Consider the following 144,179-nt stretch of genomic DNA (forward strand, 5'->3'; position numbering starts at 1 on the left):
GGAGCCACAGGTGAGAGCTGAGTGCAGAGTAGGGAGCAAAGTTGGACAAACTACCCCAGAAGGAGCATGGCATGTCCCCCACCAGAGGCACTACCCCTCTTCTAGCACCCCATATAGCCCTGTGCCTACTATTTATATAATTAAAACATGTCTTTATAGCCCACTTCCCAATGCCTATCCAGTATTCCTGTACTATACAGGGCCTTTTTGCTGAAAACTGAAGCAACAGTGCTGATGGCCAGTCTACACTGCTCAGATCATTCTCACCAACAGACAGGACTTTAGTGGTCCAAGTAATAAAAAGGATGTCAGAGTCCGATTCTGTCCTGCTTTGCCCAATTTATTAATGGCTCTGGCTCTTGAGATACTTGCCAAAGTCAAGGAACATTTCAGTCTCCTGATGTAGCAGGTGGTTAAGGCAGCCACAACATCTGACCATTATGACAATCTGCACAAACACAACTCAGCCCATGAATGGGTAATTCTTCTGTCATATGGTAATGTCTGGATGCTAGCATTCATTGTACCAGGTGTGCAAAGATTATTTGGAGCAAGACTGCAAAATGATTTTGCAGGCCTTGTTTACCTTCTGTCAAGAAAGAGGCCTTTCTTTGGCCGTTCCTCTGGGAAAGTAGCTTTATAGAAATAATAAAATGTTGAAAAACAAGTGGGCACTAAAACATTGGGAATTCATGCACAGTTAGACACAGTCAGCGCCAGTTTCAGAATTCTTGTTCCTTGTTCTTTCTGACTAGGCTTCCCGTGGGCATTAAGCCCAAAGGTTACAACAGGTGCTGATATCTAAATGAGAACCTGTTCCAAGCTTCTAGGGCAGGAGTCAGCTGGGTTCAAGGATTTCCTAGAGTAGTCCTAAATCTCTTGAATCATGACATTCCCAGGCAGCAAGGCACTAGTACTTTCAAGGGCTCAGCTGGCCCTGTCCATACTAGTAGTGATCTAGTTGTCAGAGCACAATCTGAAATTCTGTGCCACTGCAAACCTTCTCAATGTGCAGGCCACACAAAAACTCAGCCATGCATCCATCACTGAAGGATCAAGATGCTAAGGCCACGCACATAATAAACGAACAGGACCTCAGGAGGAAGGTCAGCCAATGGTTTAATCATAACAGATGACCCATGATTTCACATATCATTGCCCATCGTGAGCCCTTGGGAAGGGCCAGGTAATAAAGAAAGACATTTTGTTCTGGCTTCAGGGGAGACTATAACTTCTGCCAAAGTAGTTAGGGTGGATGAGATGTTCACCTACCATGCCATCAATATATGCGCTAGGTTACTGTAACTACTGTAGTGTGAAACTCACATTATCCAGGAGTAACTAAAGGACAGCATCTGGTCCATGTGCCTTTCCACTGTTGCTCAGTCCTCTTCCATTCTTGCTCTGTCAAAAGCCATTTTCTGTTTAGAACATCTCTTGAATTGCCACCAGGTGTATAGCGCCTGCCATGTGCACTGTGGTTTATATGCTTTACCTTATTTGTCGTCACAATGTATTCATGTAGTCTCATTTTATAGGTGCAGTTGGCAGGGAGATAATGGCCTTCCTAAAGCCAGCTAATGGGGTCTTGACTAAGCAAGATATTTCAAGTCTCACAGTTTCCAACATGCTAACCCCTGCAAGACCAAATCCAGAATATCAAACGCAATTAGTGTCTCTCTCGATTTAATGCGTGCATCCTGGATATCGAGCTGTAGCAGCAACAGTACTGGACAAGCTGCTTATAGTACTTACACAAAGAGTTGCTCTCAGTCATTGAAGCAGTTGTGTGATCTATGCACAAGGCAGGTGTCCGCATTACATATAGGGAACCGAGAGGCAAAAACTGTTTTTACATTATTTAGTGTGTACAGACTGTACAGAGCAAAAAAAGAGTTTCCATAAACTAACAAATGTCACGTATGAAGAGGCTCTCATTCAAGCATTTGTTATGCACCTGGAAGAGCAAATTCATACAGCATGTACAGCAGAACCTTTTTTTAAAAAAATCACTGATGAATGATATGAGAACTAGGGGAAACAGTTGGGACCTGAAACAAAATGTACAGTTGTAAAATGCTATTGTTCCTGGTTCCAGCAAGTCATCCATGCCATCTTGCAGGATACTCCATTCCATTACCTGCTCCCTGATTTTCCTTTAAACAAACAAACAAACAAACAAAACAAAAGCTCAACAACCAATTGGCATCCTGTGCTCACTCTTCCCTTGGGGTTGTTTTATTTTTAAGAACATAAAACAAGTCTAGTTGGATCATCTCATCCATCACTGTTCTTCTTGCAGTGACAAACCAGATGCCTGTTGGAAACTAATAAGCAGGGCATGAATGCAACATTACTCTCCACACTTGCTTTCCTCAGCAACTGGTATTCAGCTATACTCTATTATCTCTGACACTCGAGATAGTACATAGCCATTCTGAGTAATAGCCATATCCTCCATGAATACACGCACACATGCAAAACTTGGGGATCCCTCAAACCAGCTCATAACTCCCTCTTGTGTAAATATGGTGCTCTCTTGGCTATATAGAAATCCATCCTTGGATAATAAGTTTTCAGTTAGTGTGCAGGCTGTGTAAATAACACAGCAGGAATGATGCAAGTACAATGTCTGCTCCACAGTTCAGTCTTTTGGATAGGAGGATGGAAGTAGAAGAGGGGATAAGAAGGAAGAAAACAAAGTCAGACAAAGGATGATAAAAATGCAAAGGCAAAAAGAACAGAGGAAAGGCCAAAAGCAGAGTTTTCTGCAAAGAAGAAGAAGAAGAAGAAGAAGAAGAAGAAGAAGAAGAAGAAGAAGAAGAAGAAGTTATGGCAGCTGGTTTTGCAATTAGGGTTTGAATCTAGCACTTCAGTCTTGAAACAATGGTTTTACTAGTCTGTAAATATGCATTTCTTCCATCTGGAACAGCATAAAATTTGGATCCAATTCTGCATTCCTCACTTGCATAAAAATCCTAGTGAAGTCAATTAAACTTGGGTTGCTGGCTTTGTTTCATGAAGGGGGTGGATGTGCTCAAGCCTGCACAAAAATTCGAAAACTGGTCTTTTCTTTGGAAAGGAAATGGATGCAGCGTTGTTTGTTTATTGCTAATATTGCTTTTAACTACTTGTTTGACATGTTTTCCCAACATATCATTGCAGCCAGAAGATCAGTTTCAACATACTCAAGACTTTGGATCACTTCCCTCAAAATGACTTTTCACCACTCTGGCTTTAAAAACCCACTGATTTTTATACGCTGCTGGAAGAGGAAGGCTTTTTTCTTCTTCCATGCCACTGCCTCTCAAAATGCATGAGAGTTTCGAGCCCCAGCGAGGCGTTCCATGACATCCTGCTTTGGTGAACAGCTTCCGATAACGTCCCTCTCAAACTTGCATCCTTTTACTTAGAGATCCGTTTTCTTTGGCAAGGCGAAGAGACAAAAATGCAGCACCAGACATCCCATTTCAGCGGTTTCCTGCTCTGTGCTGGCTTCATACAGCAAGGCAATGTGGCACCCTGGAAGCGTGTCAGAACGTTGAATTTAGAAAGTATAAGAAGTTATGTGCATTGAGCCTGGAGGTGTAATAAAATTTAACATGCTCTGCTGACATTCTTCTTGAAAGTTAGGAAGGCCTAGCCTGGCAGTGCACTTTGTGTCTTGCATCTTAAGCACACGGAGCCCTGTGTAAATGATCAATTGCACTGAACAAACAGAAATTCTCCAGCTCCGGTGTGATTACATATCTGAAAAGTCACATGTTGCGGCGGCAGAGTTAAATGCATCACCACTCCTCATATCCAAACAAAGATAAGATTCCTCGCCCTGAAAAATAAAACAATAGAATCATTGTCCCCACGTCTTATAGGATGTGAAATTTGCCCGCAACAGTAGGGTGTCTTGGGTAAACATGTGGACAGATTGTAGAAAGGGAAAGAAAGTGTGCATGTGTGGTGTATAGATTTTTATATAAGACCCAGATGAGTACATTCTTACAAGCTTCACCCTTATATAAAACTTACGCATCATTTCTGTGATGTTTTACTTTCCTGTAAAGCCAAATTTCAATTTGTCCCAGAACAAATCTGTGTATGGTGCCACAAGAAGGGCACCATCTGCTTTCCTGGATCAATTTTTACTTGAAAACCCCCACGGGACATTTCTTCTAGTACAACACTTTGGCTAGGACCTAAAAGCACCTCTGTGGCAAAAATCAATAGTTTGCTTTTGGATATTTTATGCCCCAGATGCTTGTTTGTTTCACCGCTTACGATTTAAATAGTAATTGACTGAAATTTGGTAGCACCGTTTATTACTCTGCAGGTGATAATTTACCACAAGAATTAGCTTGAAGGTCTGTTTGTGTGTAAATTCTGCAGAGAAAAGTGTACTTGGGGTAGGATTTTGTCCTGTAATGAAGAATGATGTAGTATCTTACATTTTGCTCTGAAAATTTTGTGAGGTCTATTCCTGTCAGAAAGTTCCAAAAGGGCAAATTATTTTGTAAAACGATCTGTATATTGTGCATAAACACACACATATTCTTATCTTATACTTAACAGAAATTATATATTTTTTGTATCATTGACAGACCTTTCAGTCAAGCAGGCTCATTTTTCTAAACCACTTGTTTAGTTTCATGCAGGTCTTAGTTTTTCTCTCTCAAGTGCTTTTCCTGTGCTGTCATGTAAAGTATGCCTGCTGCTCTAATACAAGTCCCTTTGTGATCAGCAACAGCAGGTCATGAAAACTGAAGTCCCTGGCTGTTTGACTCATAGACTAACAGAATCATAGAAATGTAGTGTTGGAAGGGACCCCAAGGGTCATCTAGTCCATCTACTCCAACTCCCTGCCGATGAGGGAATCTCAACAAAATTATACAAGACAGATGGCCATCCAAACTCTGCTTAAAAACCTCCAAGGAAGGAGAGTCCCCCACATATTGTGGGAGTCTGTTCCACTGTCGAACAGCTTCTCTGCAAGAATATCATGGGGACTTTATCAAAAGCCTTACACAGATCAATATACACTTAAGTCCACCGCATTCCCTGACCCATCAAGCTTGTAACGCTTATGAAAAAAGGAAATATGATTAATCTGACATGACTTGTTCTTTAGAAACCCATACTGGGTCTTAGTGACCACAGCATCTTTTTCTAAGTGGTCACAGACCAACTGTTTAATTATATGTTCTAGGACCTTTCCTGGTATCAACGTCAAGCTGGCCGGTCAGTAGTTACCTGGGTTTTCTCTTTCCTCCTTTTTGAAGATGGGGACAACATTTGCCCACCTCCAGTCCACAGACACCTCACCTGTTCTCCAAGAATTCTCAAAGATTATAGACAGAGGCTCTGGGATTACATCCACAAGCTCCTTTAGTACTCTTAGGTTCAGCTCATCAGGCCCAGGAGATCTGAATTCATTTAAAGTAGCTAGGTGTTCCCTTACCACCTCTTTTCCTATCTTGGGCTGCAGCTCTTCCAGACTCTATGCCAACATATCCCTTCCTGCCCTTCCTGCAGTTTGTGTCCAGAGATAACCATTGGTTTCTCCACTCTACCAGGTTTCTGTTATTATCACTATACTTATGTTTCCATTTAAATCCAAGCAGTGCAACTCCTCTCACAACTACGTTTCCCAACATCATTAGTGCCAAAGTGCACCATGACTACTGACTCCTCTTTAGTAAAACCTAGAAGTGATTTATGTTACCTCTGCACCAAGCAGGCAGATCACTATGCTGTCCATCACAAACCCATTCCTGTATTTTAAATAACAGAAGTTTTATCCATACTAAAACCCCATCCATTGCATATCCTTGCCTTATGGGTACAAATAGCACCAATGTAGTTATAATTTCAGCACCAAGTTAAGACTTATTTGTTCAGGCATTTCCCCCAGTAATGATGTATGGAAGTGAGAGCTGGACCATAAAGAAGGCTGATCACCGAAGAAGTGATGCTTTTGAATTATGGTGCTGGAGGAGACTCTTGAGAGTCCCATGGACTTCAAGAAGATCAAATCTATCCATTCTTAAGGAAATCAGCCCTGAGTGCTCACTGGAAGGACAGATCCTGAAGCTGAGGCTCCAATACTCACCTCATGAGAAGAGAAGACTCCCTGATTTTGAGAAAGATGGAGGGCACAAGGAGAAGGGGACGACAGAGGACTAGATGATTGGACAGTGTTCTCGAAGCTACCAACATGAGTTTGACCAAACTGCGGGAGGCAGTGGAAGACAGGAGTGCCTGGCGTGCTCTGGTCCATGGGGTGACGAAGAGTCGGACACGACTAAATGACTAAACAAGAACAAGCTGATTATTGTTTGAACTGCTCTATTGTTTTTAGCTTATTTGTTTCCTGGATGGTTTGTTTTTAGTATTGTTGTTTATGATTATGATTGGAATGGTTTTTATTATTTTATTTTGTGTTTTGTACCCTGTCTTGGTATCTATAGTGATGAAAAGCAATATTATAAATATTTTAAATAAATAAGGCAGATCCCTCCCTTCTTCTCACAAGTCAACTTTAGCAGGTGGATGAGAGTGCTCACCTATCAATTACCTGACATTGGGTGATTGACAGGGCTCTCAACCACCTGTCAAAGTTGGCCTGTGTTGTGTGTGGGAGAGGAAGCAAAAAAGATTCCCAACCCCATATCTAACCAGTTCATTTCCCCCTTAGTTCAAAAATTGAAAACAGTGGTAGAAACAGGTATTTAACATAGCTCTGTCCAAAACTTATCTTTCTTTAAGAACCTGCTAACCCTGTCTAACTGGCAATTCCTTCTTCTTGGCATGTAAAAAAATTAAAAAGGTTTAAAAGCTATTCCAGTTCATGACTAGCTGCTTGAGATCTGAGCTGCTGCATTTCCAGAAAGATATCTCTTCCATTAGCTAACTTTCTTCCTCTAGAGGGAACATCTTTTATAGAAACTGTAATTGGTTCCATATGAGGTTTTATTTGTCTTCCTTCCAATGTCTTATTAACTCCTTCTCTTCTGATTTAGTTACGAGCTAGTTTTAGTTTTGTTAGTAGTATGGTGGCAAAATGATTCCCCCCACAACTGCTGTTTCAAGTTGGATATCCTAACATTATGTAGTAAATATTCTTTAACAAGAAACCACATATTAAAAGTAATACATGTTCCTTAACTATTTTGTCAAGAGACCAATGCTATTATAATTCTTTGTAACTGTGATGTCCTATGAATCAAGCGGGGTAGATGTGGCCAATCTATTTTCCTACACAGTCAGGAGGGCTCAAGTCTGCTCTCATCACCAAGACTTACTCATCCCATAATTATGGCAACAAACAACAAACCCTACAAGGGGCTTCCCTTGGGCTTAATCCAGAAGCTGCAGCTGGTGCAGAATGCTAGATTGTTGGCTTGGGTGCCCCACTGACACCATGTAACACCTTTCCTCAAGAAAATGCAGTGGCTTCCAATGTGCTGCTGGGTGCATTTCCAAAGCCCTGCATTTACAGCCCTAATGAACTTGGGACCACCTTGCCCATTAGATGCCTGCTCAGCAACCGCAGTCCTCGGATGTAGAACTGCTGAGAATACCATAGGCCCAGGGGGAGCACTTAGCCTATATTAGAAAATAGACGTTTAGGGACTTCCGGGGTGGCGCCATCGGCAATGGCGGACTCCCTCTGAACCGGAGGGACCAGCTCCGCGCGAAACGGGTCTTTTCCGCTACGGCGAAGCAGGGACCCTTTAAAAAAATCACAGGCGGATGAAGCCTGTGACCATGGGACTCGGCGGGCACCTTTAGCGCCCCCCCCAACCCGCAAAGGAACCCATAAACGGGCTCCGAAGCGAAGAGGGGGAAGTGGCGTGGTGCTGTGAGTCTACTGCTTTTTCCGTGGAGCGAAGCCGCATAGCCGTTGCCGGAGAGCGCTGCCTTTTTCCTGGGACAATTTGGCATCTAAAGAATCACCCGTGAGTACTTAAAACTCGAACAATTGGAATTTAAATTAGGATTGGCCAGTAGAGAGGAATTGGACTTAAAATTTATTTCAATTTGGTACTGAAACGGGAAGGTCTAAACAGGAAGTCAGCCTTCCGTTTCTTTGTAGTCAGAATAAAGCAAAGACAACGTAACTAGAGCATAGAAATTCACTTTTAAAGGATTGGCTTTCATCATTTAAAATCTTGGAACCCCCCTTCGGTAGCAGGAGAAGAAGGGGGACCTCTTTTTGGATTGTTTAAACCTGCAGAAGTGAGTTTAAAGTAAAGTAACTTTCCACCGTCCTGATCCTGGAGCGGAGTGTCAGGACTGACGTTTGAAGCTCATTGACCAGAGACAAATGTTTTTGTCAGATAGCTAAAAGAAAAGTAACATAGTGACTCCATTGGTTCCTTTCGCATTTCAAAGGAACAAATATTGACTGAATATTTTAAAAAAGAAACTTTGTTGCTATTGTTCTTAAAAGAAAGAATAAACAAGTTGTCCCCCTAGAGGGAGACTGTGAAATTGTAACCAACTTCAGGAGCTCACAGCTGTTACTGATTACAATCGTGGGAAAGGACTTGTGACCTTGCAGGACAATGTTTTCAGAAGCTCTGTTGGGTGCTTTCTGTAAAATAAATGCCCTATTGGATCAGCTAAGCCAGAAGATGGACTTGATGACTAATGCGACCAGAAATTTTGAACAGGCAGTAGGAAACTACATGGAGCCTACCCAGGAACTAAAACAGGAGTGTGCTATGATAGCACAGATGAGAGAAGAGGATATTGCTGAATTCTGGGTGTCAGAAATGGAGGGAGCTGCGGCCCTGCAGGATAATGAGCCTTTGGATTTGATAAATGAATTTGGAAAAAACCAGATTTGGAAAGATAAAGTTTGGTTTGGTTTGGAAATGGGGGGTTGGAATGACCCTCCCATGCCGGGATGTTTGGACTTTCTGAGTCTGGGAATGGGCTGTCTGATGTTTGGAACTGTGGGGGCTTTTAATTTTGGAGGGAATTTGGAACAGGTGTTTAAATATCACATGGAGTTTAGTATGGACTATGGAAATGGGGCTGATCTGTTGAAAAGGGTCAAAAATATTACCAAGCTGGAGTTCCTACGAGTGAAAGGGAAATATGAAGAAGAGCCGCGAAAGGGACATGGAAGAGACTTGATGGCCTCGGATATAAGGACACCAGGTTAATGCGCTAGATAAATGGGACAAAAAGGACTGACAAAATGAGGAACCAGGAGGAAGGGACGCTGGATAAAGATTGGATTGTCTTACTTTTCTTTTTTTATCATTAGGACTGTTTTAAAATAATTGATGAATGTTAGGAAAATGTTGAAATGGAACTACTTGGTTCTAGTAAAAAGGTTTAAAGAACTAGGCTAATGATATGGTCATGAGAAGCTGGTAAAAATAAGATTTAAGTTATAAGTTTTAAGGTTTGCTATAAGACAAGATGAAAATAGATTAAGATAATGTAAGGACAAAATATTATGAACTATGGAAAGGATTTGCTGTGACAATTATTAATCAGGATACAAGAAAGGGGAGGAGGAGGTCAAAGAAAGAAGGTAATGAAAGTTAGAAATTTGAGAATGATGGATGTATTTTTTCTTTTTCTTTTTTTCTATTTTTCTGGTTTGTCTGTTTTCTTGTTTTTCCTTTTTTATAATTTTTTTAAAAAATCCTTAATAAATATTTTTTTTTAAAAAAAGAAAATAGACTTTTAGTGTTGTAGCTCCAGTTCTCTGGAGTCAGTTACTAGCCTAAATCAGACATTTGTCTAGCATGATGAAGCAGACCCTCCAAGTGTCCCTATTTTCCAGGGACGTCCTTGATTTAGAGAAGCCGTCCCAGTTTCTGATTTGATCCCGGAATGTCCCCCTTTTCCTTAGGATGTCCCTATTTTCATTGGAGAAATGTTGGAGGGTATGGAGTTATCTGACCCCTTAGCCATCTGAAGGCAATCCAGTATAGGGCACTTTTTAAAATGTTTATTGTTTAATTATGTTTTATATACATTGGAAGCCTACTGGGACAACCCAGTAAGATGTGTGGGTATAATTAGTAAAATTATCACTAAGGGATGGGACGTCCCTATTTTTATCAGAGAAATGCTGGAGGGTATGGATGAAGTTTACAAACCTACTGAAGACACTTTTTCTTAGGAAGGCTTTTCCTGACCCAGTCATTTATGGAAGTTTCATCTTATATTTGATGAAACATTTTGTGGCTTTTTTTTTTTAGTTTATAGGGATGTTTTATTTTAGTTTGTTGAATTGATTTATTATACTTAGAGGGTTTCCTCCCCTATGTTTCATTCTGTTTTTACCCTGCACACTGCTTCAATAGCTCTATGCCGTGAAATGGCCTATAATTCTGAATGATGATGATAGAAATTACAAAGCTGAGTGTGCCTTTGCGGTGCCAAGTTCTTCCACTGGGAAATCCCTTCCAGATCATCTGGCCTGGCTTCAGTGAGAGCAAAATTCAGTGCATTTCTCTGATAAATGCCAGAGTATAGCTTTGTCCTGCCTTCCCCAAAACATATGAGTAACATTACTCATATGTCTTGCCTGAAATGTTTTGTTCCCAGACATCAGAATACTCTTACAAAGATTGGGATGGTGAAGGAAAGGGGGACACAAAACTGGTGGCCCTTGGCGACAACGGAGGCAACTCTGACTAAACGCGACGAAAGCATTCGGATACAACTCCGCGCCCGGCCTAATCACAATCTCTGCGGGCGCATTGCATGCTGGGATTCGTAGTTTCCTGCTACGGCAGAGGGGCGTCTCTCCCTCCCTCCCTGCGTTCCGAGCGTTCCGCAGAACTTCGCTCTTGACCCCTCCGCCTTCCCGTAGTTGCCCGCTCCCCGCTAAGGCAGAGGTGCCAACCGGGCTATGGTACCGCGGACCCTCTGGCTGCGGACTCTCCGTTCCGCCCGCCTTGTCGCAGGCGCAGCCGCGCCGCTTAGTCCTCGGAGCCCCCTCGGCCCGCGGGCGCCTCCTGCGGAGAGGCGGGGGCCGCGTGGTGCCTGGGTCGCCATGGCAGCTCGAGAGCGTTCGCCTCCCCGCAGGGCGGGATCCCATGGGCTGGAGGCGGAGGCCCCGGGCGAAGCCGGAGAGAACGGGCAGCCTCTCTCGACAAGCAGCCAGCTCTTGCAGCAGACCGGTGAGCAGCAGCAGGAGGAGGAGGAGGAGGAGAAAGAGGCACGGGGGCCTGCCTTATACCGAGCCGAGACCATTGCTCAGTGTTGCCTACCCTGGCTGGCAGCAGCACTCCAGGATTTCAGGCAGGAGGCTTTCCCAACCCCACCTGGGGATGCCAGGGGTTGAATTTGGGACTGCCCATTATTATTATTATTATTATTTGAATTTATATACCACCCTATACTTGGAGGTTTAAGGGCGGTTCACAGAACAAACTCAAAATGTAAAACCACAATATAATCAAAATGAAAACAACAACCCAATAACAACTCTCGCCCCCCCTCAAAAAATAACCACTTTTAAAAAGGGCATAGGATATCAATCAAGCAACAAAAGGCCTGGCTAAAATGGAACGTTTTTGCCTGACGTGTATAATGAAGGCTCCCCTAATAATGGGAAAGGCTCTGTTTTTTTGGTGTTGCTGTCCCCCTTCCGACACAAAGCTGCTTTGAAATATTTCCTGCGCTTGGGGTAGCTTCCGACACGCATTCTAGCCCTCAGCACAGACACGTGTACAAAGGTACGCCTGAAGTTTTTCCCTTAAGCACAAACCATTTGGCGTACACATCTTGTTTTCTCAGCCACAATAGCCTCAGATCTTTAGAGTCACCATCAGAACTGTAGATTAGAATTATTGCTGGGGATAAACAAGGTATTCTCATTCAGGAGGAGAAGGGCCCATTGTGCAACCTTGCTATAGATAAAATGTAAAGGGACCCCTGACCGTTAGGTCCAGTCTTAGACGACTCAGGTTGCGGCGCTCATCTCGCTTTACTGGCCAAGGGAGCCGGCATTTGTCCACAGACAGCTTTCCGGGTCATGTGGCCAGCATGACTAAGCTGCTTCTAGTGAACCAGAGCAGCACACGGAAACGCCGTTTACCTTCCCGCCAGAGCGGTACCTATTCATCTACTTGCACTTTGACGTGCTTTCGAACTGCTAGGTTGGCAGGAGCAGGGACCGAGCAATGGGAGCTCACCCCGCCGCGGGGATTTGAACCACCAACCTTCTCATCGGCAAGCCCTAGGCTCTGTGGTTTAGACCACAGCGCCACCCGCGTCCCTATAGATAGCTAGCTAGATAGTTTTACTGATGATGTTTAACCTTGCAGTGATTAAGCTGTGTGTATTCTGGGAATAAAAATGAGTGCTACTAGTAGCAAATGCTTGTTTGGTGTCCGTGATCTGCTAGGTGCAGTACAGAATTTGGATGTGACACAGCTACATTAGATGGGCTAGTAGGGATTTATTACTTATTATTCTGCCACACCTCACCCTCCAGAACTCAAAGTGGCTTGTATAGGACTTCCAGACCCAGACTTGTTTAGCTTTGGCAATGTGGCTGACTATGCTCTGAAAACTATAAGTTTCTCCCAGGAGTGGGAATTGAGATAGGAGTATCAAATGGCAGTGAAGGGACAGATAGGGTAAGTGGAAATGCCACAAGGAGCATTAACACCCTGCCCTTGTAGTATACTGTGTATGGTTCAGTGTTCTTTGACATAGCAGCTGGGGGAAAGAGGAGTATAAAAACCAATTTGTTATGCACAATTAGCATAGAAGAAAGAACAAATGACACTGCAGGCTACTGGGTTTTGTTTACCATTCCAAATGCTCTTTTAAATGCTCACCTAATTAATGATGATTTATGTTTACACATACTTTTGCTACACTTGTGTAGCTCATTCTCCTTTCTATAAGCTTATGGTTGGCATGAAATTATTTTTGCTCTCTCCTCATATCCTTACAACAACCCTGTGAGAAATTTGGCTGGAAATGACTTGCCCAGCGCTAACCAGGGAGTGTCATAGTTTTAACTGCAACACTTTATCTGCTGTACCACATTACCACAAACTATGAAATCACTGCCTTTTCTTCCTAGTTTTTTTCTGCTTGTGGAATCTACTTTCTCAGAGAAACTCTAGGCCATGAATTATTGGGGTGATGGAGGGATTTTTCTGTCCTTTGTGTTGCAGTTAGAGCCATGAAGGCAACATGATTTGCATTTGGCCTGCTTTTATAGCTGCCAGCAATTCACAACTTGCAGGATGCCTTGGTACCTTTTAATATAATTCGATTGAGAAATGCAAGCTCCCAAAATGGAGTGCATTTACATCTATCATCTCAAACAGCAGTTGTTTATTCAAGCAGGGAAGCACTTCATGTTGGTAGGTGTAGAAGTGCTTTACTGGAGTAGCTTTAAATGAGCAGGAGTAGTTTACACCCCACGGCACTGGCAGTGCAAACAGCACCAAAAAGAAATATTGCTGAAGAAATGGCTGAAGCAAACTACTATTGCTTGAAAGGGAACCCTCAGATACAGCCTTCCTAGTTTTGCAGAGCCTAAATTACGCAAGATAGCCAAGCCTCCTGGGAAAGAGCAACACATCACTCTGTTCTATACCGGCAATAAATATAATTAAGGATGAATCTTGCTTCAGTGTGGACTCTGTAAGGAGAATAGTTTATGACTGGGATCCTATAAAACCACATACCTACTGTCCATCCCACATGGGCTCATAATTCAGCACTTATCCGGCTTGTTATAATTCAGTGGTATTATCAATACAGCCTATGGTCTCCACAGAGCCCCAGTTCAAAACATATATTTAATTTAAGAAAGATGAACAAAATGTATATGTTTGGGAAGCAGTTAGAGATGCAGCCCAATTCAAGGCATATTTACCCAGAAAGAAGTCCACTGTGTTCAGCATAACTTCTAATTAGGCATGCTTTGTATTGCAGCGTTGATCTTAATGTCCCAGAGCCACCATGGATCTTTTAGTATCTGTTCTACAAGTTCAGTTCAAATTACACATCAGCAAATGATAATAACAGACAACCATAAATTATGTACTGAAGTTACTGTTTCTGAACTGCAGAGAATTACACATCCAATTTGTCAACCTGCAGCAAGCCCAACACTATGACTCACTTGTTTATCTCACCCTCTGGATAATTTCCCTTGAGGTAATCCCTGCTTCACTTGTTACTACTACAAACAGTGATGTTCGACACTTGCCTGGTTCTTTGGATGCTGATAGTTTAAAGTCGAAATATATAATTTTTGGTGGGCAAAAATGGCACTTTAGCTTTTCTCTTCCTTCCCATCAGGGTAAAGGGTGTATTTTATTTTTTGATACAGTTGACGATGAAATCAGCCATACAACAGTCAATTGCCAGAATTGCCTTTTGCTCCTGATTATAGGATGGCAAACTTGGGTTTGTCAGGGAAGATGCACACAACAGGAAGCTATGGCCAGGCATAGCTTCTCCATTGATATGTCATTATGTTGCATTTGCAAACCTGTTTGTCACTCTTACAGTTTACAATTTTGGTGTACACTTAAAACCTCCAAGGCATGTACCTAAAAGATGTAATGTGTGAAGCTTATATGCAAACAATGACAACACGTTTATTTTTCATGAACGTCTGAGGGTGATAAGCTGTGCCTGAGACTTTTCTATAGGTGGAAATTCAGATAGATACCCTTCATGCCTAACGCTGGAGGTAGATAGGAATTCTGAGATGACAGAATGACCATTCACACTAAACCACTGTGTGTGCAGAGATTTGCATGATATCCCTTTTTTCCTATATGAGTAGGATACTGTGCAGATTTTGCATTCAGGAGACAGAACAGAAGATCAGTTCTCCCCCCCTCCCTTAAATCCTATGAGGCTTTTATATAGAAAATGGCTGCGAGGGTTCATTCCCCCTAAGGCACAGAGGAGAGGATCTCGGGAAGGTAGGTTTTAACCTCTCACATTTACATGATGGCAAACCTGTGTTTGTCACTGTGTGTGCGCACAACAGGAAGCTGTAGATGCAATTCACCTAAATGCCACATTTCTTTTTTAATCAGCCAGCCGCTACTTCCTGTACAGCCTTCAGGATCAGCTAACAACTGCCTTGTTAGCCTTCCCTCGCTGCTTTAAGCTGAAGCCAATTAGTATCTAATCAGGTGATTTATCTCCCCTAGCACTACGGATGAGGGATGAGGTATCTAAGAGACGCTATACAGGGCACTAATAATCTGGATCATGTGCTTTTGTTTTTTACACTTCACTTCATCTATCAAGCCAGTGATTTCTTTGCCACAAGAACAGAACAGGTGTGTCTGTTGCCAAATTCCCCCATTGGGTTAGATTTGGACTACCTGATAGTGAAGATCTGAAAAAGGAGGGCTCTGTAGTAATGAGCTATTTCCTGATATGTTGAATTTCTGATGTATCACTTCTTCCACTACACGACGATAACTGTGTTATGTCATACTACAATTATACCTGCATAATGGAAGAAGCATTACATCACTAATTCAGTTATGATGATCTCTCCTTAGATTGCTACTATCAGTTTAGAGTCACAGTTAATTGTTTTTATTTTAAAAAGACACAGTAAGTTGTACCTTTTCATTAACAAAAGGTGTATAATTATTTTTATGTGACAACAGTTGTCACCTAAGTTGGCAGGGCTCATTTGACATCAACACAAAATAGAACCTTTAGTGTCATCAGCCCAGCCCTGTAGAATATGTAAAAGATGTCCCTTCTGCTAAAAACTTTTCTATTCTTCCAGGCTTGTGCAGGCAATTAAGAATACATATTTTCATGCTAGTTAGTTGGTGGTCTCTTGATTTTATTTTTTATGTGTTTTTATAATATATAGGTATATAATTTTAAACAGCTTTGATATTTTTAATGAGGTATATGAATATTTTTAATAAATAAATAAATAAGAAATCTGATTATGTATATAGCTGAAGAATCCACACACTGTTTATAAGAACCCATAAGCTGTTTAGAAGATAGGCATACACAGATGCAGTAGTAGGGAAAACTTACTCTGGTGTAGAGGATTGGAAGTTTAATCATTCTCAACTGCATAGATCCTTGTAAAGCAAGTCAGCATTACTTGTGGCTTTCAAAAAGGGAGTCAAGACACACAGATGTATTTTGGGATTGTTCATAAAACATCGAAAGCTAAGAATGAAACCTAAACTTGCAGTTTGGAGGAACAAGCAATTGCTTTGTGAGAGCCTCTGGTATTCTACTTGAAAAGCTGCCTTGCAGTGAGCTGTGAGCCTGGAACTGAGTTTTATTGGCGATGATTTCATCAGCCTTGAAATCTAAAACCCAACTCATTGTTTCAAATGTATTCCAGATGGAAGGCAAATTGTGGAGCGGAAGAAAAAGCAAAGAAAAAAACGAAAAGAGGAGTCCCGCCGTCTTGATGATTCTGTATGTTGCTTGATGATGGAAATGCCATTTGCCAAAGCAGATATTGAAGATGAATTTAGCAGTAAGTATAAATACTAATCCAGAGCTGTGAAGTAGCTTTAGCTCAAATTTCCATCTTGGAAGTAAACAAGCATGTTCCACTTGGGCCAAATTTCTTCGTATTTTGTACTCTGACCTTAGCAATTACAAATGCATCTATTGTAGTCCTTGAATGTTGGCGCCACCTCTCCCCAAAGTCCCAAATGTTTGCATCCTCTAACCACAAAAATGCACTCAGATCCCGAGTGAATCACAAAATATTCTATGAACTACAAATTCTCCGCTTCCTAGTGCTTGCCCTTTAAGAAAATGCAGAAAAATGTGCAATTGTGATAATGAAAAATACAATAAAAAGGTAATGAGCAAATGCTGAGATTGTTTGAACTGCAGATTTGAAACAGCTAATTAAAGGGCTGATTGTGGCAGGAGGTACCAGAACAGGGCCAATTAAATCTTCCAGTAGCAGGAAAATAACCTCAGTTGTGTTTTGCAAATCTGGCCTGGACAGGGTGGCGCCGTTATTTCATCGTCAGTTAAGAAACAATAACCATCACCACAAATATATGCGTGGGGAGTAATGTTTTTGTTTATTCCTGTGTTGCGTATTTTTATATTGTAAATCACCCTGTGATCCTTGGATAAAAGGCAGTTTAGAAATTTCATAAATAAATCAGAGTTATAAAAAGACAGTGAGTGCAGCATAGAAAATACTGGAATGTACTGGTTCAGAAGCAACATTAAATTATGTCGGTTTTGGAGAAAACATAGAAGCCTTTGAGAGCATATCTGTTTATGCCTATGGGACCGCCTCTCCTGGTATGCCCCGCGGAGGACCTTAAGGTCCATAAATAACAACACTTTGGAGGTCCCATGCCTCAAGGAGGTTAGATTGGTCTCAACTAGAGCCAGGGCCTTTTCAGCCCTGGTCCCGACTTGGTGGAACGCTCTGTCACAGGAGACCAGGGCCCTGCGGGATTTGACATCTTTCTGCAGGGCCTGCAAGATGGAGCTATTCCGCCTGGCCTTCCGCTTGGACTCACTCTGACCCCTTATATGGGATATGGTATATAAATTTTCCCTTGGCTTTTTTGCTGGGCCATGTAGGACCAGCATGGATAGCTGGCAGGGTGAATATCTGATGTTTCCTCCCTTTATGGTCTTGATTTATGGGCTACTACTGAAATGAGGCTGTATTTTAAGCTATATTTTAAGCCGTATTTTAATAAACTGGTTTTTTCTTTTTTCTATTACCTTTTATTGTAATTCATATTCAGTGTTAGCTGCCCTGAACCAAGCCCTGGCCAGGGAGGGCAGGGTATAAATAAAAATTTATTAGTTTTATTATTACTATTTATTTGCAACATTTATAGACAAGTAGATGTGCATAGGATTGAGTCTTTTATCCTGAGGTAGACATAGTGGAAATGGAAGCAGCGCAGTTTTTGTTACAGGTTAGGTAATCCAGGACACATTTTTCTGTGATGTCATGCATGCCAGCCTCTGACAGATTACCACAAGGGTATATGTAGCCATTGACAGGAAAGCAGATGCCCAGTAAAGGGGGTAATCGATAAATTAATTAATTTTAGGAAAAAATGTATATGAACTAAAATCCTCTTAAAATGTCAGGCCCTTATTTCTGTCACCCTGTGTTAGAATTCCAGTTCAGTTCTTGAGGTGTTAGACAGGGGTTCCAATCCTCAACTCAGCCGTGAAGCTGTGACCTTGGGCCAATGGTTGTCTATCAGCCTAACCTACCTCATCGGGGTATGGAAGATAAAAGGGGAAGCGGAAGAACCCACAAGCTTCTTTAAGGAAAAGTGGGATATAAGTGCAGTATTATTATTTTCTTTAAAGTACCCAAAGGGCAACAACTATGCATAAGAGGGAGGTGTCAGTAGAATGAGAGGAAACCTGAGGCTTGCTGAAGTTCAAGAAATACTTAAAAAGAAAGAACCCCGCAGCCCAGTGAGGACTGAGCAGGCGCAGTGGGCTTAGATTGACTGTTGAAGAGTAAATGGAAAACTGATGTGGGATGTGTGGAATGGAACAGTATGGCTGGAATCCTAGGCAAGGAACCCTTTATACAATAACATTTTGTGGGATGTCTCTGTCGTACATGTTATATTTCAAAAAGTATGATACCTGAATTTATTTATTACTATTTATTTTATTTACTAGACTTATATACTGCCTTTTATAAGATCTCGGGGTGGTTCACATGATAAAATACAAGGCAAAAGCCACCAACAAACAGTTAAAACAAAAACAACCAAACAATAACAGCCCCCCCCCAACATATTCAAAAGGCTAGAATATTAATCAGCCAAAGGCCTGGTTGAAGAGGAACATTTTCACCTGGCACCTAAAGATATATGATGAAGGCACCAGGCGAACCTTCCTGGGGAAAGACTGCACAAACAGGGAGCCACTGCAGAAAAGGTCCATTCTCGTGTTGCCACCTTCCGGACCTCATGTGGGGAAGGTACACAAAGATTGCCTCAGAACATGAACACAGAGTCCGGGTCAGTTTGTACGGGGAGAGGTGGTTCTTGAGGTATTGACTCTTTGCGTACTAATTTCGAGAATTTATGTATTGTTCTACTCACGTGTGCACATTATCGTAACACCTCTCCACCCTCCTTTCCTACCCAGATAAAAACGCAGCTAAACCATATGTTAAAAAGACGAGAAAGAGAACTACTGGGAGGGAGAGTGAGGAAGACAATCTAATAAAGAAGAAAAAGAAAAACCAAGATAAACCAAATTACTTCATCTCAGTTCCAATCACAAATCCAAAGGTAGCAATACTTTTTATTATTCTGATCTCATAGGGGACAAAATCACTTGTGAATAATGAAACCAGAGCTTAGACTTAAACCCAAACATTGATTCTGTGCCTTGAAGCAGAAGGGTTTTCTGCTTTGAACTGGTGGTTCCAGAAATCTTCCCTTGTTTTCCCAACAAGAAAGGTGAGGAACGAAGGAGTTGCTCCTCAAGGTGCTTGATTCCCAAAGGAGCTGCCTCCTTTTCACTACTGAACAGTCGTTTAGTGGGAGAAATCGGGGGGAATGGAAGTTTGAACCTGCAGATGTAGCACCAGGAGCATTGGATTGGTTCTGCCACTGTGCTTGTACTACGCTAAGCTCCTCGCCCCCTTTTACCTCTCAGTTACCATCAGTGACTTCCACATTGGGAAGCCCAAGTAAGCAATGTTGCCCTACTCTGCCCAGCAGCTGCCACTGCCCAGTTGAATGTGAAGTTGCTGAGCAGCAGGAAAAGCAGCAGGTCTCTGAAGCCGCCTCTTCCTTGCTGTTCAGCTAATCAGCTCAGAAGCAGGGGTGGATAACATGGTGAGGAAGGTTATATGTATGTTGCATGGGTGCTAATAAATGCATGCATGTATATTCCATGTATGGTTGCCTTCTCTGCAGTCTCTGGTGTGTGGTGTGTGCTCTGCCCCACTGCCAGCTCTGCCCCTATACATAATTTGGTTTTGGCCCAACCCACCAGTGGCACGCAGTCCCTTATAGAGATGGTCCAGTATGTGGCCTCCTAAGAAGTGTGTATACATAGAGCTCTGGGTATGGACATTCCTTTGCGTGCTAGAAGCTCATGTATACACGAGAATATGAATTTGGAGACAGAATGGCGTTCCCTTGCTTTTTCAAAAGAAGAGCTCTCCCACGCCATGTTGGAAGCTGTTTCTGCCAGCCTGCTGACAGTGTCAGGAATGTGCTTCCTCAAGTTCAGTTCAGACATGATAAACTGCAGCAATGGCTACCTAGCCCTTTGACTGTGCTCTGCTCCCACGGTTTCTGGGTACCAGTTTCTGGGAACCACAAGTGAGTGGTGTACTGCTGCACTGAGGTCCTTTTCCCTGGCTCCCCCATACACACAGCTGTCTGCCGGAGAACAAGATGTTGGACTACATGGGTCTTTGGCCTGATCCAGCAGGGTTTTTCTTATGTAAGTTTCGGGCTCATATGCTGCTCCCTTCGCCTTCCACAATGATGAGGAGGATGCTTTTGGTTCCATTTTAATTTGATTAGCTAAGAATAGCTATCTCTTGTTTTTAATAACTGCCATGCACTGGTTTCAGATATAAATTTATTTTTAGGTCCATTTGATTACTTATTTTAATTGGACCGTAATGTCTGCTGGATGAAAACAAATATTTGATTTGCTTAGTTTACTTCAGGAAATTTCTCATCTAAACAACATTTAATATTTACTTGATTTAATTTCCGGTAATACTGCGGTTGAATGTATGCTGTAGCAAATGTTTTTTTCTTTGCTTCTGTGCATAGCAAAAATGACTTGGTGTAATTTGAAGGCAAGCATTTTCTCATATGGCTGTTACTGGATGGAAAAATAAAGCTAAGTAACTTAATAGCCTTTACAAGGCAAACCTCATTATCCAACTTCATCTTACAAAGCAACTAGATTCATTTTCTTCAGCAAGATTGTGTCAGCCAAGTACTTTGCTGCAAACAAGAATATGTAACTAACTAAATAAAACAAAACATTAAAATGTGCAAGGTTATCGTCCTTGTCAGTTGCCAATATTAGGAATTGTAATTTGTAATGTCAAATGATCTTTCCCATTTCCTGAGGTGTTTTAGAATATAGTTTTGCATGCGCAGGGTCCTTTCCAACTCTACAATTCTATGATTCTTGATTGGAGTACAAAATTTCAATGTGGGTGATTTTTAGTTGTTTTTATCTTATATGAATCCCCTGAATTATGTTTTTATAGTAAAGTGATGTATCATATATTAATTCATATATATATTAAGTGGACATGTTGGTACTGACCTTTAAATCCCTAAACGGCCTTGGTCCTGTGTACCTGAAGGAGCATCTCCACCCACATAGTCCAGCTTGGACACTGAGATCCAGCTCTGAAGGCCTTCTGGCAGTTCCCTCACTACAAGAAGTGAAGTTACAGGGAACCAGGCAGAGGGCCTTCTTGGTAGTTCTGCCCAGATGTCAAAGAGCTAAACAATCATAGGACTTTTCGCAGGCATGTGAAGGCAGCCCTGTTTCAGGAAGCTTTTGATGTTTGATGTTTTGGTGTGTTCCTTTATACTTTGCTGGAAGCCACCCAGAGTGCCTGGGGCAACCCAGTCAGATGGGCAGGGTACAAAAAATTAATAGCAACAACAACAACAACAACAACAACAACAACAACAACAACAACCTAATAAATCACATCAGACTGGTTCCCTAATTGAAATCCATCTGTTGTCTTAAGCAAACACTAACAGAACAATTGGTAGTTCTTTGGGACTCATTTTAACCCCACTTATGTGCTATTAAACACAGTGAGTAGGCATGTATTGTGCTGCAACAAGTATTTACAGAGTTCCCAAATGGCTATTTAGCACTTGAAATTTGTCGCTTGTAAAATATGTGATTCTGTGTCATTCTGAAAAGCCATTTATGGTCTCTCAGATACATCTGGTTTGTGGCTTCATGTCCCCCGAGCCTTTGAAGTTGCTCCACTCTCATTGGGGTGCTCCATGGATGAGAGCTAGAATTCCAGGAACAGCCTCGCATGAAGGGGGAAGCTTGTGGATTAACTGAGCAGAGAAGCTTTTGCCCCCTGTTTCTAATGATGGGTGACAGCCAGGGGCATCGGTCACTTCTGAGGTTGGATCTCTAGCCTAGTAAGGGGAAGGAAGGCAAGAGAAGCAGCCTGGGACTTGCTGGAGAGGTTGACCAGGTTCCCCCTTGCTCAGTGCACTGTTGTGGCATTATTCTGTGCTTTTCACATGTACTTTAATTCTCACTCTGCATAGTAAGAAAACCTGGGGGAATCAGTCATAAAGCTATTATTGAGAGAAATAAGATCTGTATTTAGTTCTGTAGCCAGAGAACCAATCTGATACTGGGGGGTGGGATGAGGTGGGACATAACAATGTGTAGACAAATCCTTTGAGGGCAATCATAACCCTACGGTAATGAACACAGTAAAAATCCCCTGTATGCATAACATATCAACCAGAAGTCAGCCATCAATATTTCAAGGCAGCTTTCCCAGGGAACACTGTCCCTTTGACATTTTAAGCGATCAACTGATTAAAGAAGTGAAATGCTGAAGATGCTGGTAATTTGGTTTGACAGAACTGATGCCCTGAAGTGTGAAAACTAACAACTCTCTGTAGAAAATAATATAAAACTTTGCTGGCTTGCAGCATTGGGCACAATCATGCCCCAACCAACATCTGTATTAGATCAGTTGAGTCATTTTGTATGAAAAGTGCTAATGTGTTAAGAGGCATCCCTAAGGCTGCATTGTAACATGTATCCAGTCTGCTTTGAGCGAAGCGGAGCCCATCTCTTCACTCTGAAAGGGAGTATGGGCTATAACTTGCTCTTTCGTCCTGCATCAAGATCAGACCAAGGTTTTCTATAACCTTGATGTTTTTCCTATGTATTTGTGCTTTCCTCAGAATACATAGAACAGAGGGTGGATTTGGCTTTATAAATCATGTCCTAATAAATGTATATTGTTTTGTGTTTCCTGTCTGATTTCTTTCCTATCGTGATGGGTTGCCTTAAGGCAAGAAGCACCACAAACTGGGAAAGTCTTTTGCAGGAGTCCAGTTCAAGTAAAACAGACATTGTGCTCGAGCTTTGTTTGTGTTCTTGCCCTATCCCTTATGCAGAGCAAAGCGTTTTCTTTGTGTTTGCTGCTGATTGCACTAATTAAAAAAAAAAGTAATACTGTTTTTGTATGTGTTTCTGTTCTCCCTCAGATCACAGACACTATTCAGCTGCTCCAGGATAAAATAATACAAAAGGATAACAGGCTTTCTAAAGCAATGGTTCATTGTGGTTCTACATTTGGCCAGTGAAGAAGCAGTTGACAAGTAAGCATTTTACTCTGAAATAGCATGCTATCTTAAAATCTACTTAAAAGTGTGGTAACCCAAAAAAGGGTAACAGAAACATTCTGGTTTCATTTTAACTATAATTATGACATTAATGACATATGGCTGGGGTTAATTATTTATATTGGTAGTTTTATGCCTTCTGTGGTATAGAGGAAACTTTATTCGTATAAAAGTGCTCACATCACATAGGTAATAAGGGGACAAAATTATATGCAAACCACAGATAATTAGCTATGCAAACTGGAGACTGCTAATCTCCCCCCAAAGATTCCTGCTAGCCCATACCTTTGTTAGTAATTTGGAGCCCTCCAATTTGCAGTTCTTGTAGCCTCATCTCAAAAAAGTTATTATATAGCTGGAAAATGTAGAATGATTAGAGATTGGAGCACCTTCTTTAGAAGGAAAGGCTAAAGCATTTAGAGAATTTTATGTTTGATCAAAGATAATTGAAGGCCAAACTATAGATTACTTTAATCACATAACCTAAAGGTCATAGCCCTGATGAAGTGAAGAATGATGGAATTTTTGTCCAGTTTACATCTTCTTCTCAACATGCTGCAGTCTCAGTGATGCTTGGACCCCTCTGACCACGCCTCTTAATAAATACAGTGGTACCTCAGGTTACAGACGCTTCAGGTTACAGACACTTCAGGTTACAGGCTCTGCTAATCCAGAAATAGTACCTCGGGTTAAGAACTTTGCTTTAGGATGAGAACATAAATTGCGCAGCAGCATTAGCTAAAGTGGTGCTTCAGGTTAAGAACAGTTTCAGGTTAAGAACAGACCTTCAGAACGAATTAAGTTCTTAACCCGAGGTACCACTGTAGTTAAAAACATGGATGTAGCTTAGATGCTACACACTACACCAGCTCTCTAATAAATATATCATAGCAAAAGGTTTTGTAGACCAGAGCCCACATATCAGATGCATACAGGATTATCTTCTGCTGTCAGGAATACACGTATATGAAGGAAGAGAAAATAGAAAGCTATTGGATCAAAACACCATGAAATTCCAACACCTGTCACTGGCTAATTTCTCTCTCTCTCTCTCTCTCTCTCTCTCTCTCTCTCTCTCTCTCTCTCTCTCTCGTGTGCACACGCACACAGAGTTCTTATATTAGTACATTAATATCCTGACTTTCTTCTACTAGGGGCTTCAGTTTAGTATCCAGGAGGTCTCCTATCCAAGTACTCACCAGACTCAAACCTGCTTAATGTCAGGAGGTGGTTGCATTATGTGCTGTGAGGCCGTATTCTAGTCTATAATGGCCTCTTTAATAGTGATCCTTGTAATAATGAGGTGTATAGCAACTAGTGTAGTTGAGTCAGCTAATATGGTCTCCAGTAATGGAGTAAGATTGCAATCTTATGCACACTTACTTGGGCGTAATCCCCCTTGCACTCAGTGGAGCATGCACATGTCATGCGCGAACTAACAAATTTGCTTTGTGAACCTTTTGTACACCTCTGCCTTTGGCTCTTTGTTTTTGACAAATTTGCTTTCAGCAAAGTATGCATGGGCTTAAGTTGCTCAGACTTCTCAGTGCTGTAGCTAATAGCTGGGTAATTTAATGAAAGTGAATCACAAAAGAGAAATGGACAAAGAGGTATAATGAGTCCTTTCAACAGCACTATGCTAAAAGCTAAAACTCTTCCATTTGCTTTGCTTCCAATAAATTTGGGTGTGATCCTCAAAGTCTCGAGTGAGTGGCTATAGAGCTCTGTCAGTGTGTGCCCAAGTAAGGGCTTTGAGGACTGCAGCAGAATTAGCTCCCTGCACAGCTTTAAATTAAAAATTGAAGAAGGGAATGAGTTTCCTCCTTTCTGACAAGTGCAGTCTCTAGTCATTAAATGTCATGTTTTGTTTCATAACGTCTCTCGAAATGTGCACTGCTTCTGAAGAACTGCTTTGCCACATTCTCAGTCCTCTCTCTCTCTCTCTCTGTAGTGCAACATCTTTGTCCAGTTCCAAAACCTATACAGTAATGCAGTTTACATTTCCGTACTCATTATTTCTGATTGGTAGAAGTTGTGTCAGCTTGATGGCCTGTATATTTGACAACACAAGTGATATATGCAAATACCACTTGAGAAACCTTCAGTTGACAGGGAAAAGTTTCATCTTTCATTAATTAAAAATAGTAAACATTTAGGCTTGTGGAGAAACCCTTTAAAACACAGCAGGCTTGAGCAGCTTAGAAGTTAGAAAACAGCTTATTTATTTCTTGATTATTTCAGTTATTTAGGCTTTTATTCTGCTTTTCTGTTAATCCGCTGGGCCAATTACACACACATGTCAGTTCCCCCTCAATTTACAAGGATGAGTCCTGATTCTTGTTACTTCTGCTTCACATTAGCCACCAGGAAAGCAATCAAAGGCCACACAGCAAAGACTTTGCATTGCAGTTTTAAAGTGTGCAAGCACCAATCACATTGCTCACTCATTGCCTGGATACTTACTATGACCCCAGCAGTGGCCTTATTAGACTGGGAGGTACCCACACAAAGCGGGCAATCTGTGTGATTGATACTTGCATATGTTGCTGCTGCTGTGTGCAGCTTGTGGAAACGTACCCCATCTCCAGTCCATGTGTTAGCTTAGCATCTGCAACTGCTTCCAGTGTAAATAAAACCCAGGGTTGTGTGGCTGTCACTGGAATGTCTCCTTTGGGTGTCTTTGTCGCCACAGTCAGCAGACAAATTCCTTTGCATCTACTCTTATTATTCCTGAAGCATGTTCTGGTCTGAACTGTGTGTTTCTCTTCACTGTTCAGTTTATTTTTATTTGATTTTAAGGGTTTTCTCTGCGGTTGTGCTTTGGTTTATGTAGGCTACATTCTTCTGGTATTTCTTTCTACGCTCAAGCAAAAAGAGCCCTCCATTCTTCATCTGTCAAAGCCTCTTCTCTGCAGTTCCCATAGTCACATATCCAGAATTTCAGAGGAGGCTGGCAGGAAGGTCCTGGACTCCTTAGCAGCTTACCTTAACATCCACAATCTCTCCCCTACATTCCTCTATGTAGCTGTTACTCTCATGGCTCTCATATCTTTCCAGCACTCTCTGATAGTAGATTGCTCAAGATATTTAAATAACCTATCTTTGCACCCAGCAGACAAGTTACCGTGCATTCCTCCAGTCCCTCACCTCACTAGTTATATTCTTCATAATTGATTCACCCAGAACAAACACTTTGCATACCCAGCCTATTGATGTTTCATCTTCTGCAGGGATGTCCTTATCTGAGGGGATACTCATTGTAGCAAACAGGGTGTCCTTGTGGCCTGGGGTTGTTGAGTAATCCTCAGCAGTTACTGCTCTAATAATTGTATTTATGCATTGCTGCTTTAATCATAATAGGAATTTTAGGTCACAGCCTTTTTTATTTGCGAAGCTTAGCATTGAACTCACTGGTAATACTTGCTTGAGTACATTGACCTGGTTTTGACTCTGCCTTTAACAAAGCAATTCATAGGGAAGAAAGGCCAGAATGAAAGGAGACTGAAAATGTTGAGCTCGCATACTACATTTAAAATTATTAAGCTCCCAGCTAGCTTCACGCAGAATAGAAAGCTGACAAATAAGCAGGTTTTTTCAGTGGCACAATGCCAGAATGAAAGTGAATGCAACAGCAACACATCATTACCCGTCCTCATCTTCCAGCAGTTTTGTGCCTTTCTTCTTCCTGTGGGCTTTTGAAGTGAATTGGCCCTCATACCTTCCCTTCCAGTGATTTCTGTTATTTTGCACAGAACATTACTTTGTGGAAACACCCTAGGCCATGACCCCAAATAGAGAAGTGATAGGTATTACAAAACAAATTTGAATCCAGCACAGTCTGTGTCACCAGTTTGAGAGGATTCTGCTGTAATGTGAGATCCAGCTGATCCCTGAGGCGCAGAGCTCTCATCAAGGGCGAGGTTGTATGTTTTAGCAGAAGTGAGAGTCTCTCGTGCTTCTGCTTTCTTTGCTGCACTGTAATTTATGAACTGGCTATTGACCAGATACGGAGACCATCACACAGAGAGTCTACTGAGGATAGTAGCTTAGTAAGCCTTCATTTTCAGAACAGCTATCAAAGGGTATTTCTGATGCAAAAGGCAAGCTGAGCGACAGTAGCAGGAGTGAAAAGGAGGGGGGAGGGAAGGGGGTGTCCATATTGTAAGGTGAAAAGAAAGGGATGTCTTAATTGACAGCATATTCTAGTCAGTCACCTGCAAGTAACTTGTTCATAGTGTGCTTTTGACACATCAAAAGCAGTATAAGTCAGTGTCACAAATGCATTATGTGGCTTTCATTTTCATTTTTTTGGGGGTGTGTAAATCAGGTGTGCAATTCAGGAATGAGTTATAGAATTTCCTATGCTCTGACTTGCACAGAGCTGTGCACAAGTTTCCTCTTGCTCTTTTTCTCTCCGTGTATCATATTGAGTTCACCTGTGCAAAGTGGCCAGCTGCTCCTCACAACTGCCCCTTACATGATTGTGTGAGAGACACCAGTGCAGATTCTGCCATGCAGAGATGTAGCCAGCTCCTGTTTGTGTGGCGACTGGAAAAATGTGCTGCCATAACAAGCAGAAACTGTTGCCAAACACTGCTAGTTGTCATAAGCATGCAGACCAGTTGCTCTTGATGTTTCTCCACATGATGCCACAGCCAAGAAGGGATTATGTGGACCCATAATGAACTGAAGCCATCCTTTAAAGCAGTGTTTATCAAGGAACCCTGGAGTTCCTCAGAAGCATATCTGGGGCTCCTCAGAAAGAACAGCAGTGACAAATGAACTTCCTTGAAAGGCAGCTCGCTTACGATTTCCATTGCAAAAGGAATCTTCCCTTGTAGCTTGCTCCCACAGGAAATGACTAAATATGTTTATGAGGTGCAGCTGCATGCTTATTTCGTATGGGATGATGTTGAGGCCCAGAAGGGCCTGCTCAGTGCCCCATGTGGTCCAAGTGTGTGCCGAGAATGTGCCCCAGAAGTTTCTTCAGTGCACTGTGGTTTCATGGCTAAGAGCTCTTTGGCATACAAGATAATGTGAAAAAATACCCATTGAAAGCTGGAAACATTTCAAGGAGGTAGCTGTTAGGATGTCTGCCTGCCTTAATTTTGTTGGAGCTGTGATTGCAGCCTTGGCGCTAGCCATAAAAGAAAGAATTGCTCAGCCTGCCATATCTTTCACTTCAGGCAAAAGGGTCAAAACAGGTAAGTATTTCCTTTCAGGACTGTAGGATAGAGCAGGTAAGCTGGGGGCTGATGGAAGTCAAAATGAGGGTTGTATAATACATCTTCCAACTCACAATATTTATTGAGTAGGCTTTCTCTGATCTTGAGGATGTCTGCTCACCAGGTAGTTACTGCCACCTAGTGACTATTAAGTCATTGTCACAATAATAACAACAGAGAAATAACTGTCCAGTCAAATTAATAAGGAGAGCCCTGCTGACCATAGCCTTTCAAATATTTTATTGATTTTTGTTAAGAAATACAAACATTGCAAAAAGAAGAAAACAAGAATCAAAAATCTAAACCACAAAGCGTCATGGCCTGGAAGGACAAAAGTACAGTGCAGTTCCAAAGGAATAAAAAAAATTTGACTCATACAAAGATTCCCTTTACAGATAACAAAGATTCATTGAAATGAAAGTATTTTCTACCTGTGAGTTCTATCTTTATTGGGAATAAAGGTTCAATGAAGTCTTAGATGAGCCATACATTTGCGTATGCTTGTGACACTGAGCGACCATGTGCCTCAATATTCGTGTAAGAAAAAAAAAAGTGTAAATTCAAGCTCTTCCCTTTAGATGCTTTTTGATACCATTTAGACACATTTTCTGAGTCCGCATCAGATTGAGAGCTGGTATTTTATATAGCTGTATATGCAAAATATTTTAATTCACTCTTGTTGTGCTTTAAAAATGGAGGGTGTAAAATGCAACCATTAAGAATACTAAGCAGAAGAGTTGGTATTACTGAAGGAGATGAATAACATCAGTTCTGATATTTATTTTTCCTCTTGATAGTGCGGTTGGTGCTTTCATGGCGAGTAAAGATTTAATTGAAGAACTACTGCAAGGAAAGCCATTGGATCTGTCTTTTCAAGGAACCGATCACTTTAGACATCAAGTTGGATTTGTGAAGTTGACTGACAGTGATCATGCAACCACTCTTTTAAAGATAGCAGGTAATTCTTTTTAGCAGTGTTACATAGTGCTCAAAAAGCATCTCTTGACACCCTGCTAATGTAGATTGGTCCTCATACTCACTTCTATGTAGGAGCAGCTAACTTTGAAAACTATCTGAAGAAGCTCATACCAATAACAAACTTAGTTGGTGTCTAAGGTGCTACTGGAAGGAATTTTTTTATTTTGTTTCGACTACGGCAGACCAATACGGCTACCTACCTGTAACTTTGAAAACTTTGCATAGCTGCGAGAGCCTGATCCTAACATGTTTATTTCAAAGTAAATTTCACAGCATTCCATGAAATGCTTAAGACTGCATTTGGGCAGGCGAATCCTCTTGTCACACCACACCAACATCTCCTGCACCAGCGCTTGCGCAAACTGATTCTATTTGTGATTCTATGCACTGCTCTTCACCTCAAAAGAAAGCAAAACAATAGTACCAGAAATAAGAGTGATAACGTAGGTGTGCCACCAGCCCCGCAGCACTCTTAACCACTTTGTCTCCATCCACCTATCACAAGACTGATGACACACTCAGACCCAGCTCAGATGCAATGGGAAATGGTGGGTTCCTCCTATGAGTTGCAGTGAGCCTGTGCTTTGGTCCAAGCTTGCTCTCACAAATCATAGTTTAAGCAACCCTAACTTAAGTTTGAAAATTTTTGGAACAGTAAATAGTTTAAATTTGAAATTGGACATTTTCAGTCTCTTACTTAAAGGTGTGAAGGAGGAGAGGGAATGTGTGAACCTGAGAGTTCTTGTAGCAGGAAACCATAGTTTTGCTTAAAGTATGAATTGAAGGTACCAGTGCAGGAGTAATGATGGCAGGGGTGCTATGATGTCAAAAACCCATCTCACATTCCCTCCCACACAATGCATAAGAATACTTCCAGGAAGAACCCACGGTGTTTCCTTTGTCAGAGACAATCTCCCAGAAACTGACCAATCACACAACTCCTTCCTTCTCTCTCCGCCCTCCATGAAGGTCCTAGCTGTACGTAGTACTCAAGTGACCCTATGGTGAGCTGTAGCTCAGTGGGGTAATACACACTTACCATAGAAGGGGGGCTCAGGTTTGATTTCTTGCTACATGCTCCCAGGAGAAAAGATTGGAAGGAGCCTGACATGCACCTGAGAGAGTGTGGTATGACTGGCGCATGAAACAGTGACCACACTTGGGTCATTGTCTGACTTCCACAAGGAAAAATGGGGTCAGGGTATAGATTGGTATGCTTGGTGTTCACCAATAAACGTGTTTGTTTTTCCAATAAGCCACAGGGTAAATATGTTCTTATGCTGTGTTTTGTTTGAAGGAGACCGTTCTCCTACTTGTATCTGATGGAATTGAATTTAGTCCATAAAAAGCTTATGCCATAATGAAATTTGTGTGGGCAGAGTTCCGTGTAGCACTAAGGAGATTGTTTCATCAGTGCAAGCATTTTTGCTCATCCAGCAGAACCATCTCCCCTTTGATCTCCCTCCTCTCCACACTGTTCTAGAGATTCTCCCAACCTTCCAGAACAGATTTGGAGGAGGAGTCCTTGCTGTGGTTTCCACTAATGCAGTGATGGCCAAACTTGGCCCTCCAGCTGTTTGGGGACTACAACTCCCATCATCCCTAGCATCCCTTTGTCTTTGTCTTGAGGGTGCCTCAAGGCCCTCCTTTGATTTTTCTACTACTTGATAGTTGAGAGTTGTTTACCTGCTGCATTTTTCACATTCAGGGCAATGGAAGGCATTCTGTGGTCACTGGAGTGCTTAGGCAGGAAAGGATTAAGAACGTGGGAAGGTACCATTGGTCTATATATTTCAGTATTGTCTATACTGGCTGCCAGCAGTTCTCCAGGGTTTCACGGCAGGAATCTTTCCCGATCCTAAATGGAGCCAGGGATTTTATGAATGCAAGCTATGAATGATCCTTCCTCTAGGGATTGAGGGTATTTGGGAGTCACACTTTGAGGTGTAGTTTTTCCCACCAGTTAGATCCTCCCATTGCCAGCATGAGGTGTCTTGTCCCTACAGCCCCTGTTTCAGCAGTGGAATTGAGATGATAGGTAGGAGTTTATATCTGGAAATCTGATTAAGTTCAAATCTTCAGATAATTCATACTTGGAAACATTTTGACAGATTTTACTTAGCAGTCTTCTATTACAGAACACATAAATGCCAGATTTCCATTAAACATTAACATCTAGTAGCATGAGATTAATTGGACATTTATTCATTACAATGATATATAATTGCTCGCTGTTCTACTAGCTTCTAAGTGCAAATTCTAGCGAGCTTTAACATCAAACTTTACATTGTAATTCCACTTAGAATGAAAGTGTTAGACTAATTAACAGATGTGCTAGTAATTGCTATGGATTGCCTTAGAATCCAGGGGGGGAAAGTTCATTATAACTTGCTGATAAATATCACCGAAGTGGCTTTGAAGGGGCATATCACAGATATATAATATGCTAATAAAAAAAAAGATTCTTAAGATCTATTTCCCCCTCTTGAACATTTATATTGAGCATGACCATTGGACAGACTAATTCTAGCTACATAGCAGCACAGGATTGATAAGATATACTGCCACAACTTAATTAAGATTAGAAACTCTGATGCGAATAAATCTATAGACATTTGAACCTTTTCTTTCACTCATATACAGTATAACATTGGTTGAAAATTTATTTTCTGTAATCAAAGCAACTTCGACCAAAACATACTGTATTTTGGTCGGATGATTGACTTAAATTTATCCTAAATTAAGAAAACCCTTCCCAGCTATATTATCAGCAATGATTTTGGCACATGGCATTCAAGTTAGAATTCTTTTAAACATGTGCAGTTACTCCAGAGATCAGTCAGTGAAAGTATGAATGCATTTTCAAAATAAGTTTAAATCCCTGTGAAATATTGGTGTAAGGCAAGTTTTATGTGAAAGAAATATACTATGTTTATCCAAACCTTGACTTCATTTGGTTATTTGCATTCAGTAATTGGTCAGGAATTACATTGTTGAGGTTTGGCTTCCATTTTAGATTAACCATAGTTTTAACATCTATCTCCAAAAACTGAATTATGCTTAATTTTAATTATGGAATGAAAACAAGTCAGCTTTATAAACTCTAGTTTGTGGTTTGTTTGTTTCCTCTAACCAAGAATTAGCACTACTATAGGTCTATCATAATATTTAAGATACCACCCGACTGCTGTGGGTTTGGACATCACAACAAGCTGTGATTAGCTTAAAACAGAAGGAAAAGTTTTTGAACTTCTTGTCACACTGGAGGAGATGGGTAATGTTGAGCTTGAAGTTTTCCACAACTCGTTGTTAAGTCTTATCTGAGAATGCAGATTTGGAGGGTTCTCCCATGCTTGTCCTGAGCCTTGTACTTAACTGCAGGAACCAGAGTTCTGAGTCTGATCCTATTTTCTTCCACTGTAATGGAAGCAATGGAGTCACTTTATTTATTTATTCATAAATGTAGCTAATATTTCAGATTCCAGAGCTACTCTAAAGGGAGGGGAAAGGGAACAAAAGTGAATGTTGCATAGGAAAACAGAGACCAGACAATCTGTTAATGCGTTTTTATTGATAGAAATTTAACAAAAAGATCTCAGTGCTGAAGAAATGCCTGGAGTTTGTCATTGTCCTTTTAGACTGTATCCCAAATTCCAACCGTTTCTTGGAAAAGGTTTCTTTTAAGACATTATTAGAGGCGATGAATGATCTTTTGTGTTCTGAGGAATGTGAAGTCATACCATGCCTGAACATTGCATGACTCATATTAAGGCATTCATCAAAGTTGCAAAGGCCACTGCCATCTTGGTTATCTTCTACATAGCATGCACAAGCTTTCTCTTTAACTCTGCTCTTTACGAATAATTAGTCTAAAACCTGTATTTTTTCACAGCACAGTTGGAACTTACAGCAAATATTTCTGTGCTGTCTCAGCTCCATTCTTTTTGTTTGGGGAGCCTATGCCTTTGGCCCTGTATTTCTGTTTAAATTACAGTAGTTATTTGTAAATTTGTAACTATGCATATGCCAATTTTTTGGTGATGCATGTCAACTATTTTGGCCACGAGTAAGTACCCACTCTATCAAGGCTTATGCATTTTGCTTTTGCCACTGTATCCTCAATCAACATTCATATCAACTCACAATGGGATATTCTAGAAAACACAAGACTGGTGCACTTGTGAATCAAGATCTAGCTTCAATTTGTGTTTCTTTCTTGTGGAGTCAATTTCTGGCCTAGTTCTCTTGGTTAATATTAACAGTGGTTCATGGTTACATGTTTACTGACAGTGACCATGGGTAACACTAAGTATGATTGCTTCTTGAAGCATATTTTCCCCCATTATTTGAAGCAGATTTGCAATCCGTGGTGACAAGGGAACCAAGGGGGAATTAACTTCAGGAAAAAGAGAGTAGGTGGGTGGAGTAAGGACTTCCTGATTTCCAGGCTGTATTCTCATTTGCAGTCAGTGGATTAAAAAGCAGACATCACCTTGCTGACAAAGGTCTGTATAGTGAAAGCTATGGTTTTCCCAGTAGTCATGTATGGAAGTGAGAGCTGGACCATAAAGAAGGCTGACCGCCGGAGAATTGATGCTTTTGAATTATGGTGCTGGAGGAGACTTTTGAGAGTCCCATGGACTGCAAGAAGATCAAACCTATCCATTCTGAAGGAAATCAGCCCTGAGTACTCACTGGAAGGACAGATCATGAAATTGAGGCTCCAGTACATTGGCCACCTCATGAGAAGAGAAGACTCCCTGGAAAAGACCCTGATGTTGGGAAAGATGGAGGGCACAAGGAGAAGGGGACGACAGAGGACGAGATGGTTTGACAGCGTTCTCGAAGCTACCAGCATGAGTTTGACCAAACTGCGGGAGGCAGTGGAAGACAGGAGTGCCTGGCGTGCTCTGGTCCATGGGGTCACGAAGAGTTGGACACGACTAAACGACTAAACAACAACAACAACAAGAATTACTTTGGCATGCTACTACTTTTTTGTGTGGGGTGGGGTACTTTTCTGAAATGGAAACAATGTGATTGCCGTGCTAATTTTTTCTCCTGTAGGCAATTCATTTTACAAGGCCCATTTAATCATTAAAAAAAAATAACCAGAAAAAGAGTTGACCAATGAGGCAGAATAAAACAAAGGTAAAAACAAAATACGTCTGTAGGTTTAGGATAGGTTCATATTTCACATTGTATGCTGAGCAGAAATATTATTTACTTAAGGAAGAGCATTTATGTTCAAAACGTCTGCATCCATTGATCTTCCTTTGCAATTTAATAATGTGCACCATGGGTCTTTGTTTTTGACAGATATTTATTTATTGTAAAAATTTATTGTAAAAATTCATTGAACCTCTGTCATCTTCCCACCTCCTTTTGCATACACTATACTAAATCAGTATGAAGGTGCATAATATGACACTTTTTGGATTAGACTAATGGTCAGCGTAGTTCAATATCCTCCTCCTACAGTGGTCAGTCTTCTCACATTGTTGCTTCCCAGCAACAAATACTTGGAGACATAGTGAACCTAGATGTTGCATAGCTAGTAGATATTGTTGGATTTATGTCCATGAATTTGTCTAATTCCCTTTTAAAGCTTTGGTATAGCATCTTGTGACCACATCCACTTCTTGCGGTAATGGTAAATACATAACATACCCAAACTCTCACATGGGACAAGTTGGTTCATTATGCAGACAGAGGCGTGCAGGCAGCATTGGAATTTGTGACTAAGTAAAGCAAATGTTTGACCTTAAAATTGGACAATATGATTTAGCTTTACAACAAAGACTAAATTATTTTAGAAGGACAGTCAATATAATCCCTCACATTTCTTTCTATATTTGTTTTGATTTATTAAGCACTGTTAAAGAATGACAATTTTTTCAATGAACTTATTTTTCATTTTTTTAGATGAAAACTATCATTGCACAAAACTAGCATCACACATGCCCTAAAAACTACTGTTTGGCAGCTTTTTGTGTGTTTTAGCCATTGTCTAATGTGTAAGGTCACCTCTTGTTTACCACATTACTCTTCTTTTCAAATAAAGGTTTGCGGGTGAGCATGATACCATGAAAAGGATCTGCATTCTCCAAAGTTCTTAGGAGATCACAACTTCAGCAGTGCACTGAATATGGATAGATGCTTCCATTAGACCACCATTCCTCAACCTAGCACCCTCCAGATGTTTGGAATTGCATGGTGACTTGGGCTGACCAGAGATATAGTTGAAAATATATGAAGGGTGCTAACTTGGAGTAGGCTATCTTAGTCAGTGCAGGTATTAGATTGTTTTGCTAATTTGCAGGATTATATAATTTTTTATTTATTCAGTGGCACAATGAAATCAATGTCTTCACTTCCTTGGGCAGTTAATCCAATTTTCTCCTCCTTTTATTTCCTCTTCAATCTCTAAATCTCCCCCCACTGGCGACATCCATCTTCCTTGTTCTTGGTTCATCTCTCTCCATCACTATCTTTTTCTGCTTCATTTGTTGAGGAATGGTTGTGCTGTTGATGGTGTGATCTACCTCAAGACAGGTTGAAAACCACCAGATGAAGATGAATTACATGTTGCGTGCAGTAGGTTCTGCAATGCCAGAATCGTTATTCATGATTCACTGTTGAGCTATGGCTGGAAGTATATATCTTATAGGGAACATGTGTCTGCCAACAAAAGTATCATCTCAGCATTCCCTCCTCCTGTAAATCTAGTAAAAGAAAATTTGTGGCATGGTTTCCACTTGAGTTCATTGGCTGCTGCGAGGCATGTCCGAGAATTCCACTCTAAGTGGACACAGATATAGAAATGCCCTTTGTCTGTGTGTTCGTGTAGTGCTCAGGACTGGAATTCCTTGGAAGTGAATGTGGTCTGCATTTGTTCACAGCAGGGTGGGGTTTTTTTTAAGTTCATAGATTATGTATAATTAATGTCATATTTTTTGACATGCTGCTTTGTTTGGCATTTCCTAACACTTATAATGTAGCTCAGTAGATGTTTGGAACCCTGTGATGAGACAGCTAATTGATGGGCCATTACCTGCTTCATTTACTTTGAAAGAGAGCATATGTGGAATAAATGACACAAAGTATTTGCTTTGGCTGAGAAAGGTGCTGTCAAGGTGTGAGAAAGTCATTTATGTATTCAGGTTGTTGCCAAAGGAGACTAGGACTGCAGGCCTAGCCATGTTGCCTCAGAAGTAAATACAATTGAATTTCATGAGACTTACTCCCAGGTAAGTAGGGTTAGGGTTTTAGCTTTCATTTGCTTCCTATTGTAAATTATAAAAACCAGTGGGGTGCATCATTCATTCTCCTTCTTCTAACATGAAAAAGTGATCTCATTGCCTGTGGATCTTACTTGCACTCCTCCGTTAAGGTGCTAACCTGTTTGTCAAGTGGGAAGAACCATCTTGATTTGACTTCCCAGTTTGACCACCCCAAATCTATGTTTTAAAGTAAATTTAAATTTTAAAATTCATTTCCTCTCTCCTTCCCCCAGGGTTTTCTTGACTAAACTGACCCTCACCAATGCTGCAGTAAGCGAAATGAGATTGGATGACAAGTTTATTCTGAACTATGAAGTAAACCCCAATGAATTCAATTGACTTACTTCTGAGTAGACTTGATTAGGCTTGCAACCATTGATAGCTTTGTGATGGGCCATTAGCCATTTAATTAACTTAGTCTTCAAGGTACCACAAGGCTCTTTGTTGTTTTTGCTGCCAGAGGCTACCCTCTGGAAATTCATTAGCTTTGGAAAACAACAACAACAACAACAACACACACACACACACACAGAGAAGGAAGGTAACAGATTTGTAAATATCTGTGTTAGCCGAGATATACAAGTTAAATCAGAATGTAGTATTGGAGTGGATTGAGGTATGCTTGTACATCCCTAGCTGTTATTTGTAAGGGGTGTGGAAGTTCTCAACACAATGACATCATATCACATGTTTTCTGTTATGAGATATTATCAGGGAACGGGAGGAATAGATGTACTGTACAGCTGTTTTTTTTAGAGGCAGCCGCACAGGATCCATGTTGTCTAGCTCCATTGTAGGGATATACGAATGAAACTTTTAAAAGTTTATTCTTTATACCATGTAAGATGAGAACTGGGTTTGCATTTTTTACTAGTGCCACACCATTCTCTGGTAGAATAACAATATAGCTTATGACAGAAGCAAGAACAGGAAATTAGAGATTTTTAAGACTAGCCAGCAACCAGACCTTCTGAATCTAATTAGATATGAATCTCATACAGGGATTGTACATGGCATCAACAACATCTGGGTTTTCCAGAGAGCCTGTACATAATTCTTGGCAGCAAGTCTCTAAACCATTTCACACAGAGTTAAAAGCTCAGTCGCAGACCAGGCAGGGCCTCGGTATTTATGCAAACTGATTAATTATTGCACAGTGCAGATCAGTTGAGCAGTTTTAGTAACGTTGTTATCTGCTAGAAGCAACAAGTTGCAATGGTATCAAAATTGTAATTTGGAAGTGGTCAGATGAAGTAAGCCTCTTTTTTTGCTGTTGTTAGTCATCTGTCCTGATGGTTTTCCACAGATCAGTTGTATGCTGGCAAGACCAAGTGTTAGATTAGATCATCTGGCATTCCTTTTATTTTGTTTGTATTGTTTCCTAAATGAGCTCATCTGAAAGATATAACATTCTTTGTACCATTATGACCACTTTATTTCTCAGCGCTAGGAGAAGTGCTGATTTCCTGAAAGCAGATAGCTCCATAGGTCATTAACTGGAACAGAACAGTGAATTGTACTTAAAAAAAAAAAAGTCAGTGGCAAGCAACTTCAGTACTGAGAAACAACAGCAGAACACAGAATGGTTATCCTGTAAAATTCAGACTTTGCTTGAGAGTCCAACTGTTCAAATACAGAGAACTGGTGTTCTGGCCACAGGAGGGAGCCTATATTTCATGAACAGAGCAGCGCACTTTAAAAAGCAGCTCCAGAGGGTGAAGAAAGATAATAGAAAACAGATCAGTTTTACTGTTTTCTCTCCTTAGTCATAGGAAAAATAATTTCCCTTTCATGAGGACAATATGCAACAAGCCACTGAACATGAGAATTACCTTTATGAATGTTTCATATGGAGAGTAGATTAATTTATATTGCTTTACTTTGTCACATAAGTTTGATCTTGGAACAATCCACTATGGAAAGAACTGCCTACACTAGACCAGATCAAGAACCCATCTGGTTGAGCACTTTGGCCCACCTGAGATGTAACAACAAACCATGGCTTGTTCCAAGCATGAGTATACCGTATTTTTCGCACCATAGGGCGCACCGGACCATAGGGCGCACCCAGTTTTTGGGGGGGAAATAAAGGGGGGAAATTATTTCCCCCCCAGGCGCGGGGTTGGGGCGGGGGAAGCTCGAGCTTCCCCCGACCCCAGCCCCCAAACAGGCAGCTCTCTGCAAGCCGTGGGAGCGCTCCCACTGCTTGCGGAGAGGTCCGCGAAGCCTGGGCGCACTGATCTCAGCGCGCGCAGGCTTCGGCATGCTGGCAACTCTCCGCAAGCAGCGGGACCGCTCCCGCTGTTTGCGGAGAGGTCCGCGAAGCCTGGGCGCGCTGATCTCAGCGCACGCAGGCTTCGGCATGCTGGCAACTCTCCGCAAGCAGCGGGACCGCTCCCGCTGTTTGCGGAGAGGTCCGCGAAGCCTGGGCGCGCTGATCTCAGCGCGCGCAGGCTTCTGCATGCTGGCAACTCTCCGCAAGCAGCGGGAGCGCTCCCGCTGTTTGCGGAGAGGTCCGCGAAGCCTGGGCGCGCTGATCTCAGCGCGCGCAGGCTTCGGCATGCTGGCAACTCTCCGCAAGCAGCGGGACCGCTCCCGCTGTTTGCGGAGAGGTCCGCGAAGCCTGGGCGCGCTGATCTCAGCGCGCGCAGGCTTCCGCATGCTGGCAACTCTCCGCAAGCAGCGGGACCGCTCCCGCTGTTTGCGGAGAGGTCCGCGAAGCCTGGGCGCGCTGATCTCAGCGCGCGCAGGCTTCGGCATGCTGGCAACTCTCCGCAAGCAGCGGGACCGCTCCCGCTGTTTGCGGAGAGATCCGCGAAGCCTGGGCGCGCTGATCTCAGCGCGCGCAGGCTTCGGCATGCTGGCAACTCTCCGCAAGCAGCGGGACCGCTCCCGCTGCTTGCGGAGAGATCCGTGAAGCCTGGGCGCGCTGATCTCAGCGCGCGCAGGCTTCGGCATGCTGGTAACTCTCCGCAAGCAGCGGGAGCCCTCCCGCTGCTTGCGGAGAGGTCCGCGAAGCCTGGACGCGCTGAGTTCAGCGCGCGCAGGCTTCGGCATGCAGGCAAGTCTCCGCAAGCAAGCGGGAGCTTGCAGAGAGGTGTGCGAAGCCTGGAGAGCGTGAGGGGTCGGTGCGCACCGACCCCTCTCACTTTCCAGGCTTCAGCGAAAGCCTGCATTCGCACCATAGGACGCACACACATTTCCCCTTCATTTTTGGAGGGGAAAAAGTGCGTCCTATGGTCCGAAAAATACGGTACATTCCCTCTTCCTTCTGCTTCATGTGTGAGGGATGACTGAAAGCTTCCAATTCCTCTTAAGAATAAACTATAGCTAGCACACCAGGATATCACACTATGGTTTGATCCTGGTTTGTTTCAATTTACAAAGGGAGAAGTGGGGAGACCTATGTCAGGAACCCACACAGTTTTCCTGATCCAAATTATTCCCCCTCCTCTGCATGGGTCAAAAGTGCCATTGAAGCAAGAATTTGGCATCTTATTTCTATGAATATTGGTTTCACTATTTTGATGTGCATGTTTCACTAATGGCACTGTATTTACCGTAAACATACAAGAAATGGGTATAATATCAGCGCTCAGAAATTATATTTGTTTTCTTAATCAGTTGCAATTCCTCAAATTGAAGCTACCGGTATTTTATTTCTTTAAAAGCAAGTGGAACTTAATTTCTTCAGGTTGGTATCCCATATTAATAAAACAGGACAGAAACAGAGCGACCTGAGAGTCTTCTACATTAAATATGCATCATTGTATGCCATTTTGGTCATTTATACTTCAGTGAGTATAACACAACAGATGGAATATTTAAATGTATTCATGACTGTAGTGGAACATATAAAAAAGTAAAATGCTTATGCAGGTTTGGTAGAACAGAAACCAGAAGAAGTGTATATCTAGCACATTAATAATTAAACCTAAATTAAAAGAAGCTTCGTGGTAAAATTATACTGCTAATATATTTTTGGCAAGAAAATAAGGTTATAGGGAGATTTAAGTGAATAAGAATCAATTATCCCAATCAGAAGATATATATAATTTGATTCTGTTAAATGACTTCATCGTTTTGGTTTATATTTTAACTTGGGATGCTGGATAGTAAAATTTTAATATTTTTTTTTTAAGTCTCATTACATAAAACTGTGTAAATGGATCCTATTGAATTCATTGTGTCTTCTCTACTATAAATTGTTATCGAACAATTTATTTACAGTGTAATCCCCCAGCAGCTGCAGGGCCCCTACACTTCCCCCTTTCCAAAGCTTGCTCAGGCTGAGTCCTGGCAGGTCTCAGACATTCCTGCGATAGCACAGTGGGGTGACTGTGCAACATCTGTTGTTGCTGTTTGCAGCTGTTCAAAGCAGTTACAACCATTTCCACTCATGTATTGGAAGCTCATAATTCCTGATTCTCCATTAGTTACAGTGGCTTTGTGGACAGTATATGGACACTTCAGTTGTATGCTGTCTCAGAGCCCAGAGAGGTCTGGGACTTGCCGGTTTTTGAGTGCCTGGTATACAAATATAGTATCTGATACCCATATAGTAAACCACTCTGGACCCTATTTCATACCAGGAAAATGAAAACACAGAATAAAATGTTAGCAAATATATCTGTGTTGAGGGCTGGTTTTTAGAAGAATGGTGACAAGAGAAAAGGGCAGAGTTTTAGGAGAGTAGAGAAGCTTGGTTTTGCCACTGAATCAACCATAGGGGGTGATTTATTGTTCTTGGAAGAACAAGTTGGGGAAAGAGCCATGCTGAACTGGAGTAGCTGAGAGCTGATTTGCTTTGCTGTTCAGCTCATGGACATTGGTTTTCAATCTAGTTGGTGGAGTCTGAGCTGGTTGTATGGTATATACATGACCAGCTCAGCCTGTGGCAGTGCATCTGGGAATCAGCATGGGCCAACTCAAAACTAGAGCCACCCTGGGGTGAAATAGGCCCAAGATAGCTTATCAAGGGAGAGCACATTGACTTTGAAAGTTGATAAGCAGAGAGGCACTGGAAGGAAAAAACAGAGGGTTGCCTAGAAAAGCTATTTAACTGGCAAATCCACAGGTCAAGGCATATCTGGAGTGGAGAGGGTGAGAAAGTATCTCATGAATTATCTGTAAGTGCAGGACTAGGGATGCTATTGTCGGACTACATTGTGGTAAGACAGTTATTTCTTATACCTTATTCCTTATCTTAGACTCCATTACAGACTTGAATTTGTTTTATTTTGTTTCACCCATTAGTAAAGCAATAGGGCACGTATTCCGTTTCTAATATGTACACTTGTTAATGCTCTGACCTTCAATGATGCATCACAATTCTAATTTCTGAAATTCTGACTGTGTTCTGTTTTGAGAAACATGCCTAATTTCTTCGTTTTGAAATTATTGGAGAGTAATTACTGACGCATTTCCTGAGTAAACTTTCCACAAGGAGATGGACATCCCTAGTAATTTCTAACATTGATTATATGTTTTTCAAGCCATTTGAAATGGCTGTTTGCCTCTCAGCATGTGGCCTCAGTACAAAATCAATACCAAATGAAGCTCTGACTCATTCGTTATTGATCTGTCTATGCCATTATTCGACTCTTGGAACTGCATTTTTGCTTGAAATGCAAACAAAAGTATTTTCTGATGTATATACAAATCTCTGGTTCTTAAGAGCTACTGGGGAGGTTATACTTTGGGTACCATCTACCAATGAAATAAATAAAAAAGGATCTGTCAAAGCAAGGAGTAGGGCCTTCTCAGCAGTAGTGTCCCAGTTCAATATTTCCTTTCAGGGGAAGGCCCACCAAAGATTGCACTTAAATTTCTTTTTAGAGACCGCTTAAAACACTTACTAAGATGTTTATAAATTAAACTTCAGAGTTATTGTTTCTGTTGATGGGTTATTGAAGCAGAGAGGTGTTTGCTAGATCTTTTGCATATTTTGTGCAAATTATTCGTTGATTTCTTTAAATGTTTTTTTAAAAATCACTTTGAGTTTTTAGTTGGGAAGGGAAGTGAACAAGAAATTTAGTAAGTAAGAGATTCAAGTTACTGTAATTCAAAACAAGGATGGCGGTAGGTGGATTGGATGTGGGTTCCTGAAATGCTGTATCTTTATCTTTCACCACCACTGTCCCTGTTTATTTAGTTTCACATGGATGAAAAATAAGCAATGACTCTTCATGGATGCTCCATATAAACAACATTTTATTGCTAAGTGCTTATTCTGGAGTTGCAGTTTCCATCTTGTCTACTGAGTATATCTTTCATAAAGCACATACATTCCCCAGCCTGCTTCCCTCCATTGTTGACCCCCTCCTGCTTGAGCACCTATATTCCATACCTGAGATGCCCTTAGTGCTGCTAGGTAGCACTAGCTTTACAACAGACCATCTGAGGGGACTAGATTATTTCAACCTCTTGGGTGAGAGTTTAGAAAACATAGATGCTCCCTAACATACAGAATTTGGCCATCCCTGATTTTGCTAGGATTTCAGTATTCCAAAGACCAAAACCCGGACACCACCACCATTGGTGCACCCCCCCACACCTCACCCCCTCCTTTAGGGTTACTGGCACCTGGGGAGGGGTTACAGGAGCTGATGCACTGAGAAGGAAAGAGGAGATGGAGGGAAGAGAGCAACAACGGAGGGCACCGGGGAGGGACGTGGTTGACATGAGGCAGCCCTGCGCTGAGAAAGAGAGAGGAAATGGAAGGCAGAGAAAGAGATAAACATCAAAGGGCACTAAAGAGGGACACGGCTGGTGTGAGCTGACCCCTGCTGCTGGCAGGAAAGGAAAGCGACCCCCCAGACATTTTTGCATATTCTAAAAAACCAAAACCCTGTTAGAGATTTTTACCCCTGAAAACCGGACATGTCCGGGAAAATCCAGACAAAAGGCAACCCTACAATTATATAAGGAGTTTCTATACAACTTTCTAAAACTTTAAATCTGTTTCTTTCCCTGAAAACAGTTCCTGCTGTCAGTAATTCATTGCAACTGGAAAAGTTACTTGTTAATTTTAGAGGCTCTTTGGAAAAAAAACATTAAAGTATCATTCTGATGAGGGAGAAATGGAAAATAGGAAGCTGCCTCTAAGGTTGGAGGTCCCTATGTTATGAGTGGGAGGACTGGGATTGAAAGTGGCTTGCCTAAGGTCACCTAGTGAGCTCAAAGTAGTGGCAGGATCTGAACCAGACTTATGGCTCTGTCTTACTGCCCCTAGGCTACACAGGTTGTCTAGAGAGCTACCATCCTGGTCAACATCTTATTTCGGGTTCACTGCTCTCATACCCATACCAGTCACATATACCCTCTATGTCTTTGAGTTGAATCCAACAAAGTCATACTCAAAGTATGGACTTGTGGCAGGGGAGGAAAGGGATAAAAACCCTCTCCACATGCAGTAAAGGTAAAGGTACCCCTGCCCGTACGGGCCAGTCGTGTCCAACTCTAGGGTTGTGTGCCCATCTCACTTAAGAGGCTGGGGGCCAGCGCTGTCCGGAGACACTTCCGGGTCACGTGGCTAGCGTGACGAAGCTGCTCTGGCGAGCCAGTACCAGCGCAGCACACAGAAACGCCGTTTACCTTCCCGCTATAAAGCGGTACCTATTTATCTACTTGCACTTAGGGGTGCTTTCGAACTGCTAGGTGGGCAGGAGCTGGGACCGAAAGACAGGAGCTCACCCCGCCGCGGGGATTCGAACCGCCGACCATACGATCGGCAAGTCCTAGGCACTGAGGTTTTACCCACAGCGCCACCCGCGTCCCTTCCACATGCAGTAGCCCCTGCAAAACTCTATAGAAAAGATTTGAATATTGAAGTTATGGACATGTAATGTCAACATTTGCTGTGGCAGTTGGAAAAAAATACATATTTTAATCTTTTTTTTCTTGAGTGTGGGGGTGGCAGCTAACCCGTGGTCCTGCAGTTATTGTTGGCCTCCAGTTCCATCACCCCCTGCCAGCATGCTCAGTAGTCAGGAATGATGGGAGTTTTAGTCATCTGCAGAGTCACAGGTTAGCTAACCTGGTTTTGCTCAGGATGCAATACTCACAGTGTCCACTTGGAAAGTAAGTCCTGTTCAATTCAGTGGTGCTTACTAACAGGTAAGTGGGGACTAGGAAAGCAGCACTGGTTGTATAGATTTCTTAAGTGGATAATGCCAGTCAGGCGTGCCCACCTCTGCACTCCTTTCCTCTAGAGCAGTTTAGTCACTTGGTGAATCTGCCTTCTGTATATTTCTCGTCTTCAGTGCGGAAACTCACATCTCCCATGGTCTTTTTCTTCTTTTAATGCTATAAGCAATCTACACCCAGAAGCAAGGCCAAACATAGTAATAGAGATGTAATATTGTACCATTGTCGCAAAACAATATTCTTTCTAATCATCCTGAAGATTCCCAAATGACTTACTTTCGCTGTAAATACAGCTGGTAATAAACACAACTAAACGGCACATTCCATTGACATTTTTCAAGTAGCAACATTAATATAAATACTGATTTCTTTTTAACATAAGTTTGATATGCTGCAATCTTGAGATACTACAAACATTATTCTGAAATGAGTTTTTAATATCACAAACTAAATTTATCCAAATAGTGCCTCTGCAGAGGTTAATGAAGCATGCATGTAGCCCATTATCTTTAATATGAAAACTCTTTAATAGAAAACAATTATGTGAGCTTTGTCATTATTATTATTCCCCTAGGATGAAAAGACTTAAATGAAGGGAATCAAATGCATCTTTATGTATATCTTTGAAATAAGTATGATTACCTTTATTTTCTTCATATAAAGAGGCTTACAAAATAAACGTCCTTCTGAAATTGATCATTGCCTGAGTTATTTTCAGGTTCTTACACAGAGGTTCTTCAAAAGATTAAACCCATGCATATCTGCCACTGAATCCTGTATGTTGTAGATTATTTAGGAGTGGAGGTGGGGAGGACGTGTAAGGAAATATTGTCACTTTGTACAAGGTACCAGTCAGGCCTTTTGGACCTAGAAAAGACTCAACTCTTCACCCCTTCCTCAGGATAAACTCAAACGGTTGGAAATATATTTCTGCAAACCTTTAAGTTTTCTGTTCTTTTTGTCAAACAACATAAGAACACAATTTGAAAACTGTTACCCTAAGTAAACAACTCCACTCTTCCCATATTGCCTTTTTTAAAAAAATGTGATAGAATTCAGTCTCTGCAATGATTTTTTCACAGTTCTTCACTAAAATAGAATAAGCATTGACCCTGCTGATTTGGGAAAACAGAGCTTTAGTTCTTTTAACTGTCACATGTAGAGATATTTATGCTAATTCAAAGTAGGTTTATTTCCAATGACAACCAAACTGCTTTTTTAGGGTTGCTAATCAGTCATTTTAAAGACTTTTACAGACTGGTGCAGCAATCCACCTTCTGATAACAAGCCATTTTTAGCTTTCCCCTCCTCTTTGAGCAAGCTTTTGTTTAATGCCCCAGCTCCACCCTTTCCTATGTTTGTGGGACAATAATCAGCAGCTGTTCCTCTAAGGACTTTGTGTTTGACAACACACACCTCTTAATTATTTTAGGGATCTACATGGTACCAGAAGGCCATAACAGCCAGATTTATTTTTCTGACTTCTTTGCTTTTAAAAAAAATTAAAATCAGGAAGCTCAAGACAAAGCACAGTAGCACAAATATTTTGGAATCGTAAGATATCTCACAAGCCTTTTTCATTTGGTAATAATTAGCTTCACATGGTAGAAAGTGGCGTATTAACATCAGACTAGATGTTAATAAGGTGGAAAGCTCCCGTATATGGCGATAGACTCCAGAAGCTTTACCCAGATGTTGGCCCCAGTCTTCAGTAGGTGCACTTATCAACAATTCCTGTGCAGACTCCGAACTATATATATGGTGCAGAATCAGTATTATAGTGATAATACCAATCACCACGTTTCGCTTAATATTCGTATAGCAGCTCTCGTGCAAAGAGATCAATAAGAAAGAAATCAGTATGAGTTAGCACATGTTGTACTACATGTGTTGATTTTATATGTGTATACAAATTGTAGAGTTGGAAGGGACCCCTAGGGTCATCTTTCAACCCCCTGCAATGCAGTAAAAAGTATCCATAAGAATACACATACATGAATTTGTTGAAATAAAAAATAATAATTGTCCAGTAGCACCCTTAGAGACCAACTAAGTTTGTTCTGGGTATACGCTTTGGTGTGCATGCATACTTCTTCAGGTACCTTGTCCAATACAGAGCATTCCTCCTTTATTTGCTTCTGTTTAGAGTACAGAACACTGATCAGATGTTTGAGCAGCTTCTTGGCGAGAGTGTGGCATAGTTTCTTTACATATTCAGTAGGATAGGTGGATTGTAGAGGGTTCTTAATTCTAAGACCCTTAGGTATAATGTCCAGGTTCTTGCATTTAGTCAGAAAGGAGATATCAGTCTGTACCTGTGCAAGTTTCTTTGTGAGGTTGGTGGACTTCCATTTCATGCGGCTCAACGTGTGCCTTCCATGATTCTAGATTCAGGTAGGTAGCTGTGTTGGTCTGACGCAGTCGAAATAAATAAAAAAAATTACAAAATTGTCCATTAGCACCTTAGAGACCAACTAAGTTTGCTTATACCCAGAACAAACTTAGTTGGTCTCTAAGGTACTACTGGACAATTTTTTAATGAATTTGTTGAAAGCCAAAATGCATGTTACTGGCAGTGCTTAGAACTGAATCCAGCTTTCTTAACATCTTTGAATGTCACTGCTTTCTTTGCATGGAAGGTTTGTATGGATTTACAATATTTTCAAGCAATTAATTCAAACAGAGAAGTGCATGTCTGTCAACAGGTGTTGATGGGAAATACCAATAATTCATAGGTATTAAAATAAGTGTCCAGTATTGATCTGATACCCAATAGAATAGAATAGATACCTAATAGAAGCCCTTTATTGAGTTTTCCTTTTTAAACTATATTATAGTTTTAACAAACAACCAACGCCCCCCATCACGCCAAAATAATAATTCAACCAGCCTAAGACACTAGATCAGTACAAAATACAAGAAACAACAACCCTGTATGTACTCGAATTTAATGCTCACCACTTTTGGCCAAATTATGTTGCGAAAATTTAGGTGCACATTAGATTCAATACCACATTTACATTCACCAGCTAATACTTCTTTGGTTTCAAGGTTCTGAAAATTGAGGTATGCATTAGATTTGATGGCGCATTAGACTTGAGTAAATATGGTAAAAAAATACTCAACACAATACAGTGGTACCCCGCTAGACGAATGCCCCGCTAAACGAAAAACGCGCAAGACGAAAGGGCTTTCCGACATTTTTTCTGCTTCGCAAGATGTTTTTTTCTATGGGGCTTACTCGCAAAATGAATTTTTTTCCGCGGTCTCCCTTTTTTTTTGCCTTTTCTGAAAGGCGCTAAGCTCCTTATCTCTAAATTGCTGCTTATCCGCTAATCCGCTAAGCGCTAAAAGCCGCTAAGCCGCTTATCAGCTGTTTTACCGCTTATCAGCTGATCGGCTGATAGCGGAGCTCCGCAAGACGAAAATCCCTGCAAGACGAAGGCTCCCGCAGAACGGATTATTTTCGTCTTGCGGGGCACCACTGTAAAACCAATACCTCATGGCAACTGATCCTGCTAGTCTAAATGCCACAGTTTATGCTGTTTTACTGGCTATCAGTTATATAGTTCTATTATGTTTCACTGGTACAACAGTGTGAGTCAACATTGCTATGCCTAGAACAGTGTTGACCTGGCAAACTTTAGTCTTAGGTGGTACAAATTTGGGCAGAAATGAATTGTGACAGATGTAAAACAACACATGTAACCATCACCTTGAGGGCTTTTCACCTGCTACAAAGCTATGTTAGGAAGGTGGGTTTGTTGCACTAACGAGTATAGCAGATTGGCTCTTTCCATTTTTAAAAAATATGCAATTTTTAAAATGTGTATCTAGTTTCAAGTGCGTAATTCTGTGGTTTGCTTGTAAGTTTAAATTAGACTCTATCTGAACATTTGTTCTCATTTCTGTCTTGTTTTATCATTCATAATTTTATCAAACTTTATAGTCTGCACAATTTTTGGAATTTTAAAAGTTTCTTCATTTGTGCCTACCTAGATATTGTGAGGAAGCTATTTAAAGAAAAGGGCATCGTCACAGGAGATGATAAAGCTTTTAAGCCTCACTTGACCTTCATGAAGCTGTCAAAATCACCAAAACTACGAAAACAGGTGCAGTCACTTTGTACATCACAATATCTGTACAAATGGTGGGGGAATGCTATGACCTTTAAGAAATTGTACTATAAAGGAGGTTCAAATTTCCAAACACAGTAACCCAGAAGTCAAGTAGTGATGCTTAAAAATACAGTGGTACTTTGGTTTAAGAACAGTCCAGTTTAAGAACGATTTGGTTTACAAACTCCGCAAAACTGGAAATAGTGTCCCGGTTTGAGAACTTTACTTCGGTCTAAGAACGGAATCCAAACAGTGGAAGGGCACCAGTGGCAGGAGGCCTCATTAGGGAAAGCACACCTTGGTTTAAGAATGGTTTTGGTGTAAGAACAGACTTCCAGAATGGATTAAGTTTGTAAACTGAGCTACCACTGTATATATTATTTTGGGTAGTATCCAAGGCATTTGTTCCATTAGTGCAAGAATTCTCCCTCTATGCCCTCTCCAAATCTGTTCCAGAGGGTTGGCTTGTGACAAACTCCCTGAATATTGATGGGGGCGAGATAATGTGGCAGTGCTTTGGGTGATTTAAAAGTAAGACACTTGCTGTCAGTAACGCTGGAGAGAGATTCTCTGCATGTGGTAGCATTTACTAATATCCAGCAACAAGAACTCTTAATGTGAAATGAAAATCTGTGACCACTTATTCACCAACCAGAGGATCAAAGTAAGGATGAGGCATGTTGGAAACCAAACTGGAATTTTTAAACACACTCAATGAGGGTTACAGCTTAATGGTTACTCTGATAAGGCACAGCCCTTAGTTTTGGTCAAAGCCACTTTAGAGAAGTTTTTTAAAAAAATCTGTTTCTAATTAAACTGATTCCTCCTGGAATGGTTATTTCTTCTACTATGCTAGTAAAACTCTAATGCAAATGTCCACACTGAATTGCAACAATTAAATTATATCTCCTCAGTCTAGTGTATAAACATTTAAAGTATTATCATGATTTATATTAACCAATTTTCTCCTGAATGTGTTCTGAGACTATGGATAATAATCTGCCAAATTTCTCTCCTTTATAATAATTCAACATTGTTTGGTTGTGTAGCTTGTTTTAGGTTTTTTTTAGAGTATAATAAACATACTTAAGGCATACTTAAGTTCATATTTATTCTTTTTTTCATATTATTCAACAATAATTTGTTTAAACAGTAAAGAGAAAGTTTATGTAAAACTGAACAATAACAATGAATAGAACTTAGAACACAAATATAATATTTTAATAGTCTTATTTAATTTTACCTAATAAACAATTCAATTATTTAAAGTAATTTATTTTTCTTATATTTATTAGTATTATGCACCTGAAGATGTATGCTTCTCTTTCAAATAATCTTTCCAAATATCGCTTATTGTTACTATAGAATTTCTTCATTACCTAAGTAATGCAGTGAAGGCCAGAGAGTTGTCTAAAGATCCCTAGCAGTTTTCTCTCCTAGGACATGAGCACTTTCAAGCATCCTTTTCCTTCTGCCTTTCCCAAGGCATTTCTGCCACTACATTGTGGTAGTGTGTCAAGCAAGTGGTATACCTGGCTGCATTCATTTTGGTGGGTCACAAGTTGTGCAGGCTTCTTTGACATCTATAGATGAATTAACTTGAGCAAGGACTCCCGTTTCATTTGTTTGTCATAACCAACTAAGCACAAGCAATTCAGAACATGTTATGCCTTTTTAATAGGGTGCAATATGGTTGCTGAAGAGGGCAACACCTCTTCACTCATAAACTCCTTTAAATCCAGCTGAGGATTATCGAGATCCAGGGAGAGGAATTTATCTACCAGAGATTTGCAACTTTGCAACTGTTTCTCCTTTGAAGAATGGTCAGTGTGTTGGATGGGTTTCCCATTGCGGAGCAACTCTGACACTTCTACTCCTCGGGCAATCAATTTAGGTGGCATGCCAGCCAAATCTGCAATATTAGCTGCATGGCTGACAGTGGACATGCCTTCTTTGATCCGGTAGAAAAACACAAGTTCATCTCCATCTTGGTGGGTGTCCATAGTCAGATATTGCAGAAGAGGACTGTCAGGCAGGAGATTCAGCTGCATCAGGCTGTGGAAATTAGTGGCAACAAAAATGTGTGGGCATTGGGTTGCTTGTCTAATCCAGTACCTTAGCACAGCAGCCAGAAGAGAGAGGCCATCTACTGTGTTTGTGCCTTTGCCAAATTCATCAATGAGCACCAAAGACCTTTCAGTGGCGTTGTTTACTGCCTTGGCTACTTGGTTAAGATCAATCATGAAAGTGGACAGTCCTAGAGATACTGACTCTCTGCTATGGATCCTGGTGTAGATTCCATCCACTGCCCCTATCTCAGCTTCAGCAGCAGGAACGTAGCTGCCAATTAGGGCCATAAATGTAATAATGCCTACCTGCTTTAAATATACACTCTTTCCAGATGAATTGGGTCCGGTGAGGATCTTAATCCGGCCATGCGTTTCAGTGCTCTCTGCTGAGTTGGGGAAAAAGGTCTTTGCACATAACTCCATCAGTGGATGCCTTCCATCCTTAATACGGATCATGTGGGAGTGAGAGAAACATGGACGGATATATCCATTCTCACGAGCCATCACTGCTAAAGAGAGCAGCACATCTAAGTGTGCTGTGTATTCAATCACATCACTAAGTACTGCAGACTTTTCCAAAATCTTAGTCTGTAGCTGGTCCATGATCAGTATTTCTTGATCCCTTATTTCACAATGAAGATCACCAAGCAAACTATCCAGTTCCTTTGTCCTGGCACTGCGGTAGTGAAGCTTTTCTTCTGACAAGAACATGAAATCTAGTCCCTCAATCTCAAAGTCACTCATTTCCACCATTGTGGGCAGCCGTGGAATAGAGAGTAAGAATCCTATTAAGGGAATATAAATAACGGTACAGGATGGAATCCTATTATCCAGGTCCTCTAGTTCTTTTCGGGCCACCTCTGTAAGGAAGGCTGAAAGCCCCATCAACTTTCGTTTCTTTTCATCAATGGTGGGATCTACATTTGGTCTGACAGTGAAGTGGTTTGCTGAGATACTGCCTTCAAAATCTACCACTTTGCTGATTAGGCTGGCAATATAGTGTAGATCTTCAGTGAAGACTTGTGAAATAGTCTGGAAGAGCTCAATGGTATTGGGCAGGGAGCGACATGTATCTCTGAGGCACACAGCACTGTAAACGGTTTTGTACAGTGCTTGCCAGTCACTTACCTTAGTGTTAGAAACAGCCATGCGCCTAAGAATCAGGGGTACATTTTTAATATTTTTGAGGCATTCCTGTAGGGTCAGAACTATTTCATGATTCCGAGCTAACAGGAAAAATTGGATAACATCAAGGCGTTTGTTCAGTTCTGTCAAATTGCGCGTGGGTCTCATGAGCCACAGTCTCATCAACTTCTCTCCCCACTTGCATCTACAGTGGTTCAGAATCCCATATAAGCTGAGTCCTTCTTTTTTCCCACTGGCTTGTTTATACACAGAAGGATGCACTTCACTTTTAAATATCTGCAGCACAGAGTAAGCATCTTGATCCACGTGTATGATATCTGTCAGTACAAACTTTTTAAAGGCAAGGATAGGAACATTGACACTACTATCTTCCAGTTCAACTCCAACCCTCCTCCTGTCAAGAAACTTCAACAATCCTCCTAGCACTCTTACCACGAGTGGGCTCTCAAAAGGAATAATAGACGACAAATAGAGGATTTTCTCAGTTGCTGTCATGTCAGAGGGGACAAAAGGGAATTGCCTCGATAGGATCCTTTGCTTGCTTACTTCTAAACCAAAATCCATATTTGGATACAGGACAACCTCTGGCTTTCCTCCTTCCTGATGTTCTCCCATAGTATTACCTAAATTGGACAGGAATTTGGCTATGCTATAATCTTGCTTAGCACTACTTAATATGTATTTGGGAAGTACTTCATCAACCACTTTCTGGAGCAGCTTAAGGTCTTCATTGTCTGGTGTGTCAGCCATAAAGTAGATAGAGCAGTCTCCAGTGTCATAGTAGGCAATACCCAGCTCTCCTCCATACCACAATACACACATGCAGATCTCATGCTGTTCTTGTTCATCTTCTTGATCAATGGTAGGCAATGGTTGGGGCTGGCAGTTGGTGGCAAAAGAAGCAGTAGCACTCATTTTTAACAGAATTCTAGAAGATATGTGGCTGGGTAAACAAAACATTATTTTTAGTGTTTCATTCTTTAACTCCCCCACTTTTCCTCACAAAGCTACCCCTCCCATTTGGCTATTTCTCCAAACCTATCATATCGCTGTTCTTATTTCTTATATGGCCTTGTTATATTTTTTCTTACTCTATGCATTCCCCTCTCACTATATATGTCTCCTAATCAGTTGCAGAAAAAAAGTGGGCAGATCACCCAAGACCTCACTTCTGGTAGGCAAGGAGTATCTAGTTTGCAGTGTTAAGGCAGGTGTCTAGTTCTGAGATGCACATTTACTGCAATACCACACTCATGACCTGGTTGAGGACAAGCAAAGAGTGTCACTTTCCTTAAACAAATTCACATTTTTACTTCCACTGCAGAACCCTTCCCTAATAACAAGTTTTGTTAATAGCCAATTTCACAAAGTAGCACCTTAAAATTGCAGAAATAGGTACCTCAATCACACTATAATGTTTTTTCAACATTATTGTCTATGTGTAGTAAGGTAAAGAGGGACGCGGGTGGTGCTGTGGGTAAAAGCCTCAGCGCCTAGGATTTGCCAATCGAAAGGTCGGCGGTTCGAATCCCCGCGGCGGGGTGCGCTCCTGTCGCTTGGCCCCAGCGCCTGCCAACCTAGCAGTTCGAAAGCACCCCCGGGTGCAAGTAGATAAATAGGGACCGCTTACTAGCGGGAAGGTAAACGGCGTTCCGTGTGCTGCGCTGGCTCACCAGATGCAGCTTGTCACGCTGGCCACGTGACCCGGAAGTGTCTGCGGACAGCGCTGGCTCCCGGCCTATAGAGTGAGATGAGCGCACAACCCTAGAGTCTGTCAAGGCTGGCCCGTACGGGCAGGGGTACCTTTACCTTTACCTTTTTAGTAAGGTAAAGTATCTGCTTACATATATATGTATGATAGAAAGATCAGGTGGTACTTCTGTGTTTGAGCATTTCCTCACGTGTGCAATGTGGTATGCTTCAAAGTTGTAAATGAAAGAGAGAATGGTATGAATGAATGAATGAAGAGAGGTATTGCATATGTGTTGATGGAAGTGAATGAGTGAGTCTGCAACGAGGAAAGAGGGAAATGGAACATCGCCCTTTCCTACCTTTCTTTCTTTGCTGCATATGCTATAGAAACAAAACAAACAACAACAAAAATAACTGTTACAACAGTTGTCTAACAACAAAAATAACTGTTACAACTACATTCGGGGGAAAAAGAAAGACTTTCAAAAATTCCACAAGATTATTAGACACAAAAGGCACCAGAAGGATTCTCTGATTGATTGATTGATTGATTAAGTAAGTTAGTATTTTGTGAAGACGATACAGGTAACTCACAACTTATAGTCATTTAACTTGTGCACATTCAGCTTTATATGCTTGGGGGTGCGGAATGAAAAAAAAAAGGGGGGGTGGACACCAGGGGAAAAAAAACTTTTGCAATCCTAGTCACCACTGCACCTAGTGTGTTTTGACCATACATCATTTTGGCTTTAGGCACTATCCCAAGAATGTAAGCCTCATGTAAGTTTAGAGTCAGCATACCGTAATAGTCTTACCTGAATTCTTATTAAGTTGCTAATTGTGAACGGTCACTATTTGAAGAGTCTAGACAAAACAGATAGATTATACAGAATAGGTAGAATCAGATGCTTTTGGACCTTTATAGAAATATGAAAGGTAGCTAATAAACTGTTCAAGAAGTGGTTTTGAATGTATAGGAGAGTGAGCTGGACTTTGATATGAGACTAACCACTAGAAAGTATAATTAAGAGGAGGTTCCTCATTCTGTAGCATGAAAGTAATATTTTACAACATGGCTTTTGCAAGCAAAATAACATGAAAAATGTGAACAAGGTAGTTTGCCTTCTACACAGAACAAGTAGAGAGCTTGAAGAATATTAAATACGAAAACATAGTTAATCACATGCATGTGAGGCCTCTTGAGTTCAGTGTTTCAGCATATATGATATAGTGGTTAGATAAGAGATCAGTATCCAACCGTTGAGTGAATCAACATGATCCATTTGGGGTCTTATTCTCAAATTGGGTGTACTAGTTTCTATAAAACTCATTATGAATTTGTGCGTGTGTTTGGAAATAGTTGTCTGACTGCTTTACCAGATTATGGTTGTACGTAATGTTTGAAAAGCCACAAAACCCATCAAAGGTTTGGCAGGCCATATAACGATCATGGGAACCAGGCAGAGGGCTTCTCGGTTGTGGCGTCTGCCCTGTGGAATGCCCTCCCATCAGATGTCAAGGAAATAAACCTGACTTTTAGAAGACATCTGGAGGCAGCCCTGTTTAGGGAAGTTTTTAATGTTTGCTGCTTTATCGTGTTTTTAATATTCTGTTGGGAAATCCAGCCAGATGGGCGGGGTAGAAATAATAAATTATTATTATTACTATTATTAGGTTGAAAACATCAACCCTGGTTTGAAAACTAATTAAAAATGCTTTGTGAATTATGTTTCTGTTGCTCTCTTATTGTAACATTGGCTAGAGATTATAATTAGACAAGGCTACAGGATACTATGAAGCTGGTTTATATCCCTTTACTGCAGACAAACCTTATGTCCCCTCAAGCAGACAAAGATGCCTGAATAAGAGCTTAAAAAAAGAAGTGGAGGGAAACCAGAGCTCCCTCATAATATAACCACTGCTGGACTATACCATTCCAGCCTGCTGTGGGAGGGGACGGTTAGATACTTTAACGCTTTCCCTCATAAAATACTACTGCATATAAAACGAAATGTCTCTTGCCAGTTATGGAGTAATTCTGGTATGTTTTTCCTCAATATCCCATAGACTGTGTAACAGGATATTTGTCCTGTCAGGATATTGTATTAAGGCAGTGCCCCTTTAGTTCAGGTTCCACCAAAAGCCTCAAAATTATCTGCTTAAAAGTAATTGTAGTTAAGTGGCATATACATTGTTTAAATAGATAAAAATTCTATAGCTTCTAAAAAGGATACCTGTTGAGCTTATAGATTGAAACATGACATATGTGAGGTTTATGAATATGTCACCTTGCAAACCCAGTAAAAATTGTCTCAGAAATGCTGAAGATTAACACTTGGGAGTATATACCTCAAAGTGACAGTTTTTGCTCCAGTATTTATACAGGCATATTTATTTACAATTGTGTGGTATTCAAGCTTGTTAAGGAAGACATGTCTTCATGGCTTTGGTGAAGTTATGAATGTCAAAAGTTCAAATGTCAAAAGACTTTTCTGCCCCATTAAAACCCATGGTAGTAACTACTGGCAAAATAATACGTGGTGTGTTTGTAATTTAAATACTGATGTTCGAAATCCCCAATCAGCCATGAAGCTCGCTGGGTGACCATGGGCCAGTCACTCAAACTCAGCCTCGCCTACCTCAGAGGGTTGCTGTGAAGATAAATGGGGAGCAGCAGAACTGTGTAGGCCACCTTGAGCTCCATGCAGAGAAAGTGGAATATAAATGTAATAAATGAAATAAAATAAACGTAGAGATTATCACAGCTTTTGCGGAGGGAGTCTGCTAGTAATTTAATTTAATTTAGTTTAGTTTAGTTTAATTACAGTTTATGACAATGCGGTGCAGAAGTTGCTAGGTTTTGGGGGCCTGTGGGCACATTTGGAAAACTAAGAAGAGAAGGAGAGTTTGGATTTGATATCCTGCTTTATCACTCCCCTTCAGGAGTCTCAAAGCGGCTAACATTCTCCTTTCCCTTCCTCCCCCACAACAAACACTCTGTGAGGTGAGTGGGGCTGAGAGACTTCAAAGAAGTGTGACTGGCCCAAGGTCACCCAGCAGCTGCATGTGGAGGAGCGGGGAAGCGAACCCGGTTCACCAGATTACGAGTCCACCGCTCTTAACCACTACACCACACTGGCTCTAAGAAACTGTTGTAGGCATCACCTCACAACTGCAGACCCTCAACTGCATGCACACATCTCACAACCACACATGAACACACATTTTGAGGAAGCATAATTTGTGACATTACACAACATCAATATGGATCACAGGGCCTGTCTGATAAGGCATTAGCATTATTTTTCAGTTTTCTGGCTTTGAAGAGCTTGAGCCAGTATGACATAGCTTTAAATCAGCAAGGTTTTTAAAATCATTGTATTGTATTGATCCTGCAGATATTTAACTAACTTCTGCAAATTATACTTGAGTTATAAGAGTCAGTGTTGCATTAGGGGTTATCAAGAGATGACTCATGTGGAGTTAACATCATTTACCACTAGATGTCAGTGACATTTCAAGAATTAGGAAAAGCAAAGTAATATTTTGAACAGTGAGCAAATATTCTGTCCAAATATATTCTGACACACTTGCTTTGTTTTTACCTCAGAAAGCTTCTTCAAAAGTACTTGAATAAAAAGAAATGCAGAATTATTATTACTATTACAACTACTACTACTATTTCTGTGTTTCTTTTCCTTCCAGTCTGGAGTCCAGGGCAGTGTACAGCATTAATAAAAACAGTCAATTAAAAAATTATTACGTTAAAGGCAATTAAAAAAACTCATTGCATTCAACAGAACCCAAATTAAAACTGCAGCAACATATTTCAACTGCTGGAACATTTATCTCCCCAAAACACAGATGAACAAGTATATATTTAGCTGATACCTAAAGACTACCAATGAGGAGGACAGCTGTAGTTTTCCAAGAAGGCAATTCTATAATGCACTGAATAATTCTAACAGATATGATAAAGGAACCATGCAATACGTAGAATTAAATTTGAAATAGCTGACCATAGCATCTTTCTATTACTTGTCTTTAAAATTGCTTATTTTAAATGACCAAGCCAAATTTATATGCCTATGGTATGCCAGTATTTTAATGGAATAATACTCATTAAATAATCAGGAGCCAGCTGTTTACCTCGACAGGTGCCCAATAATGCTAATCTCTCATTTAATTAATGTTGTGCTGATACCATTTACTGGTTATACCAGACAAAATGTATTGTACCAATCAACTTGAGTATAGGATTTCTCTGTATTGATGTGCATCCTGACCCAACAGAAGTGATCTATAGCTGGTTACAGGTTTTCATTCACAGATCTCTACTACTGACAGACAAAAAGACGCTAGGAGAGTGGGCAACTGCTTTAGGTATGGCATTTAAATATAGTACTTAAGTTTCTGCAGCTGCAATGGACTCATCAGTCTTGCTGGCTAATAATCCAGCTATCAAGTTTTATTTCAAAATTTCAGCATGTTGAAACTTTGGTCAGTAGAACCAATAGGAAAATATTATGAAAATCTAGTTAGTCTATAAAGTGCTGTGCACATTGATGGTGCTGTATTACTCTTCTGCCTCCTTGTTAGAGCATGTATTTTTTCTTTACTGTTTTAAGGGAGTGAAAAGAATTGACCCAACCTTATTTGAGAATTTCAAAAACCATCATTTTGGAGATGAATCTATGAAGCGTCTAGATCTTTGCTCAATGTTGAAAAAGAAGCAGCCTAATGGCTACTATCACTGTGAGTCCTCTATCATAGTAGGTAAGTACAATATATTTCTTATGCTTTTCAGAGTTAGCTGTAAGTGAAATGGCTTTTTGTTATGTTCACTCATCCTCCTACTTCTTTCATGACCAAAGGAGTGTAGCATATGTGTGGACCTTTTGCTTAGTTCTTCAAGATTTCTTAACACAAACGCAGTGCCAAGAATGCAGTTTAAATAATGTTTCTGGCCAAGGCTTTGAAACTTGTTCACATAATATTGCCTCTTCCTCAATTTATCTTCTTGGAAAAGTCAGATTAAATGGGAAACAATAGGCACTGTTTGAATTTATAATTGCCAGGGCTGTAAACTTCAAGCAACTTGATTGATGGATTTAAAAAAATTAAAGCTTTACATTAACATTAAAATTGCGTTCCCCCTCCTGGATTAATAGGAGAGGCTGTGACTGAGGGAAAGTTGCATGCAGGGGGTTCCTATATCCCACCCCATTGTGTGTACATGGAAAAACAGCACACTTAAAAATGACTCACGAATGGGAAGCCAGCTTATATTTTTTCCTTTCCATGTGAAACTACTCTAGCTTTCTAACAATGAGAACCAGAGCCAGCTGAAGCAAACAGTGTTCAGCGTCAATAATTCATTTAAGTCGGGATCTTCCACAATACTAATAAGTTTCATTTTTAAAAGCCATTTGGATTTTAGCAGAGATGGCCTTTCTTTAGGGTGGCCTAGTGTCCTCTTCCATACCAGACAGCCAGCTGCTTGGGATTGTGCCCCTTTTCCCTGTTCATCCAGTAAAATTCATGAAACTGGCACTTAGGGAAGGGGTTTTGGAGGTGGACAGGGGGTCGTGATCTGACCTTCCTTTCTTTTTAAATGCCAGATCTGGTTCCAAGTGCCTCCTACTGCTTACAAAGCAGCACTGTTGTTTTTTTTAAAGGTAATGAAATCTATTTATTTTTAACGTACTGTATTGACAGCAGGTCAAGCTTGTTGCTGTGTGTGAAAGACGTGAGGACATTTCCTTAAGGACAACTGCCAAAGGAAATGCAAAAAGAAAAAGAAAAAGCTGCCAGTGGATAATACTGTGTCTAACTGTGCCACGTTAAGAGGGAACAGAAGCAGCTCTGCACCCAGAGCAAAAGCAACAGCTTTGACAGAAGTAGTAGTAGTAGGAATACCAAACAGCTGCTAGGGAGCAACAGTGAAGGACAGAGAGGACCACCAGAATGGGAGACAGAGGAGGAACTGATTTGGGGCGATATTGGAGTGAGATGCAAATTAAATAAATTTATTTTCAACAGTTGAATGCCATTTGTTTATTATTAATTTCTCACACAGGTGAAACTATTCTCTTCCTGCAATATCCTAAAAAGGCTTTAATCAATATATTTCTTTATTTGTAGAAAGCCAGGTGACTAAAGCATAATTAATCAACTTACAACCCTTATAATTACTGCAGCATACAGAGGACTAAAGCAGAGTAAAGTTTTCATTTGCTATAGAAATGTATAAAAGCAGCGGCTTTTATTATTAAATAACTACATACCACATTTCTATATTACTCAGTAACCAAAGACTTGTATTGTGATGGCAAAAATACCTTTTGGTTAGCCTACAGGACTTTTCTCCATCAGCTTATTTCAATGGGGCGCTTTCCTCAACAGTGAAAAGAACTATACTCTTTACCCTGGGTGCCCCTGACACACCCCAGATGATTTGGTCCTTATGACATTTTTACTGATAATGCTGGTTTGTAACTTTGTAACTTTGCATTGTGAAGTGCTTCACTGTTACTCCAAACGAAAAGTAGTGTAGATATTCTTTAATTAAAATAAATACATACAGGTGTGCTAGAAGTAGCATGTTGACTCCAGTTAGAAGCTTCCACTAATGGAAGGCAAGGAGAAATGATTCCTGTTGATTTCTTCTTCTACCTGCAGCCCTCTGTAACCCCATAAACCTAGATTATCCACAGCAGTTGGAAGGTGGCGTAAGGAACTACAGGGGAAAGGATGAAGTGGCAAAGCTCTCTTATCCCCATCTTCTGTTAGCAGAACCTCAGTGAGATCTTCTGTACATGGAAACATTTGTTCTGTTTGCAGAAGGGCATTATTGGATGCAATCCAATCCATTACATTTTTAGCCTGAGTAAAATCAATATCCTTTATTGAATTTTATGTTGATAGTCTATAACATTTTCTTAAGGTATTATGGCATAAAGAGGCATTTTATTAGCAAGGGAAAGGTGCTCTTGGAAGTGAGTTTATATATACTAGAAAGATACCATAATATTTTTTTGCTAATGAAACAGTTCAAAGCAAGTTTAGTATGTTGTTCAGGTTCACTTCTCACCACTGTGTCATTTGATTTTGGCTTTTATTCTGCTTTGGAGCATGCAGCAGAGATTATTACTAATGTTTATTCTTGCAATTTATATTTTGGGCTCTGAGTAAAAATAACTGTCAAATATAACATGGCTAAACAATTGCAATCAGTTTTTCCACGTGGCCTTCTATTTTTTATTTTTTTTATTGTGCTTAATGCCAATTTTGAAATGCATTCGCATCCTCAGTTTTCATGTTTGTTTGAACAAGCAAAAGGTAATGGGGCTTCTATGGGCCTTTAATTAGTTTATTCCTGTTCATTCCCAGCCTCAGCAGTACTGCATCAATCCTTATTTAGTAAGTTCCTGTTTCCTGCAGCATGTATGTGTGTCTATTCCTGTGTCATCTATGCTGCATTTGCTCATTGTGCGTTTACTCTCAGAACAATTGCTCATGTTTTATTCTATTCTTATTCTATTCAAGTTCCCCCACTATAGGAAAGAAAGCTGCCTTATTATTTCTAAGAATACAGTTCTGGGGCAGCAGGGCAGAGCCTTGGTCATGTTGCTCCATAGACAGTGATGGCCTATTTTATCTTGCAGTACAATGAGACAGGAATTAAGTTGTCAAGACCTGATGTAGAAAAATTCACTGTGCTACTTCAGATTGCAGGATGCGATTCAAATTTTAAGTTCTCTCTCTGTTAAAAAGAAAGCGAGGAAAACTCAATGCAAGTAGAAACTAGCAGAGCAGGAAAAGAGGTGACCTAGAATCTTTCACCCTAGCATTAGCAGGATGCCTCCCCATAAGTTTTTTTGTGGAGGAGTATTAAAAAATGTGATGCGACTCTCTGCAATCTCAGGTAGGTACTGTCCACCCTTAGCACCTCAAATTCTACCACCTCATTCTGCATGTGTAAACCAGGCAATGTCACTGTCTTTCAGTGGTTTATGTGAAATACAGTTGAAAGTTGTTTCTTCAGTAGAAAGAGATGGTGCTTTAAATCTTTCATGATTTCATTTATACCTTTTGTTCTTCACTGCCAGCGATATCAGTCCTGATGAGACTGATGGGGAAAAGGCTATGCTGGAAATGAAGTCAGCCGAGTGGCGTGAGATCAGAGTGGGCAGATAGGGGAAGTGTTAAGACTTCCACATGTTTCAAGGAAAACATTTTAAGGTCAGATCATGTTTTCACATTCAGCAGCTGATAAATAAATGTGTGAGAAACTGAAGGATCCAGAGCGGCAAAGAAAAGGCCTAAGGTTTCAAAGTGAGCCAGGACATTCTTACCATTGTAACTTCTGACTGAATTCTCATTAAGCTGTCCTGTATTTTTCACAGGACTGCACACAATGGCTTTCCAAATTGGTCCTCCGTTTCTTTGTTAAAAAATCATAGGTATTGCTCATGAGCGCTTTTATTTTTAAACCAAAAAGTGCCGCTCTAGTATATTTATAGTGAATTGAATATGAAAGAAAAAGATCTGAAAAGATGTGACAGCAATATTTGTTTCGCACTCCCTAATTAGAAGCTTCATTATTTTGATACCTCAGGAAGATACGGTGCAAAAATAAAACATCTGTAAAGGGCTCAGTTACTATTTACAGCTCTAAACAGGTTTGTTTTAACTCCCCTTCTTAATGATGGCTATTAGTACATACATAGAAAGATAGATAGTGTTTTGGAACAGGTGCTTGATGCAACTATCAGCTGTCTCCTGTCTTCCTCAGTATGCGATAAGTTACTTATGTTTTGCATATGTATGCTGTTATAGGGAAGCAAGAACTCTCTCCCCTTTTCATCCTCTTACTCCTGTTTCACAGCTATCTGTCTGTCAGTGTTTGCAGTATTGCACTATTACCACTGAGGTCAAGCTTCCAGCCCTGTGCTGATTCTTGTGTATTTCCCATTATAAACTGTACTGTGCGTAAATTCATACAACGAGTGCTGTTTTCTAGAAAAAGAGGTGTTGTACCTCACCATGAACACCTCCCTCATTCTCGTAGAATGGCAATGGTGCCCAGCTGAGAGGTGCCAGAACTGAGTTCTTGTAAGTTGTGGCTGGAAAAAAAGACTTGCATATAACTATATTCATTTATTCATTTTTTGTAGTAACAAGTGAAAGCAAATAAATTTCATTTATTTTATTTTTCATCGTTCTAAACCACTTTCCCAGCAAATACTTTCCTGAGTTGTGTTGTCCAAAATATCACAAAGTTTTTAAGGCACCTTGTATCACTTCAAACACAATGCATTCTGAACATGCAGCGTACATGCTAAGATGCAAGTCAGCATGCGTGTTGATGTGAGGCATCAAGTGATGCACATTTATGTGTAAATCAGCTGTTAAAGAATGTGAGGAGACAAACATGATCAGCACCTTCATTTTCTCTTCTTTCCAACTATCAGGCTCTATGTATACACACTCGTATTTACATCCAGTGTGCTGGTTTGGGAAATGATGAGCACACAGCATTAACCACAATCCTTTCTCTATCCCATCATTTCTTATAAAGTACTGTGTTTTGATTAGTTTTCTCCCAAACCAGCTTCAATCCAAATTGAGAAAAAGAACTACTTTAAAGCTGGTAATTTACAAACAGCCTATGTAATACTACATAGTTTTCAGTGGACAATGCAGACACCCTTACTGTTAAGACAGATATTTGGGCATCAAAAACAAAACATTGAACTCCTGTCTTTCACAATTTGCACACATTTAATCCTTTTTGAATTATCATAGGTGCTAGGGTAGGGGTAGACAGCATCTTAAAAAGAGACATCACCTTGCCGACAAAGATCCGTAGAGTTAAAGCTGTGGTTTTCGCAGTAGTGATGTATGGAAGTGAGGGGTGGACCATAAAGAAGGCTGATCGCCGAAGAATTGATGCTTTTGAATTCTGGTGCTGGAGGAGACTCTTGAGAGACCCATGGACTGCAAGAAGATCAAACCTATCCATTCTGAAGGAAATCAGCCCTGAGTGCTCACTGGAAGGACAGATCCTGAAGCTGAGGCTCCACCTCATGAGAAGAGAAGACTCTCTGGAAAAGACCCTGATATTGGGAAAGATGGAGCACACAAGGAGAAGGGGACGACAGAGGAGGAGATGGTTGGACAGTGTTCTCGAAGCTACCAGCATGAGTTTGACCAAACTGCGGGAGGCAGTGGAAGACAGGAGTGGCTGGCGTACTCTGGTCCATGGGGTCACGAAGAGTCAGACACGACTAAACAACAACAACAAGGGTAGGGGTAGGGAACCTCACTGGGGAACTGCAGGCCCTGAGGTTCGATGCAGCCCTTTAGGGTTCACTGACCCTTAGAATTTGCCCTAGGCTACACACCTCTCGATTGCCCTGCAGCACCTGTTCCGTGAGTGCTTTTGCCTTGCTCAAATTGGTCCTTGAACGGTGCTAATGCCCCCTGCTTGCCTAGCAGGAGAGATGTTTGGGTAAAAACCTCTGACTTTTATGTGGTTGGAAGGAGGCCTGTGCAAAAATAATAGTCATCTCACTTGCCCTGCACACTTGTGCCTCTGACTCTGCCCATCACTGCCACATTCCCCACCACTATCACAGGCTGTCTACAAGGGAATGTTCTCCTTGGGCTGAAGAAGGTCCCCCTGTCCTAGGAATCTAGTGGTGTGGGCACATGATTTCTTATTGCAGCTACCATGGAAATGTTTTATGAGCTGTAGACTGCATTGCACCTTTTCAACAATGCCATGCTAGGAACTGGACTCAATGAAGAAATTGTTAGCATAATGAAAATAGGCAGGCTTAAGTATACAAAAGGCCAAATTCAAGTCACCCAGTGTGTTGCTGGAAGCCAGCACACGGACTCCTGCTACCACAGTGGTGGTCTTCCCACTCCCCCCTGTGCTTTCCCCACATCTGCTTTGGAGAGTCAGAACCCCTCAGAACAATACATGGGGAGACTGTTCATATGACCTGAGCCATCCACTCCGGTGTTTAGCTCTCACTTATTTTTATTTCATTTATTTCATAGAATGTATATACTGCTTGATTGTAAAAAAATAATAATCATCAAAGTGTTTTATAGTCCACTATATACAAACATTTCCAGTGCCTTCCATATTTATTAATTAAATTATTTCAGCCTTGCCTTTTGTAGCCAAATGGCTTCCAAGGCAGCTTACAGAGATTTTAGAAAATCAAAAGGCAAAATGAAATGTGCAGTACAATACCAGAACAATATAGTTTTTACCTGACATCTGAACGCCAACTGTGAGGAGGCTGAATAAATATCCTAAGGTCGAGTTCAGCTGCTGGGCATCATGACAAAGAAGACCTTCCACTTTACAGCTATGCTTCTGCTGGTTTTGGGGCTCAAATCATGGCCTACATTAATTATCGTATTTTTCGGTCTATAAGACACCCCCATGTATAAGACAACCCCTATTTTGGGGGACTCCAATTTAAGAAAATGGGGGAAGATGGTCCCCCAAACTTTGGACATTATTTTTTAGGGGGGAAAACCTAGTCTTATACATGGAAAAATACGGTACCTGAGTGCCAGAAAGGATCATATGAGAAGGCCCAGGTAATAACCAGCACGTGCTTTTTTAAGGGGAATGCAACACCATCCAAGCAAATCACACACCTTTATCTCAAATAAGCTTTCTTAAAACCCCCCAGACTATCACTGTCTTGCCTGGATAATGGCAATATAAAATAAAGAAGAATAAGTATAGGAGAAAGCCATTTTCTTTTCTGTTAAAATGCCAGAATGGCCCTTTTCTTTCTTCAACATCTGATGGCTATCCAAAGTCTCCAGAGATTACAGAGAATGCTGCATGATTGCGCAGAGATTCTGCTCTGATGGCCATTGCAGCCCTCTGAGGTATTCTAAAATAAGATACACTGTTGAACAGGTCAGTACTTCAGAAATAATGTGAGCATTGCTATTAAAACGTTTTAGGTTTAATGCCACAGCATCTAGGCAACAATATAGAACAGCAGGAAAAGTTCCTTTTGCTGCTTCTAAATCCAAACTGCCTTTGTCTTTAAAGCTTAGTATATATATTGAGGATGAGAATTTTTTTGGAGGGATGTGGTTGTAAAAAAAACATTATAATTGAGCATCTCCAACTGAGCACAAGATTTGAAATTCCACTACACACTGTCCCAATTATTATTATTACTATTTTTATTTATTTAATTCATATACCACCCTATACCCACAGGTTAGAGATTTTTCCATTGGCTCTGTAAACTTGTCTTTGTTTCAGTTGAGAAGCAACATGCAAGATTCCAGAAAATATTTCTAAAAATAAAATAATTCATCATCCTCATTATTCAGTATGAGGAATGTCTAGCTTCTCTTGTTAAGATACTGTGTGTGGTAGAAAATGGGAACAAAATTCCAGTTTGCTTCCCTGGTTTTACCATCTTTTTAATAATATATTTCTTAAAAATAGGTTGGATCCAGACTTGTATCTGGTAGACCCCTGCTAATAGGATGCTATAGTTCCTCTGCAGCCCTGTATGTCTCCTGAAAACTTGCTTGGGACGTTGTGAGGACCCCTGGGACACTGCAGGGGAGAATTGCCATAAACTAGCAGCCCCCTCAGCCCCTAAGTTACTGTCCACAGTAACTTACAGGTAGCAGGACAGGAGCCTCAACTGGATCAGAGTCCAGCCCATGAACAGAGGAGACCTTTCCATTCATGAAGGAGATATCTGGATCCAACATATTGTTTTAACAAAAATTACTAAATGCAAAATGCATATGCCTACTATGGAGCCCTATGTATCAACTGTCAAATATTTAATAACTTGCACATCAACTATTAAATGCCATCAGCTACCAAATGTCAATTAATGTCAAATACTGGAATTTCTTTGCAAATGTTACCAAAACTTCAAATATTAGAATATTAGAATTTTGACATGAAGACAATTGAGACTTTTTAAAAAAAGAAAATTATTGTCTGCTCTAGTGCTATGAACCACTGTTTTAATGTGAGAAAAAATCATAAAGATTGAAGGTTAAGCAACAACCTCCATTTCTCCTACTCACTATGAGAGCATACTGAGCTTTTCTGTTAGTAATTATGATAGAATAGCATTAGCGTTTTTGACCAAACTGCAGGAGGCAGTGGAAGACAGAAGTGCCTGGCGTGCTCTGTCCATGGGGTCATGAAGAGTCGGACACGACTAAATGACTAGACAACAACAAGCATTAGCGTTATTGTTTCTGGATTTTGCAGGTAATTAATATTCCCATGTAGAAGGGAACACACACACCATTTCTATGAAAACTTACATCTCACACTTTTGATGTCTACACACAATTCCGGGCAGCTTACAACAACTAAAACTAGCCATAAAATACAATAACATTCAGAAACAAAAACAATATAACAGAATCAGAGTAAGTTCAGCCATGAATAAAAACTTACCTATCTGATATGTGTGTTATATGTAATATAAACCCATTGCAAATTACCAAATTCATCATAAAATAATGTAATGCTTAGAATCCATGCTGCATGGTTAATGGTTGCCAAATTCAGACCCATTGACTATGCATATAGCTGTATGTAAGAGCTCTGGGCAGTTAGAAGGTATGCAGAATAAATGTATTTTCTGTGAAGTGCAGCAAGAGATGTGCTTGCCACAGCACAGAAGTACGGGTTGGGGGAAAATGGCTGGTCAGATACTGAAACAGCAGCTGCAGCATATTATCATGCTTCTCTAGGCCTGGGCCAAACTTGGCAAGCCTAGCATATTCTGGACTTTGAATTCCCCCCACCTTACATCCCTACATCCCTTGTAAAGGTATAAGCATTCAAGAGCAGAATAAAGTTGAAGACTTTTATGCAGTGAATATCATTTTAATATATTCAAAATAAAATTTAAAAATAATGGCAACATTTAAGTGAACGCATGAAACTGCTTATAATGAGGAAATCACTTCTCTACCCACGCTAGTCTGAAAGTGGCTCTTAGAGACCTCTCATCTTTTTTTAAGTTTGTTCACTGATACCCTTTGGCTAGAGATGCTGAGATTTGAGCCTGTGGGTCTCAGAGGTGACATGATTCTGACTGGAGCTTTGTGAAAAATAACACTACTTGTCATGCTCCTATCAAACCATGCTTCTCACCAGGCTTCATAATTCCAGTCATCATATCTGCATATTATATGCATATATGTGCAACTGTAACCTGTTTCTTGAAAAGCCTTTTCAAGCGGTAGTGATTGGGAAGCAGCAGGTGTGTGCAACTGTGTCGTCGTCGTCTTCTTCTTCTTTGGCGATCACTCATAGCCGAGTAAGATTGTCTTCCATAAACAATGTTTTGACAATGAATCCATAAGTGACTGTGGAGGCCAATTCTGGACCCACACGTCCTTCCACTGTGGGGACATTGGTTCCTGGGCGGGAGTTGATCACGGTGTGGATTTGCCAAGCGTGCCTTCCTCTTAGCTCGACTGTGTATGCACATACATGCAGGGCCAGCCCAAGACATTTTGCTGCCTGAGGCAGACAAGGTGGCACCTCCCACATACAAAAGCTGACTGGACTGTAGTTAAAACTTCCTTCAACACTGGTGACAGGATAGGATCCTTATCACAACTGAAGCTTCAGGCCAGATTAGGAGGACAGGAGAGAACATGTGGCAACAGAGAAGAATGGGTGGATTATTGCTGAAGGTGGCTGCTGCTCCCTCTCAGCATCCACCATGTGAAGTGCTTGCCTCACTCTGTGAAATGCTGGAGCTGTACCTTCATGCATGCTTAAGTTTTTGCATACCTACGACTTCCTCACTCATGTGTTTTTACATATTTGAAACACTCTGAGGGAGAATGTAAAGAAGCATTAAGGTAAAGGGTTAATCACCCTTCCTGTTACTTCTCTAGTACTACTCAGTAAGTGGCTTTAAAAGGGGGGGGGGGGAGGCACTGTGTTATTAAACCACATGCGCTTGCACCTAACATGAAATTTATCCCTAAAGTATGTGAATATTTTCTTCAGTTGCACTATGTAAGATTAATAAGTAAAAGGAAAAAAACCTAGTCAACCTATTTAACAGGACTGGAAGAACAAAATGCTGCTGAAATGACAGGAGTGTTGCCATGTTAGCAAAACAGTGCTTTCCTATTTTTCAAAATGGGTGAATGTGTGGCTAAGCCATGGCTGCTGTTAAGGTTCAAGCGAGCAGGAATTGGCCTTGCTTCTGAGAAACTGAACGTTTCCCCTCTGTAAATAATTCTAGCAGTTCTGCAGCTTTACCAGCTGCTGTTAAGCTTGAGGGCAAAGGTTCTTTATATTCTATTTATTATGTGAACTGTGATACCACAGTATGGATTTGAGAAGACACAATACTAAGTGCTTCATAATAGCATCTCTTTCTGGAAAGGCTCTAGCTGAGTGGTTAGAGCATCTGCTTTGTATGCAAAAGGTTCCAGGTTCCATCCCCGGCATCTCCAAGTAGGGCTGGGGGAAAACCTCAGTATGAAACCCTGGACAGCCATTGCCAATCAACATAGATGGAACTGAGCTAGATGAGCCCATGTTCTGACTCAGTATAAGGTAGCTTCCTATATTTCTATAACTATTATTAATCAAAATATTGCAGGTTGAGTTAATTGTATATTTTGTATGTCTTGCATTCTTTCAGAATGCTGTTACACAACTCTATGTTGTGACTTCATTTGGAATACTGTATATATGATTTTTGGTCATATTTTGTACTGCAACTTACCTTGATATCATTAATTTCATGAAGAACAGGGTCGAAATTGAAATAAACAAATGTAATTGACTGCTTGCTATGACCTTCTAACAACTTTTTCTTTAGAAATGCCTTTCAGGCATTTCTATAACCTTTCAGATCAATTGTTACTGTGTGTTGACTTAAGCATTATGTGTGCCTGGCTAATTTACTATTACAATGTTTCAGATGGGATACTTAATAATAATTAAACCATTTTGAAATCTTGTATTAATTTGTTATTGACATACTGACTAATACATAATGGAGACAAGTACAAGCTATACAGTGTAATAAATCACTATGAAGACACGGGAATAATTTCCAGTGCAATTTCCTCCTGAGATGTTCCCTTTTCCCTGTGGTTTTATTTTAAATTGATTATGAGAAGCACTGAATGATGGAGGTATTAAAAGCTTACTTCTCGGAACAAAGAAATAGTAACTGTGCCAAGCTGTTAAAATATGCTGAGATATATAGGTTAAAACCTGAAATAGATTCAAAATAGTGTGTGACTGTGGAACTGTCTGGTTTCCAAGCACTACGATAAAGCTGTCTTTGAAGCTGGTTTGATTTAACTAATGTACTTATAAAAGATTTTCTTTTAACAGCTTGGGCACACCATTCTGCCTATGAGAAATTGCTCTCAGTATTTCAGTGTTGGGTTCTGAAAGCATTCAGGCCCAATTTTAAATATGTTTTTCAGGTTTTGTGTTTTTATATGTGATAAGCAGGCATGCATCTGATAAAGATAGGCATATTAGTCAGGGAATTTCAGCCTGCACATTTTTTGTTTGAAAATAAAAACTGAGAGCTATGAAGTGCCATAAAGCTGTTAAGTCTGGTGCTTTGGGGTCTGTATTTACACATCAAAATGTGGCTGAACTCCGAAACCTGTTACATGTAGCTGAAATAGTTTGAGAATTGTAGTGTATTCTCCTGAGAAATATTGTGAAATGGGGTTTTGTTCATTGTAGGAGTACATTCTTGGGAGAGAAATGGTTCTGCAATTCTTATGCTTTTTGGTTCTTAAAAAATCATCTCTGTTAATCCAGCCAATATACAGTGGTACCTCGGGTTACAAACATTCAGGTTACAAACTCCGCTAACCTGGAAGTAGTACCTCAGGTTGAGATCTTTGCCCCAGGATGAGAATGGAAATTGCACGCCGGCGGCGCAGCAGCAGCAGGAGGCCCCATTAATGAAAGTGCACCTCAGGTTAAGAATGGTTTCAGGTTAAGAACGGACCTCCAGAACAAATTAAGTTTGTAACCTGAGGTACCACTGTATGTGTGTAAGGATTGAATTTTGCAAGTATCCTCTTGCATCACTATATTATGAAATGTATCATAGTGAACAGCCAAAACCAATGACTGTTTTGGGAAATGCACTATTTTTTTCTATTTAGTAACTGAAGTGAGATATGAGATGGTAGATTCAATACCGAACTCTAAATAGAAGGCATGTAAAGATTTAAGGAGTTATGGAATAAGGCCCCTTGATTATAGGAATGGAGCCTAGAAAAGCTTTTAGAAATAAATCTCGACTAGCATGAAAAATTCTATTCCGGTGCCTAAAAATCTAAAGGCCAATACACCATCTGATCTTCTTTTAATAACAAAAGAAAAATATGCTTTACCCTTTGAATTTTAATTGAATGGATTCAGTGGGTAGTTTTACTACATGTTAATTTGTTACTTAAATTTAAAAAGATGGCATCAGTTTGTAGGTTCTGGAAAATATTTTAATGAGCTGACTCACAATATCAAGAGTTGAAGTCTATATTTCTCCCTAGTGTGGGTCATTTATTCACATCCTAAAAGAACTACTTCTTAGACCAGAAGATCAAAATGACACCACTAACAACTGGCATTAATTGCATTAATAATAATCTCAGAAGTAACGTGGCTAGCATGAACCATTATTTAACTTTGGAACAGCACTTTAGTTTGCTTGTACTGTTTCATATATATGTTCTTAGTAATCCTTTCAACAACCCTGTAAGGTAGGTCAGCATAATTATCTCTGTGTTGCATATTGGGAGTGGGAGGGACACTGAGTCTGAGAAATAGTAGCTTGCCAGACAGCCATTTAGTAAGTTCATGACAGAGATATGATTCACACTGGGCAAGCTCAGCTCATATGTTTGCCTGCTCCACTTCATTAACTCTCACGGGGACAATCCAGTTGAAGTTATGCATCTTGAAGTTTAATTAAATTCTGTGTGAAAACTTTAAGCACATTCTTAACTCTCCCTTTGAAATCGGCTGGATTGCTTTTGACACAGATTCACAGAGATCAGAAGTGTTCATTGACATTGGCACTGGCTTTTACTGCACTTCTCCCCCCTTTCCGGCTTGCTTTGTATATTAATTGGTGCACGTGCAGTTCTTGGATGCCCCGAAAAGGATGACTGAAACTCGTTACTGTCAGAAATATTCTCCCTTGCTTTAATGGCTGGTTTTTACTTATGCCCTGTAGATGTGTGTTAAGCAGTCATGTTTAATTCATTTGTACTTTAGAATATGGGTCATGTGTTTTCCCCAAACTCGTGATTAGACAGGCTGACAATTTCTGCTTAGATAAGACATGCTTTATTACAAAATGTAGATGAATCTGTTACCATGCCTGATACAGTTTTACAATCCATTCTGTCATATCAGAATGGTTTAGGAGGTTGCTGTCTTCCTAGTATTCTATTTTTAAAAAGAAAATGCCAGTATTTCCACGGAGGCACCATCTGACTTCTCCTGTCCCTGCTTTGGCAGCAAAATGATAATGGGACAGCCCTCAACATTGTTAGGACACTGTGTTCTTTTCAGATTGTTATAACACATGGGTACAATTAAATATTTTTTTAAAATAAAACCCCTCTGCTTTTGTATGTTGGTGATACTGAAGCAACTTGCTAATTGTTAATGATATTGTAAAAACAACAACAAAGATTGTTGTCATCCTAAGATCAATGAGGTTTTATCCAAAATTGAAGATCAAAGACAGCCATGTGTTTAGGCCACCCTGATTCATAAATCTCTGTCGCCATGTGATCTTTGCCAAGTCATGTGATCTCTGCCAGGTCTTACATGTTTTTATGGGCTATCACATAGGGGCACTGAAGTGTTAGGTAAAGATATAAGAGTGGTGAAACAAAGGAACAAGATGGTGAGGTTGTGGAATCTTCTAGTTTGCAGTTTTCTTTGTCTCCCGCCAAAGTGTGAACGCCTTTGCATGGACATGCCTGCATGTCAATGCCCCCTGGTATGTACACAAACGAAAATAAATTAAACCTTGTTAAGATGAATGGTGGGGTGGGGTGGTGGAAGCACTGTGAAACACACTGGAGAAAAAACAACTTCACGGTTCTTTAAGGCAGTAAAGTGATCTATCTCATGGACATCTTCTCAACTCTTTGCTCTCTCAGTCCAGTTCCTGTCACTGTTTCTGCTAGGGGAGTGGGTGGCAGTGTAGTCTAAACTAGGGGTCAGCAACCTTTTCTAGCTGTGGGCCGGGCCACCGTCCCTCAGACCATGTGGGGGGCCAGACTATATTTTTTGGGGGAAATGAACAAATTCCTATGCCCCACAAATAACCCAGCAATGCATTTTAAATAAAAGCACACATTCTACTCATGTAAAAACACGCTGATTCCCGGACTTTCCATGGGCTGGATTGAGAATGTGATTGGGCCATATCCAGCCCACAGGCCTTAGGTTGCTTACCTCTGGTCTAAACCATTGAGCCTCTTGGGCTTGCCAATCGGAAGGTCGGCAGTTCGAATCCACACAATGGGGTGAGCTCCCATTGCTCTGTCCCAGCTTCTGCCTACCTAGCAGTTCGAAAGCATACCAGTGCAAGTAGATATAATAATAATAATAATAATAATAATAATAATAATAATAATAATTTATTATTTATACCCCGTCCATCTGGCTGGGCCTCCCCAGCCACTCTGGGCGGCTTCCATAGAAACCAAAAATACAGTAAAATATCACACGTTAAAAACTTCCCTGAACAGGGCTGCCTTAAGATGTCTTCTGAATGTCAGATAGTTGTTTATCGCTTTGACATCTGCTGGAAGGCCGTTCCACAGGGCGGGCGCCACTACCGAGAAGGCCCTCTGCCTGGTTCCCTGTAGCTTTGCTTCTCACAATGAGGGAACCGCCAGAAGGCCCTCGGCGCTGGACCTCAGCGTCCGGGCAGAATGATGGGGGTGGAGACACTCCTTCAGGTATACTGGACCGAGGCCGTTTAGGGCTTTAAAGGTCAGCACCAACACTTTGAATTGTGCTCGGAAACGTACTGGGAGCCAATGTAGGTCTTTCAAGACCGGTGTTATATGGTCTCGGCGGCCGCCCCCAGTCACCAGTCTAGCTGCTGCATTCTGGATTAGTTGTAGTTTCCGAATCACCTTCAAAGGTAGCCCCACGTAGAGCGCATTGCAGTAGTCCAAGTGGGAGATAACCAGAGCATGCACCACTCTGGCGAGACAGTCCGTAGGCAGATAGGGTCTCAGCCTACGTACCAGATGGAGCTGGTAAACAGCTGCCCTGGACACAGATTTGACCTGTGCCTCCATGGACAGCTGTGAGTCCAAAATGACTCCCAGGCTGCGCACCTGGTCCTTCAGGGGCACAGTTACCCCATTCAGGACCAGGGAATCCTCCACACCTGCCCGCCTCCTGTCCCCCAAAAACAGTACTTCTGTCTTGTCAGGATTCAACCTCAATCTGTTAGCCGCCATCCATCCTCCAACCGCCTCCAGACACTCACACAGGACCTTCACCGCCCTCACTGGTTCTGATTTAAAAGAGAGGTAGAGCTGGGTATCACCCGCATACTGATGAACACCCAGCCCAAACCTCCTGATGATCTCTCCCAGTGGCTGCATGTAAATGTTGAAAAGCATGGGGGAGAGGACAGAACCCTGAGGCACCCCACAAGTGAGAGCCCAGGGGTCTGAACACTCATCCCCCACCACCACTTTCTGAACACGGCCCAGGAGGAAGGAGCGGATAAAAGGTAGTGTTGTGGCGGGAAGGTAAACGGCACTTCCATGCACTCTGGCACTCATCACAGTGTCCCATTGAGCCAGAAGCGGTTTTGATCAGCCGGCCACATAATCCGGAAAGCTGTCTGTGGACAAATGCCTACTCCCTCGGCCTGAAAACGAGATGAGCGCCACAACCCCATAGTCACCTTTGACTGGACTTAACCGTCCAGGGGTCCTTTACCTTTCTGCTTATGGAGCATTTGCAGGACATGTTGGAGGACATGCTCTAATAAGCATTTTCTTACTTTACATTAATTTTTCTGTCATTAATTACAGAATTACAATGAGGCATCATTTAAATTTAGTGTTAGTTGGAGTCTAATGGGACTTTACATTCTCTGAGAGCTTAAATATGGCAGGGCAAGGGGAAGTGAAAGAGAGTTATAATTCCAAAGTAGAAAAGTAGCTAGAATAGATAGAAAAGCCAAGTAGAGTTACCACCTTTTTCTGGTAGAGTTCCTATTTCTTCGAATGTCATTTAACAGACAAGAATTTAACAGATGTGACTTTTTGCTGATTTAGTGATAGAAGAAGCTGCACCTGTTACATTTCTGCCAGTCATGCAGCTTTTAAAAGCAGAGGACACCCAGAAAAATAAAAAAGATGTTAAGGCAACACTAGCTCTAGCACTTTATGAACTCTAAGATTAATAAAAACTGATTTTTTTTAAAAAAACCCAAGAACAACTAGCTATTGTAATATATATTTTCTTGATGGTGGCAAAGCACAGTGTCTCATTTCTTTAAAATCCCTGTGCAAGGAAGCCCTGTAAAATGTATGAGGTGTGTGTTTGGAGAATCATGTCTCTGTTAATCAGTCCAGATTAAAAAGTGAGTTTCCCCCTCTCTTCAACTATCTGTGCTAAAGCATTTTACACAAGGACAAGGAGGTGGAGCCTTGTTCGTTCATCACAGCACACAGCTCGCTTGCTTTCCCTTTTCCTCGCCTCTGTGTGTGCTTTTCTCTCTTCCTTGGAGTAGAATGAACAGTTTTCCTTTAGACTCCAGATTGCTCTCCACTTTGCAGTTTGGGGTGTACACACTGCAAGGGCAAGGACGAAAATAAAGCTGTAGATGCCATGGGTCAACTCTGCTGCTATCCTTTTGGGAGAGATGAGGAGAAAATCAGTAAGTCTGACTGCTTTGTCTAGTGCCAGAGTCTTCCTAAATACTGGCTGCAGTATTCCAGAGTGCTGTTTAAAGCTGGGGAAAGGCAGCTTTATTTATTTGGGGTGAGGTTCCCCCTTTAAATTAAATACTTTGCTTCAAGAGTTTGAGTGCAGGTAGGTAAAAGATAAATGTCTGAATATATAGCTATATATGCTCAGTTTATTAGATTTGTTTGTAACAGAGGAATTGTATTCTGATTACTCTTTGGAGGTTGTTTTGTTAGTGAATAGTAAAGATGATATCTTAACAGTGCATCAGGGTGTATATTTGTTTAACTTACCAGGTATATACTATGGGATAGGGCAGTATTTGCCCACTAAAGACTAATCTCTTTTAAGGGCAGTGATTATTAGCCAAATGTAACAGACATGGAGGTTCGAAAATATTTTTGTTGCTGTTATACTTTGAGGATGAGAAAATGATTCAATAGCACTTTTGTTTATTATAAATGCATGGCATCCATACAAATACAATATTCTTTTTGGAATAATTACTAGATCTGCTTCTATTTTAGTTCACATTGCAGTGAGTTAGGTGCACCAGAGAATAAAATTGTGCTAACAAAATGTAAGTGATTTGACTTCAGTTTTCAGATTTATTTATTTATTATGTGCTTCAGTGCAATATTTGTACCAACCTTGGCTACATAGTGACAAATTTACAGTTGACTTTTTACTAACCAAAATATTTCCAGTTTTCCTCTTAGAAAATCAAGCCACACCATGTCTGTCACACTGTTTAAAATTGTTTTAATCAGCTTCATATATTTGGTCCTAGCAAACTTGGAAGGTATCCGTTAATAAAATTAATGACTATGGCTGCAAACCTAAGTATGTCTACTCAGAAGTAAGTCCTAGTGAGTTCAGTGGGACTTATTATTAGGTAAGTGGGGTTAGGATTGCAGCCTAAGGCTCCAGTGCTATAACACTTACATGGAAATAAACCTCTGTTAGCTGACCCATAATATTAGATGTGGTAGTCCCATAAGGTACCCACTTAAATATCTTTCTCCTAATTATAGATCAACATTTTTTAGTGCAAAAAAGACAATGTTAATGTGGAATAAAAGATTGTACAATATATTTCAAATTATTACACAAGCTTCTATATAACAGCACACCCATAAGAAACCAGATTGTGAGCATTTTGGCTTGAGTTGAGGGCGGGGGAAGGATTGGAGAATGCAAACAGGTTGTCCAGAAGTTCAATGTTTGGGTGTAGGATAACAGCTGGATTGAAGTTAGGTTGGATGGAGAAAGTTGAGAATGGGTTGAGCGTACAAAACATTGGGTTAGATGTAGACATAGTCATGTTTAGAGTTACACCCACTGAAATAAATGGGACTCAAGTTAGTCATGACTGACATAAGTTCTGTTGATTTCAGTGGGTCCTCCCTAAACATGACTAAGTCTGAACCCAAACCTTGGCATCACAAAAGAGTAATATGAAGACAAGATTGGGTGACATATCATGTTCTAAGCAAATAGCATATTGTGCAAGAAAATTATCCAGTGGGAGTAATTTGGCCAATGAAGAAAATATTCTCCTCAGTGATACCAAGCTGACCTAACAAGCTGTTAGGATATCATGATGCAGTGGGCAGAGGTTGTTGATGCTTATTACCTTATTAGCTCCCTAGGAAAAGGGTAACTGTTCCGAAGGCTGTGTGGTACATGATTACTTAACGTAAAAACAATATTTTCACTTCAGAAAGATGTGGGTTAAAAGGGATATTTGGTTACATCATTTCTATATTTTACATAATAGGCAGAGCCAGGGAGTAACATTATACTCTTTGTTTTGTGATGAGAAATATAACTTCCAGCTATTATATCCAGTATATTTCAAAAGGAGCCAGAGACACATTCAAACTTCCCTTCTAGCTGTTCTCTGCCACCCCCATCAGTCATTAAAACTATGTAGTATATGAATACTGTTGAATGCAGTATTTGCAAAATTAAACTTTATCACACAGTTTAGATTGTTAGCTGTATTTATTAGATTTAGAGGAGATGTTGTTGGACTCCCATCTCCCATCAGCTCCACCCATCATGTCCAGTGGTCAGGGATGAAGGGAGCTGTAGTACAGCAACGTATGGAGGGATAAAGGTTCCCCACCCCTGGATGATCAGTTCTGGGCCATAATATGTATACAGGAAGAAGGCAAAGTAAGCTCAGACACAGAACAAAGAAGAGAGTTGTCCAACTCGCTAAGGTAGCACACTTGTAAAAGTACCACCTCAGACTACAGGTGGAGGTTCAACATGATTGGATGCTTTCTGCCATATAAAACCTTGCCTATAAAAATCTAGCATATCATGTAGAAATCAACTCTAGGTTTACTCATTGGCACATTGTTTTCTGTATACAGGGACTTTTTCAATGGAAGAACATTAAACCATTAAAGCCATCACCTGCAGCCTAAGTAGTACAAGCCAGACACAGGTTCAGCACCTCAACAAGGGTGGTCAATATACAATCACCAGAGTAGACATAAATTAATCAGAAATGAAAGCCAGGAAAGGTTCTGTTATAGGCTTATGGGACTGGCAGGTAGAACAACCAGTGGGGTCGTCAGGGTGGCTTGGGTAAGAACCACAGGCTATTTCTGCTTGCTTTTTGCAGCAGCCTCTTGAAAGCAGAGACCAAGAGGTCACAGAACCAAAGGAACTATAAAAAGCCGTGCCTTATTCCAGGCCAAATGGCAAAATTGACAACTGAGCCTTGGAATTAACAGTTAGGCAGGTTGATGAAAGGCTGAGGAGAAAACGTCACTGAAGGCAAATTTTGTGAAAGAAGACAGGGAGGTCTTCTTGGAGAGGGGGGAATTTTGGCATGTGGCAGCAAATATTAATTAGCTGAGTTATAAAGCATTTGGGAAATAGTGCACTAATGTAATATAATATAATATAATATAATATAATATAATATAATATAATATAATATAATATAATAATATATCTGGACGATTGGATACAATTCTATGGACAATTTTATATGATAAAGCAGTTGCCCACCATGAGGCAATTTACAATAAGGTATGACCCCACCCCCAAGCCAACTCTGCACACTCACATCAGATAATGGTCTGCTACAAGGCTAGCAAACAGTGCCTTCCAGACGTTATGGAACTAACATGCCATCAGCCCCAGCAAGCACAACCAATAGCCAGAAATGATGGGAGTTGTAGTTCAACAACTTTTGGCGGGCACCATGTTGGCTAGCAAGACCACTCATGCAGATCCAGTTACACGCTTGCCATGTGCAACAAGTATGAGTTTCACTTGACCTATGTTGGGAACAATGAAAATACTCTTGAATGGTAAGGCAATTACAGTGGGAGTGTGTGTACTTTCTGCAGGTCCACTTAGCTTCAATTTATTGGCCATCACCAATAAGTCCAGGCACTGGTTCAGCTTGTGCACGGCCTCTCCTGAGTCATGTTTAATAGAGAAATAGAGGTGGGTGTCATCAGTATACTGTTGACACTGTGCCTCAGATCTGATGATGCTCCAACTGCTTCATGTTGTTGTTGTTTAGTCGTTTAGTCGTGTCCGACTCTTCGTGACCCCATGGACCAGAGCACGCCAGGCACCTCTGTCTTTCACTGCCTCCCGCAGTTTGGACAGACTCATGTTTGTAGCTTCTGCTTCATATGGATGTTAATTAGCATTGGGAATAAAACAGTGTCTTGCAGCACCTTGCAACTGCCAGGGTGTGGACACATATTTCTCCCAGTGCTATTTTCTGAGACCAGTAGGAGCAGAACCACTTACAGAACTGTGTCTCCAACCTCCAGCTCACATTATAGTCTACGAAGATACCATGATCAACAGTAACAAAAGGCATTGATAGATCCAGCAGGAGCAACATGGTCACACTCTCCCTGGATCTGCCCAGTCTGCCCCACCCCCACTCCCAATTTACACAAGAAGCAAAAATGAGCAGGTGTCAAGTTGTGGGATGGAGAGCCACAAGCATCTTGCCCACATCCTCAGACCTTCATAACTGGAACTGATCCTGATAACTTAATAAGAACACCTCCCCAGACACTGGCATCAAGATCAGCATAAAGACAAGCAATTTTGTTCTCACAGTGCCTAGCAAACCTATCACAACAGAACTTTGACAGGTCCAGTGCCCCATTAACTGGGGCTAGTGCTATAAATACATGAGAGTGAAAGTTAAAGTGTATGCAAGTGTCTGTAAGGAGGAAGGTACAGAGACTTCTGCAAATTTATATCCCTGACGGATCTGAATATGTACTCCATCACAGCCATGCAATTTTTCACTGTTCTGGGGTAATCAAGGGACAAAGTGTACTGGAAGAAATAGCATAGCACAGCTTGGCACACTTCAACTAATCAGCTGGTTCACATGGGACAGGGGAAATTTAAATGGCCAAATTATGATGCTGATTTGCATATCTGATAAGGAGACTAGTACCATTGTGGTATGTCATTCTAAGCTTGGCTACATATACTAAGAAAATTCTAGAATTAGTAGAGGACATTGGGATGAAAAGGGGGTAAGGGAAAGAAATAGAGGAGGAGCACAAGGGAAATGACAGGTAGATTCTGCAATATTAAATATTTAAAGACCGAGCATGACTTAATAAACTTAAGCTAGCAGGAGCCAGAACAGTGAGTCCTGTTAGTACAATGGGACTCTCCTCCACATTGGCTCTGGGGGGGGGGGAATTCCAAAATGGGGGAAAAGAGGGCAGAATGTTCCATCAAGTAAGCAGAAATACTTGCGCTCATGAGGCCATTTCCTTAGTGCACGCGCACCCATTATTCTGAACCTGACGTCAGATTTTGTTCTGGTTCAGCCTCAGCATATATACTGCTGTTTTTGAAGACTGTTAAATAACGATTCAGCTTCTGTTGCATTGTGGGGAAATATAAAGGTCTATCCACTGTTGTATTCTCGTTTGACTATGTGTGATGTCACCTGCTAATCAGAGCTCCTCTGGACACCGGTCACAGGAAGTGTGCAGAAAGAGCAGACAATGAAGCACCATAGCCATTGCATGCACGCCCAGTTTTCTCCTTGCCTTCTTTTACCTGCAGAAGTGAAGTGCTATGCTATGGCTGCTGCCTGCCCCAGTTCTCCATTTCTCTCTTAATAGCGGGAAAGAGAGAAGGGTCTGGTGGTACCATAACTCAGTGCTGCCTTTTCCTGATTGAGAGGGCATATGCTGGGGAGTTGAGAAAGCCATGGGAGAAGTATGGAGTAAACCAATGGAGGAAGAGGTAGGCAGCAATTTGCTGAAAATGTATTTGCAAGACTGCAGTGTTTTGTTGTATTCCTAACCAACAAAGTGTCATCAGGGAAATGGCTTTTCTTTAGTTTGCCAAGTTTCTGTATTCCATTTAAGTGCCCTTGTGAAAAGTGGTGGATGGGAATGTATATCAAAGGCTTTATTGCTAGTAATTTACCATAACAAGTAAATTGTCTCAGTGTGGAAATAATTTTTTTGTGGTTAGCTATATGTAAGTATAGACTTGTAGTAAGAGTGCTTGTCAGCAGTATGCACACACAAAAACAATTCTTTTTATCTTCTATTCATAAACAAAAACTTTTCATTGCTATTAAATTATCTACAGGTGAAAGAAGGCAATGGAATACAGTGTGATATTGAAAAGAATCTGTAGTAAAACTGGTGCTTTTGAACTTATTCATAACCAACCTGGAGTCACAGGTGAACACTCAGGTATCAAAGTTAGAATATGTCAACCAGTTATACAGCATGGTAAGAACCCAAGTAGACATACAGAATGTGAAAAGAATTTCTTTGAACTGGTTGACAAGGCTATAGAAATGTAGACTATATTCAGTATATTCTATCAATATATTCAATAGTCAGAAAGTGATGCATGTTGGGGTAAATATATATATATCTTACCTTCACAATATATGCAGATGAGATCTCCACTGAAAACATCTGCTAAATATACCACAACAAGGAGGCAGGGGAGGAAGCAATAAACAGACTGGCAAATATAATACCCTTATGTATATCTAATGAGATGGAACTTTTCAGTGGTGGCCCAGTGCCTGTAGAATTCCATCCCCACTGAGGTCCACATGCATTCTTAATTATATTATTTTAGGAAACAGGTTAAGATACATCTCTTCCAGCAGGCTTTTGAAGAAAGGTTAGGGTGAAGAATTATTAGTTGATATCCCACAGTGGGATTTGTATGGAAGTGAGAAATGGTAATGCAGCCTTTCCTGCTGTGTCTTAGAGTTGTGCTGTTTTTTTATTATATATGAGTTGTATTTCATTGTATTGTTTTTATATGTTTTTATATTGTTTTTATACACCAACCTTGAGCCTCATCAATGAAGGGTGGTATGAAAATGTAAGATAAACATACAAGTAGACAAGACGTTGTTGGGGCTTTGTAACTGTGGGAGAGTTATAACTGAACACAACTATGAATTGTGTAGGAAGAATAATCAAGCAACACTATTCCCACTCCTTAGAAAGCATTAGAATTGATTATTAGTATGTTCAGTATTGTGAGGGCCAATACAATAGATGCCTTAAAAAAGGATTAGCAAATTCAGCGACAATAGGCCTGTCATGGTTGTGAGACATGATGGTCAACAATGGGTCTTCTGTATAAGTCTTCACCAACCTGGTGCCTCCATGTAGCTAGCTGGAGCGAATGGCAATTGTAGCCCAAAACGTCTGGAGGGCACCATGCTGGCAAAGGGCTGTTCTACGTTCAGTCACAGTTTGGGGTATATGGCCATGGGGGAGAGAAACAACAGTATATTACTATCTCCATCATGCTACGAGTGTCCAGTTAGATGGACCTTTGGTCTGGTCCAGTCATGTAGCTTTTCTTATACTGACTCTTGGCATGTGTTTTGCAGTAGTGTTTCCTTTAATGCTAGAAACTGGAGTTCTTTATGGCCAAAGGTGACAAACTGTTGAAGGTGGGCAGTAGATGGAGTGTGGCCGTGCCATTTTGTATGCTAATATAGCTTGAGAAAATAGAAGAGAAAGAAAAGTGCAGAGAGAAAAAGGGATTATTCCAACCGTTATGGTACATAGAATTCTTTAAATCCTACTATGTTGCTTTTCTACTGTCTATTTAAAACATTTAACCTGTTTATGATTTATAAGCATTTCAAGGCCATTATATGAGAGTGATGTGTTGCTGGTTTTTTAAACTGCTATGGAAGTACCCCCCCCCCAGTTATTGTAACACTCAAGGTTTTCGTTCATTATTTCCCCTTATCACTGTATACAAAAGGCCATTCCACTGCAATTAGATAGAAAAGGAAAATAGGCTCTTTGCATACGTATTTTCTGGGCAAGAATCCTCTTTGTGGGAACATCTATTTCCAAGGCTGTTTGAGACATAATAGGTTTGCAAATTTTGTCTGTTTAATATCCCACCCTAGGACTGTTTCTTCACTAGGTGATCAAGACTAGCGTAAGAACGAGGACATAGCTAGAGTAATCTTATTATTACTATTCACTTATAATGCACTTAAAACTTTCTAGATGCTGTGCAGAGATGGCAAGATAAAGATTGCACCTGCCTCCAGACTTACCATCAAATAGCTATGATACAAAAGGGAAAAGGAATGGGGAGGGAAGATAAAAGCAAGCAAATTCAAACACCAGTTCTCACAGTTATATAAGCTCAACAGTATCAGCTGGTCTGGACATGTGGGCCTTTCTTACTGTAAAAATGCACACAACACATCATCCCTTGATCCACTGGCTGATGGATGGAGCCAGACTGCACTTCCTTTCAGTTCTGCAGTCTCAGGGCAACTAGGCCTAGAGAGAGAAGCTGAGGTGGCAACAGTCTGAAACACACACTCTTTGTGATAACCCATGTTGTTCTCTGTGGGATTTATAGGACTGCACTGCATATGACTGAACACAAAGGAATATCGAGTTCCTGTACTGTTAATGGATGTTTAGAAGCTGGAGTGTCAACAGGTGCAGGTTTCCTCATCCCTCTAGGGCAGAAGTGGTTGACCTGTAGCCCTTCAGATGTTGCAAGACTCCAATTCCCATCAGCCCCAGCCAGCATGGCCAGTGGCCAGGGATGATGGCAGTTGTAGTGCAGCAACCTCTGCCCTAGGAAAAGCTTGTGTCCATTGAAATTCCCTTTACCAAATTGCTATACAGGAAGGAGCCCTCTCTCTTTTGTTCCTGGTTATCAAGACTAAACACTGATGTTGAAATCAAGTAAATTCTGGCCAGGAAGTAAAAATGATGTTTTAATGGATGTTGCTTCCCTTCTAATGCAGCTAGAAGTTTCACTTTTGCTTCATCAACTGCACTGTTATTCATATGACTCCTTCCTCCATGCCTGGAGCTGGCAAATGGTTGATGTTTCTTGGGAGAAAGTTTTTTTAGTTCCTTCACAAATTAAAAAGAATACACACACACGCACAGTTGTGGCACATGAGCTGGGGCACTGCTGCTGCGCTGTCCTCCTACCCAGTGCATCTGAGCTCATCACTACCTCAACCCAGGGCTTCCCCTACCTGCACTGTCACACTGCCCCACTCCATCCCAATTCCAGCAAACAGCAGCACCAGCACAGCCAAGAGCATGGCACATTGCCATCCCACCTCCTGCACAGTGACTGATCATGTGGATCCTCTGCATTTTAATGCCATACTCTCTCCAATATGCTGTTTGTATTATTAGTTAGCACCTGGGGGGGGGGAATCTCATTCTGACCAATCACTAACAAAAGATGCTTGCCATACTCATTTTAGGTTCAGGCTGCTATTTTGATCTGATAATGCAGAGAATTCTGGATGGGCCGGGCTCTAAACGCATGTTCTTGGTAGTACATTACCAATTACTCTTGTTGCATTTATAAATTTAAATAGGGAGACTCTTCTGTCAGTGTGGCTATTTGCTCTGCTTAAATATCAGCAGAGTTGCAAGTCAAAGAAAGAACGATCACCAAGCTCATTTCTCCAGTTCATTGTTGTAATTCATTCCTCAATTGGAGTTTTATTATATTTGCTTCCTCATATTGTGCTGAACTCCTCTGCAAAGGATGTAGATTCAAGCCAACTTGGTGAAAAGGCATTAGAGGGCTCAAACAAACAGGAAATTTGGAGTTTTATAAATCAGATCATGATTGAGTTTTTGTGGTATGATTTCTCCTAAGTCCAGCTGCCATTATCTTTTCATGGGGAGATAGTCTTCATCAGATCATAGTACTCTTTTTTTTCTTTTCTTTTCAGATGGTCACATGTACTGTGTATGTTTGTTTGGATTGTAGGAAACCCATTTTGTACCTTTGGCTAACACATGGCGAATAGAACAATATGCTGATATACAGTAAAATATCAAGAAAACTAAAAAAAAAAAATCAAGAAAACTCATGTTGTTTTTCTTACCTTGGGGTCAATTTACACACAAATTACATGCTCTACTACATAAAGTTGGTTCAGGTAGGTAGCCGTGTTGGTCTGACGCAGTCAAAATAAATGAAAAAAAATTGTCCAGCAGCACCTTAGAGACCAACTAAGTTTGTTCTGGGTATAAGCTTTCGAGAAGAACTGTGCATGCACACAAAAGCTTATACCCAGAACAAACTTAGTTGGTCTCTAAGGTGCTACTTCCTGCCAACCTAGCAGTTCAAAAGCACATCAGAGTGCAAGTAGATAAATAGGTGGGAAGGTAAACAGCGTTTCCGTGCGCTGCTCTGGTTCGCCAGAAGTGGCTTGGTCATGCTGGCCACATGACCTGGAAGCTGTACGTCGGCTCCCTTGGCCAATAAAGCGAGATGAGCGCCGCAACCCCAGAGTCGGTCACGACTGGACCTAATGATCAGGGGTCCCTTTACCTTTAAGGTGCTACTGGACAATTTTTAAATTTTTTTAAATTATTATTTCAACCACATAAAGTTGAGTACAGGAGGCTGCATGCCTCGCTTACTGCACACGGAAGGGTTTGATGTTCCTGTCAACATGGCCAGCTTCCTCTAAAAAAGGGATAGATTGCATTGGCAGAATGTGTATCTAGTGGACTGTGGGCTCACTAATGCTATGTCTTCTGTGACAATTGTTAAATTTCCCATTGTTTTCTTACCTGTTTCATTGCATAGAGCAATTCATATAATTACTGCACACCCATCGTGGACATAGACTACTTCTGTTCCTGTCTGATCAGATTTAAAATGAACAAATAAACAAAAAACTATCATAGAATTTTAGAATTGCTTGTGAATGTACCTTTTTAAATTTCTAACTTCACAACAACAAAACCTGGCAATGACAGGATGCAGGACAAGAGTGCATATGCCACTTTAATATATATTCTAGTAAAATAAGATGAAAATTTGCTGGTGCAGACATGCTCCTAATGAAGGAAAAAATGGGAAGGGAGAATGATAGTAAATTAAGTTGACTTTTTGATGTTTCACAAAACAGCATAGCTGAGCTTACTGCTCTAGGATGAGTCATAGCAATGTTTTAACAGCAAGACTCTTCTTCAAAATGTTGACAGACTACAGGCTACACATGTCTTGTCCTTTCTTGTTTTGAACTTTACAATTCTGTGGTATCATGTGCCCTGGGGTGTATATTGTTGTATCATAATGAGATAGCTTTATGTGGCTTTTGCACACAAAGACACAAAGAACACACAATGACTAGGAGAAGATGCTGTTGCAAAGGTCGCCCTGGCTTGCCATGCTTATTTTGAACTGGAGTAAAGTTTCAAACTTGAGCAAAGTTTTAGATTCTACTGTTTCTATGGGGCAGGATGGATTGTCAGTTCTTAATAGGCGCCAGGGGAAAATGTTCCTCTATATACAGGCCTTTGTCTGATTAAGCAATCTATGGCCTTTTAAACTGAGGGCGGTATTGTTTTGGTGATTATATTATCTAGTTAGGGCAGTATAGAAATTTAATAATAATGAATAAATGATCCTGCTCCTGCAGCCATTATAAAGCTTGCTGGAAAAAATTGAGAGAAGACTCTTGAAGAATTTTCTGGTTTTGTCCAAGAGCTTCACTTTTAAGAAACTGTTTTTGTAATAAAGAGGGTGTATACATTAGATATTTGATATGAGTTCTTTGAATAAATGTATGAAGCAGCTGCATGGCTTTTTATGTATTATTATTTGCTGCTAATTGTCTTTGTGCACCTGTATGCATACTTAACACATTAAAAGGCTGCTAAATGAATACATAAACAAAACAAGCCAGAAAACAATTCATGTTTTTGAATAATCCCAAGAAATTATGCTAAAAGCTAAGTAATAAATAATAATAATAATAATATGCATCTCTTTAAATCTGTCCAGCTAAAAGGCATCCATCTTGTTGCCTTTCAAACAATATTATTTTTCTATTTTGCCTAATTATAAGCACCTTGATTTTTGTGGTAAAAACATGCATATTATGTTTACCAACCAGAAGCATAATGTTGGAATTGAGTGAATGCATATTACGGTAAGTTGGGACCTGCTTGCTACTAACTTGGCTTATATTGCCGTAGTTTTAAAGAACTGTGACAAACACTCCAAAGCTAATGATATACCAGAAAACCAGTACCCTTAAAGCCTTGTTCATACATTAAAACTTATGTCTACAGTTGATAACCTTTCCATGTATTAACCATGGAATCTGGCATTCAACAATTCGTGTGGGGCAAGTGTCAGCTCTGGCAAAATTAACTGTTATTCACAAACTCATGCTGTACTGTCCTCATCTTGCTCTACCAGTACCCATTTCTCTTGCTGCGGCATCACTTTACTATTGATAGTTGCTCTGTCTAATCAGAGGAATATAGCACACTCTCCAGTGGCTGTACATGAACTTCTTGGGGTGTATTTTAACAATGTCCTTGTATTCACAGAAGGGTCTCTGATCCAGCTCCAGGTGTAATGATAGGAAAGAAGAGAGCTATTTCATTGATTCCCCTTTCTCCAACAGTTCTTGGAACTCATATATCTCAGCTCTGCTCCAGAGGGTAGAGGGACCCTGTAGAACAGCATAGCAGGCAGCATGTGAGGCTGCACAAAGGAGAAAAGGGGGAATGTGTGAAAATTGGCTCTATTCCTGTTCTGATCATGGAAGCCTCTGCAGGATCCAAGAGCCTTTCATGAATGGAAGGACAGCATTGGCTATAACCCCTTGTAAGGACAGTAGAAACCAAAGTGTAGGTGACACAAGAAAGCTGTTTTAGGGAACACTAGAGAATTGAAACCTAGGGAAGCAGTCATTTTGAGTTCAGATTGTTGTAATAAGAAATGCACAATGGAAGCAAAGTTTGTTCTGTCCTTTAGTCTTTTGTAGCATCCTTTTATATACCTTGCAGTTGCCATATTACCCTGTTTCCTCTGTCTCTCACTCCAGGGTTTAGAGAGGCAGTCAGTGGTCCTCCACAATAGATGCATTTAGCTGAGATTTTGAACCCATTAGCAATACAGCAATCAAAAAGCAAAACAAATGTCCCCTTTTAAAATGAAAAACATAAATACACAGACGGTATTGTTAGTTTCATAGCCAAGTTTGAATTCACCGAGCTCAACAGACTTCTCAATTTTTTAATGTGTAAGATACAGTTTGGTGAGAAAATAAATATTGGAAAGTAAATAATAGGTGTTTTATGTATTATGTCATTGATTTATGGATTTAATATGAAAGAAATATAAAAATCTGATAAGAGCTCTGGGATTTTTAGTTGCCAGTTCAGTTTATATATTATTTGTAGAAATGTATTCACACTAGAACATTCACAGATTTTGCTGGTTGTGGGTTTTTAAAAGTATTTATTGTAGTTTCTTTATGGGGTACTGATCAGGGCCACACCCTCTTACTTTTAGCAATAGTGCAGTGTCAACTGTTCCCAGATTATTCACCACACCAAGATTTATAGTTTTATGTGCTGCTGTTTCAAAGTGATTGTCAAGGAGTAAACTGGGATTTGGATAGCATTTGGACCTGGGAGGAATCTAAGAGCAAAACAGGCCAACAAAACAACTAAGATTCATGAAAGGTCAGGGCACAGAAAAACAAAGGAGAGAAAGCAGCCTCTTTATGTTTCCATTTAGAGGGACTTCATGGAGTTGAAAGTAAACAGAGACATTCAGATGGCTTTGGGTGAGCTTGCACATCACAACTAGGTGAGGCTGAGCAGCTAGTCCCAATAGATGTGTACTGCATGCCATTTCCCCACCTGCACAGGTTTACTGATTTTTGTCTGTTGTGGTGTGTAGGTGAAAAGAAAGGGGCAGAGCCAGATGATGCAGAATTGCTGAGCCTCAGCAAAAGGCTGGTGGAGAATGCAGTCCTCAAGGCGGTGCAGCAGTATCTAGAAGAAACCCAAAACAAAAACAGACTGACTGATTTTGAAAGCCCAGTGAAAACTGAGGAAGCAGCCATTGGCAATTGCAAGGAAAGTGAGAATGACAATAGAAAATGAGTGCTTTGAAGGAGGCCAAGAAGGCATGATCCAGCTACAAATACCCACGACTCTGCTCCCTGGATCAGCTCTGCCGAGCTATCCTGGCTGACTTGAGTTGTGATTTGTGATTGTCTGTTAGCAGGCACCTCGTCTGAACAGAGGGATGCTAATTTACAGAGCTTCATGATAACAAATATCAAGGCTGATAAGAATAAAAAAACAAACTACTGAATGATGGGAAAGACGGCAAGACAGAGAGGGCCAGAAGGATGGAGAGATCTGACTACTAAAGTGCCAGCTTCGTTGTGTTCTCAGCTGCAGAAAAGATATATGAATCTCCACTGCTTTCTTTGTGTGCCCTGTGGATACAAAACAAATGGCCAATGGAAGATGGGCTAGCTAAACTGGAAACAATGCCATTAATTTTTGTTTTGCAGAACTGGACAACTGTTTACTTGAAGTACAAAAGAAGACATTTTGTTGAATGGAATTGTCACCACTAATATTAATCATAGCTACTGTTACCCAATAGAATGGGAATTGTTCATGAATATTGTATCACTATGCTTCATTTCTAAGTAACATTTGCACCCTTAAATTATATTTTTGACTAAACATAACCTTTTATATATATTTAAAAGATGCATAAGGGCATTTTGTGTTGTTTTTTTCCAATCGATGGCATTTCTTTTTATTCGTTCCATAACATTTTAGGCAACAATTACTCATATGCAAAAATGTATCATTTTCCTCCTCTCTAGGGAAGAGCCATGAAGCAGATGTAATAAAGGAAGCCTTGCACAGAGAACTGTTGGCCCTGTTGTCCAAACTGAATCAGATAAAGGCGCTTTTGTTAAGTCCAGAGATTCGTATGAAAATGCACAAAGAACTGCATGGAAAAGGACTTGTCAGTGGCAGCATCTGGGACAGTTTCACCAATCCTGCACCTTCAGTCTCTTAACTATAAATTACTGTTTTGTGAAACCCTACAACTTCATTTTTTAAATGAATGGTATTTGTTTACCAAATTTGTGTTGTTTTGTTTGAGAGGTGGGGCAGCAGCTTGTATGAAGCGTATATGCTGCAGCAACACGTGTTTCTAGAATACATATATTTTAGTGTGAGAGAGAAATTCTAAGTGATCCTATGTTTTATGTGATCCCAAGAGGAGGGGGAATCTATTCTAAGCATTGTTTTTCTTCAGTAACTGTGTACATAATTGACATCCTAATTTTTGCAGTTTGTTCTGGCATATTTACAAGTGAATGGAAATCCAGCACAATGTCCCAGCATTGCTTGGGCAATGTCATGGTTTGTGACATGTTTAGGCCCATCCTTACCCACCTACTGCTGGCACAGCAAGTCAGTGGGTGAGTACATATGCATATGTGGCAACTTCTTGCACTAGCCATGCTTCAGCATTTTAGTACAAATTTGGAAGTGCGGGAAGTAGTACCTGGATTATTACTTTTACAGGAAAGAAAGGAGAGAGGAGCAAAAAAGAAGGTCCCACATGGATTGATTATTATATCCCTTCTTTTCCTCTGATTGAACTTAAGGTAGATTACAACTAAAATAGAAACAGCTAAAACATCATCATCATCATCATCATCATCATCATCATTATTTATTGACTTAGGCTGGTCTTGTGTGTTAGAATCATAGAATCATAGAGTTGGAAGAGACCACAAGGGCCATTGAGTCCAACCCCCTGCCAAGCAGGAAACACCATCAGAGCACTCCTGACATATGGTTGTCAAGCCTCTGCTATGGTTGACAAGCCTCTGTGTTGGTTCTGCATAGACAATACTATGCAATTTGCATCTATCAGATACCCGGAATCAGCATGTCAGAGGTCTAAAAGAAAGAAAAAAGGATACAACCCAGCCAAATTTAAGTACTTTAATGTTCCAGAGATTGCCATCACCAGTTAAATATGTTCTTCTGTAGAAATGAGTAAGATTCAAAAGTACATAGAATCTTATTATGCCATCTCTCCATATATGTCTTTGGGTTTAAGCCCATTATTCCTTGTTCTTTAATAGATCATTTCAATAGCCATAAAGTCACATTTTAAACCAAACCAACAGATTTTTAAAAATGATTTTAAATTGTCTAAGGAAATCATTTTATATTATACTGCCTTTTATGTATGTGTTCTGGCAATTTGTTTTGGCAATGTCTACTTTTTTAACAAGCCAGAATTTGAAATCATATGTATAGATATTGAAATATAATTTCTGCTGTTGTTTACATGCAAAACAAGATTGTTTAAACAGTCTCAATATTTATTGTGAAGCCACAAAACAGAATGATCTTTTATCTAATCACTTCATGAAGTATGCTTAATTTTTTCCCAAAGAACAAAATGACTGCTTTTCTGTACAAATCAGTTATCTGAAGTTTGAGAAGGTGTTAAAAAGTCCTGTGTTAAGCTTCATAGTTTTATTAATTAGATACAGCTGAATATTATTTTTATCAACTCTGAACACTGGCAAGTTTGTGCTCTTAACAAGATTCAGCAACCTACACCAATTTTTAATTCTAATTACCATAGTTGACAAAGAAAATCTGTTCTGATTATTATACTTCTGGAAAAGATCCATATATACATGCTAAATAATACTATCTGCCCACAACCAGTGACCCTCTAACTCACTTCCTCTCACTTCCATAACCAAGCAGTCAAGGAAGGAAGCAGAGCTCTTTAGATAATGTTTATTTTGTTCTTGTCATTTATATTTTGAATGTGCATTCTGGTTGCTGGTTGCTCATCCTTGCATCTTCTAAATATTGTTATTCAAGGCACAATCTATTTCACAATGAAATTAGGGATGTTTGGGGCAACAGATTTAGGGTCCAGACTGACCAGGTGACTGGGATTTACACTGGGTGTGTGGCAGTCTGTTGGCTTTGATTTGTATTCTGATGGCTTCTGAGCAAGCTGCAGCCATCTCAGAATCTTCATGCCATCCTTGATGCAGAGTGATGCCTGGTTACACGACATTTCCTGTGATTTCTGTCCAGCTGCATACATACAGAAAACCCCAAACAAATGATAAAAGTTTCATTGTCCGAACGATAGAAGAATACTGCCTAAGGTTATCCAGAATGAAAATCCACAAGCCTGTGAAACCAGGGTGTATCATATCTTGATACCTTTAAGACTTCAACATCCAGTATATTCCATCTGTGTTGCTGTACTAAAATGGAAATGCTAAGTTTATCCCTGGGTACCTGCAGCAAGCCTGTCTCCAACAGCAACTAAAGACAGTAAACTAGAGGTTATTGAGAGAATATGACAGGATGTTACTACAGCAAAACTAGTTTAGTGGGGACAGATGGTGAGCGTGTTTCAGATAAATATTGGGGAAATGTAATTGTGTAGAGTTCTCTGGGGAATGGGGAAAAAAACCCCTACATTTATTTCTTAACATGCAACATGCAACATCACAACATTCAATAGCCAAGATTTTAAAGAGAAAAAAGCTGTTTGGGTGTGAGTGGGTGAGTAAATCAATCAATCAATCTAGCAACTTTTAACTAGTCTGGTTTTGGCACAATACCAAGGTCAGGTGTCAAGACAAAGAGATTGGTTGCCAAAGTAAAGCATGCTTTTATTGTACTCATGCTGTGAGTTGGTGACAACCATAACGAAGTGTAAACTCACACACAAATAAGGAACCCTTTATTTCATGCTATGCAGCCTTGAAAACCTCAGTGCACACCAGAATAAACAACAGCTTTCCCATGCTAACAGCATTTTGCTTAACCACCTTCCCCCCCCACCCTGACTCTGAATTGCTCTATCTTTCCACACTAGATTGCAACACAGCAATGATTGTGACTCTTAGTGCTATATAGATGGCACCCTATAGTTAATGCAAATGCTTAGTTGGGTCAGTTTCACATATCAGAGGAAAAATACTAACATCTTTCCATAGGTGGGGAATACCGTAGCCAAGGGTATGCAATGACTATGGTCGAACCCATGTATATAAATAGGATTTCCATTGGGATCTTTATTTGGCAATTAAGCAAGTATGTCTTCATCTTAATATCTCAGTGTGGGTTTAAAATAATTTAACAAGTAACCTAAAAAAAGGACCAGATGAAATGTTTATACATAAAAACTGAAAATCAAACATAAAAAAACATTTTGAGCCAATCCAGCTGCTTACAAAAATAGAAAGTTGTGTTATCAGTTCAAAAAAAGCCTTGACAAGCAGGTCTTAAAAAGGTAAAGGACCCCTGACAGTTAAGTCCAGTCATGAACGACTCTGGGGTTGCGGCGCTCATTTTGCTTTACTGGCCAAGGGAGCTGCCGTTTGTCCACAGACAGCTTTCTGGGTCATGTGGCCAGCATGACTTAAGCCGCTTCTGGTGAAACCAGAGCAGCGATCGGAAACACCGTTTACCTTCCTGCCAGAGCAGTGGTTCCCATATTAGCTTTCCATCTGCCTTATCTACTTGCACTTTGACATGCTTTTGAACTGCTAGGTTGGCAGGAGCTGGGACCGAGCAATGGGAGCTCACCCCGTCGTGGGGATTCGAACCACCAACCTTCTGATCGGCAAGCCCTAGGCTCAGTGGTTTAGACCACAGCATCACCTGTGTCCCTAAGCAGTCTTAATCTAGCACACAAATGTCAGCAGAGTCGGCACCAGCTGCCCCTGCCATTACAAGCATTTGCATGGTAGTAGTTGCAAGTTGGATGCTTGTAACATGGGTTGGTAGCTTCAGTTGCACAGTACCTTCAGTTGCATAGACCTCCATGCGTCTATTGTAGTGAGCAGACAAACTGGGGGCTTGCCTCCACCACTGTGCCACTAAAAGGCACCAACGACAAGGCAGATGGAAAGCTAATATGGGAACCACTTTGGAAATTATGGCAGCCACTGCCAAGGCTTCTTTTCCAGGCCATAATAGGGAAGTTGGAAAGGCTGTAGCTCAGTAGTGGAGCATCTCCTTCACATGCAGAAGGTCCTTGGTTCGATCCCCCACAGCTCCAGGTACAACTGGGAGAGACTCCATCTGAAATCCCAGAGAGCTACTGATAGCCTGTGTAGGCAATACTGAGCTAGATGCCCAATGGTCTGAACCAGTGTAAGGCAGCATCCTAGGCCCAGTTGCAAATCAGAGCAGTTGTAGCGTAGCCATTATTTTATACTGTTGCAGCCCAGACCCAAATATTTTTAAACACTGAAAATAAAAACAATTTGTTGCATGCCCTGCTTTTCTTGGGTAATGATAACAGGAAGTGACAAGGCTGAGCGGTTAGGTGAATTGTTTTAAAAAGTGTTGCTTGTCCATACAACCTGATTGACACCTCTGATGCTGTAACATCCTGCTCCATAATTCTCTGTAGAACAGACACCACAGCTTAGGAGTGTTCTGTATTAACTAAAATTTCAACGGGACCACCTTGTTGTAGGCAGAACTGGTCAGAAAACCTTAACCACAACATCCTGTTTTAGTCAGTTTCAGGTCCTGAGATGCTGGAGTAGAACTATGCATACAACTATTGGAAGAAAAAAGAAGCTTCCCGAGACATGCACAAAGGTGAACACTTAGCTGCTATTTTTTTAAAAGAAGAAGAAGCATACTCTGAATGAGATTATATTATATTATTTGAGATTATATGAGATTATATTATATTAAGCCTTTCACTTCACAACGAAGTTGTCCTTTGGTTTCTAAAAGGCAGGGTGCATCATACAGACACTAACATTTCATGAAATACCACAGTGATCACTGTTTCTTATGGGGGTTGTTATAAAAAGACATTAGGTCATCTAATTATTGCAGAAAGACTAAAGAACTAAAGCTCTGAGCTCTGGAAATGCTAAAGATTAAGTGTTATAGTGTGTATTGCTTCACAGTTCCTTTGATCAGTACAAAAACCCTTCTTAGTGAGCAGAAATCTCTTCATTTATATTCTTCTCATGTTAAATGTCTTCTTAATGAGAACATTTGTACTGAATGGAAACTAATTTTGGAGAAGCTAAAACGTACATTCACATCCAAACAACAATTAGACCCCTGCTGAGTGGGGTGGGGGGAGCCCTAAAAGGTATCTACAGATGAGAGAATACTACAGGAATAATAAGCTGGAATTATCCTCTTATAACAGTCCCTCTCCTCTTCCCAGTCATATTCTGGATAATACATTTTATTTTTGGTAACAAGCATTACATGTCTTCAGCAATTCAAAAGTTCTGATAGACATTTAACTTCAAAATTAAAAAAAAATCATTACAAATTTCTTGCGCTGTGGAAGATGAACATGAAAATTTTAAAAAATGAAGCTCTGTGAGGAAATGAGCCCAGCTTCAAGCTTTTAATTTCAGGGCATTCTATAATCAATTCTGGTTGAACAAGCGAGACCTGCAATAACAAAATGTTGCTGGGTTGACTGCCTGTATCTGGTGTTCCAGCTAGTCTCCATTCCACCTGCCCACCCCCTGTTTACTGTCCCACCCTCAACCATCGGCATTCTGTGTCCCCGAAACATGGTTCAGTTCTCATTTGGCTGTTTCTGAGGTTTCTGCTCTCTGAGAGTTTATTTACTAAAAATTGCTGCAATTCTGCAAAACTTGGGATATCCCTGAGCCTGTTAATAATCTCCTTGCCAAGGGCTGGTGCCATTTTGGATACCCATGGGTCCAACCTCATAGAAGGAGTTTGCCATTGGTGTAGAGGATTCAGTCTGTGTGAAGTCAGATTCAAATGTGCAGAAATAATTCATAGGTCAGTCTTTCTCAGACAGGGTCTCTTCAAACTGCAGATAGAAATTGCATACTTGTGTGTGCACAGGCACAAAAACACGTGGAGAGCATTCAAACCTGTAGCCCCTTACCTGCAGTCTCAAGTGGACAATCAAGGATTGTACTACAGACTCTTGGCATTCTGAAATAACTCATAATTATAATTATGCCACAGGACCTCTGTTGCTATTAGCAGCTTCCTGACTTGAAAACTGCATATTAAAATTCAGTGGAATTTTAAGCACTTTTGCCGGAGTTCCAAACTGTGCAGGGGAAAACAGCTTTGGAGGTGATGGTAGTGGAGGAAAAGAGGCCGGTGGAAAAAGGGATAAGCACACCTCCCCATCTGTTGCTTCTCTGCTCAGCAAGATCTCTTGCAAAGATGCTTCGGATAAACTTGTCATCAGGGTTGTGCTATGTGCCTTTGTGTCCATTTGGTAGCTTGTCCCTGAATATTGGCTTTATGCATTCTGTCTTGCTACCTCTTGCCCCTGCATTTCCAGCCTCAGAACACTTCACTGTCATTTTTGGATACGTAATTAGCAATTGCACCTGAAAGCACACAGCTGAAGCTGCCTTATACTGCATGAGACTCTTTGCCCATTAAGTCCAATATTACCTACTCCAGCGGTATCCAACATGGTGCCTTTCAATTTTTGTGCACCATTATTTCTGTATCAAGTTCCTATCCCACCCTTCCTCCCAAAGCAACCCAGGCCATCAAGCAACAAAGTAGCAAAGCAGTGCTATGAAAAATAAAAACTTTAAAAACAGAGCATCTAAAAGACATTAAAAAATGACAACTGTCAGCTCCAGTCAGCATGGCCAATGGTCAGGATTTAGCACTTCCCAAAACCGGCTACTTGTTTTTGTGCATTTTTAAACTAGAGATGCTAGTGACTGGACTTGTACTTTCTGCATGCGAAGCATGTGCTTTCTACCACTGAGCTTTCCCATCTCTTCCTGGGCTAGATGCCAGCCTCAGGCAATGAGATTTCTGGTTCAGCCTGGAAAGTTGTGTCCTCATTTATCCAATTCACAGTGCACTGCTTCAAAACCAATCCAAGGACAGACCAGCATTGTGTGAACTGAGGATCACAATGAAAATCTATGAAGAGTCCTCCTCTCACTGGTGGCTTCCTGCTGGTTCTCTGCTACCCAAGGTAATTTTCATCAAAGCATTTCATATTTCTAGTAAACACTTGTGTGAGATGGTGCCTGTATCGGATGACTGGATGGTTGCCATGGAGAATTAAGTGTGTGTTTTGTGAACAGTGCAGAAGTAAAACCCCTCATTACACAAAGCCCTCAGCTGCCAAGTTGGAAGAGGGCAGACTGATTATGTGCAAAACAGGTTGAATTGTAAACATGGCCGGACAGAATCATGGCCCAAACATCATTTGACAAAGGTCAAATGAACAGTATTTGCATTGTTCAACCCTATGACATATATCTTAAAATATAGGTACTTTTGGCAGTCATCAGGTACTACGTATCTGAGATGTATCACTACCTAGTGTAGGTGTGGAGGAATGTCACGTGACTAAATGCTCCTTCATGTAAATAAATAAATATCCCAGTACATAGAAAACGTAACATGCCAAGGAGAAAGCTAATCTAGAACTCTTATACCTGATAATTAGTTTTATTTGTGAAAGTTTGTTTAAAAAGTTTGGTATTTATTTATATGCAGCATTTTGCTACTTTCCCTTGAAGTCTAAAGCAGTACAGCCAAGACACAGATTTACCTCACTAGTAGGAAGTAGGCCTCAGTATCAAAGAATATACAAACATAAATAATTGCATTGGGACTTGCTTTTTCACATGGCAGTTCCTTTCTTATTCTTCGGAGAAAATATGTGTATTCTTTCATATTTATGAAGGTGAACTGGCCTACTCAGTAATGATTTTGATCTTGTTTCCACTCTTGAAGTGCTACCTTCTCATTCCTTGGTCCACACATAGCCATTTTCAAGAGGGAACATGAGTACTGAATAAATTATCTTACATTTGTTTTGGGATGCTGTAGAATTATAACCAGTTCTCTTCTGCCGCTATGTTTGAACAAGTTTTCAGTGAATATACAGAAAGAAGACTTTCCTAAGACTTATCTCCTGACTCAAAATATTGGTGCATGTGTCTCAAATACATGCCTTATAATTTTGACTCTTGGGAATCACATTTCTCTGCAACAGCTATGGCAAACAGCTGCTTAGAAACCAGCCCCACTCTACTCAGAGGAAACAGGAACTAGAAAGGATTTTATATCTGGATGGTTGACAACAACTGCATAAAAATGTTTGCAAGCAGTTGCAAGATGCAATTAGAGAATGATATGCCATTTTAGGATCAGAATTAAAGCTATCTCATATTGACTCAAGCTCCACACACCTGGGGTATTGTACCTTGTGATCAGGGATGATAATGTGCAATGCCACAAATTGTGCTTGCTTACAACTTCCCCTCCATATCGCCACAGGAGAGCAAAATGTCCTGCAAAATTTAGAAGTCAGATTTTCTATATGTCCAATAAGACAAGAGAACTGCTTTCTGACCAGCAATCCACCCACCAGTTGTCAGACCCAGTTTTTTAATGCTCCAGTAACTATAGGGCACTTGTGTCCTTAAACCACAAAAATAAGTAGTCTTTTGTGCATTTATTATCAATGAAACTTCATGGAAGATAGTGTTCCAAAACTCCTCCACCACTGGACAGTTCCACCACATAAGACACCCTCTCTAATACAATTATGAGCCTCCTTCCTCACCCTAAAAACCCAGATTGAGTTACAGTGCCATCAGTATAGGATTTTAAATAAATTTTCCTTCTCCACGGGCACAGAGTGCAGGTGTTTCCCAGCAACTCCCTCATGGTATTGTAGCATGGAACAATTTGAGAATTACTGTACTAAGGCATGACTCTTACCGATGTATGTAGCAATGCATAATAACACAAATGGGAAAGTGCTCCAGTTGTCATGGGTACCACTATTTCAAAATCCCAAAGATTACTGTTCAGAAATGTTTTCATCCTTCGATAAATTATACAGATAATAAATGTGCATTATATAGTCAGTTCTCCGATTCCAGGGGCACTAAGCTGCTAGGTTGCTGTGAAAACCCTGACTGGGAAATATGAAGCTTTGTTAAATGAATCAGTCTTGTGGTCTATCTAGCCTGGGATTGTTGCTCTATAACTGGCTGTAACCTTCCAGGTCTTCCACATCCTTTCCTGCCTCAGCTTGTTTTTTGTTTTTTTAAACCGGAGATGTCATGGATTGAACTGGGGATCTTTAAAATGCAAAACATTTGCTCAGCTCATTGAGTTACGGTCTCTGCCTAGTTATTCTTATCAAACATTCTCCTTTAAATTACACTAAGAATGACTTGGGGGGGGCACCTTTGATTTTTGAATGCAAAAATACAAATAAAACTTCCTTTGAAGATAATTATTAAATTACTCATTTTCCCCATGAAGTTTGAAGCAAGATTTTAACCTTCATAAGAGTCATGTGAGAGAAGTGAGACTGAGAGAGAGGGATGTACCATTTGGTGGGCTTCATGGCCAAGTAGGGATTGCATCTGAGTTTCTGTCAGGAGTGGGGGTTAGGAGTAGATCAGCAAACAAACAAAACAAAACAAACCCACAGTGTCAGTGCAGTTAGCTCTTTATTCAAGAAGACTAAAGTTGGCTCAGGAGGCCAGGCCTAGTGAGCACAGCAAGTTGCCCCTATGAGACAGTTGTGAGGACTGAAGGTTCTCACCTTCCCACAGTTGTCTCCTCCTCCCCTGCGTCCTTCCCAAGCAACCTGAGACTCTGTTACCTTGCCTGTCTCTGCTCCTCCCTCTTCATACCTCTTCTGGTTCTGAGGGACCAAAGGGGAGGGGAACTGGTCACAGCAGGAGGGGAAGACACCCTGGTTTCTTTACCAGCCTGAACCATCTCTGCCTCTTGGCCCCCCCTCCTTTCCAGCCTCTGCTTCTGCCTCTGATTTTGGACTGCTCTCTGCCACAGACTCTTCCTGCTCACTAAACCCTGTTACCTCTTCAGCTTCTGACACCTCCCCCTCCCAGTCTGCTCTCTCTTCTCCCTCTGACCACTCACTGTCATCCCATCACCAATCCCCTGGCTCTGAGCCTTCTTCCTCTGGGTTTTTCTGTGGTGTTCCCCAGCTGGTACCTCTCATCACTTCTCTGCATCCAGCCAGTCCATTATAGTTTTCCACATATAAGCCCAATACTCTAGTCCAGGTACAAGGAACCTCTTGCCCTCTGATGTTGTTGGATGACAACTATCATCCCTGACCATTTGCCTGTACTGGTTGTGGCTGATGGAAGCTGGAATCCAAACGCATTTGGAGGGCCACAGTTTCCCCAGACCAGCTATAGTCATTGCACTACACCAGCCTTCAGAACTAAACGGTGCACATTGCCACAATTCAATGGTGATTACATTCAACAATCAACTTCTCTGCCTTGGTCTTTTGTTGTTGTCATAAATTAAATAAACTTCACATAACCATTAAAACACACTTTGTTCAAGTTTCAGGTATGCCTTTTTGTGGTATATTCCACTTTTGTGTAGGGTGCCAATCTGCAGTGTTGCCAGTAAGCAAGCGAGCAAGATTGCAAGTGCGCAAAATTAATGGATTAATTAATTATAGTTCTACCCTGCTTTTCACATGAATATTGAATATCTCCCGAGTGGTTCACATTGATTTTTTGTTTTTAATGGTGAACACACCCTGTCCTTGGGTTTATAAACTAAAAAACAAGATATCCAAGGAAAAGAAGTGAAGCCAAGAGAAAGGATATCAGTTTAATAGATAGAACCAAGTAGTGAGTTGTAAACTGGCTATTTTATCCAGCTGGGGCCAGGATGATCTTCCCTTGCTGGTGATCTTGCATGGATAGAGGTGCTACAAATGATCTAACAGCTCTTCTTCATTTTTGAAGTATGAGGGCATCTGTTAGTTGGAGCCAAAATTCCAGAATATGGGTGCCCACCATCAAACACACATCCTGGTCCTGCTGCTAGATGGACTCACCTCATGTCATATCCTATTCAGTGATCTTAACTCATGCAGGGCATGTAGGTAAAAAGGTAACAGACCCCTGGATGGTTAAATCCAGTGCCTATGGGGTGTGGTGCTCATCTCGCTTCAGGCCAAGAGAGCCGGTGTCCACAGACAGCTTTCTGCGATCAGCATAACTAAACTGCTTCTGGCGCATCAGAACACTGTGATGGAAGCCAGAGCACACAGAAACACAGGGCAGGGCACATATGGGAAAAGGTATGTCCTAGACCAGGCCCCATTTAGATCTATAAATCATTAATTTAGCATGGAAACTAACTAGCATTCAGTGTGTTCTCATAAGGCCAGTGTTATATGCTATGTGCAATTGGCCCCAGTCAAAAAAAACATGCTGCTACATTCTGGACAACCAGTTCAGTCCAGGTAGGGCTGGGAACTATTCCTGCCTGAAACCATGGAGAGCCACTGCCAGCTAGTCTTGACAATACTGAGCTAGAAATGCTAATAGTCTGACTTGGTATAAGGCATTTAGTCTCCCATCTGCAAGGAAGATCTTGCTCATGCTAGGCAGGGAAAGAGCACTTTTATACAAAATGTGAGAATTATGTGCTTCATGCTAGATCCAAATATTATACCTGTGTAGAGAGGGAAGGGAAAGTGTCTAAAAGTATGCGGGTAAAGTAACATCCAAGTGACAGAACTGGGCAATTAAGGCAGTGAAATGAAGCATGCACATTTCTCTTCAAACATGAGTGCAGACTAGAGTTAAATATTGGATACCTCTTCCCAGTTGTTTTTGTGTGTGATGGTACTCACCAGTCTAGAGTACCATCACCTCCTTTTTGTTTCCCATGGCATCTATTTTGAGCCAGCACTCACAGCACTTTGATACATGTACAGTACGAGAAACTTCATTTTTTACTAAAAAAAAAAAAGCACTGCCTCTGCCATTTAGTCTCTGCTATTATCTTCTTATTTGTATCCTGCTTAAAAGTACAGGTGTCTATCCCAAACTACGGATGCAAATCAAATTAATGTGCATGGCTCCAACAGCACTTAGTAAAACGGCATCAGGGCATGCTCTGAAAGCATATGTTGAGCTAAATAGATGTAGGTCTGCTCGGTGACTGGCTGGATGAGGAACTGCCTGAGAACCATCTGTGCAATGATAGAAGAAAGGTGGACTATAAGTGAAATGAATTAAAAAATCCAGTGTAGACTTTTTGGATGGGCAAGATGGGTTCATTCATTCTGCATTAATCCTCTCCTTCTCTGACTATACCTGTTCTATATATTTAAATGACATATACACTACAGAACTTGGGCATCCATGTCCACATGGTTCTTGGATCACTTATTCCGTATTGAGCCAATAGCTTGTTGATCTTGCATACTCATGAGCCAACATTCAGTGTCCAGAGAGTGAATCTTCTTTCTGTGATTTCCATCACACAGTGTACTGTGCCAAAGCAATGAGAGGGCCCAGCCATTTCGTTCGTGCCTTACGAACGAAACATATGTCTAGCTTTGCATGCATAAATTCCTCCCGATGTCATTTCAGGCCATGGGCTTTTCAGCCTGGATGCACACTTTGTTTCTCCTGATACCAGTGTATTTTAATGCTTCTGCATGGTGTGCTGGCTCGCAGCAGAACCCCTTCTGTCACGATTTGCTGCATCTAAGTAGTATTAAATCAATCAAGCATCACTAGTAGATGGCTTTAGGGCTGGAATCGTTTCCAGGTGAAACGCTCATTTCATTGCATGCTGAACCAGACTTGGCCAATATCGCACATCGCACATACTGAAATAAGCACATTTGTGGTCATTTTGTATGTGACATGGAGGACTTGGAAACACCTGATACTATAGCAGCTGAGGTTGCCAACTAGGCTGAGGGCCAGGGCTGGGGGAACTAGCTTGACTTTGCTTTTGTCTCTCCAACATAGATTTGATCTTCAGAAATCAGCAGGTGAGGCTTTCTTGGCAGTGAACTAAACACGTTCACCTGCTAACTGCTGCCAGTCAAATGGCTGCCAAAGGGACAAGGAAAGGTTCAAAAGTTGGCAACTTTAGGCAGTACTGATCAAAGTATATGGCCATGGGAGTGCTTAGGGCTCCATTGAGAGCACTACATAGTATTTAGTTATGCATTCATAAGATTTATTACCTGTCTTTCACCATAAATTCTTAGGGCAGAATGCAATAATATAGTCTAGAGTAAGAAAAACAGAAAAAACAGAAAAACTATAAAAAAGTAGTATCTATCAAAAGTTTCAGTGGCTAGTGGATATGTGCAAGTGACTCGGCCTTGCACACATTCATAATTTTATGGAACTCCCAGTTGAGATCAGACAGGCCCTCTCCTTCTTGAACTTCTGGCATCTGATTTCTTTCTTTCTTTCTTTCTTTCTTTCTTTCTTTCTTTCTTTCTTTCTAGCAGGCTTTTTCGCTGAATTCTGATTTTATAATTTTAACTGATTTTCATTCTCATTTCATTGAGTCACTTGTACACCGTTTAGAAATGATCGTAATTAAGTGGTATATAAATTGTTGCATTAAATAAAAATAAATAAATAAATATTCTTTGTAATATGGGAGAGCCACACTTGGCAGAGGCCTTCTCCTCTGTCTTCTGTTTCGTAAACTGTATAAGTTGCTAACATCAACACAACTAGATTGATTTTGGGTCCCAAATAATGATCATACTTGTAACACGCCTATTCACTTCTATTTTGGTAGCCCCAAGGCCTTGAGGTTAGTTGGGCCAAACATGAGCACTATCTTCATCTTGAGGAATAGCAGCTGTATGACTTAAACTTCCTTCCATGTGTCAGGATAGAGTCAAGACATAGGTGAAGAAAAGAACAAAAGGCCACACATTGCCCTGGCTCCTGCCCAAGACCAACAGCGGGTGCACTTCCTTGTAAGTAAAGGAGCCAAGCTTTATTTGAGCAGTTTAACAGTACTATCTCACCAACAGTCGAAGGCCAGGAATCAGTCCGGATGCTCTTAAGCACCAGTGATGCAGCAAGCATCAAACCAGCTTAGGAGAGGAGTTTCAAGCTTCCCTAATACAATTCAAGGAGGCAGCCAGGGGTCAGGATTCCAGCATCAGCAGCTGCCATCTCAGACTGCACAGGACTATGAAGGCTTCCCCACAATCAGTCCTGCCTACTCATTACAAATTTAAACAAAGGTGGGGAAAGTCTAGCTACTCATGAGAATACCTATCCTGTGGAGAGCTCCTAGCCTGAAGCTGGGCGCTCCTTCCTGGGAACTGGGTCTTCTTCTGCCTCATGATGTGTTGCATTGCCTTGGAGACCATACACAGCAGCTCACAGTTTCTCTTAGACCATTGAGTTGAGCAACACTCTTTCTAGCGTAATGGCATGCCTAAATCAAGCCCACATCTCCATTATAAAGATTAGAGGGAGTAGGCTGGAATACCTTTATACTATGGGTCTATACTGCTCACTTGAAAGGAAGTCTCATTTGTTTCACCCGTTTGGGTTGAGGTTGCAGCCTAAATGTCACTGTGTGGTGGGACAGCTCCACACAAACTACTTTGTGAATTTTGTTCTGGTTACACATCTTTATCATTTTCCTTCTGAATCAACAGTCCTGAGTCTCTGATCACAAACTTTTTTCATCTTCAAGAGAAAGCTGAATATTTTCTATCTCCTGGCAAGAAGCTCTTGACTAAACATGGAGCAATTCTCTACACATTTCCTTCTCATTCTAGCTGATTATAACGAGAACTGTGGTGTTTTTGTGAAGATAAGAACCCTGCTGGATCAGAGCAAAGGCCTACCTACTTCAGCATCCCCTGGCCTTTTTCACAGTGGCCAGAGGTGCCTAGGAGAAACCCACAAGCAGCTGCTGTTCACTGGCGAACGACAGTCTCTACATCCTCTTTCACCTCATACCCAAACATCTTTATGTCTTTGGCCTTTACCTTCATCCTCTTGGTTTTATTTAGTTTAGCTCTGCTCTATGAAGCAACCCACTCCAGAGGAACCTTGGATGTTGACGAGTTCCTTTTCCTGGAATAGCAGGAGATGATGTGCAGCATTCATCAGAAGCAAAGTGCAGTGAGCTGAACACCAAAGACATCAGCAGGTGAACTGCAGAGATCACTGTTGGTGGGTGATGAGTGGACAGGACAGTAGTGAGGAGGAGGAGCCAGAGTCGCTGCCTCTCCCTCTGGCTTCCATCCCCACTGTATCTACTGGCTGCTTCTGTTTCCTCTTCAAACTTGTGATTGTTAACTTTTCGCTTACTACCCATCAGCAACAGTCCTGGCATAGTAATTAGTTTCTGGAGACTCCCACCAGATGCTGCGTTGGTTTGCTGGATAGCTAATTAACTAGGTCCTCCCAATTAACTAGGTCCTCACATGTGGCCATCAAATAACTAAGAGTCCCTGTGTTCCACAATGTTGCCCCAGCATGCAAATACAAAGAAGAAGCTGCTGGAGGCTATATTACAGATGCAATTCTAGCTACAAAGGCAGTCCTAAAGTGGGACTGTAGAAACTGCGTTAGCAGCAAAGTGAAACCAGCATAATGTGCAGCTTACAGTTTGATCAAATCGATAGATCTGCCAAGACAAATCATCGGAGACTCCTTCTACTGGTCCTTGCATTCTTTATGATGTGTGCCACTTTGACAGCTTCCATGAAATGTGGCATGTTAATAAGCTTGCTTTGAATGATGCTAGGGATGTGCCTTTTGGGAAACGAGGACTGACAGAAAAATCAAGTGGTTTAATGGTGAAGTTCATGAGCCATAGCCTGAAAAGATAGCAGGCAGATCACAGAACAGTATCCTAGCAAATGTTCTCTAAGGATATTTTATTGGTGAGTTGTCCCTCCATGTACACTGAGTATAAAGCCTGCAATAATGGTTGTTTTAAAGAGCTGTAACAAGAATTGGTGTTCCATGTTGTTTTGCCATGTATTGCTTAGATTGGATTGAAAGTTAGTCTTGAGTGTTGGCATCAAACTCATTTCTGCAAGATCCTTTAAGCAATCTTCATTTTATACTGAGAGTTAATCCCTAATAAAGACCAAATGGCTTTTTAGCATGGATGCACCATTCCCTTCTTAAGCTCTTGAAAAAGGGATGCTAATCACTACATGTGCTTTTGATGAACTGGGTTACAGTGAAATGCATACCAATGATGAACCATGGCAACATCTCAGAATCAAATACCAGCAACTGACAACCCCAACAATTTATTGAGTGGGGTGATCAAAGATGTACAAATGGCTAATGCTCTGGGCAATTCATTGTTTTCTTCCAGCATTAATACTTTCCATGGATTGCTTCATTTCCCACACTTGCTTGTCCCACCGCAACCATCATGGCCTTGCCAACCCCACTCCCACTTAATAACATAAGAAAAGCCCTGCTGGATCAGACCAAAAGCCTCTAAGTCTAGCATCCTGTTTCACTGCTTTTGAGAAGTGAACAAGCAGGACATGAGATCAGTAGCCCCGCCTTGCTATTGTTCCCAGGCAAGTGGTACTCAAAGGTATACCACTTCTGATTCCAGTGAATTGGAGAAAAATCTGAAAGGGGAAGTCTGCTTTTTACATTTAGGCTCCCCACGTGATTTAGAACATGACTTAGATTCTAATAATGATGGGAGGGGTGGGCACCTGAATAGGTTTCTTGCATTATGTATATGTAAAACAAAACAAGATCCACTTTATTAATTTCATTTATATATCACCTTTATCTTCCAAGGATCTGAAGGTGGTGTATATGGGTCTCCTCCTCCCCATTTCATTGTCACAACTACCCTGTGAGGTAGGTTAGTCTGAGAGATGATGACTGGCCCAAGGTCACCAAGTGAGCTTCATGGCCGAGTGGGGATTTGAACCCTGCTCTCCCACGTCCTAGTCAAAAACTCTCACCATTTTGCCACACTGGCTTTTCTCAATATTGTATGACTCTTTGGGGGTTGGAACAGTAAGATGAAAGGTACCCCTGAGATTTTATGACAAGCTAGATGCAGAATACATAAAGATTGTGGCTAACATTGTGTTTTCATTGCTTCCCAAACCAGCTGTGAGAGCACACTGGGTGCAGAGTAAACAGAAAGTGTGCACACAGCCTAAAGTTTCTGTAAAGGAAAAGTAGCAATCTTATTAAGGATAGGGTGAGAGACCAAAGATTAACTACAACAGCAGTTCAGCAGTGGAAGAAAAAATAATAATTAATTAATTTAAAATGATTGGACAAACTTGTTTTTATGGACAGACATTCTGTACCTTGAATTAGTATACAAACAGAAATTAACAGACTAAACATTTTCTACCAGCACGAAAATGCGGTGCTGGCGAAAACTTCACCAGTTGATTTCTGTTTTCATTATGCAGTTATTGAAGCCCTAAAGCTGTACAGGTCTAAAATGTGGTGTTTTCAGGGCTGGAGATTAAAATAGGTGATTTGCTGGGCCTCCTCCAACAGACATGAATCTAAGGAAACTATTTCCTAAATTACAAAGATAGTTAAAGGAACCAGAACAAGGCAGTTCTCAGAGGATTTCACTGTAACAGGAGTGACCCCCACCACCAATCCCTTGGCAAGAGCTTGACACTCTTAGCCTAATCGTGCGTCTGTGCCTGCCTGCCAGCCCTGCCAGTGTTCTGCCAACACTAGTCTGATTGAAGGCTTCAACAGGTAGGAAAAATGCCATCCTCACTGAAATAAATGGTGCTCTAGCTCCCTGTGACTCTAAAATATCAACGTGAAATGTTAATGAATGTTCAGCCATGCCCAGTTCTTGTTTAGTTGCTGGGAGCTCTAGATTTGAGCAACAGAGATGGGAGAGAGACATTCAGAATGCAAGGACATGTTCACCGCTGCCTTCAGTGAGGCTTGGCAGACCTTTATTAAAGCTGATGGATTCCTTTGATTGCCGCGGTCTTGGTTGTCGTGAATGTACAAAATTGTGCCAGCTCAGAGTGAGAAGGCAAGGGCTTGTGTTAATAGGGTTGGTTTCCCTTGGTTTCTAACAAGGAGAGCAGACAAGCAAATGGTAGCTGGCTATGCCAGAAGCCAGTTCAAGAAGACATAAGCAAAGACTTGGGTGGAGATTTGCCAAAAGGACAAAATCTCAGGATTGTGGCCCTCATGCTGAAAAAGCTCTCCCTCAAGTTGCTCCATAAATACAATGAAGGTAACTTGTCACAAAATAAATACAAAAGATTAATTCTTTTAAGAATATATTTTGCCGGTTTCAATCAGGTTGCCAGAGAAGACAAACCTAGCACTGTTATCCAGCTTTGTTTCCTTTACTGAAGTGCACTGGGATGACATTGGCAGAGCTTAGCAATGCCCTGGAGTGCTGTTACTGTATAACTAAAAAGTCACATGAACTCATTTCCTTCATTCTTTTTTGCTCAGAGCAGGCTTGCCAAGTCAGGGGATTTTCCTGAAACACAGGCTGAACACTACAATACCTGTTCTGGAGCTTTCTCTTGTGGTCGGTGGGGAGTACACAACATTGCAGTCTAAATTACTTCACACATATTGGTCTTCCTACATTCTTAACCAAACTTAGGTATAATTCAAGAAGGTTATAAAACAGACAGGCTTGTAACCTGCTTGAATTATACCTAAGTTGTGTTAAGAATATACCTGAAATGGGTGACACCAAAGGTGGATCGCTCCTTGTTTGGGGTGTGATGAGGATGAGTGCAGGATATCGGTTTATCAAATTTAAATACAAGATATTTAACTGTCTTTCCAGAATCAATTATCAGGAAGTTTAGTTGGCAGTTTTCTTGGCTATTGTCTTAACATGCTTAGTTCAGCTGCGTGCACCTTATACCTTTAAAGCACATTCAAAACACATTTCCTCCCTCAAATAATTCTGAACACTGCAGTTTGTTAAGGGTTGCTGGAATTGCCAATCTGTGAAGGGTAAACTACAGTGCCCAGAATCCTTTGAGGGAAAGAATGTACTTGTAATGTGCTTTAAAGGTATAGCATGTCATTCAGCCTTAGGCAGAGCAGCTCTGCGACAGAGATAGCAGCGGCTGACGCAGTCTGAGGTGTAATGTAGTTTACTTAGCTGTTGAATTCAGGCAATCAATCTCTGAACCAGCATGAACTCTTTTAAGTGTTTTCCTTTCAAGAAAAAAAAAGACACCTTGTGTACTTGTCAAGTGTTTGGTTTGTCTCTGGAGGATTTGTCTGTAGCAGTTCCCATTTTCCCACCATCTGATACTGAAATTGGCTTTAAGGAACTGGTTTGTTCTGCATCCAACTTATTGTCCCGTCCCTGATTAGCCCTCAGCTTCCTGATTTCCTCATATATGAGTGCTAGCAGGTCATGAAACAGGCACTAATCCTCTCCTCTCACAATGTCGCTTGTTTATGCTTGCAGTACCAAAATGCAGATAAATCTTCCTAAGGGAGTCTGCTTTCTCTCTCTGAGTGTGTGCATAAGACTGTCGACAGGCAATGTACTGTGCCAGTGTGGAGAATGGGAGGTCTGGGCATGTGCCCCATATCTCCATCTAACTCAACTAACTGGTGAAGGAACCACACAGAACATACAAAGGGAAACCAGTGCTTTGTCATGCCCTGGTAGGTTTTGCCTTAGGCATTGAACCTGCATTATTTGTTGTTTATTACATTTATATCCCATATTTCCTCCAAAGAGTTCAAGGTGGCTTACATACCTCCATTTCCCCCTATGATGTAGGTTAGGCTGAGATATAGTGACTGGCCCAAGGCCACCCTGTGGGGTTCATGCCTGAGCAAGCATTGAACCTTGGACTTCCAGATCCTATTCTGACACCCTAAACACTACACCAGGGGGCCTTTTATTAAAACAGGACTGGGCAGACTTCAGATTTTCTGGTTGTACATTGTTGTTGCTTTGTAGAATCCCAAGATCTACCAATAAGAGCCTGGTATAAAAGCCATACACATGAAATTAAACAATTCTCATCCTATGACTTTGTTTTGAGTACCAGAACTGATTAGAACTCATAGCTTTCCATTTAAAAACAAAAAACAAAAAAAACCCAGCCCTTGTTACCACAAGCTCTCTTCATTTCATCAATATAATTTGGACTGGGATGGGTGAAGAGAGTCATTTTGCTGTTGTTAATGTGAAGCAATTGGGAGTCAGAAATCCATTCTGATTTACTGTAAATCGCCCAGAGATCACCCGTCCATATTTTCAAAGTCTAATTTATGAACATCTACACATACACCAGGGACGCGGGTGGCGCTGTGGTCTAAACCACTGAGCCTCTTGGGCTTGCTGATCAGAAGGTCGGCAGTTCGAATCCCCACAACGGGGTGAGCTCCCGTTGCTTGGTCCCTGCTCCTGCCGACCTAGCAGTTCAAAAGCATACTAGTGCAAGTAGATAAATAGGCGGGAAGGTAAACGGCGTTTCTGTGTGCTGCTCTGGTTTTGCCAGAAGCGGCTTAGTCATGCTGGCCACATGACCTGGAAAAACTGTCTGCGAACAAACGCCGGCTCCCTCAGCCTGTGAAGTGAGATGAGCTCCACAACCCTAGAGTCGTCTGTGACTGGACTTAACTGTCAGGGGTCCTTTACCTTTTTTTACACATAGACCATAGTCACATTGCTTTTATATTTATTTGTTTGTCCTGCTTGCTGCTTTGGAAGGTGAGGAATTTTTATTATTTCTGACCTTACACAACCCTTGTTTACTTTGCAACCCTACTTTACAGCACCACCGTGTTTGTGTGTGTGCACGCGCGTGCATTACATCCAGATTTTGTAGTGCATGAGTACATGGGAGCACCTCCCTATCTTCAGGACTCTTTTTTGTTCTAAAAAGCAGGCAATTATTCCAAAAGGAGGAAATGAATTGCCCTACTCAGCTTTCAGCATTTGGCCTGGGTGCTGGCCAGTTTGGGACATCTCATGGGAAGTGAGTTCCCAACAAATGGTTGCTTTAAAGGGGAGAAAAGGGGGAGACACTGGATCTTGAGATGACTGTGACTACTGCGGTAACTATTGCCCTTTTGAAATGGCCCCTCTCCTTTCTAAGCAGTTTTTCCATGCCAGCTGTCTGTGTCCAAGGCAGCCATTTGCTGGCGTGCAGAAGTTGTGCAAACATGAGCCAGCTGACAGGTGAAGAGCACTTGAACTATGATCCCAGCTGTGTGGAGCATGTAAGCAGGAAAAAGCTTCTCAGTCTGTGGCCAGTGTTGACACAATTAAGTCAGCTCTTACCGTGCACTCATGTGAAACTTTTATTTCTTCTTATATTCTTAGCCTGACAAGGTCTTGCCCAAAGGTTTCCTTGCTGAATGATGCTCCTTGGTATGTATTATTGATAGTGATTTGGAATGCTTCTGTACACAGTGGATATCAGCCAGATGTTCATGTTTCTCAGTTGTGGGATGGCTTCTCTAAGGAACACAGGGCTCCTTTCAGAAAAAGCACGGAAGGGCAACCCCAGCCCACCCCCCAAAACCAACAACCAGTATGGGCAAAAATGAAAAAAATTGGCTGAACAGTGGAACAGAATAATCCCTATGGGAATGTTCCTTAACTTATCGCAGGCCAGGTTGACCCATGCTGAATCCTTGGTGGCTTGTGTGTCAGTGTGGGCATGGCCACTGTAGAAGTGGGTGTGACAATTTTTAAGGGTGTGCATGGGACAAAAATCTTCAGTCATAACAGAATCAGAGTAGGAAACCTGCAAGAGTAGTAAAAAAAAATCCATTATTTTTGCATTAGTTGCAAATATTACTATTTGCATTAGTACCTCCCCCAGATCTGCTCAGGGGGGTTGAGAGACCTTCCCAAACATATTTATAGGGTGTCGGGGGGAGAGGGACCTCTTTTTCGCACAATAAAATACACTCCTGATTATTCCTTTGTGAGCAGGGCTAGTATTCAGCACGTTTTAAATTTAGCGACAAATGCCAGCCTCAGTGGGATTGGTTCCACTTGGGAGCTCCCAAGCAGAGCTGATCCCTGCCAAAAGGAAGTGTGGACAACTCTCACTATCAGTTGAATGGGTAGAGAAGAATGGAAAAGAATTGCATCTGTGCTGATTTATTCAAGCTGATTATGTCAGTGCTGCAATCTGTTAACGTCTGCATGAACTGATTCTAACCGCCAAAGGATGAAAGTGGTTCTTGTGGCACCTTTCTAAAGTGAGTGTTCATTTCTTATGCTGGAACATCAGGCAACTTCTGCTGCCTACCGGCCATCACAACAATTATCCCCAAAGTGGAGGGTGGAGAAATGAGGCTATTAAATCAGGGAAAACGTCTGAGGCATGGTAGTGCTTGTCGGATTTGGCAGACCAGGGACAAATTTGATGGTAATACTGATGTGCCATGAATTTCTAGGAAACAGTGTATGGCATCACTCCAACTTGTAGGCTTTTCCTCTGCTACAGTATTTAAGTTTAGAATAGCACATGCATTCATAATACTTGCTGACAGTGCAAGATTTAGAGAGCACCTTTGATGTGTTTACATGACATGAGGTCTCTGAAGACGTGAGATCATAGTGTTTTTCCTCTGAGTTGACTCATATGACATATGTGACTAAGGCAGTGAAGTGAAATGCTGTAGGGCTTCTGTAGCTCCCCTTGGGTATTCTGGATATTTCAAGGTTATCAGGGGTTACACAAACAACTTCCTAGAAATTGCATCGTGCAGCCCTGAAGTTGACAAATGGATAAACCAACCAAGGTGGGTGACTGCACAGGCTCCTGAAAGCTCATCAGGCACTAATGGAGGAGCTCTGTTGTCTGAGTTGCACCTTGAGTACATTGGTTGTGAGACAGGGAGAGGGAGATAAATTCTCTCTACCTCTGCTCCTTCTCTTTTCATTTTGTGATTATTTGCTGTGAAATTATGGAACTACTATTGCATTTTATTCACCTTCGGTAAGGTCAATGAAGGTAGATTTAGAAAGCACAGAGTGTGAGTTTTAATCCCAGATAATCTCTTTCCCATCAATTACTGAAGTGTGTTTGACAGAGGACAAATGGGAACCGTGTTAGGCATACAGTATTCCCCCCCCCTTTTTAAGAAGATGTTTTCAAACACAAGTGGAAAAAAATAATCTGATATGAAATTGCTAATGACTCACTTTGGTGTAGCTTGAAATGGTGGAGCACTTAGGCAAACATGTTGAATGTGATTTAGCCTACTGCATCCTAATAGCTTTGGGGTTTTTCTCTCTCATAGGAGCTTATAGACTTGCCCTGTGCAAAAGTTCTCTTCAGCAGGCAACCCTGTCTGGACACTTTCATGGACACCCACCCACACATCGGATGCGTTGTGGATTAGTAGACATTTAGTTATTTACTAAATGCAAGTCAGCAGCACCAGACGACCCTGATCAGCTAGGTGCTGGAGTGGATTTCATCCTGTGCCTTGCAGAGCCAGGCCAATGCTGCCAATGGGCCCTGGACTCCTTGGCAACATCCAAAGACCCTGATCTACTAGGTGCTGGAGTGGATTGCAACCTGCGCCTTGCAGAGTCAGGCCCAGGCTGCCACTCAGGGTCCAGCACTGGCGGCAGCAACAAACAGCTCTGGATCACCCAGCCCTACCCATTGCCACCCTACCACTTACCTGACCTGGGGGTTCTGGATCGCGGGCTCTCCTGGTTGAAATGGGAGCCTCAGTGATTGCCCTCTCCCACTAGAAACACACCCAGACTGCTCCAAGAAAACACACGTGGCAAAATAGAGCAATAGGCCCTGGCGGGCTGTTCCCTTACCCGCTTGTGGTTGGCCAAGCGGTTAGCCATCCAATCAGGATTTTTTTTAAAAAAAAATGATTTCCTCACCTTTACTTCTCACTTCCCTCTGTGGCCCCCTAGCCTCGTGCTACGCTCCCCCATTTACACATTTTTCACCTGTGGCCTCCTTGGAATATGGCCCCTGGTTGGGAAACACTGCTCTAGAGGCTATTGAAGGAGGAAGAAATCCTTCCAGGATGATGCAGGCAAGTGCATTATGAATTAGTTCTTTCAAGCAGTAATATGATGGAGTCACCTTAATGCAGTCACACAAGGAAACTGTGCAATGTTCATCCAGAGATGCCATCTTGGGATCTGGAATCTGGAACTTGTGAAGTTGGGAGTGCTAGGGCAGACCATTTTCTGCAAGTTTGTGCATTCTTGTATAGCCATTCCTTTGCATTTACTCTAAACGAAAAATTGATGTAATGCATTCAGAATGTTTCAAGCTACTAAAAAGGCTCCAATTAATTTCAGTGTGGTGTGTACAAAAAGAGTTTCTAGTGGCGTGTACATAGAGACTATAGATATATCAAATTCAATTCACTGACTCTGTATCTCAACCGGTTATATAGACCAGAATTATGTCAATGCAAAATAAATCCTAATCATACACATTGAAGGGGCACTTTATTCAAACAGTGATTTCAAATAAAAGTTAAGGGTCCTTGTGGCTAAGCTTATACTTTCAGCTCTCTGCCTGGTTTCCATTATCTTTCAGTGCATGCCAATTATTTTCTCTCTTTTTTGAAAATAAAAACCAACACTTTAATTTTCACCTGGTAGCTGAAGAGTACCTTAACTACAAATTCTGTGTCTGAATGTAAAGAAAGATGCATAGATAAGATTATACAACAGTGAAACACTGGAGGTACAGGGAAGTATCTGGGAAGAAGAGAAACACTTTTTTTGAGTCACAAATCATTGCACAATAATAGTTCCAAAGAACCTACTGTACATTCATTTCTACCTCAGCCAAACATTTACAGTATGTCTCTATTGGGCCAGCAGGTCCAATAAAACCTAACAGCTTTCAACCGTTGAAAAACATGTGTGCTTTGCTCTTCATTTTTTAAATTAGTGTTACAGATAATATTTTTGGGTGAGAGTAGTACTCTCAGTCAGAGAGCTAGTCATTCACAAACCATGATAGATGACCACCATGCTGTTCCAAATACATGATCAACATGACAATTAAGAGCTACTATTGCCAAAACAATGTTGGCGATGTGTGGAAGTCAGTTGGTAGTTCACCACACCTCACCAGTGTGATGTCTCAGCAGAGTAGGCTGAGCCCCAGCAGAGTCTTCAGAGATTTCCTGCTCCCAGCAGAACAGCTTCTTCCAGAGTTAAGGGGAAAACTCCTCTCCCACACAGTTCCAAGGGACAAAGTGTTTATTGTCTCTAGACACAAGACAAAGCTAAACACTGCTATCTACTGTATACAGTTCTTCTGGTCTTTGAAGTACAGATACATGTGTACAGATCCACCAACACTATCACTTTGCTAGCTAGAACTTCTTTCCCTGACTCACACAGATTCAGAGTCAGACCCTGACAGCAAGCAGGACAGGATGCGACATAGCAGACACATAATGAAAGCAATGCCCTAGAGACTATTACACCTGTCTCTGCATTCCTGAACCAATGGGAGGGTGAATGACTCAGCATCCTGTCCTCAACCTTGCTGGTGTTGCTCTGGTAACCCAGTGCACCTGTTCTCTTATCTCTGGACATCCAGAGAGCATGTGGGGGATGTGCTTCTAAAGACATGAGTCCAAACAAGCATGCTGTAATTTAATCCATTGCTCACATTACATCAACAAACAACAACTGCCCCAACTTGCCCCAAACAGAAGTTTATTTTCGATGAAGAACTTCCTGTACAGAGTGATCTGGAGCCACCAAAGTTTCAACATCTAGAGGGCTGTAAGTTTCTCAGTGCATAAAGTCTTTGCCGCCTCTCCCTTTTAAAAATTTGAACTAGCTGACAAATTTTGATGTGCCTTCCCCATTCTCCCTTCTCTGCGAAGAGGCAATGAGGCAATCTCAAGCTGAGCACAAGTGATACAGGTGGCCTGACATGACTTGGTTTCCTATTTGCCAGCATCCACCATGTACAAAGTTGGGTTAGAGGAAATAGGTGGTTCCATGATCTTAGGCACCTTGCACCTTGCACCTTCTCTATTTTGGTATCCAGCGCATCTTGGCACTTCTTATCCCCCTCTCTTCATGGGGGTCGAAAAATTGATTTTCTTAACTTTGGCTTATATATGTCTGCAAGGGAGCATTCTCTGCACACATTCCTCTGCATGCTAATAGTTGTGTGGCTAGAAACAGAATTTTCAGAAGCTGTCAGATTTCTCTTCTCTTTAAACCTTTAGTCAGCTCTCCCGCCCTTTAAAAATGTCTTTTCAGCAGCCTTTTCTTGATTATAATAGAAGCTGCTGAAGCGTCTCATAGTTCTGTCTAGAAAAATTGAATTAGTTCCTTTAAGCTGAAGTTGATAATTCTGCTCTGAGTACAAAAATAGATATCTATTTAACAAGAATAAAAAAAAAATCAGCAAGCATGTGGCTGATTCTAAAGAGGCATATGTTCAGGCAATTAATTTTAAACAAATTGAAAACTAAGGCTGAGCCAACTTGGGGGGAGGGGATTGTATGTGGTGAGTTTTGGTTTTATCCTCAGCAGAAATGGCCCTTTTTAGATTTGAGATTTAAAAAATAAAAATAAAAATAAAGATGATGGTGATGAACTTGAAAATTGAGGAAAGTGGGGGGGGGCACCAACCAGGGGCAGCTCTTCCCATTTCTCCATCTGAGGTGCTGCCTCACTTACCAGGATCACATGGCAGCAGCTTCCAGCACGATCTCACCAGAAGCCACTGCTTCTGCTGCACAATATCAACAGCAGCAGAAAGGGAGGCATTGCTTCATTGGGTCCCACCACCCAAAGAGGCTGCTTCAGTTTGCCTCATGGGTGGGCTGGCCCTGGCACAATCACCTTAGCTGGAGTTGGTAAATATAATATGAGCCGTACTGGATTGTCCAAAGGTAATCTAGTCCAGCATCCTGTTTCTTAGTATCCAAACAGTTGGCAGTTAGGAAGTCTCCAAGTAGCACATGAGAACAAATAGCCCAATCCTGCTGCTATCCTCTAGCAACTAGTATTCGGAAACATGCTGGCTTTGATCTTGGAGGGAGCATATATCCATCATGAGCGATTAGTAGCTGTATCCTCCATGACTCTATTACCCTTTTAAGGGTGTCCAAGTTGGTGGTCATCACTATCTCTTTTGGTAGTGCATCCCATAGTTTAAGAACACACTCTGCGTGCTTTTGTGTGTAGTGAAACCCTCCCCACCACACACACCTTTTAGCTTCATTGGATGAATGCGTTCTAGTATTATGGGAGAAAGAGAAAGACCTGTCTTCCCAAAGCCTGTCTTGGGAAGGAAAGAGAGGAAAGATGACATTTCAAAGCCTAAAGCAGGAAGCGCAGTAAATTATATAAACACTTTCAAGGTACTGCACGACCCTCCATTTGTCCCAGGTGGTCGAAGTCATCTAGGATAATGTCACAGCTCATCCATTACACCCTCTCTAGCAGCAAGAGTTGCTGGAATCCATCTGGGCTAAGAGGGATTAAGGGTGCTTCCAGATGGGAGTTCATTGTGCAATCAGTGCTGCTCATGCATGCATCATGCAGTTTTTAATCATCATCAAAATGCCAGCGCGTACTTCTACTTCTTCTTTTTTTAGATTTAATCCATTTTGCTATACTGTGGAAAATTGGGTGCATAACGATAGCCCATTCTACATCAGCAACATTGCCAATATAAAAACTCATTAGCTATTGGGCTATGCAGGTTGGTGGCAGCGGTAGCCTGCCACATGTGCAGAGACATTTCTGTGGGTGGCCTCTGACACCGCACAGCAGCTTCCATTTTCTCCTCTCTTAGGTACAATCTGGCCATTTTATTTCTGGAGGCCCAAATGATACCACGTGTGCCTATTTCCACTGTTTGAAGGATGGGGATGGCATCTCCAGATTTTAGCAACCTGGTTAGGAGAGTGCTCTCTCTCAAGATTTCCACAACAGTACATCTAAGGGCTTACCCTAGAGACTGTCATCATCAGGCTTTAAAAAATATTATTATGTATTAATTTGTGGGTTACCTTTTACATGATTTACAAACATGCAACTAAAAAGGCTAAAAATAACAGCACCAAAAAGTGTAGATAGGATCAATACACAGTACTGCTTCATTGCACTTCCACGAACCTTTGCCAGATAAATATCACTCTTGTACAAAACCCCAGTATTAAAAAAATTAAAATGGGCATTTCCCTCCTCCATTTTGCCCATTATGAAGCATTATCAGTAATAGAGCAATGCAACCCCCCGTTGTCTGAGTTTGTCAAGAGCTGGGGCACAGCAGTGGGGGCAGAAGTGGAACATGGTGCTGTGGGCCTGGAAGCGGCAATTCCCATTTTGCTTTGGGTGGTGAGATGGGGTGGGCTGCCCTTGCACCAGACAACACTTCAACCCCACAAGAACCATTGTTTTAGGAATCTCCGTTGTTCTAAAATGTGTCACCAACCACTTGAAGGTTTTTGAAGAAGTGCCAATGGGCACCACCTTCTTTTAGTCCTTTCTTTCCTCCACTCAAATCAGCCCACCTTTTCCCAAGAGACAGAAAGTGCGTGTCACTCTTCCAGCTTCCTCCTTCAGCTCCATATGCTTCTCAAGGGTGAAAAAGATTATCATTCATGCCACCTCATGACCATGGTGGCAGTTGGTGGTGACTCAGAAGTTTTGTGGGCACCAGAAGAAGATCTCAAGGGCACCATTGCCTCCAAAACCACTGTATTCCTTATAGATGTATGTTAATACATAATATATAAATGTAACTCCTCATCCCAATGGCTTATAGTATTACTCTAGTCTATTCAATTCCATGAATATGTGCCATTTCATGTGGCAATAGTGTTGTGCAGAAATAAATTCACTTTTTTAGCAACATGTTTTTTGTTGCTTTATCAGTCCAACCCAATCTGAGAATAATTGAAGGCACCACTATTTCCATCTTTGGATGTTTCTATTATTTCTATTTCTATTATTTTTTCCTATTGCTTTTTCATCTCTTCTGCTTTCCACTGCTTTCCAATGATTTAAAATCAATGTTCATGATAGTTTTTTTGATGTTATCCTCACGGAAGCCAAGAGAACTAAACTAAAATTTAAAAGTCTAAACAAAAAAATCTTGAAGCATCTCAAAGGACTATTATGGTGTAATCTTTATGTGCAAGCAGAAATATTACGCCGTGATAAATGTGTTAGCCTGCAAGATGTGACACAACTTTTTCTTTGCGGCAACAGACTAACATGGCTACCACTCTGTAAATTAAAGTCTAGCACTTCAGCTTAACTGGGTTTAAGATTTCCCTGTGTTCATGCAATTAAGTTACAAAGGCAACAACACAACTCTCATTCCTCACACCCTTTATTTATTTTTTGGAAAAAAGCTAGATTTTCATAAGGAAAATATACAGCGTTAAATAATTCATGTGTATCCTAAATGTTTTATGATATGATTTTCGAGTTCTAATTGAAAAACCTTTTGCTGCCTTTCCCACACAGAACTGTGCCAGAGAGTGGCACAGCTCAGGGGGATTCTAATGGGCCTCATAGCCTTTTAGTTCTAGGTCACTGGTTTCAGATATGGGCTAGTAAAAGATTACTAAAGGGCACATTTCTGTTTTCTTGTGCACTGATATCACACTTACAATGTGTACGAGTCATCTGTCTGTAACTCTGAAGACTGAAGGGAAGAAAAGATGTATTATTTGTTTGGATTAACATGGAACTATAAGAACTGCTATGCTAGGTAACCCCAATATTCTAGACAGAAGCCCCAGGACATGATGCTGCCATGCATTCTTTGTTGCTTGCGAACATGGGGGCATTGATCGACCATTCAGTGCTTGAATGGCAAGAGATGCTTGAAGGCCTGGCTGAGCTCATTACTTTTTATTTTGTCATCCTTGGCACAGGTGCCAACTCCTAGGGGCTCAGCTCTTTGGGCGCCCAATTTCTTTTGGAGGGGGGTCCCTAATGTTTAAAAAAGCCAGGGAGCAGAGGAGGCAAAGCACAGAGTCAAGCATGACAAGGCTTCAGTGGCCAGCTACTTCTCCTTCTGTTGCTGCGGAGGGGAAGGATGGGGGAAGCAGCCCTTAGCTGATGGAAGGTATTTAAGGAAGACTGGAAAATGTTTGCAGAATATTTGAAGAATCGTTGTAAACAGGTTAGAACATTAGCAGGACTAGAGTAAATTCAGCAGTAAATATTACGTTGGGATAAAATGAGGAGGGGGAACATGGAGTAAATATATGCAGCAATAAGGGGTAATCAGAAGGAACAATGGAATGGGGGAAGTCAATGTTTAATTTAATGTTTTGCTCTGTTTATGAGAATTATAAATAAAATTTATAATAATAAAAAGAGGTCTGTCGTGGAGCCAAGTGCAGTCAGTGGCTGGCGGCTCCTCCTCCTCCTCCTGCTTGGTAAGGAAAAGACAGGGGAGCAGCCCCCAGATGTTGGTAGCAGCAGGAGGAGGCTGAGCACCAGAGAGGAGGAGCCACCAGCCCTTGAGGCTGTGCTAGCAACACATTCAGCTCTGCCACTGGTTCCTCCTGATGTCCTGACATTGCATGTGTGATCCGCAACATCACACATGCGACATTGCCCCCCCCATCTCCCTCTGTTGGTGCCTCTGCTCCTTAGCTACTATTTTCAGAAAGTTTCAAGGGCACATAGGGTTGGGGAGGATGTTAGAGCTCATTAATATATTTGCTGAGCCAAGCCCCTCCCCCACACCGAATAATTTGAGTACAAGACACAGTTGCCATGAATTTGTTTCATCCTTTTAAAAGGCCACATCATAAAATGGTTATGCTAATTTATTGTGACACTGACTTTATAAGTTAATTATGCACGGTGAGAAGTACTTCCTTGTGATTTCCTGATCCTACTGTCAGGCTATTTAATTGCTTCTTAAATACTAATGTTTGCCAATGAGTGAGAAAGAGTAATTTCTTCAATTTGTTTGATTTCTCTCCCCCACCCCCACCCCTTAATCAGATAAAGGAAAAGAAAGGATTTTAACAACTTCATAAATTTATAACAAGGGGAAAAAACCTCTCCTGTCATTTAATGCCCAACTTGTATCCGGCCCTAATGAAGTCAATAAAAAGGTGTCTGTAACGTGAACAAAACCATTTTGGTGCACATTTAGTTGGAATGCCTCCTGCTTAATTATTTTCAGGAAAATGTTATGTGCAGTATTTGCACATGTTTCTCAATGCTATATGCAGTTTCTATATTGCACATGTTTCTATATCATCTGAACTTCTGACCAACAGATAGCTCAGATAGATAGATATGCAAAATCCTGTTGAACCAAGGCAGTTCGGTGACCAAACCCAGATCTTTGTAACTACAGCTTGAACTTTCAATCACCTGATGAACTTTTCATTGTATTATGATAGATGATTAGCAGGTGGATGGCCCCACTTGTCAAAGGGGTCTGTGGAGATTTGGCCACTTCTGGATCTGGCCTCTGATTAGATCCACTTGCCCATACCTGAATTAGTTGAATCACTCATGATAGTTTATCAACAGTTGTAGCAGAAGTGGATTTAGGGCAGCAAGACAGGTTCCCCCGCACAGGGCACAGAGGTCAAGGGAATGCCTTTTCACCTCCTTCCTGAGGTCTAGTAAGTCCTGGGCTTTGGGAAGGAGGTGCATGGTTCTGACAGGCTCCTAAAGCCCTCTTTCCTTCTTCCCAAAACCTAGTTAGTGCTTGCCCAGCTTTGGGAAGGAGGCATGAGGACTCAGACCCTGCTAGAGCCTTGTGCCTCTTTCCTAAATCCCAGTGTCTCCCTTACTCAGCTTCAGGAAGGCATCACAAGGGCTGAGGGGGTGGGGCCTCACATTTTGGCCTGGTTGATAGCAATGATAGCTGAATCAAACTTCTTTACTCACGAGGTAAGGGTGGAGGAGAAGTTTTAATTTACTGAGAAACTACCTAATTCTATTGTTCATTTTGCAAACAACAACAACCTAATTCACATTTCTTGAACCCACATGCGAAACAAATCACATTCTTTGAAATTTATTTGAATTTTGCAATGTAATTCTCAAATCAAATAATATGTACAAAATGCATATAATGGGGGAACATTGCATAAAACTCATATATTTGTTACAAAACTGCATCATATTAGGGGAAATTGTTTGCAAAAATGTGTGTATTGGTCAAAATGTCATATAAAATGTGTACATTAGGAGAAATTCACATTGACAATTTTTCATAAGGTGTTTGTTTGTTTGTTTGTTTGTTTGTTTGTTTGTTTGTTTGTTTTAATGAAAATTGCTGAATGGTGGAGATTTAAGACTGGAAAAAAGGGAAACACTGAGAACTGAAGTGGGCAGATTCTTCCATCTCAGCAGAAAGAAGTGACTGAATAACAGTTACTGGAACAAAAAAAATGGAGGAAGCATTATTGAATTTATGTCCTGTGCTTGTATGATTCCTGGAAACATATAGTTGGCTGCTGGATACACCTTTAGCCTGATCTAGTAGAGTTCTTCTGAATATATTCAGATGGCACTTCTTATACCCTAAAAATCTGTGAACAGAAAACAGGCTCTTGCACATAGATGAAAATACAAAGAGTTGCTGTGAGATGTGAGGTTACATCATGAGCCAAAGGTGCATACCTGATGCTTTGCATCATTCACTTGCTGCTTCAGCTCTCTGAGCAGCACTGTAAGCCTAAGGCAAAGGCCAGTCACCAGACCCAGGGCAGGTGCTTTTCTCCCTTGCTCTTTCTGCTTGCCTGGTTAGAGATGTCAAGACTGACAACATGAATCACATCTTTGAAGGGAGATGAGGAGGGTCTCCGTTTGTGTTGCAACTGCACACACTATATTCTGCTGCACTCTCTGATCTCTAGATTGAGACTTTGGCATTTGGAGTCCTACATGGCTGAAATACACAGGAGGTGGAACAGAAGCTTTAAAAACAAAGGATTGACGTTCCATTTCTCTCTTCTGCATCTTAGATGTTGGTGGTTGATTGAAGACGCACACCAATTGTGAAATGCGGTAAGCATCAGAAATAAGCGGTGCAAACAGCACAGCATTCAGAAACAGCAGGTGTGTGATCCAGCAGGTAAAAATCCTGAGCCATAGTTCACCTTCACCCCATAGCACCCAATGTTGTCCTTGAGCAAGTCACTGTACTTCATGGGCGTTCCCTACAAGTACAATGGGAATAAGGGCAGCCTACTTTGAAGAGTGGGGACGCGGGTGGCACTGTGGGTAAAACCTCAGGACCTAGGACTTGCCGATCGCATGGTCGGCGGTTCGAATCCCCGCGGCGGGGTGCGCTCCCATCGTTCGGTCCCAGCGCCTGCCAACCTAGCAGTTCGAAAGCACCTCCGGGTGCAAGTAGATAAATAGGGACCGCTTACAAGCAGGAAGGTAAACGGCGTTCCGTGTGCTGCGCTGGCTCGCCAGATGCAGCTTGTCACGCTGGCCACGTGACCTGGAAGTGTCTGCGGACAGCGCTGGCTCCCGGCCTATAGAGTGAGATGGGCGCACAACCCCAGAGTCTGGCAAGACTGGCCCGAATGGGCAGGGGTACCTTTACCTTTTTACTTTGAAGAGTTGGTAATTATGATGCACATGGGAAAAACTGTTTGAAGATTTCTGAGAAAAGCAGTGGGAAAAACTTAGTAAATAATGGTACCTGGCAGCAACCATTCCATCAGGCTAAAGTAGAGGCAAGCAGAGCTACTCCACTGGCTCTGCTGAGAGACCAGGAACTTTTGCCTCTTCCAGTTTCCATTCCAGTTGCTCATTATCAGAACTTTGCAACTGAGAGGGCAATCCAAATTCTGACTGCTGAATGGTGAGGTGATACATAGCCCAGTGATGCACAGTGGCCAGGGCAGCATTGAGGGTGGGCGGCAGCAGGACCATAACTGCCACCTTAAAACTGTTGCAACAACTAGGCCTGGACGAGACTTGCTGTTGTCACACAATGGCAGTTAAACCAGCTCAGAATCCAATGACTTTCAGGCCGGCTTAGTCCCTCCTGCTCCTGGAATACCCGGTTCTGCAACTTTAATCCACCTGCATGTTTGGCTGTGGCAGGGGAAGCGCTTCACTGAAGTGATACTTGTTTGTGTATTTTGGCCTGTGGGAGTCTGGATTGCTATGTAAGAATTAGTGTGCTTTTTACCTCCTCCCTCCCACTTACCTTTCCTTTTGTGTTGTGCATTTAGGTTGTAAACCTGAGGGCAGACGATATCTTATTATTGACCTTTGGAAGGTACTCTGGGACCCTTTCTGGGGATAGAAAAAGTGCTTCAGATAAATAAACCAGAGAGAACTGAGAAATGAAAGCTTATGATGAAGAGAACCATCTAAAAGTTCCATGGAAATATTTTAACAAATTCCAGAGAGTTGACACAGTGCAGGTTCTTTCACACACCCTTACATTTTTTAAATGGCATTTGTTGTCAAGCATTTCTCTCATACGCATTTCACAAAGGAGTTTGCAGGATGATAAATTGATGTCCTTGGTCAAAGTGTGGGTTTAGAACAGTTTGCTGCTGTTGTGACGGCTTGAAAGATATTTTGTATTGATGATGTTTGAATTGTGTCACTTGTCACTTCTATTCATTTAACAAAGTCTTATTTTATCCTTATTGTATTTTAAAGAGGAAAACAAATTTTTGGAGCTTTATATTGTGCAGGAGAGAGTGCGGGCTTTGACAGAGATGGGAGGAAGATACAGGCAGAAGGTTATGTGTGCCTATTCTCCTTGAATTCTCTGAGGCACAGTAAGGTATCCTTCAGTGCTATCCCATTTCTCTTAATGAGTGTCCTTTAATACCAGGGGTTACTGAAATGCTGAAGGAGCTGCGGAAACGAGCCCTGTAGACAGAAGAAATGGGAAAGTGAATACCTTTTGCTATTTATGCTTATTTTAATGTTCAGGGATAAATCATCTTCCTGTGTTTCGATCCCTCAAAACGATGAAAAATTTATAGCTTGTGTATCTGCAATAGTTTTGATGTCAGGCATAATGTTACAAAATACCGAGAAAAACATACATCAAAGCGGTACTTCACTATGAGGTCTTTATCTGTTGCTTCTTCATGCCATTTGATATAGCAGCATCTTTTCAAAGCAGTGCCAGAATTTAGGGCGGTACGTGTGGTTCCCCCCCACAGGGTGCTAAGCTGAGGGGGCACAAAATAAAATAATAATAATAATAATAATAATAATAATAATAATAATAATAATAATACCTATATTTATATGGCTCCCTACTGAGAAGATCCATTAAAGAAGCAACTGTACCAAAATGAATTTTTTAATTTTTGTCCTCACTTAAGGCACTATATTACTATATTACTGGAAGTGTAAACATTTCCAGTTCTGTATATGGGCCTCAGGGCTGGGCAGCCCAAGAAGTGCCACCTCCAGACAGATGTGTCACAAGATCTCATGGGATGTTGATCTCAGTGAGATCTCGCAAGATTTTGCCGGAATCCGCTACTGTTGGGATAGGGGCAGAGTAGCACCTTCCCATTTGCCATGGGATGCGCCACCCCTCATGGGCCTTTAAGATATAGAGTAGAGTAACTGCGTGTTACTTAAACTCCTCATAACAGGGTTGTACAACTAACATCAATGCAGTGTCAGATCAATCTGGCTCCATCTGAAGTAGTGCAAGAAACCAAAAGAGCAGATGGCATGTAGGCTTTGGGTGTCTTATCTGATGCTGTTAAAAGTGGGACTCCAGGCTATCATTTAGATTGTTTTCTGTGTGTGCTGTTTGTGCAGTTTAATTTCTCATTTATGTACATGTTAGACTTCTTTCTGGCACAAGGAGTCGGATGCAAAGTTAAGTGCAGGTAATGGAGTTGGCTGAAACTGAATTCCCAGCACCTTCCTCCCCACAACAGTCCGACCACCCCCTGCAAATGCTCCAGCCAGGGTTAGGTGAATGGGGTGGTCTGGGGCCAGGTGATCTTCTCTGTGCTTGCTGAGTCTGCTGTCTGGCCAGGTGTCAACTATTCCTGGGCAACTTCAAGACCCTTCCTACTCTTTCCTTATGGCTCTTTATTATCAGTCCAGATTTAGACTAAGCAGCATTTCAAATAGAAGACTCCTCTAAGTATAGGATTGGCCTCTGATTGCCCTCAAATAGAGGGGTGCCCCCTGTGAAGTAGGACACATGGCAATCTAGCTTTAAGACCCCATCTTTGATGGACTTGGAAGTTACTCTGAGGTTTTGGAATGCAAGGCTCTGCTTGGGTGGGGGGTGCTCTCAGGCAGATGAGGGCCCCAACCTCCCATCCTCAGTTATGACCCTTCTCTGGCTTCAAACCACAGCTGGGGTGGGCTTTGACATGGGTTCGAGCTGTCACCAACCTATTCTTGAATGCTATTCTTGAGTGCTCAGTTAAGCTCATTCTCATTGGAACAGTAACTTGGCTCCCATGGCCTGCAGTTCAGAATTTGAGCCTTACCTTCTCAAATATCTCCATACCACTCACCCAGAACTTCTGTAGTTGAGCTACTACGGGACACTTCAAAGAGAGTTTTGTCTTAACAATCTTGGGCAGACACAAATTTCTCAGGATGGATTCTCTTTGCCCAGTGTTCTCCATATTCAAATAAGTTTTTTTGAGGGAGGAGCCACATCCAGCCGCCAGTGGTATTTATGAAGTGTTCTTATCCTCCACGCAGACACCCCCTGCGTCCTCTTTGTAGGTGAGGAACTAATACCCTTACCAGCCCCTCCATCAAGAATGAGGGCTCTGAACAACACTGTGCTCATTTCTGCAAAATTTAGGATCTTTTGCTGAGATACCACATATAAATATTACCATTTCTTTCTTTCTAAAATAGTATAATATTTTTGGATGTCTGTTATTATTGCTGCTGGAGTTTTTTGTGTGTGTTTTTTTAAGGGAGGTTGCCTACTGGGACGTTATTAGACATGGCAAATTGCAACCTTTATGAGCCAAAAAAGCCACTGTAAGTGTATATTTATAAATTCTAAATGCACAGGGTTTTTTGTTTTGTTTTAAAAAACATGTTTAGCAGAGAAATATGTTAAATAGTAAAACATGGGTGTTTCTGGCCAGTGGATTATGACATATTTTCTTTGTGCTTTTGAGAAGAAATACATTTTAAGATTATAATTTCTTTGACACAGACCTTCAGCACCACTGGAGATAATTACTGTTCAAAGATGGATTGTCCCTTCCTGCCAAGATGAGCCTTTTCTTTTAGAAAACCCAGGTGGCAAAATGCAGCAAAGCTCTATATCAAATATAAAACAAAGAGAAATACTCAATTGCAAATGCTTTCGCCTACCCTGTCACAAAATTCTACATTTTACTGCTCGTGCAACACACACAATTTTCTAATATAAAACATCAAGCTGAAGGAAGATATTCAGTATCAAAAGTATGCAAGTAAATGATAGCTCACAATACATCCTAGGAACCAGTTTTTTCTGCTGCCACCAATGTCTTCTCCTTTTTTTTTTCTCTGTTAGCATCTCTAGATATAAATTTAGAATATTTAGCATAAAATGTCAGCCCTTACTTTCCTCCCTTTTGCCATAGTTTCAAAACACTCTGCTTTGCAAAACAAGAATCTGTCTCAAAGAAGAAGGACTAGACCGTGGGAATGCTCCAACAGAGGTGTATTCAGACCTTCAGCGGGAAGAAACAGCCCATCACCCTCCGTTTGGGAATCCCAAAAACAACCCAGTGAGGACTGGGAGTGTTCTGTTTCCATGGAATGGAAGAATATATGGGAAAGGGGATAGAACAGAGCATGGCTGGCTGATGGAAACACCAAACAGGAATATTCCACACTGCAACGTCTTGCTATAGGCCTCATCTCTAGTTAGAATTGGCAACAACCCACAGTTTTGTTATCAACTTCTGGGTGGCATCTCAATGGAAAGCAAGACTGTAACTTCTGTCTTGCAGATTTGCAAGCAACTTCCATGCCTGAAATAGCACAGGCTTTTGGAGGCCAAGCTGTTAGATACGAGGCTTCTCAGTTTGAGGAGTGTAACCTTAGCGGAGCCAGAAGTCTGAGTGGGGGGGAAAATTGTTTCTGGGTCAAATCGAAATGTATTATTCATTCCCTCTGTGCATTATTCTTGCTGTCAGGGAATAGAAGGCCCTGGAGGTGGAATGAGATGACAAGAAAATCATAGAGAGTCTCAGATGCACTCCAGAGAGCGCTGCCAGATGTTTTATGTAGAAGATAGTTAAATCACAGCTGCATCTAACTAGAGCACATGGGGACTGCTCATCTTTTGCAGCATAGAAGCAGCTACGGCATTCTTGAGACCAAAGGGACGATATTTTCTGCTTCTGGACGGTGATTTATTGAGTCTTTCTGGCTTTCACGAGACAGTACGAACAGTAGTCATGAGCTCACACACAGAGCAACCATACCATCTTATGCAAAAATAACAGTATTTATGTCAACGTTTTAATGGAACCATAATGGAGGACCTCTGGGTTTCAATGTGGATCTCTGATTTTCAATTAATATGCAGTTATGCCTTGTTAAACATTTCTTCCCCCCACCCCTTTCTACTAATTAGCTATGGTGAAATTTCAGTCCTGGGGGACATGGCATGAGGATGGTGTATCAGGAAATCCAGTTGGCAGCCTTTCATGTTTTAAAGAAGCTTTTCTGATTTCACACTGTGTCTGAAAATGCTGTGTACTAGTGGAAGGAATCCAGAGAGTGATAAAATTATTATCAATGTGAAACTAGGTAATCTTATTTATTTTAAAAGTCTGCAGAATGGCTAACTCAATGGGGCAGAAGATTCAGTTAACAATGGTATGAATACTTAATTTTAGTAACAATGTGTTTGTTTTTTTAAAGTTAACAAAAGGAGTGGCAAATGACAGTGATATGAAAAATAGCTGTCAGCAACATAATGTTAAAAATCTGAGAGAGCTGTTATTGTAGAACTCAATAACACACAATAAAGGATCCAAAAAACAGGCAGTTAAAAAAAAAAGAATAATGCAAAATTCTCTGAGAGCCAATTTCTTTTATTTACTGACAGTGCAATCCTGTACACATCAACTCTTGAGTAAGACCCACTGAGTGTATATAGGATTGCAGCCTTCAAGTTTCAATTAATAAACACTGTGAAGTACCTCTGTTATAACTCACAGCTTCCTCCATGCTACTTGCTTGTTCACCTAACTGCTATTCTTCATGCTGTAGTTGGTGTTGCCTCCTGTTGACAACCATGTGAACTGCAGCATGACAACAGCCTTACATTTTTCTGTATAGAGGAAAACAGTTTGAATTCTATGGAATTACAATTGCCACAACAGGCAGAACAATTCTGCCATGACCCTCAGCATTTTCCAACTGGTCCAGGGGGAGGGGAGTTAGGGAAGCACTGGAATCAAGATTAGCCTCTGAGAATATGGAGGTTGGCACTTCCTAGATTTGGGTCCTCACATGGGGAAAGTGCTGAAAAGAGCAAAGTTGGATATTATTTGCACAATCTGCGCAGGAACCAATGGGCAAGGTTGTTGCTTCGCCGCTGTGCTTGGTCTCATTACTGAGAACGGTTCAAGAAAGTGAGCAATTTTCCTACCGCATGAAGGAAATTGCCACCTTCAGAATTACGCACTTTACAATAGGGAAAATGCCTACACTGTTTCACCCTTTCCATAAGTGGCAGTTACTAGCGTCAACAGATGTATTTGAGAAAGGCGCACAGAAGGCCTCTAATTGATAGGTACCGCACTCACAGCTGCAACATAACTCTTCCCTGTTTGCACCGTAGTCTGCTTTACTTTTCGGCTTAGCTGCAGCTGGCCTTTTTGATGCATTGCTTCTCACCGCCATACCTTTCTTCCTGATGAGCTGAACTGCTGTGGCTGGAAAATCTTCCTGTGGGGGCTGCTGATAACCTTGAATTGCACGTAAGGGGGCAGAACGCATATGCTTACTTCTGGCCTAGACAGACTGAAGCCCGCTCAAAAATAGTGACAGCCTGGAAGTGCCCTCAAAGACTACATCAGCTTCTGATTTCCTACTCATTCCTGCTAGTCTCCAAATGCTCTTTCCTCAAAAGGAAACCGACCCTGCAACACCCATTCTGCTCTGAGAATGCATAGCATGAAACAACAGAAGAGGTGTGATACTACCAGGCCGACTAGTTATTCACAGCTTTTAAGGTTTGTTTTCTAAGGTTTGTTGTTGGCCTCTGTCTGTGTGCCTCCAGGAGTGAAGTCAAACTGCTGTGTTAGGAGCACCAACGTGACCTCCCCAGGATGCAAGCCGGGACAGCGTGTATGGAAGAAGTCCTGGGTGGCCCAAATGACAAGACCCCCCTCTTGGCCTTGCTGATTGTGATCCAAAGGAAAGCAGAGCAATATGTTTGGCACCAGCTTGGCTGCAGGAGTTGCCAGAAGGAGGCTTACAAGGCATCATCCAACTGCCTTAGGGACTCTACTCTGGATTTGTGTAGGGTTTACTCCTTAGCCTTTTCTTCTCTTGAAGATATCCCGCAAGGCAATGGAGGTTTAGACCAGAGTTTTTCTTCTTCTAGATGGGCTACCTTCCCAGGTTGGCAAGCTCCATCTGCCCCTCACTTCCTTCTACAGCACATGCAGAAACCACCTTCTTGACTTTTGGACACACTATTGGTCTCATCCGCTCAATTAGTGGTTGATGCCTCTGGCTTGATGGCACAGAAGAATCTAGCCTACTGGAAACATAACTCTCCCATATTGGCCACAGCAGGTGCTAAAACTCTACAACAGTGACTCCACGGATGCCAAAAAAGGCAGAAAGGAAAAATGTGCCTGAATTACTCTGCCCACTCTCTCCACCCACCAAGTGACCCTTGGAAGGCTACACAGAAGGGAATGTGGCTCTTTGGATGGAAAAGCTTCCCCATCCTTGGACTAGAGAGAGATGGCAAAATCAGGTGGGCTGCAAGAGAGATGAGAGCTGCCTTCAAGGAGCTTGTCTCTCGGAGTCCCAATACACAATCTTTCCCACTGTGGCAGATGGAGCCGGAGAAGATTCTGGGAGGCGGGGGAGAAAAGTTGATAATTTTTGCAACACAAGTGTGTATTTTTGGATTTATTGTCAGCACAAGCTCCTTTCACTTCTACTCAAGAGATGACTATGAGCCAATATAATCTGACTAAGATGCACAGTACCAAAGTACGAGGCTAACAATGTACAGTATTCTCGGTATGCGTAGCCAAATAGCATTCCCCAATGACCCGCTGCTCAGTTCTTTGATCAGATGCCTGTTTAAAGAGCCTAAGACAGACAAATCAGCCGTATTTCTGAAGGTAACAGCTGTTAATATCCCAATACATATGGCCATCTTTCAGAATGGCAGCTTCTCTGGGTTTTTGCAGCCTATCCTTCAACCCTTGGTGGCTTCTGTCCACCTTCTCAAGTATTTTTGTATCTATCTTGGACTAGGTTCAGTTTCCAGTTAGCAGCTGAATGCAGGGTGGCTGACATCGAGGTCTTTCTTGGAGGGGGAACGACGACAATGACACATGCTTAAATGAGCTTGTCTGATGAGATTACTTCCAATCTAGATGTGAAGACTGCTTCTAAAACTGCATTGTTCCTTCACATGCTGTAAGAATACAGGACTCATTTGTATCACTAAAAAAACTGCATAGTAACAGAGAGTATGTGTTTGTGCTCAGCTTGCAGATAAAATTTGCTACTTGTACATTAAAAGAAAATCTTAAAGGGTGCTTATTTGTCTCCCTGCCCTCCCAACAGATTATTTTGCAGGTCCACCTTGTAAAATTTAGGCCGCATCCCCAACATACATTAAAATACATTTCCTCCCACCCAAAACAATCCCGGGAACTACAGTTTGTTATGGGTGCTGGGAATTGTAGCTTTGGGAGAGGCAATTAACAGGATTCTTTGGGGAGCCTGTGCTCGCTCTCCAGTATGGACTATTGGGGATTAAAATGGGTGATGGCATAACCTCATATTTAAGAGAGACCCACATTCAGATCCTTAATTGAGCAATGGTAAGTTGGGTAATCTATTTTCTAGGAGATGTTCAAGGAGCAAAAGTGAGCTGGTATCTTCTGTGGGTGTTTGAAATATCTGTGTACACACTATACCTTTAAAGCCCATTCAAATCCCATTCCTTCCCACAAAGAATTATGGGCACTGTAGTTTACCCTTCAAATAATTACAATTTCCAGCAACCCTTAACAAACTACAGCGCCCAGAATTATTTAAGGGTTTCTCACTCATGTGTTCTAAAGGTATACTGTGTACACAGCCATAGGATATCCTGCCTTGGGGCAACCGGATGACCTGCTATATTCTTCCTTTCAGATCTAGGATGCTTTTTCTTCTTTTTTTACTGCACATACATATCCCATTACAATGACAACAGAGGTAGATATTTTGATTCCAAAGACAAACTTATCCTAGCGTATAGCAAAGCTCTTGGGCACCATATTGTTTTACTCCTTATCTTTTCTTAGCAGTAGGGACAGCCCAGGTTTCAGACATGTCTCCTGCTTCCAGGGATTTATGCTTATCAGTGGGTTGCAATGTTGCCAGATAAGACAATACAATTACCTCTGAAATATTTTTATTATTCTTAGTTCTTTTTTTGTAAAAGCCAAAGTAACTTATTTTAAAATAAAGCTGCAAGGGCTCATGGGCTGATTTGCACAACACTTGGCTTCTGTGGGGAGAATAATATAATGGTTGGAAATCGGTTTGCATACTTGGGTGTGCTATAGTTGGGAATGAGAAAGATGCAAAGAGGAGCCTCATCAAAGGGTGGGATTTGCATTATTACAAGGCAAAGCTGAATGAGGAGCAGATATGAATTTGCATGGGGAGGCTCAAGATTCAAAGTAGATTAGCCTAAAGCAATGTGCACACAGCCATGCAGCATTCTGCTTTTTCAAAATTTATTTGTTTATTCATTTATTTAATTATTATTTGCACAGGCTTGAATTTTATAATAAGAGTGTTATCTCCATATAAACTTTGCATTTTTCTTCCAGTTCCTTGTATTTCGGAGTCCTTGAGTCCATTCTGAACACTGCCATCTTTGGGTAAATAAACTTTGGTTTTTAATCTTTTCAAACGTTAATTGGCCAGTTTAAACTTTGGAAGACATTTTGATATTGCCTAACAGAAATGTTTCTGGGATCACTCGTAAAGTATAGCACGTATTTTGGGTAATGATATATATGACTTCTTGAAACCAGTCCGATTGATTGATTGATTGATTGATTGACTGATTGCATTAGCCGTAGTTAGCAATTGCAGTTACATCTATTACAATTACATCACCTCTGAGCTGTTTTCTGGCTACACAGCAAATTACAGCCGGTACTTTCTTGTATTATCTAAAATACACTATTCCAGAATTTATTTTTTATTACGCTTCCAGAAAAATTGCAAGTAATCTCTGAATGATTCACTCCTCTAGCATTATATATATTTTATATATTCTGGTTAATCTAATGACACCGCTATTAAATTATCTCAAAGAAATTCCCTTTGAGAATCTGATGTATATTTTTCAAATTATATCTGAAAAGTACAGTATATCTTGTGCTGTTTGTGTGTGCGCGCATTTATGAACTAGTTGAACATCTGAAGCTGAAATTGGCTGTGTTGATTGGCTGGCCTGCCGTGATACTTCTGCAACACCCCTCACCAAATACAGAGCGAGCAAATGTGGACATTTTTCATTTTAAATAATTAAGAAGGTGATGAATAAACAGAGATACAGAAAGAAGTGTTTGTGTGTGTGTGTGTGTGTGTGTGTGTGTATATATATATATATTAGAAAACGCCAAGAAAGCGGATTACTGAGGGATAAAAAAGACTGACAGCTAAGCCAGCATTTAATTTGTTGAAATTATACACCTATCATTTTGGTTGCCAAGCTGGAAGAAAGCTGGGCTCACCCTGAAGCTAAAGGATCCTTTTTATATTTAAATCTGAGTTCACCCTCTGAGTTCTTGAGTACTTTTACACCCATGAGTTAATTCATTATATGGTTTAAGGGAGAAGTGTACATTAGTGATGGTGCTTGCTTTCCATATCATCTACATACAGTGCTACAATATTATTGTATCTTCTTTTAGTCTTTATTTTGACCAGATTGTTTTAATTGCAGCTCAACAGCTAGAGTAAATAATGGGGGTGACAAATGGACAATCCTACTTTGCCCTCCTCTTTCATTCAAATCCACTGATTCCTGCATCTAACAACCCAAAAACACAACAACAGCCAAACCCAGGAGTCTGTTCAGCAGCCTCAGTTTCTGCAGCTGGAGTCAATCAGGGCCCCACCCATGCAGGCCAGGTGGGGAAAGGGCTAGCAAGGAACAGATCTTCCAGGACTCACAGCCAAGATGGTCTCTGGCTTCTTTAGCAGCCTCAGCTTCTGCAGCTGGAGTCAATCAGGGCCCTGCACTCCCAGGCCAGGTATAAAAAGGCCTGCAGGGCAGGGAGCAGGACTCACAGCCAAGATAGCCCTGAAGCAGCAGTGGGAGACACTTGCTGTGGAATATCCTGTGGTGGTTGCTGCTGGAGCAAGTAGTCTGAGGTCCAGCTCTGTGCAGAAATGAAGCTTCAGGTGCTGTCTCCCATCTGTCTTAGGTAAGGCTTGTGGACCATGGCATTGGCTGGAAGGGAGGAAGCAGCAGACTTTCTTTAACCCTGCTTGCAAGGAGTCAGTCCTTTCCTTTTGATTCTTCATGGTGGCAGCAACAACAACACAATTAACTTCAAACAGCCAAGGTCATTGATTCAATCTTACTGAAAAAGACCAAAAATAATGTCAGTATATTGAAGAAGCTCCTTCTGTCACCTGAATCTGCTTGAATGGGGTGTGTGCACATATGAATGTCTGAAAAGAGTGTGCAGGTGTGGATGTATATTTTGGCCCAGCTAGTCTGTGGCCCCTGCTCACTTTTTCCCCCGTGAGAAGAGGGAAGACTCCCTACCTCTGGCCTAAACCACATGGTCATAGCGAGAGGCTTCTCTTGAGTCCCCCTGCCTTCCAAAGTCAGGTAGGCAGTGACTAGCGAGAGAGCATCTTCTCAGTCCTGGTCCCTTGCATTTGAAATGCTCTCCCCATAGATGCTTGCCTGGTGCCAACTTTGATGTCCTTGCGCTTCCCGGTGAAGGGAATGCCCAGGCATCCCAGCATGTTGTATAGCTGTGTTTGTGTTTTTATGGTTTCTGTTGGATTTTTGCTCATCTGGTTAAAGGCTGCTTCTTCGGTGACTTTTATTGCTCCCATTTATTTTGCCTTTTTATGGCTTTTGCTTGTTTTTTTTCATCTGAAAAAGGCGATGGCTGCTTCATTGGTTTTATGACTGCATTTTGTTGTATTTAATTTGTTCTTGCCATTGTATGCTGCTCTGGGAGCCTTATGCTGGGAGGGGAGCTGAAACATCTAAGAAATAAATAAAACATTCAGGAGGAGCAAAGCTTTATTAGCATATTAGCCAGAGCAGGCATGGGCAAATGGAGAAGAAATGGACCTAATGGCATAGGATTATAATTAAAACTTGGTTGCAATTCAGGAAATCAGTGTTTATGTTGCTTTTCAAACTGAAAAGGAATAACAATTCGAGCAACAATTGATGTCTGATTTTGCCGTTCTGGTGCCTCCTTGTGGTCTGCTGGATTCATCCAGTCATTCATAGTCTAAGATGACTTTGACAGCCTGGGGCTGGATGGACCTAAGCTGAGTTGCAGTCTAAAATATCTGGAGGGTACTAGGTTGGCAAAAGCTGGTGAACACTCACCCTACCACTTCCCTTGTAAACAGGGCTTCAAACGCCTGCAAAACCTGGGAAATTAAATACAGAAGCAAAACAAAAACAGTCCCATTTGACCAGAAGCAAAAGTGGGGCAAGATAAATGTTTTTATGGCATGGGAAATAACTCCTTTCACTTATCAATTTTTAAAACCTGTTCTGGACTTAGTAAACATCTTTTTATAAATGATTCCCAGTGCTTGAAAATGAAACATTGGCCTCTGCCTGCATAATTGTTACCAAGTTTTCAGCAACGTTGGTTTGTGAAAGCACCTTTCTGACAAAACATCCAAAATATGATGCAAAGCCCTTTTTGACTCGGGCACAATGAAGCCCTCTTTCAACTATACTCTGGCTATGTCTATTTGGGATTAAATATTATATTACTTATCATTTATCATAATACCATTTAGGATAACTTATGTACCTCTTATCTAAAAAAAAAATACAGAATGTGAAACAAGTCTTCTGAAACAGATTAACACCACTGAACTAAATTACATTATGGTTTTATTGCTAGACCTGGTACTCAATCTGTGATTATATCTGAGCATGGAGTTTCATTAAATATTCTTACCTTCAGTTTTAATGTGATTCTCTAGAAGGTCATTTCAGTATTTGAGGTCTGTTTTCATATTGTACTCTGCCCTAATAGAAACAGCTTTAATGTGGAAAATGGAACCAAGTGTTCTGGAGTAGATTTTTCTGCCACTCATGGGACATAGGACTAGCAGAGGACAAAAATAGCTCTGTATGTTTTTCCTTCCCTTTCACTGTTTCCACTGTTCCCTTTTCATTGTTCTGCAAGGCACTGCTGCATAGGCTGTCAGGCACCCCTTGATAAAGGTGAAATTCCTGAGTGGTTGTCTAGTGCAGGCTTCCTCAACCTTGGCCCTCCAGATGTTTTTGGTCTACAACTCCCATGATCCCTAGCTAGCAGGACCAGTGGTCAGGTATGATGGGAATTGTAGTCTCAAAACATCTGGAGGGCCGAGGTTGAAGAAGCTAGTGGATGAGAAGAAGCAGCCATACCTTGATCCTAGTTAGAATTCCAGAACACCTGTATTGCCAGTGAATCCATTTTGAGTCCTTTACTGGATTAGTAAGCAAGAAGACACTCTTGAGAAGAAAAGGCAGAGTGGTATCTTATCTCAATTTCTGTATGGGTCTGGAGACAAGAAAATGGTCTGGGGTTTGTGGGCTTCCTGCCTCAATGTCTATTGTTTTTCGGAGTGTCCTGGGACACCACAGGTCACCTGCAGGGACAAATATATAATGTGAAAATAGAAAGATTGTACAACTGCCTTTCTTCTTTTTCTGAGTCTGTTCCTTGGGAGTTCATTGTGCAAATACTGTTCTTTGGGCCTGGTGTGTTCTGGCCCTTTGCAATGGCCCTTTGTGTTTTGTAGTGAGAGAGCAGTGGAACTCTTAAAGTCTTTCAGCCTGCATTCTAGATGTGTGCTTTGTTCTTTGGTAGCTGCTAATGTGCTTCGACTGTGCCATTGAGTTGGAAGGGACACTGGAAGCTCATCCAGCTCAACCCCCTTTTCCATAACATTGTAAAACAGAAAAATTAAAAAATGGAAATGGGCTGCAGCAGATAAAACCAGAAACCGGGTTCACCATTAAAAAAAACACCACCTGTCAAAAGCTTGGCAGAACAGGAGTTCTCACCGAAGTGATATTGCAAGGTGGTTACTGCATTTCCCCCCATGCCTTTGTACCCATTTTCCTCTATCTGCTGCTGCTTGGGTGGGGGCCATTTTTTCACTTGAAAAGGCACATTAGCTGCAGGATTACAGCCAATTATGAATCATATAGTGAACACAATGACACCACAGTGCTACATAACCAATCAGAGGTGGTTATACCACCACGTCATTGAGGGATACATGCTCTGATAACCTGCCTATTGCTACACTGATTATTACGGCAAGAGGAATGCATTCCTTCTGACACTATTCCTTGCAAACTTTTTTCTGCCTCTTTGCAAAGGGGCAACAACAACAACAAATCACCCAAAGGCAACTTTCATTCCATACAGGCAAAACATTTTGCGAAATATCCCATTCCCCACCCCACCCATTTTTGCTGTGTGCTATTGTGTTTATCATATGAATAACATGGCAAGATGGTGGAGGGGGGCAATAGAAGCCATTTTTTAAAGCATTAAAGACAATGTTATCTCCTAATGATTTAACATAGAATTAAAGTGGAGGCGTTCATATATTTGAACTGAAGTGGGATGTGGGTGGCGCTGTGGGTTAAAGCACAGAGCCTAGGACTTGCCAATTAGAAGGTCGGCGGTTCGAATCCCCGCGACGGGGTGAGCTCCCATTGCTCGGTCCCTGCTCATGCCAACCTACCAGTTCGAAAGCATGTCAAAGTGCAAGTAGATAGATAGGTAGTGCTCCAGTGGGAAGGTAAACTGCATTTCCGTGCGCTGCTCTGGTTTGCCAGAAGCAGTTTGGTCATGCTGGTCACATGACCCAGAAGCTGTATGCCGGCTCCCTCAGCCAGTAAAGCGAGATGAGCGCCGCAACCCCAGAGTCGGCCACGACTGGACCTAATGGTCAGGGGTCCCTTTTCCTTTACCTATGCTTAGGATTGCAACCTACAGCTAATTTTAGGAAACTACAATCTGAATTTCAATTTGTATTGTATTTATGTACTGTGGCTTGCCGTTGTTTTATTGATTATAGTTTAGAAATTATTTGTTGTAACTGTTGAGTGTTTAACTTTTATGTTATTATTATTTAATACTAGTATAATGATTGTTGAATGTTACTTTTTTGACGTAGGTTGCCTATTTTAAAGTTATGTTTTATTATCACATTTTTGTATTGCATTAGATTGTTATAAAATGTACATTTTTTGTTTCTTCAGCTTCTAAACCGCCTTGAGTATTGTAAGATAGAAAGACAGTATACAAATTAAAAATGATGATGATGATGATGATTCATATGAGTAGAATGATTGTGCAAAGCTGTCCCGACTAGGTGTGTCTAAGGCTTTAGGTTCCATTTCAGATATAAAGGGCCCTGGCTTTGCAGCCCAGGCACCAAATGATGAAGCTCTGTCCTACACTAACATTTGGAAATCAAACTTCTTGTTTCCCTTGACTTCCCCTCATGCACAGCCTTGCAGCCTGTCACATGAGGAAGTGAGACTCTAACCATCGATTTATCCATTGTTTGTAGAACACACAGGTGTCACCTGTTAGCAGAGCAGCTACTTTGTTGTGACAAAGGTTGATCTCGGTTTGTCATTCGCAGTCAAATTTGGAGGGTAAGTGGTTCTGTCAGGTTGACTACAAGCTCATTTCCTTGAGTAGAAAAAGGAAGCGGAAAGGATGGCATAAGAAAAAAGAAGTGCAGCACTGTTTTATTTGGGTTGTTAATATTGTATATTGAGTCAGTGTAGCGGTTAGTGTTGAACTCGGACATGGGTGACCAGGGTTGAAATACCCACTTGGTCAGGAAGCTCATTGGGAAGACTTTCAGCAACTCACTGTCTCTCAGCCTAACCTATCTCACTGGGTTGTTGTAAGGAAAAAATGAGGAGTGAGAGAACCATGGTCAACATGGTCAACCACAAACTTTTGGACCACTGCCTTGCTGACACGGGGATTCAGGGCACAGCCTTATAGTGGCTGCGCTCTTTCCTTTCAGGTCGGGGACAGAGGGTGGTGCTAGGGGAGGAGTTGTCGTTGTGGCACCCCTTGGTGTGTGGAGTGCCCCAGGGCGCAATCCTTTCCCTGATGCTTTTTAACATCTTTATGCGCCCCCTTACCCAGCTTGTCCAGAATTTCAGGCTAGGTTGTCACCAATATGCTGATGACACCCAGCTCTATCTGTTGACGGGCGGCCATCCTGACTCGGCCCCAGACACACTGACCAGATCCTTGGAAGCTTTGGCTGGATGGCTGCGTGGGAGCCGATTGAAGTTAAATCCTTCAAAGACAGAGGTCTTTTGGCTGAGTTGGGATGACTTGGGGTTGGGGGGCCAACTCCCATCTCTTGCGGGGGCGCAATTAAAGTGCCAGTGCCTTTTGTCAGGAGTTTGGGTGTAACCTTTGATGCCTCCCTTTCTATGGAGGCGCAGGTTGCAACTGCGGCAAAGGCAGCATTTTTTCCACCTCCGCATTGCTAAGCAGCTGGTCCCTTACCTTTGTCTCCCTGATCTTGCCACGGTGATCCATGCGACGGTCACTTCCAGGCTTGATTATTGTAATTCACTCTACGCAGGACTGTCCTTGAAGCTGACCCAGAAACTCCAGCGGGTGCAGAACGCTTCAGCGAGGCTCCTTATGAGGTCCTCGCCACGGGACCACACTGGTTCCTAGTGGAGCCTAGTGGAGGTAGGAACCAGCTGCACTGGTTCCTAGTGGAGTACAGAGTCAGGTTTAAAGTGCTGGTTTTAACCTTTAAAGCCCTATACAGCCTAGGACCTTTGTACTTATGGGACCACCTCTCCTGGTACGCCCCGCAGAGGACCTTATGGTCTACAAACAATAATACTTTGGAGGTTCCAGGCCTCAAGGAGGTTAGACTGGTCTCGACCAGAGCCCAGGGCCTTTTCAGCCCTGGCCCCTGTCTGGTGGAACGCTCTGTTGCAAGAGACCAGGGCCCTGCAGGATTTGACATCTTTCCGCAGGGCCTGCAAGATGGAGCTGTTCCGCCAGGCCTTTGGTCTGGGCCCAGTCTGACACCCTTCTCTCTGTGGGACACTGTATGTAAGTGGCCTCTTTGGCTTTTTCTATCAGCCCATATGAGACCTGCACGGGTGGCTGGGCCTGGTGAAATTTTAATTCTTTACCCCTATGGTTATGATATGTGGGTTCCCACTTAATTTTACTTTGATTTTAAATGTGATTCGAAATGTATTTTAAACTAATCGTTTGATTTTGTGTTTTTAATGAATTTTATATATTTGGTGTTAGCTGCCCTGAGCCCGGTCTCGGTTGGGGAGGGTAGAGTATTATTATTATTATTATTATTATTATTATTATTATTATTATTATTATTATAATATATTCCCTTGAGCTCCATGGAGTAAAGATGGATACAAATGTAATAAATAAGTAGTAAATGGTTTGTCATAAAGAAGAGGCTGCACTGATCACAGCTGTATGGTGTATTATGTGGATATCGTACCACAAACCAATGGGATCTCTTCTTGTTATATGGTCTGGTTCAAACATCCATCTTCTTAACTTGATGACTGCAGTATATTGTGGTTTCCTGCATGAGCCGTCAAACACCAAAAATGACATATATTTTTTTAACCTCAACAGTTCACACACATTATTTTGTGACTCACTGAGCACTGGATAATTAGCTGGTGAAAAAACAAGACGTATAGTTAATAGCTGACTATCTGTGTACAATTCTGTGATAATAGCGGCACCTGCCTCATATAATAAGGATTAAATTTTGAGTGCTCTTAGCAAGAAACCATTTCTATCGCCCAGTGGGAAATTATTAGCTATAAAACTGAACTGAAAGAGAACATTGACCATTTTCTGGGATACAGTCATGCCCTGTATCATCAGAAAACAAAAGCCATGAATCCAAAATACTATATAATCACTTGGGCAACGACAAGGTGACCCACTGTGCTGCTGCTATGTAAAAATATGGTATGTCATGGTCCTTGTCATTTGACTGAGGTCTACAAAGGTTTATGTTCCCATCACCTGACAGAAATCAATAAACTTTCACTTAGCTACAAGCAGAGTCAGCACACTAATGAGACTGAGGAAGTAAGTTTGATTGAACTCACAGGGAATTACTTCTGATACAAATAATACAAACGTTAAAACCATGGCTATGTAACAAATTGAAATGCTTCAGTTAAGCTTATTATTCATTTCATTTCTATACATCTTTATATTTTAAAGAAAAATCTCAAAGTGGTTTACAGCACATTAAAACATCGATCAAACAATCCAGAATAAAACATTACTGAAGAAAGTCAGATATAAAGCATACAGTCAAAGCAACATAATTAACAGGAAAGTAAAATATTATCTTAAAGATTTCAAAATAAAATATTACAAAGGTCAACTACAGAATGCATATTTAACACAAAGTTAACAAAAAAAACCTCAAACATTTCAAAAGAAAATATTGTATTATATAACTTCAAGAGTAAATAAATAGTTTTAAGTTGTGCTGGGGGACACAATGTACCAATTAGAAATCATTCACTTTCGAAAACGTTCAGGAAAACTGGCACCACATGAACACAATTTGCACATCAGTGAACACAATTTGCATGTCAGTTCAAATGACTCCATGTTTGCAAAGTGGGTTTGTTTTTCAGCCTGAGTTAGCATTTCCAGGCAACCTGAGCATGTTCCAGACAAGGCAGCTCGATTCAAAAGGCAGCCTTCAAAGATTTCTACACATTATGCTGCCTGGTCTTTTGGGGTGCTCACATGCAGATAGTATCATGAGAGGCAGGTGAGCGGAGCTGCACTTCCTCAGTCTCTTGCCGCCACCACATGGCTGTGTCCTACTCCTGCCCTTCCCCAATACAGTGGTACCTCAGGTTACATACGCTTCAGGTTAGTCGCTTCAGGTTACAGACTCCGCTAACCCAGTAATAATGCTTCAGGTTAAGAACTTTGCTTCAGGATGAGAACAGAAATCGTGCTCTGGTGGCACGGCAGCAGCAGGAGGCCCCATTAGCTAAAGTGGTGCTTCAGTTTAAGAACAGTTTCAGGTTAAGAATGGATCTCCGGAACGAATTAAGTACTTAACCCGAGATACCGCTGTACTGTCTGCACATTAGGTGGATTTTTGCAGTGAGGCAGCTTGCCAAAACATTTAGGCTACGCTATAACTTGAACCTAGACTATTCTGCTGCAGACAGCCTGTTCGTTGCAGGCAACATTGGTGTGTGAGTGTGCATTGCACAGGCCAGAGTGGGCACAGGGCGAATGCCTTGGTCTCCTGCTGCATGTTCAAAATGACCAAGGAGGGCTTTTATCTATTGTATTGTATATAGTTTCTGGCAATCTTAGATACTTGTGGAGCATAGTGGAAGGAGCAGATATGTTTTGTTCAGGCCTATTATTGCTTTATCAGGGGTCACCCAACTTTATAGGCCTGGTCATATTCAGAGTTTTGAGTGAATGTTGTGTGTGCCACCCCTTCTGGTCACTTCTCTGTGCCACCCCCCCCCCAAAAAAAATCCCAGATTAATGCAAAGTGCATGAGCACACACATTCCTCTTTCTCAAGGGATCTGGATAAATGACTCAATAGAATTAATCTGAGCCTTGAGAAGTTCCAGAGGGCAGGACTCGAACCAATGGATTCAAGTTACAAGAAAGGAGATTCCGATGAAACATTAGGAAGCACTTTCTGATTTTAAGAGCTGTTTGGCAGAGGAATTTATTCCCTTGGGAGGTGGCGAACTCTCCCTCCTTGGAGGTTTTCAACTGGAGGTTGGATGGTGCTCTGCCATGGATGCTTTAGCTGAGATTCCTGCATCGCAGGGGGTTGGAGCAGGTGACCCTTGAGGTCCCTTCCAACTCTACTATTCTCTGATTCTAAGCCCAAAGAGCTAAAAGAGGAAGTGGGGAAGAGTGTCACTTTTCCAACTTCCTCCTTCAGCTCTATAGGTTGCATTCTAGTAACTTTTATTCAGACTCACTGAAAATAATAGAGCTAAGTGAAACATGGCCATTACTTTCAATTGTTCTGTTCTGAGTAAAGGTTAGTTGAATAAAACCCATTGCATTTTTAAAGGAAGAAGGAAGGACCTTCATCCTCGATGCCTCACAGCGAAAGGGCAATGAATGTGGTGTGGGGCTTGGAGATCTTGTGGGCACTGGGCATCAGGCAAAGACCTTATAGGCGGCATGTTGGCAACCCGAGCACCCTGAATTATGCTCAAAAGCTAATGTATACGTAGTCTGGAACATTGTGTTAACATGATCGCACCAACCCCCCCAGCATCTGGGCTGAAAGCCTCTTGGTAATTTGATGTTATTGGAGTAACCTTGGTATGTAGGTTTATGGGGATTCTTATCACCTGTTTCTTAAATGGTTCAGTGTATGTCAGGCACTGAGACCAGTCTATGCTCTCTCCTTTTCCACAAGAATGGGAAAACCCAAGTGTATGCAAGCCAAGTGGATCTGTAAATGTAGCAGGCAGGGTAGCCAGCCTG

General features: G+C 41.3%; 2 protein-coding genes across 3 annotated transcripts; one reads left to right on the top strand and one right to left on the bottom strand.

Moving 5' to 3' along the window:
- Window positions 1-10,813: 10,813 nt before the first annotated feature.
- On the top strand, window positions 10,814-89,789 carry AKAP7 (A-kinase anchoring protein 7). The gene is given in 9 exon segments (XM_053381923.1): window positions 10,814-11,147; window positions 16,349-16,486; window positions 19,120-19,265; window positions 23,229-23,308; window positions 23,310-23,342; window positions 29,389-29,549; window positions 49,000-49,112; window positions 58,654-58,801; window positions 89,277-89,789. Coding segments are annotated over 9 exon segments (1,296 nt in total). The 5' UTR covers window positions 10,814-10,876; the 3' UTR covers window positions 89,483-89,789.
- Window positions 50,211-55,017, bottom strand: MSH5 (mutS homolog 5). 2 transcript variants are annotated; one of them, XM_053381922.1, is made up of 3 exons: window positions 54,841-55,017; window positions 54,385-54,406; window positions 50,211-53,276 (listed from the first exon to the last, which is right to left on the bottom strand). In XM_053381922.1, the coding sequence occupies exon 3, from the start codon at window positions 53,246-53,248 to the stop codon at window positions 50,783-50,785; it is 2,466 nt and encodes an 821-aa protein (XP_053237897.1). In that variant the 5' UTR covers window positions 53,249-53,276; window positions 54,385-54,406; window positions 54,841-55,017; the 3' UTR covers window positions 50,211-50,782. The 2 variants fall into 2 exon arrangements, with proteins under 2 accessions (XP_053237897.1, XP_053237896.1); XM_053381921.1 differs by lacking the exons at window positions 54,385-54,406; window positions 54,841-55,017 and adding an exon at window positions 54,178-54,313.
- Window positions 89,790-144,179: the final 54,390 nt, after the last annotated feature.

This window comes from Podarcis raffonei, chromosome 3, assembly GCF_027172205.1.
Source record: "Podarcis raffonei isolate rPodRaf1 chromosome 3, rPodRaf1.pri, whole genome shotgun sequence".
In the NCBI taxonomy this organism is placed as follows: Eukaryota; Metazoa; Chordata; class Lepidosauria; order Squamata; family Lacertidae; genus Podarcis; species Podarcis raffonei.

Bases quoted from the DNA above. Each gene is read 5' to 3' on its own strand.
- MSH5 (XM_053381922.1), bottom strand. From the start codon at position 53,248: ATGAGTGCTACTGCTTCTTTTGCCACCAACTGCCAGCCCCAACCATTG.